Below are 144,179 nucleotides of genomic sequence, written 5' to 3'. Positions count from 1 at the left end.
ATAACCATTCTTGGGTGGCGCGTGCTGAGTGCGATGGTGCTGAGTCCTGTTGGAATGTCCAAAGTCTGCCGCCAAAATGTTTGCGTGCCCAAGGCTTTAATACATTTATTCTGATGTCACGGTCGATTAATACGAGCGGAAAGCGACAATCGGCTGTTATGGCGGCCCACACCATCACCATGGCCGGCGCTTGAGTTCCGGTGGTAAACCGAAGGTGCACATTTTCAACAGACCTCTTAAGCAAGTAAACACGATAATTTTGTTTGTTTTCAAATTGCTGAACAACGAATGTTTTCTCATCGGAGAAAACCAAATTCGGCATTTCACCACTTTCGGCAAAGCGAAGCAACTCCTTAGCTTAGAAATTACAGCAGTCGGAAGTTGGTTGCAGTTTTTTCATCTCACCCTGCATTTCCCTTCGTTCAAAATTCTGGTTCTAAGCTACATGAATTTGGCCAAACCACCCTTTCTCCATTAAATAACTTCTACATTATCTAAACTTTTGTGTGGACCACTATGCTTTACTTTAAACGACTGATTTTCATTCCTTTTATCTTTTCAGAAACAACACAAAGGACCTCTGGTCTCCGAGTGAAGTAGATGTCACACATAAAATGGACAGCTGTACATCCCAAACCTAACCTCAATTATCCCAGTTCAAAAAGAATGTGAAATTCTATTGGCAACTGATGCAACATTTTTTTAGTGAAATCGCATATGAAAAACGCTCCCGTGACCTACCCTGTAGTTCCGGGCTTTTGTTTTAAAGGCATTTTGTTCTATGAATGCATTTCATGCTTATCAGAAGCTCGTCTCTACAGGTATCTCACAGGGTAGAAATGATCAACACGGTATAATGTGAAAGGTGATAAAGCAGTGGAAAAAATAAAAACAGAGGATGTTTAATAAAGAAATTTTAATCACTTAACTGTTATGTTAATTTGTTTTGATGTAAGGGAAAATATGTAAGTACTAGATTATTGCGAATAATATTTAAAAAAAGAAAGCTCAGAATCTGTTTAAAATGTAAATTGATGAAATGTGTTCATCTGGTCGTCCATAAATCCTTCTTTCTGGTAATGTCTAAAGACTCTGAAAAAAAAATCGTTGACTGGAGAAATATTTTATATTATAAATTCTATTATGAATTTTTGCTCCGATAGCTTAGAAGCAACTCAACTTTCAACTGTTATTCAAAAAATCTATTTAAAATTTGGCACCCGTTAATCAAAATTCAGAAATTTATATTTGAAATTCAGATAATCAATTTCATTTTTTAAAAATCTTAAGAATATATTTAAAACAAGCATAAAAGCTGTTAATTCGGCCGGGCCGAACTTTAAATACCCTCCACCATTTGGAACAAATTTGGTAATTAAAAAAAATCCATTAAAAATTCTGTTAAAATTTTAAAAATACCGAATGTAGCAGTGGACCCGCATAGGCAACTTTTGTCATAAGCCATTACAATATTCAAATGCGGAACTTGAAAAAATAGGTGAATAATGTACCTAAAATCATCAAAATACCGAATATAGGGAGGTACCGTTATATGGGGGCTATACGAAGACGTGGACCTGCACAGAAAATTTTCTGTCTTAGACTGTAGTATGCATTACGAAATTCAAATCCCAAATTTGAAACAATTCCGGTGAATAATGTCGCTAAAATCATCAAAATACCGAATATCGGGTGGTACCGTTGTATGGGACTATACCATGCCGTGCACCTGCACAGACAAATTTCTCTATTAGGTTGTAGTATCCAATTCGAACTTCCAATACCAAATTTGAAACAATTCCGCTGAATATTGTCAATATCATCAAAATTCCGAATATCGGGAGGTGATATTTTCTGTCATAGACTGTACTTGCGAACTTCAAATACCAAATTTGAAACATTTCCGGTGAGTAAAGTCGCTTCAATAACCAAAATACCGAAAATAGGTAGGTACCATTATATGGGGGCAATGCCAAAACGTGAACCTAAATGGCCAATTTTCAATACCAAAAGTCCTGCAGACATAATACACATTTGAGGAAAACTTATCAATCTACTTCATTTCGTTCGGAAGCTAGAGTGATTTCCACAGACGGACGGACGCTCATCGATAAATCGACATAGAATTGAGCCTAGAAACAAGTGTTTCAAATTTGGTGAAAATCGGTTCAGATACCGGATTCGTTAAATTTCTCTTCCACAGCCGTAATGTGAACTCCATAACAACGATATTCGGGAAAATATATGAAATACATTTCAGAAATACCTCTGCCAAATATTATCGAAATCGGTTCAGATTAGGATATAGCTCCAATATATATCTTTATACGATTTCGCGTTTATTGTGTTAATATAAGCCCGAACTGAATGAATTTTGGCACATACGAACGAATTTAGCCTGAAAGAAGGTGTATCAAATTTGGTGAAAATCGATTAAGATATAGCTATATATCCCATATATATGTTTCATACGATTTTATATTTTGCTCCCTCTCACCCGTAAACCACGATCCATAACAACGATATTTGGTATCAAGTATCAGATACTGCATAGAAATACCTCTGCTAAATTCTATAGAGATCGGTTAAGATTTGGGTATAGCTCCAATATATACCTTCATCCGATTTCACGTTTATTGTGTCTAAAAGTAGGATGAATTTTAATGAATATCGGTTCAGACACAAATTTCTCCGACAAATTTTGTAGAATACGATAAAAGCTTGCCATACATTAGTTCCTTTCGGCTTTAAGTTATATCTGCTTTAAAGATCATAGTTGGTATTTTTTAATTCTCATAAATTCCTTGGCAATGCATTACTTATACTCTCAAAATCGATGAACTTTAACATTATTCACCATTCCCATACATGAATAAAGAAACTCTACACATTTTCTCACACCATTTATTACTGTACAAATACATACATATAGCGGTAATATGTTTTAAATACATAACATGTACATCTCATAATACAAATGTTTTCAAAAAATATACTTAAAACTACAAGTAATCAATTATCAAAATTGTACGCTTATCCAGAAAAAAGATAAAAAGTGTAAGAGAGAAAAAGGTCATATTCTTAAAAACTATCCAATGTACGTTCTATCTGCAATACATCGTTCATCATGTAATTGCGCATGTGACACAGGGCTCTGACAACATCGTCAGCATTACTGCTAGCAAAGCGCCCCAACCACTGGGACGGCAAGAGATTCTTGGGCTTTGTTATATCAGCCGGTGTTACCGGTGTCAACGCTCTCTTCCAATTGGCCGAGTTTTGGGCATTCTGTTGATGGGTTGTACCTTGCAAGGAGGCAATATATTTGATATAAGCTTCCGAGTGTAAAACACGTTGTGGTCGTGGCGGCACTGTGACAAACAATGGCTCTGGAGGAGGTGCAAATATTTGCGGTTGATACGTATAGTGATGTTGCTCAACGCCACGTGGGGAATGACTTGCATTGACCACCATTGGATTTACATTAGTGGTCATTTGTTGTTGCTGTTGTTGGGGCGCAAATTGTACTGTTTTGGACTTACGAGGCACAAAGTTTTTGCTTCGTTCATTGGGCATTACAAGCTTACTACATTTAGTTAAATGTACTTCACGCACATGTTTGATAAGCCTTACCAGCGATGGAAAAGCTTGTAAATTCTTTTTCATGCGTATACAATTACGCCATTGGCAATAATACTCTGATTCAGTTTGCTGTGAGGCCGTTCGTTGGACGTGCCCTGTATTATCGGCTATGCAATGTTCCATACAATCGACTGAATCTTCAAACTGATAGTCACACTTGTCCCAATGACACTCAAAAGTAAGGCCGACCTGTTGATTGTCGCCACCTTGATTTGGACCAGGGCTGGCACAGTTGTTCATGGATAGAGTTTCTTCCATGAGCTCAAAACGGGCTTTTGTTTCTTCGTTAATGCGTTGAGCCCTATCTTCCCAGGCTTGTTTGACACTGGCTGGTAGATTTTTCCATTCGTTACCGACCATGCGGGAAATGTCACCGAACGAAGCATCGGGATTTGCGGTACAAATACCCTTCCTGTGCTCACTCGAATAGAGGATGTAGCCAGTAAGACTTTTCTTTGTCGTCTTAGTTTTCTTAGATGACAGGGGAGTTGACGAGACCGATGGTGCCGGCGATGATGTTGTAACAATATCCGAACTAACCGAAGGAGGATTACCATCCATAGAATCTTCCATAATACCCAAACTTTCATTTAAATCTCCATTCTTAACATCCTTCGATGGTTTAATGGGTACTTTGAAATAGAGAATTTCATCTTGTGTCACTTCAGCGCTGTGAATGAATTTTCGCAATGAATTTGGTAGGTTAAATTTACGCAAAGATTTCCTTAGCTCATCGTAGGCTGCTTCACAAATATAAACATCACTTTCTACAAATTCGGTGGGACGGCAGGTTATGTATTCCTGATATTCCAAGACAGCACAACGTCCGACAATACTAATGATGGGACTGGCTTCTTCAACTGTGGAGAGCAATAACTCTTGACGATAGAATTGTTTGCCAAATGGTGGCTGTGTTGGCAGTGGTGGTTGAATTTCACTTGGCGTTAACAACCAAGGCCCCTTAAAATAGGACTTATTGTTCTGTTCCCAGATTTGGTGAATTTGGGCAATCGATTGTTTACCTCCTTGGGTAGCCACATAAACAAAATCACCCGTTTTAACAACACCGCTGCAAATGGTGTTGAACTGCTGATAGTACACAGCATTGGGCTCAGCATTTGGTGGAGGGTCACAGGCTACATTGGGTTTTTCTTTCTCCACCAATGACTCCTGCATTTTCAACTCCTCCAGTTCACCCTTGTGTTTCTCTACACGTTCCTTGAACACCGACATAACTCGTTTGATTTCGATGGGCTTATCGCGTGGTGTAAGCTTCACAGGGTCATTCTCTCGAACAAATGGCCAGTTTTTGAATTTCTTAAATGACCGTGAACGTACATGATAACGAGATTCACACACAAAGACATCCTTGTCATCAAAGTTTTCAGGTTTAGCTTTGATATAGTCCTTAATGTGCATTACATAACATTTACCCTGTACCCTTTCCATGGGTATATTCTGTGAAACACTGCTCTTGAATACTTCTTTTTCAAAGAACTTTCTTGTCTGAACATGGTATGTCTCATGAGGACTCAAAAACACTGAACCATACATCATTTTTTTATCATCCTCGGTGGTCCAAAGGCGTTCAATGTACGCTATACTCAGAGATTTATGTTCATTGTGGGTAAAGTATACAAAATCTCCGGGGGAGAAGACTTTTTGGTTAAATGTCATACTTTCCCCTTGCATAGCAGCTCTATCTACGTCCTCTTTATCATCTTGATCTTGTTCCTCCTGAGAGGATTTTTGTTGCTTTAATAATTCCACTTCAGCCATCATCTTATCGAGAGTGTAGCTCAATGCAGGGCTACTCAATGTGTCGCGACAAACTTCGTCTCTCTTCTTGATAAAGAATGTCTGCAACTCTATAGAATCTTGAAATATATCCGAATCGGTGCGTGACAGTTTTCTGGCCCTTTCCAAACAGGCAAAGACATCTTCTTGGAAGATGTCCAAACGTTTATAGACACCCTTATACAGTCGACGTTTCACCACATCCAATGATATGCCACGAACCTTTTGATCACCTGGCAATTCATCATATTCCGGTAACTCCAACAAAGAATCTGAATAACAACGTCCCGCCTCATCTTGATGATTATACAAAGAAGAGAATAAAGACATTAACAGTTCTTGTACGGCCAAGCCCACATCAGGTACTGTATCACCGGCACTACGTAAACTCTGTTTCAGCTGCAATGTCAATTGCTGCAACACTAATGCATCCTTGTAAATTTGGGAATCAGGTTCATTATATTTACAAGAATTTTCCAACATCAAAAGGAAATCTGCTGCCAATTCATCGATTGTCTCGTAAGAACCTTGTTTCAATTTGTTAGCAATCTTTTCCATATCAATTGGCTCTTTTATGATATCATAGTAATCTGGGTAGTCAGTTTTCGATGGTAACTTTGTAAAGATTAATGATAGCTGACGTTTTCCTTTTGGCTCTTGATAATCCCGAATAGACTCGTAGAATTGCCACAACTTTTCACCCATTGGTATATTTGCCCTACGTCTGCCACATTTTAGTTTTTGTAATGGTTTCTTGATTTCATTAAGTCCTGGGAAATCTTTTAATAGTTTTTCATTCAACGCCTTTTCCAACACATTGGCATCTTCATATATATTGGAACCTGAAAACAAGAGATTTTAATTAATATTTTCTTTTTGAAAAAACGAAAAAGGTACAGAAAAAATTTAAGCAGTCATTATAAACAAGTAGTGTAGTTAGTACTGGAAATGAACCGGAGATGTCTTCAAAAAGTACAGGAAAATATTGTATCTTTTAGTTGACCTCAGAGGGTTTTCTAGCTGAAAAGTGAGTCAAATAGGCGAACTCAAGAGCCTGTATTTATACTAGAGATACAAGTGGGTATACCGGAGCAAAAATCTTTATAGGTGAGAGAGTTCTAAAGGTTATCTCAAATTGAGTCTTTATAGATTTTATAAATAAGGTGAAAAGAAATGCACGTGTCTTTAAAAATGAGCAGAAATTATGTCTTTATAGACGATCTAAAAATAAGTCTTCATAGACAGGCAGACAACAGACGAGCCGACAAGGACTCTTTATAGGCAAGCCGAAAAGGATGTATTTGATTACAATCTGAAAGATATATTGGAAAAAACAAAATTAATGAATAATAAGACACATGCAATGGGATTTTAAGATGAGATGAACGGGCGCTAAAAAATTAAATTAAGTTTTTATAGAGTCGCTGTAGGTATTGCCTGAAGTCGAGGATATACGAGATTTTCAGACTTAAAGAGACAATCTTAATGAACATGGTCAAATAAATCTATTCAAGATGGGGTCCGAAGTGATTCAATACAGACGTTAACTGGAGAAGATCTTTACAAAGTACTAATATGATCTTGTAAATGAACACAATGCAGTTCACGCAGTATTTGGGTAGGACATATGCACTGAATCGCCAGAAGGAATAACGTATACAATCGGAAGAGAGAATATTTATATTAAAACAAGGTAGTAAAGCATTATTTATGTTATCTCACCCTCTTCATTATATTGACGACAATTGGCAAACATCAAACGATAATCGGCGACAACATCTTCAACATCACGATATTTATCCGCCCGTATATTGTGTTCAATGGTATTCATGTCAATGGGATTTTGAATGACATCATAATAGTCGGGATATATTTTTCGTGGCGGCTTTTCCATAAATAAATCAATTGGCTTGCGAGTACCCAATGAAAAGTCCAATAGATATTTATGTAGAGCCAAGATCTTTTTCTTAAGCTGTGGAGTTATGGTCATACGTTGTGGTTTAGGTGTAGCTACCACTGATGCATTTAACGTGCTGCTATTGGCTGATTGATTCAGACGTGGACGTCCTTTTTTTCTCTTTTCCGGGGTTGGTCCTGCAGACGCAACCAAGGTATTCTGTTCACTTTCATCATCATCATCGGCGTCCTCATCCTCTTCCTCCTCCTCCATTTCACTGGTATCTTGATCGGGAGTATCTTCTACCAATTTGGCATTCATTAGTTTCAGCATTTTCACAGCATCTTTATGGGTGCGATGTGTAGGAGGATAAGCCTTTTTGGCATTGTCAAGCATTAGATACAGATCGGCTGTTAAATCACTTATATTGGCATATTCTCCTTTATTCAATTTGGTATGAATTTGACACATGGATATGGGACGTTTGATAAGCTCAAAGTACTCCGGATGGAATCTGCGTATGGGTAATTTCCACAATGATGTACCCAGTGGTGGACCTGTTGCTCCAGGATGTTCAGAGAAGCCGGGAGCATTATAAAGATGATCGAACAGTGCCCACATGGGACCTTCTCCCTTTTTGCTCGTCTCCTCGTCATCGGAACTATCAACTTCTTCCTTGAGCGCAGCAATGGCGGCGCTCATTAAAGATTTTGGCCTTTTTACGAGCTTTACTTTAGCCGTTTCCAATTCCACCCGTCTCTGAGTGAATATTTTCTTTAAAGTCTTGGCATCTTTGTAGATTTGTGATCCAGGTTCATTAAATTGGCATGCATTCTTCGTCATTTGTAACAAATCCTTTTCCATTTCCTGCAAATTGGAATAGGCATTGGTTTGTATCTTTGTGGCAATCAATCTCAAATCGATGGGATGTTCAATAACATCATAATAATCCGGGTACATTTTCTTCGATGGTAATAATAGAAACATTCGGTGTAAGGGTCTATCATTCATTGTACTATCTACAGATGTCATTACAGATGCAAACAACTCTTCATATAAATTCATATCATCATCTTTACTGCCGCCATCTTCATCGGCTGTGCAAGTCAAACGTCGTCGGCCTCTTTTATTTTTTGGTTCGTCCTCTGCCATACCAAGAGATTCAAGTAGTTTTTGTTTGTTTGCCGTAACGTACTGCCACAGTGCCACGGCATCTTGATGTTCCATTGTGTCTGGCTTGTAAAAAGCCTTTGCATTGTTAACCAACAATTCGAAATCTTGCACAAGCTCATCCAAGTCTTCATAAACATCCGTTTTCAGTTTCTGCTGTATTTTCAATAAATCAATAGGATTGTTAACCACATCATAATAAGATGGCTCCTGGCGTCTCTTTGGTGCCCTTATGAATGTGTCACACAACATAGAGCCATCTTCCTTCTTCAAATTGCGTATTGAATCGTACAGTGATTGACACATTTCACTTGGATCTAGCTTGCGTTTCTTACGAACCGCAGTCAAGGAGGAAATTATGGAATTTGATGCAGTTGCCAATACCGGTGATTTCTCCGGCGTGGAGTCGTCCATTTGTAAAGGTTCTTCGTCATTCTTACTGCTAATCGAACTTGCGCGGCGTTTACGGCTCAACATAATGTTTGTTTAGGTATTAGGATATATTCAATGCAAACACTTTTAACTTAAAATAAATAAATTTTCTTTTCTTAAATTTATTTTAAAAAAATCACACAATTTCCTCCAAATTTTTTCCTTTGCTAGATAGACGCCTAGGGATAGGTAAGTCGACTTTCGCACAATTTGTCGTCTCTGCTTCAAGCGCGTTGGAAACAAAAATGAAAAACGTCCCAACGAAACGAATATGAAGGCCACAAAGGAATACCCGTCTCTGATTCAAGAGCGTTAGAAACAAAAATGAAAAACGTCCCAACGAAACGAATATGAAGGCCACAAATGAATACCCGATAAAGAATAAACAGAAAGCAAAGACTCGGGGTACTCTGTTGTTTACGAAGGAGACATGAGAAAATTGAACATTTTCACTAAAGAGCGCGGAACTAGTTGCTACTATCGTTTGCCGAACTCGACTATGGACTTGGGTGAAAACCGAGTACTCGACTATTGATAGCAGTGTTACCACCGAAGAAACGACATTTTGTCCAGGGAGAGTAAAAATATTACATATTTTGGGAATTTGTATCAATATTTTTAAATAATTACCTTTGTTAACAAAAAGTACTATATAGCCCAAAAACAAAAGTAAGTTCATTTTGTTATAAAATCTAATTTGGAATTATTTAAAGTACTAAATATTCGATGTCTTAAGTATGCAATATTCCTCTCTTAGCTTATTATCTTCATATACTCTTTATTAAAATTAAACTGTAAATGTGAATCCCAATCATTTCTTGACTTTCTCAAAAAGCATCAGCTAAATAGCAATTGTAAAGGGAAGGATTATAAAAAAGTTTTAAAAGTAGCTAAACAAAGTAAAGTAAAGTAAACCTTATTAGAGACTTCTTCTTTTTTGGTAAATGTACGTACAAATCGAAAGGTTAACATGTTTAACTTAGAACTATAGTCGTCATGTTCTATTATACAGTGAAGTCGTAAAGATATACTACTTAGCGTAATATGAGAATGTATTATGTATTTCATTCAAGGTGAAAAGAGAAAATGAGGCTTGCTCCCGGCCAATAGCTAAACAGTAAATTGCACATGGGACACACACATGAGGTGGCAACACTGATTCATAGTTGTTGTTCGACTTGCTTTACTAAAATTTTCTTTCCTTGTTAAAGAGACGCCATAAAATACCATTTCGTGCGTAAACACAGAGTTGTTTCGAAAATGTCACTCCATTGCCTACTTCACAAAGACGAATTTTGGTATCTAGACAATTAATACATGAACTCTACTGTCTTCTTATACCTTACACCACGCTGTGGTCAGGGTATTATGTATTTGTGAAACAAACATGGAGAAGGAAGCGAGATAGACCCAAAGTTACATTTGATGATCCACATAGGATCACTTTCTGAGTCGATTTTGGCATGTCCGTTCGTCTGTCCATGTATTTTTGAAAACAAAGTACAGGTCGCATTTATTGACTGATTGTACTCCATAACAATAATATTGAGGAAATATATTAAAAAAAACCGCAGGGAAATACCTTTGCCAAACTCTATCGAGATCGGTTTACATTATGATATAGTTCCCATATGTATTTTTATCCCATTTGATGTTTATTGTTCTCCAAATGGTTAATATAAGTCCGACTGTAGTACATAGTACATACGACCGAATTCAATCTGGAAGAAAGTTTGCCAAATTTGGTGAATATCGGTTCAGATACAGCTATAGGTCTCATATATAAGTTTTACCCAATTTTGTATTTAAGTCCATCACACCCATAAAATGCACTCCACAACAATGATGTTTGGTGCGAGCTAACGGATACAACACAGAAATGACTCCGCTAAATTTTAGATCTGTTTAAACTTCGATACAGCTCCCACACATATCGTCATCCGATTTCACGTTTATTATGAACTACAGATGTAATATCAGTTCAAATGGGATGGATATTGGTGAAAATCGGCTCAGACACAAATGCCTCCGTCAAATTTAGCGAAAATTAATCTAGAGTACGATATTAATGGTAAAACTAAGAAGGTAAAGTCATTTCAAATAAGTATATCCATCTCTGTTTTTGCCAATTCTGTGTGACTTCTGCCAATTCTGTGTATGTATTAATTGTTTTATTTAGACGAAATCCACTCATTCCATAAAAACAGCTTATCTCTTGCCTGATTCACTTGTTGTTTAAACATGTGGAGTTATTTGACGTATAGTATTATTTTTAATTTCACGAATTACCAAGACAAATTAAAAAAATGTCGTATAAATTAAAAAGTGATTTAAAAAGCATGGCATACTGAAGAGTTTCAATTACTGAAATATTCAATCTCTTTGAGACAAAATTAAGCTTTGCATGAAATATTTTGCTTCGTAACTAAAAATTTCACAATTTTTTTCGATATCGTAAAGAAAAATCCGCTATCCTAGTAAAAAGTTTACATTCTTTAAGTTCTGGATTAGTGATGATCTTCGATTAGTGAACATTTATATTTGTATTTTGATATTTTTCGACTATTATTCTTTTAAATGTTTTATCTGCTGATATTTAGAGATTTATTTTTTCACTTCATGATATATGTAAATATTACTTATTAATTAAATAACAAATAGTCTGTTTAAACATAGTAGAGTTTTGCCACATGTTGAAGTGCCCTGTTAAAAATACAACCCTATTGTGCCAATTTTTATGTGGAACGACAACCCTGTCATTAAACGCAAAATATCTACTGCAATTTGCATCAGGTAATTTATCGCCGGGGAATTTTTATTATTTATTTACGTTGTATTTTTATGCCAAGCAATTATAAAAAAGGAAATACATTCAATTACCAACATTTATTACAGCAATCGTCAAACTCGTTAATAAAAGCTCTGAAAAACAATGACTGGTCGTGGAAAGGGAGGAAAAGGTTTGGGAAAAGGAGGAGCCAAGCGTCATCGTAAGGTACTTCGTGATAATATCCAAGGTATAACCAAACCAGCTATTCGTCGTTTGGCACGCCGTGGAGGTGTTAAACGTATATCTGGCTTGATATACGAAGAGACTCGAGGTGTATTAAAGGTACGTATGTTGGTATGTGTGTGCGTGCACGCATTACAATCATACCTGTATGAAAATGTTTTGTTGTTTGTTTGAATATTCTAGAAATAAAACATTTTATTTTCTCACTTGTCAAAGGTATTCTTGGAAAACGTCATTCGTGATGCTGTCACCTACACCGAACACGCCAAACGTAAAACTGTAACGGCTATGGATGTGGTCTATGCATTGAAACGCCAAGGTCGTACTTTGTACGGTTTTGGTGGTTAAGTTTTCTGCTGGGGTAGACGATCTCATTCGTATACAACTGTCATATTGATGTAACGTATTAAAGCAAGGAAAACCCATCAATTTATTCCAGATATTGACGCAGAATAATAAGAATTCCATTTGAATATGACTAAACTATCATTCGATTGTGCACACAATACATATTAAATAGTAATATAAACCCTATTTGTTTGGTGTTCCCTTTGCAAATAATAATGACTATGTTTTTGGCAAATACATTTCGATTGTAATTTTGAGATAATATGACAGTATAATAAACATAAATCAGTACTATTTTAAAAGCAAACACAAACATCATGTTTATCTTGAAAGTAGGTTGGTAGGAACCTAAAATGCACTTTCATGCACAGCAAAGCACACATCTCTATTCTACTTTTTATATCCTCTGTACTATTTCCTATACTAGAATTAAATGAGACTAAATTTCCCAGTGGATTTAGCCAAAAATAGTACTTGAGGTTTCATTGAGTTTGACGTAGTCAAGGTCATCGAGATTCTGATCCAAGTTACGATTGCAGAGGAATCAACGAATTGAATAAAACTAATATTTTGTAATTTTTCTAAATCTTACAGACTTTTAGAAGAAATAACAAAGGAAAGTTTGTTTCTGCTTTAGAATGCAGGTGGTTCTAGAGGTTAATTACTCTTTATTAAGCTTGGCTGGATCCCCGTCCTTTGGCATCAAAATTCCATACAAGTTTGTAAAAAAGGAACTAGGTTAAAATGATGGATGCACATGTAGTTTGGCTATCTCCGGATCACCCTGGGAACGGGGTTGGCCAAAGGTTTCCAAAAACAATCTTACCGATTCCTCTTTAACTACAAACTTTCAATTCTCTCCAAACAAAGTTGTAAGTTTCTAAAGCGATTTGAAACAATCTTGTCAAACTATTGCCACTGCTGCTAATGGTGTTAAATATCTTATTTTTTCACATTTCCCCTTTTTATAGAAAAATAAGATTTATTTATATATCTATTATGGCATAACCGACACATTCGAATCAATGATATTGTTATATTATTTACACAGACAATTTTCATAGCACAAAAGCTCTCTCCTCGTGTCGGTGAATATATGGGACCACTGCAAGAACTTCATACATCTTCTTACTCATCACCCAAACCAAAGAACAACGAACGCGGTGATTTTTCACGTTTACTTCTTCGATTATTCAAATAGTTATCCGTTTCATTTGGCTCCATATCATCATTAGCACTTCTTGGTGACATTGGTATTGGTGTCAAAGGCATTGCTGGGGATTTTTTACCACGTCTTATGAATACCTTTAACGGTTGATAATTATCCACTAAATCATTACGCAATGTGTCTGAATCGGAAGTAGAATTGATTTCGCTATTTGTACTTCTTGGAGTGGCCATCGAGAGGTCATCTAATTCTAGTTTCTTTAGATTTATATTGGAATTATGATTGTTGTTTTTGTTAAGATTTTTTACTAAAATATTGTTGTTGATGTTGCAATCGGCATTATTGTTGTTGTAAAAATTCACGTTATTCTTTTTGGCACTTCGTAATTGCATTCGTGTATTTATAACTGTCGAGACGGTACTGCGACTTGTGTTATTCGACAAAGTGTCCCCAATATTGCTCTCAATTTGAATGGTTGTCATATTGCCCTGGAAGAGATGATACCATGTTTTATATTAATTATTTTAAAGTAACATTGTTGTTTTCAGTTGTAAAGGGCACTATGAACGTAAAGAGTTCTCAGAATTTTTAGAAAAATTTTAGTATTTATAGAATAACACTAACATAGAAATAATAACGGTAGAATTTATATTTATGATTGTTCTACAGATTTAAAGTTTGAAATTATATAAAAATATATGGTGCAACAATTAGTAGCCCTGTATAGTATATCCCTAACTTGGTCTGAAACTAGAATCTTGAAAGGGTTTTGTCATACGAGTGAAGGCTAAGTTGTTGGAAATTCGCATTAATGAGTACGAAAAGTAATGAGTATGTAACAGTTGGTATTGGACAAAGTGAATGATATAGATGGAGTGGAGGAAAGATGTATAAGAGTTTTTGGAAATTCGAACTTTAAGGTTACAAGAAGTTCTAAAATAGTGCTAGACTTTCAAATTGGTACCAATTGGTATTAGAGGAACGGATAGATCTAAAAACTAGAAATCTGGTATGAGAATCGAGTTTGGAATGTAAAATTGATACATTATGGTGGTTTTAAAAAAGTGTATTAAGTGTGCGAACTGTACTAAATCGTAATAACTTGGAACAGTTTGGTTCAGAGTGAACGGAAGGTTGAATTTTGTTTCGGAAATTATTGTATGAAAAGTACTGAACGGCACAATATTTGGTATTGGGTGAAGGGATAGAAATTTTATATTTGGTTTACCTATGGTATCTGTATTTAAGATTTGGCGGAGAAATGCTTCCTATATTTGTACGAAAAGCACTAAATGGTAATAAGCGTGGTATTTTGTTAAGGGAAAAAGCTGGAATCCTCAAATTTGAGGTCTCTGTTGGTATGGTTGGCGAAATCTGACCTAAAACTTGTAGTAGGCTTAATAACAGGTCACTTTAGGTTAGGGCCATGAATTCTAAGTGGGGGCCATGGGCTATTGCAGGCTTTGTCAAGACGAGGGAGAGATAGAAACTGCGAAACATTTACTCTGGCACTGTCCAATTCTTTTTAGAGCGAAACAGAGGCTCGCGGGTAAGCGAACTCTGCATGATCTGTCTACACTCTTTAATACTGAGCCGTCAACAATACTTCCGATAGCCAGAAGACTAATATGGCTAAAGACAACACTATAAATTCTGCGTGCATACATCTTATCTAACATAATCTTTATCTCTCTCTCTCTCTTCATTTCTTTCCTTTCACTCTAATCAGGATGATAACAATGTACCAACAGTGTTTCGAGTGGGGACATCCTCATCCTCTAACCTAACCTCTGTTGATATCTATAATTGAAAAATTGGAGTGAGTTTGGAAATGCGTCTTATAATTATTCGAATAGTACTAAATGCTACTACATTTGGCATTAGTTGATGGGATAGGACAGCATTCCTCAAAATTTGATATTGAGGTCTCTGTTGGTATCTGGGATTGAGATATGGATGTGGTTATTATTAGTACTAAATTTGGAATTAGTATTATTGTACTAAATTTGGAATTAGGTGAAGGAATAAGGGTGATATTGAGCTTGATATTGAGGTCTTTGTTGATATCTCGAATTATGATTGGATGTGCATTTGGAAATTTTGAAATATTGATTTTGGATAATTGTTGGTGTCTAGGATGGAGAGATGTGGGTTGTTTTGGATATGTGTACTAAATGTTACTAATTTTGTTCTTGAGTGAATGTATAGAGTTGGAATGCCGAAATTTGATATTGAGATCCCTGTTGCTTTTTCTGGTTTACATATGTAGACTTTGAAATAAATTTGGGCAGAAAATTGGATGTGGGTTCATTGTGCAATGATTTTATTAACCTCCTTATCGGTAAACTTCAAAATTTACGATTTTGAAGACATTTTGGTGTAAAAGGTAAACATTTCCTTATTATGCTTTCCGAAAATGAAAAAACTTCAATAAGTTTTGATTGAAACATTTTGTAAAATGGAACAAATTGTGAATTTTGAGTACTAAACGAAAGACTTTTCACAGTAGTGTGCACTAGCTATTGTCTTTATAAAGTTTCAAAGCAATGTTTTTAATATTATTGTACAAAATACTTTGTACATACATATGAGTTGTGTTGAGACGCTGGGAAAATCTAGCAATTAAAAATACATTTTCTAAATTTTCCTAGTCGCCATAAAATATCATTTCATCTATTTCCCTAAAAGCTACTCTGCCTTTCTAGTTTTGCAATAGGGAATAGAATGTCCGCATCCCAAGTCATAGTCAATCACCAATAACATTAATATTTACCAAATAAATAATTCGTTATTCTGTATTTGTAATAAATAGGTATAGACTAAATAAATATATTATACTATTAATATTCTCCCCTTTGAAATTCTAATACCAAATCGTATGAACATAAAATCCCATAAATTTCTTTACGAAATTGCAAAGCATTTAAACTTACATCGCTTTCGTTGGAAAATTCATGATCCGATTTGGAGATTTTACGTTTCGCCGAATCCTTAGGTGGTGATTCAACATATTTCATTTCACTTTTTACTTTGCGAACTTTATGTGATTTTCTCGACTCTTTTGGTGTTAAGGTTTGTTCGCTGGTTTTAGAAGAAATGCTATTGAAAGGAATGGAAATAGTTTCATATTCTTCTTGTTCGTTTTCCATTGACTGCTGCAAACGGTGGGCGGTTTGACGAGGAGTGGCTTCGTCATTACTGCCGGCAACGCTATTGGCCAATTTTTGAAAATCGTTGCGCCTAAATAACAAATAATTTTAAATACCATAATTTCTCAATTAATCTAATCTCTTTGGGGCTTACTCTCTTATGATTGATTGCAATGACTCATCCTTGACCAGTACATATCCATCGGGTATTTGTGAATTCATTTTGCTTTCCAATTGACTTTCATAGGCGAGAATTTGTTGATTTAATTTATCATTTAACTGTTCGGCTTTTTTACGTAACATTCGTTCAAATTCAAGTTGTTCTTCGAGTGTTTTAATTTGTTCCTTAAGTGCTGCAATGGTTATTTTGGGACGTTTGATCATTGTCCCATTAGGTCCTGGTACCAACTCATGATTTTTCTCAGCCAACAGCAATTGATCTTCATCTTCTTTACCCAACTGCTCGCGTATGCTACGCTGTAGAAATTTACTGATACCCGCATTGCCACGTACATTGAAATCAATTATATAATTATTGAGCTCCAAACAATCGAGTATTAAATTTGCTGCACGATCAGTAAGGCCACAATTTTCCATATCAATGACTAGGTTTGGGAAAAAATATTTTATTCTTAATATAATAAATAAAAAGTTTACATTCCTCACCCTTTATCCACACATCTTCCTTTAATACTTCCACTATCGGTTTTATACCCTCGTCGCCGATTTGGGGATTGCGTGCCAATGTAAGAGATCTCAATCCTGGCATTGTGTCAGGATCGACATCTCTGTAACGCAGAGATTTTTGCCAGCCTTCAGTGTAACGACTTATTTTCTGTATTTTCACCATATCGGCCACATATTCGGCACCCTTTGTTGTCAATTCACATTCCGATAAATTTAATTTCTCTACATTCTCTAAATATTTAATTGTATTGCAAATGGCCTCGCAACCCTTGTCGCCAATATTGGAACGTTGAAAACTTATATCGTTTAAGCTTTCATTGGACGATAAAGCCTGAAAATATATGAGTAAAGGGAGATGAAAAAACTGCAACCAATTTCAGACTGATGTCATTTCTAAGCCACTCGTCCGACAGTGTTTAAATTATTCCAGTGACAGCTCATTATATTGTTTACAAGCGTACAAAAGCATTTTGGTGAGAATTTTCCAGAAAAATGTTATTCGTGATGGAATTCAAGCGCGATAGTGTGATCTCTTAACATTTGGTTGAAAACCCACAAGTGGCTATCGTTAGAGCACTCTAGCATTTAAATGTGAATAAATCTTTTGTGTCTCGTACCATCGATCGTTACTGGTAGCGTAGCCCGACACCAAGGAAGTGGACGAAAAAAAAACTGCAACATCAGCAGAAATGGTTCGAAAAGTAAAGAAGCGACTTGACCGAAAACCGCGTCGCAGTGGCCGAAAAATGGCTCATGAGCGGAACATATCGCAATATTCTATTCGGCAAATATTGAAAAAATGAGCTCGGGGTTAAGCCATTGAAATTCCAAAAAGTCCAAGAATTTACACCGCAACAGAAAGAAAATAGACTCAAAAGAGCTAAAGAGTTGCTTCGCTTGGCCGAAAGTGGAGAACTGCCGAATTTGGTCTTCTCCGATGAGAAAACATTCGTTGTTCAGCAGTTTGTAAACAAACAAAATGATCGTGTTTACTTGTCAAAGAGGTCAGCTGAAAATGTGCACCTTCAGTTGGCCACCAGAACTCAAGCGCCGCCCATGGTGATAATGTGGGCCGCCATAACATCCGATGGCCGCTCTCCGCACGTATTAATCGACCGTGGCATCAGAATTTGGTACAAATAAGTAAATTTTCCATAACTACCTACATCAAATCTTATATCCAGATTTCAACATTTCAGCTCTATCGTTTCACCCAACATTTTAATTGTACTAAATTTACTACCATTAAGTACATATAAGTACTAATTTTCGAAACTTCCTACATACAACAATGTTACAATCTGATAGTGATCTTATTTCCAAATTTCAGGATACCAGCTCTATAGGTTCATCCAAATTGTACCAAATTTAGTACCATTTAGTCAACATAATTAAAATATTCCATAACTATCTACATCATCCAATAGCAATCTTGTTTTCAAAGATCAGGATACCAGCTCTAATGGTTCTTCTAAAATTTAAATTGTTCCCAATTTAATACCATTTGGTACAGATAAGTACGAATTTCCAAAACTACCTACATACTCAATTCTACAATGCAATAGTAATCTTATTTCCAAATTTCAGCATTCCAGCTCTATCGGTTCACCCAAATCGAAATTGTACCAAATGTAGTGTAATTTAGTAATTTTGTGCACATAAGTACAAATTTCGAAAACTACCTCCATATCCCAATGCTACTCCCCGCCAGTAATGTTAATTTCAGGAATCCAGCTCCATTCCTTTCTCCAAATTTAAATTGTACCGAATTTAGTACCGGTTAGTACTTTTTGTATACATGATTAAACACTTTCAGAACTGCCTCCTTACATCGACCCTACTCCTCAGCCATAATTTTCATTCCAAATCTTTTAGCTCTAACCGTTCACATGATACGATATGGTACCAAATTTAATACATTTTAGTACTTTTCGTACACTTATACTGGTTCGTTAAATATAAAGAGTACCATATTTGGTACCTTTTAGTACTTTTTGTACCGTTCTAGTACGAATTTCCAAAAACCAGTCGTTTTAGCAATGTCCGTCCGTCTGTCTGTCTGTCTGTGGAAATCATTCTAGCTTCCGAACAAAATGAAGTAGGTTGATAAAATTTAACTCAAATGTGTATTATGTCTGCAGGACTTTTGGTATTGAAAATGGGTGAAGTGGTCCCTCCCTTCCTTTTTTGGTATTTTTTTGTGATTTAAGCGACATTATTAACAGAAAATGTTTCAAATTTGGTATTTGAAGTTCGTATGGGTACTACAGCCTATGACAGAAAATTGTCTGCGCAGGCCCACATTTTCGTATAGCCCCAATATAACGGTACCTCCCTATATTCGTAATTTGGATGATTTTAGCTACATTATTCACCGTATTTTTTTAAATTTTGAAGTCCACGTCGTCGTATAGACCCTAATATTTCGGTATTTTTAAGATTTTAACAGAATTTTTTAACGGATTATAATTATTATTATTATTTTTTTTTTTTTTTTTTTTGAAAATTGCCAATAGAAGTTATTTAAAGCTCGGCCCAGACGAACTTACAACTTTTTTCCTGTTTTCTTTTATTAATATAGATTTAAAAGGTTGTATACATTACCTTTGCTATAGATTCGACATATTTCTCATTCAATGGCAGACCTTCAAGTATTAGCACACGTAAGTTCTTGTTGTATTGAATGCAATTGGAAATTGCTTCCACAACTCCAGAAAATATAAATTTCGTAAACAACACTGGCTTCTGCCGAAAGAGACGGGCTTTCTTTTCCGTATCCAAGTGTTCGAGAACTAAGATGAACATTTAAAATATGCTCAATCCCACAAGAAGTTGTTATGGTTCCTACTCACCCATTGCAAAAGTTTTGCGCATGCGTATGGCTAATGTCTGCAACACCTGATCATAGTAGAGGGCCTCCACGATCAGCAACCAATCGTTGACATCTAATTTATCACCATAGAAATCCAGCGAGGAGGTACAATTATTTTTCGCCTTAATATCCGTTAATGGGGTTAGATTTTTTGCTCGACACAATTCCAAATAACGAAAATGAAACGAGCGACAGCGGGTCAGTTTTTTCGATGACGTACAACTTGATACATCACGCAATTCTAAATTGTTGCATTTGGGCATTGTGGTTACTGGCTTGCTGACAGAAATGAAAACAAAAATCGATTCAAAAAGATTTAAATGTATCCTGTTTCTTACATCCTTTGGGCTCTGCTGATGTTCCTGTGGCTTTGTTGTAATATTAAATTACGCTTCCGTTTTCCGTTCTATATTCCACTATTCGAGGAGAGGCTTGTACACGCTTCTGTCTGTCCGTTGACTTCGAAAATTATGAAATATTTTTTGGTTGTATTGGCTTTTTTTATGAAATATTGTTGTCAAATTATTTATTATTGTTCTTGTTGTATTTTTATTGTTTTTTGGTTTTTTGTGTCTCTTGGTTTTGATTGAAAATGTGCAGTCAGTTGAGATATTTTAATAATACTCACGTTCTCACGAGGTTCGTGCTTGTAAATTAAGTCATTAAATGGGTTAATGGTTTCGTTTTAAGACCAACATGTTTTAGGATCTCATTCTGGCCTATTTCGGATATTGATGTACTTTGTGTGAACCAGTACATGAAATAGTTTTAAATCAGTTAATCGTGAGAATGTTAACAAATTTTTGATATGCCATAATGCCTCTAAATGATCTACCGAACTTTTATATTTTTTTAAGATTCGGCTAAGGTAAAGAGTGTCATCGTGTTGCTCCCAAAACGTACACACAGAGCTCCATTATCAAAATAAGGCCTTAATGGCCGACAATAAATAAACTGGCCTCTTTTCCAAAAAAAAAAAAAAAAAAAAAAAAAAAACAAGTGAATACCCTCCAAGATTTGGAAAGAATTTGGAAATTAAAAAAAAAGGAATAAATAAATAAAAAAAATAATTCGTTATAAATTCTGTTAAAATCTTTAAAATATATAGGGAGTTATATATAGGGAGTTATCGTTATTTTGGGTTCTATACGAACACGATGACCAGCAATTTTCTGTCACAGGCTGTAGTGCCCATTACGAAGTCCAAATACGAAATTTTAACAATTCCGGTGACTAATGTAGCTAAAATAATCAAAATACCGAACATAGGGGGCACCGTAATATGGGGGATATACGAAGACCTACTGAGACAATTTTCTGTCACATGCTGTAGTTCTCATTGGGAACTACAATTTGAAACAAATTTGAAACAATTCCCATGAATAAAGTCGCTTAAATCGGTATACTCGGTATATCGGAAGATATCGGTATTTAGGGGCTACCTGCACAGACAATTTTCTGCCTTAGGCCTTAGTTCCAGTGAATAAAATCGCTAAAATCATCAAAATACGGAATATAGGGGGGTACAGTTATATGGGGACCTATTATGGGTAGGTTGTAGTACCCATTTCGAACTATCATAACGAAATTTGAAGCAATTCAGGTGAACAATGTCGCCTAAAACAGCCTATTTTCAATACCAATACAATACCAAAATACATTTGAGTAAAATTTTATCAACATACTTCAATTCGTTCGGAAACTGAAGTAATTGCCTCAGACGGACATACGTACGGTCATCGCTAAATCGATATAGAATTTTATGCTGATCAAGAATATGTATACTTTGTGGGTCTGAAATGTATATTTCGAGGTGATACACACTTAATATACCCACCATACTATGGTGGAGGGTATAAAAACATGTCAAAAGTATCAGATCTATTACCTATGCCTGTCTCAGTTTAATAAAATATATTTTGACTTGCGTTTTGGCTATTCAAAATGTTGACCCTTTTATGAAAGAGATACCGAAGAAGAAGACAAAAATTGTCCATTTCACATTTGACCTAACTCTGGAATAAATATTATTACGAAGTGTCAGGTTTGGACTATATCGACTACTTCCTGCTAGTAAATATTTATATGTTTAAAAATGTTGTTGTTGGAATGGACCTAAATAGAAATATTATTATGAAATGTATAATTATTCATTGTGGGGGAGATTTTGGAAGGTGTGAATCGATATGTTCAAACCTATATAAAAGCCTTAATAAAGTTTTACCTAAGAAAACGAAACTCCTTTGGAATTTTGATCTACAAATCCACAACCCAGACAGGCTTGTGGCGAAAAGTCGAAAAGTCAAAACTAAAATTTTAAATTTGTTCCAACAGTTCTTGTTAGGCCTTTTTAGTACTCAAAATGCATAATCTTATTAAATTCTTATGTATACTTATAATATCATACAGGTTAAGATGAAAAAACCGCAACCAACTTCAGACTGCTGTAATTTCTAAGCCACCCGTCCGACACTTGTTAAAATTATTCCATTGACAGCTCATTATATTTTTTACAAGCGTACAAAAGCATTTTGTCGAGAATTTTCCAAAAAAAAAAAAAATATTCGTGATGAAACTCAAGCGTGATAGAGTGATTTCTTTATATTGGCTGGAAAACAAGTGCTCGTTAGAGCACTCCAGCATTTAAATGTGAATAGATCTTTTGTGTCTCGTACCACCGCTCGTTACCTTGATACTGGTAGCGTAGCCCGACGTCAAGGAACTGGACGGAAAAAAACAACAACATCAGCAGAAATGGTTCGAAAAGTAAAGAAGCTACTTGATCGAAACCCGCATCGTAGTGGCCGAAAAATGGCTCGTGAACTAAACATATCGCAATATTCCATTCGCCAAATACTGAAAAATGAGTTCGGGGTAAAGCCATTGAAATTCAAAAAAGTGCAAGAACTTACACCGCAACTGAAAGAAAATAGACTCAAAAGAGCTAAAGAGTTGCTTCGCTTGGCCGAAAGTGGTGAACTGCCAAATTTGGTTTTCTCCGATGAGAAAACATTCGTTGTCCAGCAGTTTGTAAACAAACAAAATGATCGTGTTTACTTGCCTAAGAGGTCAGCTGAAAATGTGCGCCTTCGGTAGGCCACCAGAACTCAAGCCCCGGCCATGGTTATGGTGTGTGCCGTCATAACAGCCGATGGTCCCTCTGCGCTCGTATTAATCGACCGTGGCATCAGAATAAATGCCGAATATTATCGCGAAAATATTGTGGAGGGTGTTTTAACGCCTTGGGCACGCAAACATTTTGGCCGCAGACCTTTTACATTCCAACGGGACTCAGCATCATCGCACTCAGCACGCGCCACCCAAAAATGGTTACCGTTGGACTATTCTGTCTGGAGTATTTTGGAAGGCAAAGTTGGCACTAAAAAATACCAAAGTGTCGATCACCTCAAGCAAGCGCTTCCGGGAATGGGCCAAAATGCCACAGAGCAACATTCGGGCAGCGTGTGACGGTTTAATTGGCCATTTGAAGGCCATAATTCGTGCCATGAGTGGCCAATTCGAACAAATCTAAATTTATTTTAAAATTTGATGCTATTTCCGACCTTTTTTGCTTTCATTCAATAAAATTAAAAAAAAAAAATGTAAAAATAATGGCGTTTAAAATTTGATGCTATTTCCGACATTTTTTGCTTCCATTCAATAAAATTAAAAAAAATGTAAAAATAATGGCGTTTGACTTTGTTGCAGTTTTTTTTTATCTCACCCTGTATATATGGGAGCTATATCTAAGTTTTGACCGTTTTTTTTCAATTTCAATAGGATTCGTCCTTGGGTCAAACAAATGATTTGTGCAAAACTTCATATCGATCGGGCAATAAATGCGACCTGTACATTGTTTACAAAAATACATGGACGGACATGCATAAATCGACTCAGAATGTGATTCTATGCAGATCATCAAAAGGAACTATGGGTATATCTCGTTTCCTTTTGTCTGTTACAAACAAGTACACAAAGACAAAATACCCTGACCACCTTGTGGTTTAGGGTATAAAAAGTGATGTTGTCGGACAGATAATCCGTTTTTCGTTATTAGAAGTTTCATTTAAATACGAACTGTTTGATCAGCAAATGGTCAGATCATCTTCCCCTTTACAATACCAAATTTGAAACAATTATGTGGGTAAATGTGACTAGGATTATCAAAATACCGAATATCCGTGGGTGTCGTTATATGTGCGCTATAGGAAAACGTGGAACTAAATATTATATAGGGGAAACCGATCATTGTAGTAAAAAAACAAGTAAAAAAACATTAAGTTCGGCCGGGCCAAACTTTTAATACCCTCCACCCTAGGGTAAAAAAACATTAGAAAAAATGTGGCAAAAAACATTAAAATGCGAATATCGGGAGGTACCGTTATATAGGGGCTACACCAACACGTGTACCTATAATTACAATGTTTCGCCACACGAGCTAGGACCCATTATGACCCACAAATACCAACTTTTACACAAATCAGTGAAAAAATGTGGCATAAATCATCAAAATACCGAATATCGGGAGGTACCGTTATATGGGGACTATACCAGAACGTGGACCTATACATGCAATGTTTTGCTACACGCTCAGGGACCCGTTGTGACCTACAAATACCAATTTTCAGACAAATCCGTGAACAAATGTGGCATAAATCATCAAAATACGGAATATCGGTAGGTACCGTTATATGGGGGCTATACCAAAACGTGGACCTATACATGCAATGTTTTGCCACACGCTCAGGGACCCGTCATGACCTACAAATACCAATTTTCAGATAAATCCGTGAAAAAATGTGGCATAAATCATCAAAATACCGAATATTGGGAGGTACCGTTATATGGGGACTATACCAGAACGTGGACCGATATATCTCATTTTCAATACCAACCATCCTAGGGACAATACACACACTTGTGCCAAATTTCAAAGGTCTACGTCAAATAATGTGGGCTCTATCGTGATTTCAACAGACAGACAGACAGACGGACAGACAGACAGACAGACAGACGGACAGACAGACAGACAGACGGACATCGCTAAATCGTCTTAGAATTTTATGCTGATTAGGAATATATATACTTTATGGGGTCTACGACGAATATTTAGAGGTGTTACAAACGGAATGACAAAGTTAATATACCCTCCTACCCATGGTGGAGGGTATAATTATATTCTTGCAGTTCTGTATACACTTAAAATATGGAGATTCTAAAGAATCTTAATCTAAATATCTCCAAAAGTAAAAAGATTTTTTTTAATTTCTAAATGTTTACCATTTGTAGAGGTAAATCTCATCGGCAATATTCTTTCTTATTGGTGTAATTAATCACAATTAAGACATTTTAAACGCCAACTAGATGAACACTTGCTACTCAAACCAAATATGTCTAAATCATTTTAATTTATATGTATTCCCTGATCCACAGTTTCACATGATAAACCTGTTACCTAATAAAATGCCAACAACAATAATATGATAATAGGTTGGCTTTTCGTTAGTTTCATATCCATACAATGACCTTAAGTTGGGAATGGACTTTTGTGTTTTTTAGTATCCATCCGTAAAAAATCAACATGGCATAGAAAACATTTTACATTTTTAAAAACTCTTCATAGAATAAATGTTCTCATATGTGATATTTACAATGAATTATTTTAATTTATGCCAAAAAAAAAAAAATAATTTTTCGCCTGGCTGTGTGTCAGTCACTGGTTGTTTATTTAGGCCCCCATATGGAACGACACACAGTTATAAAACCAAATACCGAACAAAGAAAGAACCCATGAACTTTGGCATGGATCTATTTGGTAGCACATTTACACCATTCCTTCCATCCAAGAAATGTTCTTTAAAGCCCCAAATGAAAAAATTAACAACTGTGTGTGTGTTTTTAAATGTTTTACGAAGTTGGGTGACCGTTTAATAAAAAGCAAACTGTTTTAAAAAGGTGTCAGTGGATTGGTTGGTTATGCTTGGTTAATTTATAAGAAAAGTCGTTAAAAACGGAACCGGATTTAAGAAACAACCGTTTTTTCGGGTAGCATGGGATTTGATAGGGTCAATGAAGTTAGTCATGTTTTCTTTAACAATATATTTCAAGGAAATAAATGGGGTAATAAAGTTAACTATAACTCACACAACATACTTCAGTAAAAATATCACACATTCAGAATTTATGTAGCTGAGTGTAAGTGGATACTTGTTCTAGTTTATTTCTTTTTTGTTTAAATACATACATAAAAATTTCGAAAGTCTTCAAAAAACTTTTAAATTCAATTTCCAGTTGTTATCCATAGGATGACTGTAAACATTTCCACCCATATCCATCCTATAGCTTCTGGACAATATTAATATGTGAAAGTTAAATTATTATTTAAAACATATTATCATGATATCTCTTTTAGAATCAAATCAATAAATCATTATTGATGGAAATATATTTTATGACTGTAAATTAAATTAAAATTTTATTGAATTTAAATTTAAATATTATTAATAAAAAATATTATTATTTTATTGTTTGAAAATTTATCACAAAATATTATTCACGGACATATTTCATATCCATATTCAAAAGAAAAAAAACTTGTTGCATTTTGATTGACTGCGTGTACACACAGGTTGTTGTGGGGGTTGTAAATATCTCAAACTCTTGCATAATATTTGTTTCCGCTATGAAATCTGCTTCCGTTCTATGGCCGAACATATCACTTTGTTTAATACAAAAATGTAAACAAACACGGCACAGTGTTTCTCTAGAGTTTTGTTTATTTTATGATTTTTACAGGTTTTGAAGATTAATTACAAGTAAGGAAAATAATATGATACCCGTACACCACTATGCATATTTAGTACAGCTCTCGTAACAAAAAAAATGTATTTCAAGTAGATCATACCTCGTATAAACATTTGACCTTAGAGCAGTTATAGTTTGCTATAGAGTGCATGGTATCACTTGAAGAAGGATTATATTAATAAACAAACGTTGTTTTTATAAAAACAACAATAAAGGGATAAAGCCTGACTATTTTGCAACAACAAAATACTACGGTATCCCGAACAAACAAGCAAGTGGAGAAAGATGTAAATGTTTATAAGTGCGGTTGTAAGATTTAGAAGACTTTCCAAAAGAATTTTAGTTTTATTTAATTCTTTGGTTCCTCTTCTATTGAGCTTACGATCTCGTCACTTGGGTAAAAAAATGTTTTTTGTCATAGAAGTTATTTTTAAAATAACTTCTGGGGAGAATATCCCAGACAAAAAACAAGGGAACTGATGAGGATTGGTGGCCCTTTCCGAAACCTAGGTATTCCCTGCCTTACCCCCTGGTAAACATTACCATCGTTCTCCATTAATAAACAAACGTTGTTTTTATAAAAACAACAATAAAGGGATAAAGCCTGACTATTTTGCAACAACAACAAAAATATATATCGGAGCCGAGTTGCACAAAATGGAAACGTACGTCCCGAAATTCACTCCATTTGGGCTGATATTAGCACAATAAACTTGAAATCGGATTAAGGATATGTATGTGAGTGACTTAAACACCAAATGGGACGAAATATATACATGGGAGCTATAACTATATCTGACTAGTTTTCTACAAATTTGATGTACTTGCTTCTATACTGAATTCGGTTGGATGTACCAAAATTCAGGACTTTTTGACAGATATTGGCCTTTTGGAGCACAATTAACCCGAAATCGGTTGAGGATATATATGGGACCTATATCCGAATCTGAACCGATCTTGATAACATTTAGCAGAGGGATACCCCGAGCTCTATAAGATATCTGGTACCAAATATGGAGTGCATATTACGAATTTTGGCGACTTAAACACCAAATCGTATGAAACATATATATGGGAGCTATAGCTATATCTGGACCGATTTTTTCCGAATTCGATGTAATTGCTTCTAGACTGAATTCGGTTGGATGTACCAAAATTCAGGATTTTTTGACTGATATTGGCCATTAGGTGCACAATTAACCCAACATCGGGTGAGGATATATATGGGAGCTATAGCTATATCTGAACAGATTTACACCAAATTTGAAGTACTGGTACTATGAATTCAGTCTAAAATGCCAAAATTCGTAGGTCATTTGGATTTATATTGGCCATTTGGTGCACAATTAACATGAAATCGGTTGAAGATATATGGGATCTATATCTAAATCTGATCCGATTATCACCAATTTCAATAGGGTTCGTCCTTGGGCCAAAAAAATATTGTTTGGAAAATTTCATCTCAATCGGATAATAAATGCGACCTGCATTTTGTTCACAAGAATACATGTACGGACGGACGGACTTATGACATGCATAAGTCGACTCTGAAAGTGATTCGATGAAGATCCTCAAAAGTAACTACGTGTCTATCTCGCTTCCTTTTTATGTTAAAAACAAATGCACAAAGACATAATATCCCTACCACTATGTGGTGTAGGGTATAACTACCAAAAAATAATGGGAAAGCCGAAAAATTATGGAAGTAGAGCTAAAATCGGCAACCATAAAACAGCGGGATGTTCCGCTCATTTTTACATTTTTCAAAACATTTGAGTTTAGGATATAGTAATAATAAAAAATCCAAGTCAATTTTTACAAGGAAGCCTCCCTGTATATAATATATTGGAAAGCCCCCCTAAGTGGATTTCGTATACAGTCCTGCAAAAATGTTGCCTTTGGTTTCTGACCGGTGGAATTTGCCATAAATTTACGCCCTCTGTAGTGTTAATAGGTATTTTCGCAAAAAAATGTGGTTTATTTTACCCGTTAAATATTACCCGAAAATGCTAGGATTCGGTCCTGTTCTAAACTTTAACAAGTTTTAGGTCCATTCGAACTAAATATTTTGCGATCATCTCCAAAAACAATAGGCTTCTGTTCTGACCCTAGTCCTACCTCCATGAGAACACATAACTAGATCGACTTACCTCGGCAATAGTAGAAAGATCCATACATAACATCATATGTTCAGTGCCAATATTTCGAGGTGTTACAAACTTTTTAACCCCTCCCCCCATACTGTTGTAGGGTATAATTATGAGTCTCTGAACAAAAGAATCCTATATCCGGTATACAGCTGATTTGTTCTGATTGGAAACAAAAATTTCCTCACAACGTCAATGAAGATTGACTTCCAATATTAACATTATCTCCATCAAATTTCACTATAAGCCACCAAAGACACAAAATATCTATTTCCATGGCATATCAAAAATTCCGTCACATATTCCAAACTTTATTAAATTGTGCATCAAAACACGAATTCGGCTGAAAAAGGGATATATGAACTGATCTGAACAATTTGAATATAATTTGACAAAATTATTTGTAGGCCAAATTCATTCACACATTCCAAATTTAATTGAAATTGGAAATACATAGCGTGTTCGAACGAAAGTATATATGATAGCTATATCCAACTATGAACTCCAGTTCCAAGTGGAACTTCAAAAACTTATATAGCCTATGTTACTTTTAGGCAATGATGAAATAAATTTGGAAATTTTCAAGAAAATCTGTTTAGCGGGTTTTGAGTCCATAAATTACAAACAATCAAACGGACAAACATTTTCCTCTCTTATAGATATACTGGGTGAGATGAAGAAACTGCAACCAACTTCAGACTGCTGTCATTTCTAGGCCACTCGTCCGACAGCTGTTAAAATTATTCTAGTGAAAGCTCATTATATTGTTTACAAGCGTACAAAAGAATTTTGGTGGGAATTTTCCAGAAAAAAAAAGTTATTCGTGATGGAATTCAAGCGTGATTTCTTTATATTTGGCTGGAAAACCACAAGTGGCTATCGTTAGAGCAGCATTTAAATGTGTCTCGTGCTATCGCTCGTTACCGTGATTTTGGTAGCGTAGCCCGACGTCAAGGAAGTGGACAGAAGAAAACAGCGTATTAATCGACCGTGGCATCAGAATAAATGAAATGAAATGAATATTATCGCGAAAATATTCTGGAAGGTGTATTAAAGCCTTGGGCACACCAACATTTTGGCCGCATACCTTCGATATTCCATCAGCACCATCGCAATCAGCAACGCACAATGGCCACCAAAATCTCCGAATACCAATCCGTTGGACTATTGTGTCTGGAGTTTTTTGGAAGGCAAGGTTGGCCATAAAAATACCAAAGTGTCGATCACCTCAAACAAGCTCATTGGGCGTTTCAAGTTTAAATTCGTGTCAAAGGTGACCAATCCGACATTTTTTGCTTTTATTCAATAAAATTAAAAAAAAAAAATGTAAAAATTATGGCGTTGACTTTGACGGTTTCATTGGGCGTTTGAAGTTTGAATTCGTGCTAAAGGTGACCAGTTCGAACAAATCTAAACTTATTCTAAAATTTGATGCTATTTCCGACATTTTTTGTTTTCATTCAATAAAATTTAAAAAAAAAAATGTAAAAAATATGGCGTTGGAGTTTGTTGCAGTTTTTTTTTTATCTCACACATTATGAACTAAAAATAGTGAATTTTAGACTATTCCGATGGAAATTTAGACTAACATCAAAAGTACAATTACGTGGCTATACAATGATATTGGTGGATATATTCTTCATTCAGTTATAACCTAAAGGTTAACAGTTCCCCCTCGGAAAATTTGTTTGACCTTTTTTAATGGTTTACTTACTATCATTTAATATCTGTTTCCCACAATTACTTATCTATGAAGTGTATATTTTGTTATCATATTTGTCAAACCACTGTGCAAGTATGCCGGTATTTAAGAGTTTTTCGCTCTTTCGACAATTTATTTGGTAAACATAAACAAAATCAAATAACAATTGAACTTGGCTTAAATTTTTGTCATACAACAACTAACTGAGTCAAAAACTGCACTCGTGATGAGCTTTTAAAGCCGGCACACACAATTGTTGGGGTGGGGAACGGAACATGCATGTTTAGCACGGTTACACTTGGTTGGCTTTGGTAACTAAAAAACGGCCGGAAGAAGGTACGGCGACGGTGGGGGTATACAAAGTTTTAATGTCTAGTCTTTCGTCGGTTGGCACGTTTCAATTCCATTGCATTCGTTCATTCATTACTTGTTCATAATGATTTTCAGTTGTTTGGATCGTTTGTGAGGCATGTTCCAACCGTCATCATTATGATCATTGCCCTCATCATTATCACGAAGTACATTACTTTGAATGAGCCACTCTCATGTAAAGCTATGTATGTTTGTTTGCCCCGAAATGTGTGGTGTACTTAAAAGCTACAACATACACCATTCATTCTTCTTCTTCGTTGTTCGTTGGCAGCAGTGGTTAATACCACACATAGCAATGGTAAGTTTTGGGCTAACTACGGGCTGGGCTTAAACCTCAAATGCAAAATATTCAAAATTCAGTCGTTACAACGTCGTGGAACTTTACGGTTGAATTTATCGGTTACCAACTGGAAGTGGAAATAATTAATTAATTTTTTTTAATTAAAAGTGGATTATAGATAAGATGTGAATGTTGAAGAGAAAACATAAAAATATTTGTTAAATAAATAAAAAATGGATTATAATTTATGTAATGTGATTAAATACTAAAATACTCGTCAATTGTGCAACATATGAATAATATAATAAAATGTCAAGTAAAAATAATTAAAAAAAAAAATTAATTAAGAATAAATTAACAGAGAGAAATAAAAATTTCCCACAAATAAATATTTTTGTTGGATGAGAAAAATACTTTATTTTTTGTTCTTTTGAATTACCTCAAGGATTACTAAGAATACTTGTGGAATAGCCGATTATATTGATGAGTGGTATGTTTATATTACTTCCCAAACCTCACATTAAGATTTTTTTCTATTTACGTCTATTATCTATTTCTATGCGTCGTTTAAAATCTATCAAACCAACACAACTCCACTACCTAATATCCGACGTACGTTTTCGATAATACCTATTATCCTAATACCTAATATCCGACGCACGTCTCCACATGATTTTAATACATGTATATAATAAACCTTAAATATGGAAGAATGTTTTTACTTTTTTTAAATTTTATGTGAATATGGACATATTTTACAATAGTGGGGAAGGTGAGTACTTTTGTACGGAAGTAAGAAGGCATCTTTAGGCATCATTTTTGTATTTAGGTACATGCTTAGTCTATTTAACTGTCTGATTCCATAAGTCCCGAAAGAGGTATAATCAATAAGTCATAATAAAATTCCCAGGGAAAAAATGTTATTACCAAATAATGGGTTTAATAAGTACATGTTTGCACCAGTAACTAGTTACAAACTAGCATCCCAACCCATTTTTATACCCTCCACCATACGTAATATGGAGGGTATATTGAGTTCGTCATTCCGTTTGTAACTCAACTAAATAATAATTTTAGACCTAACAAAGTATGTACAGGGTGAGATAAAAAACTGTAACAAAATTGACTGAAAGCAAAAAATGTCGGAAATAGCATCAGATTTTAAAATAAGTTTAGATTTCTGGACTTCAAACGATCAAACGACGATCCGTCACACGCTGTCCGTATCTTGCTCTGCGGTATTTTGGCCCATTCCTGGCGAAGCGCTTGCTTGGTGTGATCGACTCTTTGGTATTTTTTAGTGTCAAACATGCTTTCCAAAATACTCCAGACACAATAGTCTAAAGGAATGGTATACGGAGATTTTGGAGGCCATTGTTCGCTGGAAATGGAGTTAGGAAACTCATTTTGTAACCATTCTTGGCTGCGCGATGGTGCTGAGTCCTGTTGGAATATCCAAAGTCTGCGGCCAAAATGTTTGCATTTCCAAGGCTTTAATACACCCTCCACAATATTTTCGCGATAAAATTCGGCATTTATTCTGATGCCACGGTCGATTAATACGAGCGGAGAGCGACCATCGGCTGTTAAGGCGGCTCACACCATCACCATGGCTGGCGCTTGATTTCTGGTGGCCAACCGAAGGTGCACATTTTCAGCTGACCTCTTGGCAAGTAAACACGATCATTTTGTTTGTTTACAAACTGCTGGACAACAAATGTTTTCTCATCGGAGAAAACCAAATTCGGCAGTTCACCACTTTCGGCCAAGCGAAGCAACCCCTTAGCTCTATTGAGTCCATTTTCTTTCTGTTGCGGAATTTCAATTGCTTTACCCCGAGCTCATTTTTCAATATTTGCCGAATGGAATATTGCGATATGTTCAGCTCAGCCATTCAGTCATTTTCCGGCCACTGCGACACAGGTTTCGATCAAGTCGCTTTATTTACTTTTCAAAACATTTCTGCTGATGTTGCTGTTTTCTTCCGTCCACTTCCTTGACGTCGGGTTACGCTGCCAGTATCACAGTAACAAGCGATGGTACGAGACACAAAAGATTTATTCACATTTAAATGCTGTAGTGCTCTAACGATAGTCACTTGTGGTTTTCCAGTCAAATATAAAGAAATCACACTATCACGCTTGAATTCCATCGCGAATAACTTTTTTTTCTGGAAAATTCTCACAAAGATGCTTTTGTTCTCTTGTAAACAATATAATGAGCCATCACTGGAATAATTTGAACAGCTGTCGGACGAGTGGTTTAGAATTGACAGCAGTCTGAAGTTGGTTGCAGTTTTTTTCATCTCACCCTGTATATTGGAAAACACATTTTAGTCCTTTATTTGAAATAATGCCATAGTGTCCTGCAAGAATTTTACCTCTAGTTTTTTTTTTTTTTTACCGGGATATAATCCTTATATTTACCCTCTATATATAAAAGTCGGGGTCCATTTCACGCGTTATCTTGGATATAAGCATCAATGTAAGGGGCAGAAGTGAGATTTTCGTGCAATTGTGAGTTCGCCAGGATTAAAATTATTCTCGGTTTAGTGGACATTTTTGTATTTTTTACATAAAATTTATTTTATCCGCTGAATATGGTTGGTTTCTGATCAGTCTACAATTGCGTCCTGTAGAACAACTGCAAAATCAGGAAATTTTTCTGTTTTTAGTCCATTCCAATTCCTAAATATTATGCGATCATCAATTTTAACAATTTATGTTTTATAAATTAATATGTTTCTCTATTTCTTGTATTTTGTTAATCCAAGTTTCCAAAATATGTAAAGTTCTCTATATAACCAATAAACTATTTGTATGGTTACTTTCCAAAACAAAAAACAAAATGTTAAATTAAAAATCGTGATCTTTTCAAGAACTATGTACATCCACTAAATAACTTTCTTTCACCTCTTGTGTGTATCTTCTTAAAAATTCAACAACAAAAACACAAGAAATTTTATCATTGTCGAGTTTAGAAAAAAAGACTGAAATAATTATGGTACGTGTTATTCGTGTGGCACGTTCCAAATCATTTAAGTGTTGTAGCTGATGTCGTTAAGACAAACGGGGCGGACGAAACAGAGTAGAAGAATTCAACTAAAGAATAAGACAAAAACGAATGTAATAATTCAAAAGACATCGTCTCTCATCTGCTTGGCTTTTTTTGACTGCTGGCGTTGTAAAAGTTTAACTATCCATTCACCCACACGCCAACCAAACAACCCAACATTGATGCCGCCAGGTAAAGAGTTCATTTGCTGTAGTTACGGTTAGTTAATTTTACCAGAACATCCATTCAGCAACAACAACGAGTAGTATTTCCCTACCATTCAGCCATTCTTAACAACATCAACGTTTCTCGTTTTCTTTCCTTCCGCAGGGGTTCTTGACTCTGTGTCCGACGGAAATACACAGACAGTCGCATCTTACCATCGTCTAACGAGTGTTAAAGTGCGTCCCAGCTAATGAAATACCAAACATTTTATATGCGCGTATGTTTTAAAGAAGTGCGCCAGCGAAACGTCTGTTTGGTTTCTTATTCGAAGAAATTTGAATATTCAAATCTCCGGGGTTGAGGAAGACTTTCAATACAGTATGAAGAATGCAAAACCACCCCATTGGATATTTTAAAGAGGAATTAAAACGACAATGTACATTCTTACTTACGTACGTGATCTTGGGGTTGATCATCCCTTTGTGGAGTTAGTTTATCATCCAAAGAATATGTCATATGCCTTTTTTTGCATGCATAAAGTTGCACATAAAACTTGAACCACATCCTTATAAATGTTGTTTAGGTCGCATTTGTGTCTTAGGGTGGAAGGGTAGCAATTTGAAAAATTCATCCGACCTGATAGCCATTAACGATGAATCAAACAGCTATGCCCGAATATCTGTGCAGTGAGCTCCCGATATACAGATTCATACAAAGCAATTCCTCTTTGACAAAGGAGTTTCAGAGGACAGAGAATAAAACACGTTAAAAAGCGGAACGAATTTGGAAATTTAAAAAAAAAAATCCGTTAAAAATTCTGTTAAAATAAATTCCGAATATAGCCGTAATATTTCGGTCTATACGACGTGGACCTACATAGACTTTGTTTGTCATAAGCCATTACCATATTCAAATTCGAAACATTGAATAAACAGTGAATAATGTAGCTAAGATCATCAAAAACCGTATGTAAGTAGATACCGTTATATCGCAGTTATACGAAGAGCTGGACCTGCATATACAATTTTCTGTCACAGACTGTAGTTCCCATTACGAACTCTAAATACGTAATTTGAAACTACTCCGTTGAATAATGTCGCTAAAATCATCAAAATACCGAATATTTGGAGGTACCGTTATATGGGGGCTATATGAAGTCATAGACCTGCACAGACAATTTTCTGTCATAGGCTGTAGTATCCATTTCGAACTTCAAATACTAAATTTGAAACAATTCCGGTAAATAATGTCGCTAAAATTATCAAAATACCGAATATCGGGAGGTACCGTTATGTGGGGGCTATATGAAAACGTGGACCTACAAAGTCCATTTTCAATACTGCAGACACAATATACATCTGCGTAAAATTGTATCAATCTACTTCACTTCGTTCGGAAGCTAGAGTGATTTCCACAGACGGACAGACGGACATCGCTAAATCGACATAGAATTTTATGCTGATCAAGAAGACATATGTTTTGTATATTTCGAGGTGTTACAAACGGAATGACAAACTTAATATACCCTCCATATTTTGGTGAAGGGTACAAAATCATCCCGGCTCTTAGCAATTAGCAGCTACATCCGAATATCCACACAATGAGCTGCGGATATATAGATGCATACAAATCATTTCCCCTTTGATAAGAGAATTTCAGCGGACTCAGTGGTAAATTAGATAGGATAGGAGAATTCATGTATAGGAGTAATATTTTGGTCGAGGCGGTACACGAAACTAAGCTCAAGGAATATTGCAAACTTTAAGCTGTGATTCCTCTTTTTATACTAGAGCCTTATAGCTACAAAGGGTATTTATCATTTGATGCGAAATCAATTTCAGAGTGTTTGGAGTCAACCTATCGATTACCGATTTTGTCAAAATTTGTCACATTGCAATAGTTTAACAAAGCTTAGATCGAGTTCGATGATGTACACATATCCTGTTCCCTTCCTCCTGGTATCTCCCACACTAAAGTCAGTCCACTCATTTTGGCACCTCTTCCAAAAAAGGTCAAAATTTTGAATAACAATAAGTCTCATTATACGTTAAATCCGTGTTCGATTTACTTCAAACTCCGCACATCCAAACAAATCCGTCAACACTAAATCTGGTTTAAAGATGTTCTATGTTTTCAGTCATCAAAAATCACATACTTTGTACAAATTATAATGTTCGTATCAAACTTAGGTTAGATGGGAAAAAGGGGAATATCGGTTCAATCCTTCTGGTACCCCCAAAAAATAGTTATTGTTTTGAAAAATCAAATCAGTCAGAACATGCGAAGTAATACCTGATGTTCTCGAAATCTGGGTATCAAGATAATAAAAACATCGTGGTAAATTTTCAGGCTTTTAAGTTTTTTTTTTTATATTATTCAAGTTTTTATACCCCCCACCATAGTATGGAGGGTATATTAAGTTTGTCATTCTGTTTGTAACACATCGAAATATACATTTTAGACCCCACAAAGTATATATATTCAGCATAAAATTCTATGTCGACTTGGCGATGTGAAGAAGGCCGAACGAAATGAAGTAGGTTGCTAAAATTTTACTCATATGTATATTATGTCTGGAGGACTTTTGGTATTGAAAATGGTAATGGATACTACAGCCATCTGTGCAGGTCCACGTCTTCATATAGCCCCCATATAACAGCACCTCCCGATATTCGGTATTTTGATGATTTTCGCTACATTATTCACTGATTTTTTTCTAGTTTCGCATTTGAATATTGTAATGGCTTATGACAAAACCTGCCTATACAGGTCCACGTTGTCATATAGACACTAATATAACTATATAACACTAATATACGGTATTTTTAGATTTTAACAGAATTTTTAACTGATTTTATTTTTTTTTTAAATTGCCAAATTCGTTCCAAATGGTACTTTTCGTACTCTTAGCACGAACTTCCAAAAACCCAGCTTTATCAAACGTCTACGCACCAAGACTGACTCTCAACGTGCTTGCTTCAGCCGTTTCGCCTGGGCGTTAATTTTGAAAACCCCTTTAGTTTATCTATCCATGAGATAAAAAACTGCAACAAAGTCAAACGCCATAATTTTAAATTTTTTTTTTTAATTTTATTGAATGAAAGCAAAAAAAAAAAAAAAAATGACGGAAACAGCATCAAATTTTAGAAATAGTTTAGATTTGTTCGAATTGGTCACCTTTGGAATTATGGCCTTCAAATGGCCAATGAAACCGTCACACGCTGCCCGAATGTTGCTCTGCGGTATTTTGGTCCATTCCCGGCGAAGCGCTTGCTTAAGGTGATCGACACTTTGGTATTTCTTAGCGCCAACCTTGCTTTTCAAAATACTCCAGACACAACAGTCCAACGGATTGGTATCCGGAGATTTTGGTGGCCATTGTGCGCTGGAAATGAAGCGAGGAACCTAATTCCGTAACCATTCTTGGGTGGCGCGTGCTGAGTGCGATGATTCTGAGTCCTGTTGGAATGTTCAAGGTCTGCGGACAAAATGTTTGCGTGTCCAAGGCTTTAATACACCCTCCACAATATTAACGCTATAAAATTCGGCATTTACTCTGATGCCACGGTCGATTAATACGAGCGGAGTGCGACCATCAGCTGTTATGGCGGCCAACACCCGGCCGGCGCTTGAGTTCTGGTGGTTAACTAAAGGTGCACATTTTCAGCTGACCTCTTTTGCAAGTAAACACGATCATTTTATTTGTTTACAAACAGCTGGACAACGAATGTTTTCTCACCGGAGAAAACCAAATTCGGCAGTTCACAACTTTCGCCCAAGCAAGGCAACTCTATAGCTATTTCTAGTCTATTTTTGGAAATTTTTTGGAATGTCAATGGTTTTACCCCGAGCTCATTTTTCAATATTTGCCGAATGGAATATTGCGATATGTTCAGTTCACGAGCCATTTTTCAATTCTTTAATTTTCGAACCATTTCTGCTCATGTTGCTATTTTCTTCTGTTTCAGCAGTCTGAAGTGGGTTGCAGTTTTTTCATCTCACCCTGCTTTCCGTAGAGGGTCAACAATTTGAATAATAACAAGTTATAAAGCAGTAAGTTCGGCCGGGCCGAACTTTGAATAGCCTCCACCATTTTCAAAAAATAAAATTCTTAAAAAAATCTGTTAAAATTTTAAAAATACCAAATAAAATCATCAAACTACCGAATATAGGGAGGTACCGTTATATGGGGGTTACACGAAGACGTGAATATGTACAGACAATTTACTGTCTTTGGGTGTTGTATCCTATTCGAACTTCTAATACGAAATTTGAAACAATTCCGATTAATAATGTCGCTAAAATCATCAAAATACCGAATATCGGGAGGTACCGTTATATGGGGGCTATACGAAGACGTGGCCTTGCACAGACAATTTTCTGTCTTAGGGTGCAGTATCCATTTCGAACTTCAAATACCAAATTTGAAACAATTCCACTGAATAATGATACTAAAATCATCAAAATACCGAATATCGAGAGGTATCGTTATATGGGGGCTATATGAAGACGTGGACTTGCACGGACAATTTTCTGTGTTATGGTGCAGTATCCATTTCGAACTTCAAATACCAAATTTCAAACAATTCCGATGAATAATGTCGCTAAAATCATCAGGTCCATCTGTGCAGGTCCACGTCTTCATCTGTGCAGGTCCACGTCTTCATATAGCCCCCATATAACAGCACCTCCCGATATTCGGTATTTTGATGATTTTCGCTACATTATTCACTGATTTTTTTCTAGTTTCGCATTTGAATATTGTAATGGCTTATGACAAAACCTGCCTATACAGGTCCACGTTGTCATATAGACACTAATATAACTATATAACACTAATATACGGTATTTTTAGATTTTAACAGAATTTTTAACTGATTTTATTTTTTTTTTAAATTGCCAAATTCGTTCCAAATGGTGGAGGGTATTCAAAGTTCTGCCCGGCCGAACTTACAGCTTTTTTACTTGTTCTCTCTCTCTCTCATACCAAATGTCCAGTTTTTAGCTCTTTCCGTTCACATAATACCAAATGGTACCATATTAGAACCTAAAGTACGGATTTCTAAAAACTGTTTGTCCAATAAAAAGTATTCACTTCTCAGTACTTTTCGTACTCTTAGCACGAACTTCCAAAAACCCAGCTTTATCAAACGTCTACGCACCAAGACTGACTCTCAACGTGCTTGCTTCAGCCGTTTCGCCTGGGCGTTAATTTTGAAAACCCCTTTAGTTTATCTATCCATGAGATAAAAAACTGCAACAAAGTCAAACGCCATAATTTTAAATTTTTTTTTTTTAATTTTATTGAATGAAAGCAAAAAAAAAAAAAAAAATGACGGAAACAGCATCAAATTTTAGAAATAGTTTAGATTTGTTCGAATTGGTCACCTTTGGAATTATGGCCTTCAAATGGCCAATGAAACCGTCACACGCTGCCCGAATGTTGCTCTGCGGTATTTTGGTCCATTCCCGGCGAAGCGCTTGCTTAAGGTGATCGACACTTTGGTATTTCTTAGCGCCAACCTTGCTTTTCAAAATACTCCAGACACAACAGTCCAACGGATTGGTATCCGGAGATTTTGGTGGCCATTGTGCGCTGGAAATGAAGCGAGGAACCTAATTCCGTAACCATTCTTGGGTGGCGCGTGCTGAGTGCGATGATTCTGAGTCCTGTTGGAATGTTCAAGGTCTGCGGACAAAATGTTTGCGTGTCCAAGGCTTTAATACACCCTCCACAATATTAACGCTATAAAATTCGGCATTTACTCTGATGCCACGGTCGATTAATACGAGCGGAGTGCGACCATCAGCTGTTATGGCGGCCAACACCCGGCCGGCGCTTGAGTTCTGGTGGTTAACTAAAGGTGCACATTTTCAGCTGACCTCTTTTGCAAGTAAACACGATCATTTTATTTGTTTACAAACAGCTGGACAACGAATGTTTTCTCACCGGAGAAAACCAAATTCGGCAGTTCACAACTTTCGCCCAAGCAAGGCAACTCTATAGCTATTTCTAGTCTATTTTTGGAAATTTTTTGGAATGTCAATGGTTTTACCCCGAGCTCATTTTTCAATATTTGCCGAATGGAATATTGCGATATGTTCAGTTCACGAGCCATTTTTCAATTCTTTAATTTTCGAACCATTTCTGCTCATGTTGCTATTTTCTTCTGTTTCAGCAGTCTGAAGTGGGTTGCAGTTTTTTCATCTCACCCTGCTTTCCGTAGAGGGTCAACAATTTGAATAATAACAAGTTATAAAGCAGTAAGTTCGGCCGGGCCGAACTTTGAATAGCCTCCACCATTTTCAAAAAATAAAATTCTTAAAAAAATCTGTTAAAATTTTAAAAATACCAAATAAAATCATCAAACTACCGAATATAGGGAGGTACCGTTATATGGGGGTTACACGAAGACGTGAATATGTACAGACAATTTACTGTCTTTGGGTGTTGTATCCTATTCGAACTTCTAATACGAAATTTGAAACAATTCCGATTAATAATGTCGCTAAAATCATCAAAATACCGAATATCGGGAGGTACCGTTATATGGGGGCTATACGAAGACGTGGCCTTGCACAGACAATTTTCTGTCTTAGGGTGCAGTATCCATTTCGAACTTCAAATACCAAATTTGAAACAATTCCACTGAATAATGATACTAAAATCATCAAAATACCGAATATCGAGAGGTATCGTTATATGGGGGCTATATGAAGACGTGGACTTGCACGGACAATTTTCTGTGTTATGGTGCAGTATCCATTTCGAACTTCAAATACCAAATTTCAAACAATTCCGATGAATAATGTCGCTAAAATCATCAAAATACCGAATATCGAGGTACCGTTATATGGGGGCTATATGAAAACGTGGACCTACATGGCCCATTTACGAACTGGAATAATACTGGAATAATAAACATGTGTGCAAAATTTTAGCCATCTATCTCAATTCATTCGAAAGATAGCGTGATTACAACAGACAGACAAACGGACATCGCTAAATCGACTTAGAATTTTACGCTGATAAAGAATATATATACTTTGTTAGGTCTGACATGAGGAGTTACAAATGGAATGACAAAGTTAATATACCCTCCATAGTATGGTGGAGGGTATAAAAATATATTTACATAATCGAAGATTGGCCAAGGGTCTACATCTGTCGGCAAAATCGACTGACACTTTTTAACTTGTTATGTTCCAGAACTGCAAGTATGTGAACGTTTTTACTATGAAGTTAGTGATTGCCAATTTTCTCAACTTCTTCTCTGTAGCATTTATTATTCATTGCTACATTCAAGCGAACTTACATGCGGTGGTTCAATAAACGGTGAACCGACCAAAATACTCCGATTTTTTTCTCTTGGAAAACCAAAAATCAAAACACCGAAACGGACCCATTTTTTCAAGTGTGATTCTGTTGTGGAAACAAGTGTTCCACTGCTGCCATGGTTACTATCAACATTGACTCACCACATTCGCCGAGGTAAACAAAAGACTGGGAGTAGCATTTAGTAGCGGCATTAATGCCACTTGTTGGCATTCGTTGTTTTTGGAAATTCATTTACGATGATGATGGCGTTGAACTTGAAGCAGAAATGTTAACAAACGAACACACACGCTCTAACAATAATGAAGAGTGACAATTTGCCTGCCGAATAATACTACACATTATAATAGTAATAAAAGGGTAAATTGGGTTTTGGGGGAGTGGTAGCCACATTTTAATCCCCACTTTGAAAGCATGCATCGCAATGCGTCCACGCCGGAAATAGAAGCAACAGTCATTAATGCATTCATCGGTAAATGCATTTCTGTTTTTGGGGTTAATACATTCCTATTATAATGCGAACGTGTGTCTATGCGGGGAACACCTGTGTGGAGAGCTTTGAAAAATTAAAAAAATGATGCATTGTGGAATATACAAATGCAGGCGGATAATTATAAATTATATTATACTGACAAATTCCCACTACTTCGTCACCGAAAAGTCCACCTCAAAATTTTGGATTCGTTCCAACAGTTCATGTTAGGCTTTTTAGTACTCAAAATGCAGAAATTGTTCAGTATGACAACAATTTCTAATCAAACCTTCACAAATCGTACTAAATTTTCGGATTTCCAAGGTTTTACACATAATTCAAATTTTATTCCTTTTCGGAAAGAAAAATAAGAACATATTTGAATTTTACACCAAAAATTCTTTAAAATCTTTCATTTTGAAGTTTAACGAAGATGATATTATTAAAACCATTACACAATGGACCCACATCAATTTTTTCTGTCCAAAACTATTAACACGTCTGCATATGAAAACCCTGGAAACCAATAGTAAACCAATACCAAATTTTGTAACATATATTACGCATATCCAAAACAATCTATCTATCTATCTAGATCTATCAATCTCGCCACCCTAGACATCAACAGCGATCCGAATCTAGTACCAGTATATACCAACAGAGACTTCAATATAAAATTTCGGAATCCCAGCTCTATACATACACTCAATACCGAATTTCGTACCATTTAGTACATTTCGTACAAATATAGAATTTCCAAATCACCGACAAATATCAAACACAGATACCATCAGAAATCTAAATATCATATTTCAGAATTTTATCTCCATCCCTGCAGCCAATACAAAATATAGTACCATTTACTACTTTTCGTAAAAATATCTCAAAAATCTGAAACGCAGATATCATCAGTAATGTAGATATCAAATTCCAAAATTGTATCTAAGTAATTTTTGTACAATTATAGTAAACACATTTCCGAAACCACATCCATATGTACAGGCTAAACATGAACAGCGACCCTAATACCAAATTTCAGAATTCAAGCACTATCAGTTCACCCAAAACCAAATTTTACAAAATATAGTACATTTAACTACTTTTCGTGCACTTAGTTGACACATATAAAAAAACACTTTTTTATCACAAACCTACCATCAACAGGGGCCCCAATACAAAATTTTAGAATTCCAACTTCATCCGTTCACCTGTAACCAAACTGTTCCGAATCTAGTGCAATTTGGTACAATTTAGTACAGTTCGCACCAAACGCCTATTTATATCAACACTACTTCCTAAACTGTTCACCAAAATCCAAAAGATACGAAATATGGTATCATATAGTACACATAAGAAAAAAGTTATTCGTGATAGAGTTCAAGCGTGATAGTGTGATTTCTTTATATTTGGCTGAAAAACCACAAGTGGCTTTCGTTAGAGCTCTCCAGCATTTTAATGTGAATAAATCTTTTGTTACCGTGATACTGGTAGCGTAGCCCGACGTCAAGGAAGTGGACGGAAGAAAACAGCAACATCAGCAGAAACTTGAAATTTTGATCGAATCCCGCGTTGCAGTGGCCGAAAAATGGCTCGTGAGCTGAACATATATTCCATTCGGCAAATATTGAAAAATGAGCTCGGCGTAAAGCAATTGAAATTCCAAAAAGAGCAAGAACTTACACGGCAACAGGAAGAAAATAGACTCAAAAGAGCTAAAGAGTTGCTTCGTTTGGTCGAAAGTGGTGAACTGCTGAATTTGGTTCTCTCCAATGACAAAATATTCGTTGTCCAGCAATTTGTAAGCAAACAAAATGATCGTGTTTACTTGACCTTCGTTTGGGCACCAGAACTCAAGCGCCGGCCACGGTTATGGTGTGGGCCTCCATAACAGCCGATGTTCGTTCTCCGCTCGTATTAATCGACCGTGGCATCAGAATAAATACCGAATATTATCGCGAAAATATTCTGGAGGGTGTTTTAAAGCCCTGAGCACGCAAACATTTTGGCCGCAGACCTTGGACATTCCAACAGGGCTCAGCATCATCGCATCTAGCACGCGCCAACCAAGAATGGTTACAAAATGAGGTTCATTTCCAGCGCACAATGGCCACCAAAATCTCCGGATACCAATCCGTTGGACTATTGTGTCTGGAGTATTTTGGAAAGCAAGGTGGCACTAAAAAATACCAAAGTGTCGATCACCTTAAGCAAGCGCTTCGAGAGCAACATTCGGGCAGCGTGTGACGGTTTCTTTGGCCGTTTGGAGTTTGAATTCGTGCCAAAGGTGACCAATTCGAACAAATCTAAACTTATTCTAAAATTTGATGCTATTTCCGACATTTTTTGCTTTCATTCAATACAATTAAAAAAAAGAAAAAATTATGTCGTTTGACTTTGTTGCAGTTTTTTTATCTCACCCTGTAGATTTCTTTGTGAAGTAAACTTTAAAATCGCCGATACTCGTGCCTTTTTCTTTGTTAGCTCTACTTTCATAATCTATAGAATTTTTTCAGATTTTGATTTTTTATACATATAACTCCAGAAGAATTTTTAGACACAATATATGACGGTATACGACATTTTTTTTCTAATACCTTCAACTCTTTTCGAACTCTCATGAAATAAGCCAAACTTCTAATTATAGCTATTGAATCTAACCATTTTGTGTTCACAAAAGGCGGACGTGCATGAATGTTGTAATTATACATTTGTCGTGTTGTTACAACAAAACACTTTCATTCAACAACGACAACGGGCGAGCACCGATGTTGCTAGCACGCACAGTTTGACGCACGTCTTCTTCATGCGCTCTTAAGCGTTTTTCAAAAAACTAAGAAAAAACTATGAATTAAAAGTGAAATTTATTTTCTTGTTAACACATTTGATAGCTGGATGTAGCTACATATCTTCTTTCAAATTTGCGATTAATGTTTGAATGTCAAAATTTAATTTAATTTTTTGTTTATTTCGGTTCCGATTTGTTGGTTAAAAACAAACCGAAAACAAACGAAGAAACGGAAGTTTTTGGGGAATAATTTCTGAAAACAAACTCGAGTTCGCAGAAATGCATTTCAGGTTTAGTGCGAAAAACAAGTGTTGCACAAATATCAAATTATGAGGCAACAAAGCGTTAAATCAACAGTAGTAAATCCATTTGTTTGTTGTTGATGTTGTGGTTGTTCAACAAGAAATGATAAATACTGCAAATAATTAGGTTTGTGGTTTATTTCAAGTGCTACACTTAACCGCCGCAATTATAGCAACAAACTGCTGCAAGAAAACTGATAATTGACTTTGGGTTTCAAATCAAAATATCTACATTGTGCTTTTAAAGATTTGGGTTTAATTTGTATGTATTGTCCTGTGTCTTGTTTATTCTTATCACAATCTTGATTACTCTTAAGCAAGATTTTAATTTGATGATTTAGTTCCAAATCTTTATTTAGCGCCATGAGGATAGAAATATATGTGTATATTTACTGCCCATATTATTGTTACTTTCCCCAAAGGGGACTGCGACACAAATCTCAAAAAATTTGGATTATCAATATACACTCATATACATACGTGTGTTTTAAATCAAAATGCCTCATCAGTGACTCCCTTTCTTTCAAATGTTGCACTTTATTTCAAAACATTGAAAGCTTTTGAGAAAATGCTAATCAATCTTGAAATGATTGAAGTCAGAGAAAAAAAAAAAAACAATGGGATTTTGCGAAAAAGAAATATTGCACCGTATGTATGATTCCACTACTAGGCAATTGCTTAATACACATATTCCAACTAGACTTATAATTAAATGTGATATCATACCTCGCATAGACGCATTGTCTCAGCGTAGAGCGCAAATTACAAATGAGATGAATGATCCGAATTTAAAAATTTTACAGTGGAACATGGTAAAGGCGATGGAATGCTTGTCATGTTTAATAACGAATGTCTTGTATTTTATTGAGACTTTCGACTTCTAATCATAGGTCATAAATTAAGTTCTATACATAAAGCAAAAATTGTGCAAACAAATTTAGAACCTTAAAAATTTTAGCTAAAGCTGGATATTTGCAATTTTGAACTAAAGGTCTTTTTGACGATTCGAAAGTTAACTCCAAAGAAAAAGAACCGATGTCCGTATGTTTATTCCCTACACCACAAGATGACCAGGGTATTATGTCTTTGTTCATTTGTTTGTAACAAGCAACAGGAAACGAGATAGAACCCTAGTTCCTTTTGATGATCTGCATAGAATCACATTCTGAGTCGATTTATGCATTCCGTCTGTCTGACCACATATTTTTGTAAAGTACAGGTCGTATTTATTGTCCGATACAGATGAAATTTTCCACAAATCATTCGTTTGGCCCAAGGACGAACCCTATTGAAATTGGTGAGAATCGGTTCAAGTTTTAGATATAGTTGGGATGAGATGAAAAAACTGTAACAGACTTGGACTGCTGTCATTTCTAATCCACTCGTCCGATAGCTGTTCAAATTATTCCAACTCATAATATTGTTTACAAGCGTACAGAAGCATGTTGGTAAGAATTTTCAAGAAAAAATTTAAGCGTGATAGTGTGATTTCTTTATATTTGGCTGGAAAATCACAAGTGGCTATCGTTTGAGCACTCCAGCATTTAAATATAAATAAATCTTTTGTATTTCGTACCAACACACTATGTATTTCCAGCCTTAGCCATTTTTTGTTATTCTTCAATTGTTACCTCCAGAATTTTTTGTTCAAAACCAAAACCAATATACTTCTTTTCTGACCCTAACCTCATGCATTTGTGACGATCGGATGATAACTAAAACCTGTATATAATACCCCATCACATTGTTGTAAGTCAGATTGACAATATCTTATGCGATATAAGAAATGACAAAAAATATTACAAAATGTTTCAAAATATATTCACTTCTTATTGGAATATTTGAATTCGATTTTTATAAGCATTTTAACTAAAATTCCATGCTCTTATGCATATACATATACGTGCATATACGTAGATTATACATATTTTGCTTTATATCCAACATTTTCGTGATTATTAAGTCACACTTCCCTCTCTTTGACAATTATTTACGTTTCTTTTACACAACCTATTTAATCATGTATATCGCTTTATTTCCAAAAAAAAAGACCTAATATCGAAAAGAGAATGGCAGCAACTTTAAGAGAAGGTCTTTCGCGTAAATAAACTTGATCGGGATAAATTTACATGGCATCCTATCGGGTATCACATAATTTGTCCGAACGACTTATTCCTGTTATCGTCACAATTGTAAGGTTCCTATCAAATTTTGAGTATTTTCGACATTCTAGCCGGCTTTTACAATTGATATCACAATTTCGGTTCCAAGGCGCTATTTCAGATATTCATTGTATCATGGATTCCACCTAGATCTTAGTCCTATCTTATCAAAAGTAATTTGCTCGAAATTCACATTGAATTGTCTTAAGAAGTTTAAACATTCATCTCATATTATTACCTATCTTTTTTTGTCCCTGATAGAAAATGTCGAAATTCAAAATTTTTTGGACATTGAAAATCTGAACATGAACCTAAATAATCACATTTTAGATTATTTTCGCCCAGGTTATAAATGCCATTAAAAGTCTCCTGTTCCTCTCTCTTCTCCCTTCGTCATATTGTACTAGTATGTGTAACATTTCATGTTACAGATACAAACTATATGTACGTACGTATGTTTCTAATTTTAACATGAACCATTTTCTGATGCTACAAATAATTAATACAATAGACAATTCAAGTTGTGGTTTGATGTTCGAACCACAAAAACCAAATAAACAATGAATGACAAACTGTGGGAAGAAAAGTCAAACGTCGAGAGATAGGCATTATAGACGGATTTAATTAAATATTATGAACACACACACGTACATAAAATTCAAGTTTTGAAAATCTCCCCTAATGAAGATGTTGAACCCAACAACTGTCGATTTAAGACAGTGTTGAAGATAACTTGGAGATGAACTGATTGGTTGGTTGTTGTAATTGAAAAATTTCCTGGTCTTAATGAAATCGTAAAGTAAAATTATAACAACAAGAAAACACAACAACCATAGACGCCGATGACCTTGTTGTATTCCATTGTACTTAATTTTAATTGCCCAAATACTGTCGGATGTTGTTTTTTTTTGTAGAAAAATATAACGAAATACAGTTAATTTAAGTTCAAAAAAATCAGTTTTGGTAGGTCTTTGCTTAGTTTTGCAATCCAACAACAAGACCTCAAGGTTAATTTCAAATCAAAGCCTAAGTACCCAGATAGTACACCTGCTTATCAGCCAGCCAGACAGCCACCCATCCGTCCGTCCATCCATCCATCTCAGCCACCTACTCTTCTTTGCTGTGCTTATTGTTGTTATATAAAAACGCAAAGCAATAAACGAACAAAAAAATCTATTGTTTAAATTAATTAACATTGTTATTATGCTCATATTTAAATTGCTGTTCGTATTTCATTTCATGACTTGTATTATCATTAGTAATAACAACAATAAAAACATACATTTGTATTGAATTATTTTTTCTTTAATTTACAATTTTTTCTCTCTTTGCAAATTTTTCACTTTCATTTGGCCTTGATGATTGCATGAACATTTAATACATGTGCGAATGAATGTTCACTTGCAATTGTTGTTATAGTTTTAATAAAATTGTATTTCGGAATTGTAAAGTAGGTTTCTTAATTTGTATAAAATGTGTCGCGGTAAAAATTAATTAGACTAGCTGAAGGGTGTCAGCTAAGATTAAATAAAGAGAGAATCTATAGACGAGTTCCAGGCATTTTTTTGATGAGTTGAAGGGAATTGCTGATATCGAGCTGATGAAGATAGCTTTATAAACGAGCTGAATTGAAGTCTTTATAGACGAACTGAAATCGGGTCATTATTGAAGGGCAAACAAATAAAAAAGCAGTAAGCCGGGCCGAACTTAGAGTACCCTCCACCATTTAGAAAAAATTTGAATTTTCGAAAATGATAACATTCGAAAAAAATTCTGTTAATATATTAAAAATACCGAATATAGCCGTTATATTATGGACATTACCATATTCAAATTCGAAACTTGAAATAAACGGTAAATAAGAAGACCTGGACCTGCAAAGACAATTTTCTGTCACAGGCTGTAGCTTCCATGACGAACTTCAAAAACGACATCTCAAATAATTTGGGTGAGTATTGTACCTAAAATCGTCAACATACCGAATATAATGATGTACTGATTTATGGGGCCTATACGAAGACGTTGACCTGCATAGACAATTTTCTGTCTTAGGCTGTAGTATCCATTACAAACTTCAAATACCTAATTTGAAACAATTCCGGGGAATAATGTCGCTAAAATAATCCAAATACCGAATATCGGGAGGTACCTTTATATGGGGGATATATGAAAACGTGGACCTACACGGCCCATTTTCGAATATATCCTGCCTACTGGAAAAATAAACATTTGTGCAAAATTTTAGCATTCTATATCAATTTGTTCGAAAGATAGCGTAATTACAACAGACAGACAAATAGACGGACAGACAGACAGACACACAGATATACAGACGGGCATGGCTAAATCGTCTTAGAATTTTACGCCGATCAAGAATATAGATACTTTGTTGGGTCTAAGATCATTATTTCGATGAGTTACAAACGGAATGACAAAATGAAGATACCCTCCATAGTATGGTGTAGGGTATAAAAAGGGAGCTTCTATAGCATTGATGCTCAGGGAGATAATACTTATTTCTCTTTAATATTTCAAAGAAGGTGTTGGCTATGTTTTCGTAAATGCTTTGATGATCAAAAAAAAAAATAAATTAATAAATTATATTGTTGTTGCAAAATGGTCAGGCTTTATCCCTTTTTTATTTATTTATAAAAACAACGTTTGTTTATTAGTGGAGAACGATGGTAATGTTTACCAGGGGGTAAGGCAGGGAATACCTAGGTTTCGGAAAGAGCCTCCAATCCTCATCAGTTCCCTTGCTTTTTGTCTGGGATATTCTCCCCAGAAGTTATTTTAAAAATAACTTCTATGACAAAAAACATTTTTTACCCAAGTGACGAGATCGTAAGCTCAATAGTAAACAAGTAAGCAAAGGCTATAGTCGTGCGGGGCCGACCATGTGATACCCTACAACACTACAATATGTTAGAAGCTCCTTATGTCCAAATTCATTTCGGAAGATTTCGCTTTTGAAATTATGTGACGGAGCACTGCCCAGATATTACCCTTAGGATTTTGACCAGGGACATTTGCCCAATATTTACTCACTCCGTCGTATTTTGCGATCATCTCCAAAAGCAAGAGGCTCCTCTGTAACTCCAAATTTAGACTCTTCTATACGATCTTCTTTTTACGATATTTGGCTATATTCGTCAAAGAAATCAGCAAAAAAAGGCAGAAGTTCGCATTTTTAATGTTGGTATTTTTCAGACAAAAGAAGCGGTCCATTCTACCCGCTGTCCTAAACTCTAATTTCATGCGAGATTTCGTGTCCTTTGGTTTCTATTTATGACCTTTATAACGGCTGCAAAATCAGGAACATTTTTAATTGTTGGTCCATTTCAACCCCTAAATATATTGCAGACATCTTTGAAAACAATAGGCCTAGCCCTTCTGAGCCTAACCCTACCCTTTTCGTGAGGATCGGACGATAATTGCAATCTGTATATAATATCCCAAACCTGTGTTGTAAGGTGGAAAAATATTACAAAATGTACACCTTAATATTATAAGTCAAATTGAAAAAATCACATGCGATAAAAAATATGAAAAAATGAAAAAATGTCATGTTGCACAATAAAAGGCAAATCGGACGAAGATATATGTGGGAGCTATATCTTAATTTTTACCGATTATCTCCAATTTCAATAGGGTTCGTCCTTGGACCAAACTCACACAGAACTCCTTTTGTTGAATTTCAATTCCGTTGAAAAATGTGGCTAAAATCATCAAAATACCGAATATCGGGGGTAGCATTATATGGGGGCTCTACGATATCGTGGACCTATATAGACAATTCTCTTTCCGTGGTTAATGTGCTCACAAAGTACTTTTGGTGTAGAATTTCAGACAATTTCGTTGAAAAATGTGGCTAAAATCATCAAAATACCGAATATCGGGGGGTTCAGTTATATGGGGCCTACATAGCTCGTCTTAGGCTATGGTATCCATTGCGAACTTCAAATACCAAATTTGAAACAATTCCGGTAAATAATGTCGCTAAAATCATCAAAATACCGAATATCAGGGGTACCGTTATATGAAGGCTATACGTGGATTTGCATGGCCCATTTCATCAAAATACCGAATGTCGAGGGGTACAGTTATATGGGGGCAATACGAAGAGGTGGACCTACATAGCCCATTTTCAATACCAAAAGTCCTGCAGACATAATACACATTTGAGTAAATTTGTATCAACTTACTTCATTTCGTTCGGAAGCTAGAGTGAATTCCACAGACGGACAGACGGACGGATATTGATAAATCGACATAGAATTTTATGCTGATCAAGAATATATATACTTTGTGGAGTCTGAAATATATATTTCGAGGTGTTACAAACGGAATGACAAGCTTAATATACCCTCCATACTATGGTGGAGGGTATAAAAACGGACTCAGTTTATTTCCACCATAGCAAAATGTTTAATAGTCGAATATAGAGTATTTAGTAGTATATCTAGATGATCCGGGGCTGATGGCTGTCTGTCCCTTATATTTTTCTTTCAGCTTTTACAGGAAAACGATTTTATGTAATTCGAATGAAGATCTCCTTGATGATTCACCTCATTACCAACCCTTACCCATTAAAAACCCTTACCAACCGGTTTAATAGTTTAATATTAACTATTTCCCAGCACTAGCCAATTTTTGATATTTAAGGTTTTTGTTTTGACATTTTGCCAACTGAAGCGTCAAAGCTAGCTGCAGTGAAATGCTGGGTAATTATTTTATAACTAACATATTTTTTATGCAGCTAGAAAATAATTAGGTTTAGTGGTCAGCACTGACGCCGTGCCAACAATTGTTGCAGAGCAGTTGATGTTATCGGCCGCAGTAGCTTCATTTGTTGTTCAGCAGTTACTATAATTTACAGGTTTTTCATAAATGGATGGGTTCCATGGAAATCAGTTGTATTGAAAATGCAAGTTAAACGCCGAAACGGGACATGTTTCAACTCTTTGTTTCTCCAGTCTCTTTTTTTTTTGATTGTATTTTGAACGATACGATTAATTAACAATGTAAATATGTGTTGATGTATGTTAATTTGTGTATGCAATTTTAATACTTTATGGTAATATTTATTTAAATAACTTTTAACAAAATGAAAACTAATGAGCATTTAACGTGCATGCAATGGATGGATCGATGCAAAAACGGTATTCAATTTTTTTAGTTTTTTTGAAATAATAGAAATGGAGAAAATAAATTGATGGTCGTTTAATAAATGTTGACGTCATGATTGGAAGGCACATTGTCTTTATAGCAATATGCTTGCTGCAATAATAATTCTGCACTTATGGGGCGAAACTTGAAAATCTAAAATTTTTTATAGAAGAAGAATTTGTTATAGTCGAAACCAATTTATTGGAGAATTATTTATTTTGCAAAGCCACTTCAATATGAAACCAGTAAGAAAAGGTTAAAAGTCGGGTGGGTCCGACTATATGATACCCAACACCACAATGCGTGCTAAGTAGAGTACAGGGTGAGATAAAAAAATGCAACAAAGTCAAACGCCATAATTTTTACATTTTTTTTAGATTTTATTGAATATTTAGAATAAGTTTAGATTTGTTCGAATTGGTCACCTTTGGCACAAATTGTGGCCTTTAAACTGCCTATGAAACCGTCACACGCTGCCCGAATGTTGCTTTGCGGTATTTTAGCCCATTTCCGACGCAGCGCTTGAGGTGATCGGCACTTTGGTATTTTTTAGTGCAAACCTTGCTTTTCAAAATACTCCAGACACAGTAGTCCAACGGATTGGTATCCGGAGATTATGGTGGCCATTGTGCGCTGGAAATGAAGCGAGGAACATCATTGTGTAACCATTATTGGGTGGCGCGTGCTGAGTGAGATGGTGCTGAGTCCTGTTAGAATGTCCAAGGTCTGCGGCCAAAATGTTTACGTACCCATACCCCTGCAGAATATTTTCGCTATAATATTCGGCATTTATTCTGATGCCATGGTCGATAAATACGAGCTTAGAGCGACCTTCGGCTGTTATGGCGGCCCACACCATCACCATGGCCGGCGCTTGAGTTCTGGTGGCAACCGAAGGAGCACATTTTCAGCTGACTTCTTTGGCAAGTAAACATGATCATTTTGTTTGTTTACAAACTGCTGGACAGGACAACGAATGTTTTCTCATCGGAGAAAACCAAATTCGGCAGTTCACCACTTTCGGTTAAGCGAAGCAAATCTTTAGCTCTTTCGAGTCTATTTTCATTCTGTGGCGGTGTAAGTTCTTGTACTTTTTGGAATTTCAATAGCTTTTCCCGATCTCATTTTTCAATATTTGCCGAATGGAATTTTGCGATATGTTCAGCTCGTGAGTCATATTTCGGCCACTGTGACGCGGGTTTCGATCAAGTCGCTACTTTACTTCGGGGTACACTACCAGTATCAAGGTAACGAGCGATGGTACGAGGGACAAAACATTTATTCATTCAAATTTATTTAAAGGTAGCCACTTGTGGTTTTCGGCCAAATATAAAGAAATCACACTATTACGCTTGAACTCCATCACGAATAACTTGTTTTTCTGAAAAATTCTCACCAAAATGCTTTTCTACAATATAATTAGCTGTCACTAGAATAATTTTAACAGTTTTAGGACGAGTGGCTTAGAAATGATAGCAGTCTGAAGTTGGTTGCTGTTTTTTCATCTCACCCTGTATGGTAAGCAATAACCGTAAAATCGGATGAAGATGTATATCGAAGCTATGTAAAAATCTGAACCGATCTCAACAAAATTTGACAAAAGTATCAAATATAGATGTTTTGGGGTGCACACTACTCATGTGAGAGACTTAAAACCCCAAATCGGATGAAACATATAGTCATATCTAATCCGATTTTCATCAAATTTGAATTACTTGTTTCTAGGATGAATTTATTCGGAATTGCCAAGATTCAGTTCATTTAGGTTGATATTATACATTTGGTTCACAATAATATCGAACAAGTAAGCAAAGGCTACAGTCGAGCGGGGCCGACCGTTGAATACCCTACAACACTATAATAAATGATACAGTTTATATAGGCAAGATAGTCGAAAGAATTCCACAAGATATTGTGACAGATAATAAAAGAAAACCATCAGGTTTCGTTCTCTAATTTTCGAATAATAGCAACTTAAACTAATTTTCTCATTCCCAATTTATTGGTAAATGGTCTTCCTAGATCTGGAACCAATATTTCCCAAAGACCTATAATCTCTCAGAAGTGGCAAAAGATTAACATTTATTATTGATTTTGACTGAAACGCATCTATATGAGATACAGACATTTGACTATATTCTTCAACGAAATCAGCCTTAACGAAATAGTCAGAAGTGCGTCTTTCCTGTATTTGTGAATTCTCCAAAAAGTCGCTGGAATGGATATTTTCGTATTTTGTCCATCCAAAACTGCTTGGCTTTTGCAATGTCCGGTAACCCCCATTCAAATGTGCGTGAGGATCGGGCGATAATTACGACCTGCAGACAATTTTGCAGTTTTTTGGTCCATTTCAACCCCTAAATATATTGCGATCATCTCCAAAAAGAGTAGGCTTCTATTCTGACCCTCATCTTATACCCATGCAAAATTTCGTAAGGATCGGGCCATAAATGAGATCTGTATATGATATCCTGATATCCTAACTACTTAGTTTTGTTAGCTGTAGAAATATTACCAAATGTTTAATTCAAAATGAAAATATGCCAAAAATATGACAAAATTGAAAAAATATGAGAAAATTTTACAAAATCAATATTTTCATCTTTAGAGAGATATTTTTATGCGATTTTTTAGACGTTTTTTCTTTCCTGCCAAAAGGCTATTCTGAATTAATGAGAACTGTCGAAATCAGTTCAGCCGTTCTCGACATATAAGAGATTTTTCAAGCATATCTTCTTTGATAGATATATATATCGCACATATTTTGCTATATATCCGTTTTGTTGGATGTTAACATCAATGTAAAGATCAGAAGTAACCTTGTCATGGCTTTGTGATTTCGCCGGGATTTAAAATATTCGCGGTTTAATGAAAAATTTTGAATTTTTTCAACAAAAAAGATATGGTCTATTTTACCCGCTAAATATTATCCGATGACCACCCAAATTGGTAGGCTTCTTCCCCGCCCTAAACTCTAGCTACATGCGAAATTCCGTGTCGATTGGTCTATAATTGCGACCTGTATAGCTACTGCAAAATCCGACATTTTTTCAGTATTTGGTCCATTTCAACCCCTAAACATTTGGCGATCATCTCCAAAAGAAATAGGGTTCTATTCTGACCCTAGCCCCACCTCCATTCTAAATTTCGTGAAGATCGGGCCATAATTGCGACCTGTAGAGTGATTACAAATTAACATGGACAGACGGACAGACGGACAGACGGACGGACGGACATACATAGCTAGATCGACTCAGCTCGGCGAGCTAGGAAGATCCATATATACTTTCCTATATGGGAAACCAATATTTCGAGGTGTTACATAATTTTTGGCCCAATCAAACTTATAATACCCCCAACACATAGTGTTGTAGGGTATAATAAAGATATGTATGGGAGCTATATCCAAATCTGATTCGATCTCGATAAAATTTGACAGAGGTATTTTTAGGTCCATAAGTTATCTGGTACCTAATATCATTCTTGTGAAGTACATATTACGCATTTGGGGGACATAAAACCCCAAATCAGATGAAACATATATATGGGAGCTTCTGAATTCGATCGGATGTGCCAAAATTCAAGTCATTTGGACTGATATTGACCATTTGGTGCACAATTAACCCGAAATCGGTTGAAGATTGGGAGCTATATCTGAATTTGAACCGATTCTCGCCAATTCCAATAGGGTTCGTCGTTGGAAAATTTTATCTCAATCGGATAATAAATGCGACCTGCATTTTTTCACAAAAATACATGGACAGACGGACTGACATCGACTCAGAAAGTGATTCTATGAAGATCCTCAAAAGTAACTATGAGGCTATCTCGACATGTTCAACATTCTATATACTTTTTTTTTAACCCGTTAAAACTAATTTCCACAGATACAGTTTTTTTAATTCTTTGGTTTCGATTTCGATTACTCTAATTCCCCAAATTTATGGCTGGGAAAAAAACTCTTGATTTCGCGTATACATGTTCCGGTAATTAATCCGATTTCACATAAATACCTAAACATATGTAGTCTAGAGTAGTCGTACAACTCAAGTATGGATTAACATTTCCCCTTCATCTCAAACAACGATAACAACGACATAAATTCAAGTCAACAGCCTCATAAAAAGAACAAGAAAAAAAAACAACAACTGAAATAAAAATGAAAATCAAGTTTTTTTTCTTTCTTTTCATTGCAACATTCATCATCCGAATAGCTTACTGCTAAAGAAATAATTAATCAACCTCTCCAAAAACACAAAACAAAATCTCAATTTAAAAGTGACCGATCCGGAGTGGTCGTGTTCCGACTTCTGTGATTCTAACAAAAGGAATGGTGGAGTAACTCTTTGCCGTTGATTATAATGAATGTGTGTTATGCTCAATGCACTTGCTTAACATATGTGGTGTGTATGTTTTAATGGATGTATGTATGTCATGTGAGCATGTACTAAGATTTGCTTGGTCACACATGGACGACAATTTGATAAAGGCAAGTGTTAAAGTAGTTCCATGAGTATGACAATGTTTGTCCACTTCTGTTTAAGTTTTTTGCTGTCCAACAAAACATCCAGGTTAATTTTCGTGGCCAACATTTTTTTGAAATTCAGTTGATTTCCCTGTTTTAGAGGAAATCTGTAATTTTGAATTAATTTTTAAGGTCTATATGGACAATTAAAATATCTAATAAAGATGCAAGGGGCTGGAACGTCCCATTTTTGTAATATTCACAATCACATGGATGGGAGTTAATTTTTCGAAATATTTATCTGGGAACCCGTTAAGACATGAATTTTGTCATCGTCAAATTCAAAGTCGATTCACTCATTTCTATCAGTTTGATATTTTCAAAAACTAAAGTCGTATGTAAGGTTATCTATCTATATTCATATATAAAAGAGTAAAAATGAGTGACTGACAGATTCATCAAAGCCCAGGCAAAACGGCTGAAGCTAAAATCTTACAATTTTGCATATAGGTCTATGTTGGTGCGTAGGGATGAAATAAGGCTGCGTTTTTCGAAATTTAGACAGTAAGTCTACTAAAAGTCATAAAAAGCACCATATTTCGTACATTTTTTTTTGATGGGATAGAGCTAAATTCTTGACATCTATATATATAAAAATCAATTGTTGTTTGTTGGTAACGGAATCAGTTGAAAACGGCTGGACCGATTTGCATAATTTTTTGTACAAACGTTCGTCATACCCCGAGTTAGGTTTTTAAAGAAAAAAATATTGACCACGCCTACTTTTACGCCCACTATCTTTATTTATCTAAAATCTTTATATTTGCAAGATAATGAAGATATCGGTTTGAAAATTATTACACGAGATACTGTTGACTTTCCCTCCAAACTTAGGAATTTATTTGGGCGACAAGGAACTGACCACGCATACTTCTAACCTGTCTATATATATAAGGAAGTTGTGTTAGTTACTACGCATATAACTCAAGAACCGCTGATCTGATTTTAACGATTTACACAAATTCGGAATTGTCTCTTGGCAGAAAAGGATAAAAAATCGCGTAAAAATGTGAAATTTTAAAATTTTCATTTTGACTTTTGAAGTGTACAATACTAATGTTTTATTTTGCATGAATTTTTTTCCATTTTGACTTACTTTTTTCTAATGTACATTTGTAGAGTTTTTTATATTTTATTTTTGAATTCGAATATTAATACCAATTTATTTAATTGACTTGATTTCTTGACAACTGAAATTGAAGGCGGGTTACATGGAAGTGTAATACCGAATTATATGGTGGCGAAACGGAATAGATGATATCGAAATGTCACACCAAAGTAAAAAATAGATGTCACACCAATTAAAAAAAAAATACTTTTTCAAAATCGCGAAAAAATCACGAAAAAAGAGATCTCATTGAATTTTCAATGAAATCGAATTTTAAAATAATAGTACATTCTATCGACAAATTTCGCAACTACCTTTAAACTTCTGCTGTAAAAAATCATCGAACAAGAAGGACTTTTTTCTTTCTTCAATTTGTTTTTTTTTTGTCAATTTTATATAATGTACGATTAAATTTTAAATGATTTTTCAATTTGGCTTATCATATTAAATTCAATCAATTGTTTGTAAACAAAATTCAAAATTATTTTCACAATATAAAAGAAAGTTATGTTAGGTACTACGATTATAACTATAGAACGGCTTGACGGATTTTAACAAATCATATAATTTTGGAATGTTTTCTGGCGAATGAATAATATTAAAAATGAAATGAGTGACCTATGTACATCCCACTTCATTCATATGACAATAATCCGTCCAATGAGAACTCCAAAAATGCAATTCATTGGGACTGCAATCAGTGAAGTACCGAATATAAAGGGTGCAAAATGGTAGAGCGAATTGAACATTTAGTAAAAAATGGATTTATATCCTTCCAAAATCGCTTTTGCAGGTCATGATATATGACCATCGGTTAAGGGTACAGCCCGATTTCGAGTATAACCATATTTTGCATACTAATATCAGCAAAGGTTGGTAATTTGAGAAGAAACCATCCTCGCAAAAAATGATCACGTTTTGGTTTAAACATCATATGATTTAGACAATTTTCGGGGTCATGGACTTTTTTTCATTTTTAGGTCATTATTTGGCATCTTTGTTTCTAAGAAGATAAAAAACCCCTTCTGATGAAATTTTCAATTTTCGGAGAGGGTCCATCTTGCTCTTGACCACATTCATCAATTGATTTGGCTAAAAAATTGTATTTAGGCAACTCTGGGGTAGAGAATCATCTTACAGATAATTGTCCTTATAGACATTTATTTGAGTATAGTTCCTACTTTAGTGTACCTCCAAGTCCAATTTCCCAAACAATGTGTTATCAGAAAAGAAAATTTTGTATTATATTGAATTTGTAACCCCCAAGAGAATATTGGTTGGGGACGTAGATTTGGGATGTACGTCTATATGAGATAAACTCAGAAATATCAAACGCTTTCAATCGGAAATTGTGGCAGAAACATGAAAAATTACGAATATTAATTTCTTTGATCGTCATTGAATTATACTATGATGAAAAATATAGACTTTATGGGGTCTCCAACGCACAATTTAAATGACAAAAATAAATAAATTCCATTCTTACGGCAATGAGATCACCCTAATCAAAATATCTAAAACCGACGGTGTTTGATTATCTATTATAATTTTTGCCATGAATGTTTATTTCTATTTTGAAATTACTATGGAGCTAATTTACCTATAATAAAAATTATGCCACCTACATAATTCAGATCTGTGTTCTATTATGCTTAAAAAAATATTCATTAAAGACTAAAAGTACGGGTCAGCAAAGCGGGCCGGGCCAGCTATTACTTATAATCAAAATTGTGCCGTTCTGTGATTTATTATGCTTTAAAAAATACGCATCAATGATTAAAAGTACAGGCCGGCAACGCGGACCGGGCCAGCTAGTTTGGTATAAAAATTAAGTTTGGGAAAGTTTTTTTTTTTTTTGGAAATGTGTACTAAGTTTGACAAATCTACCAAATGGTACTAAATTCGGTACAATTTGGTTTTGGTTGAATGGATTGATCTTGAAATTTAATATGTTGCTATTGGGGTCTCTGCTGATGGGTAGTGTTAAGATAAAGAGTTGAGTTGAAACTAAATTTGGCCTTGCGTGGACGGAAACTGCTTGAAATCTGAAATTTGGCATTAGGATCACTGTTAGTGTGTGGGGTTGAAATTTTGTGGTGTTTTGGAATACGTATTAAAAAGTACTATATGGTACTACATTTTGTATCTGGGTTAGGAATTGAGTTGGAAGTCTTAAATTTAATATTAGGATCAATTTTAGTACTAACAAGTGAAAAATCAGCTTTTATACCCTCCACCATGCAGACAAAAGACAAACAAAAATCCAGGACATAGAATTTTACTCTGATCAAGAAAATATATAATTTGTTGGGTCTAAAATTATTATTTCGATGAGTTACAAACGGAATGACGAACTTAATATACCCTCCATACTTTATATTGTGAAGGGTATAAAAAGTACGAAAGGTACAAAATAGTAATAACTTTGGTATTTGGGGAAGAAATCGAGCTGGAAATCTGAAATTGCCTTTAATGTTGCGTAGGATATAATATCTAAAGGTGTTTTCGATATTTTAATAATACGTGTACCAAAGTGCTAAAAGCATTTGGAATTATGTGAACGGATAGTGATAAAATCTTGAAATTTGGTATGAGAATCAATTTTTGGAAATGGGGTTGATGTAACTGGTGGTTTTGGAAATGTGTAATAAGTACTAACCGTACCAAATGCAACTAAGTTTTATACAATTTCGTTTTGGGCAAACGGGAGAAGTTGGTAATTTGAAATGTAGATATTGAAATCCCTGTTGGTGGTAGGTGTGTGACAAAGAGGTTATTTTAAAAATGTGCACGAAAATAATAAAAAGTTGTATATTTAGTACATTTTGGTGCTTGAAATCTGAAATTTGATATTAGGGTAGGTATTCATGTATAGCCTGGACATATGGAGGTGGTTTCGGAAATGTTTACGATAATTATACGAAAAGTACTATATAGTACTAAATATGGTATTGTTTGAATGGATAGAGCTGAAGTCCCGAAATTTGATATTGAGGTCTCTGTAGATATCTGTAATAGACATACGAAGGTGGTTTTAGAAATATGTACTATAATTGTACGAAAAGTATTATATGCTAAACTAATTTGCTAATTTGGTATTAGTTGAAGGAATAGAAGCTGAAATCCTGAAATTTAATGTGGATGTCAATGTTGGTGTCTGTGGTTAAGATATGAAGGTGATTTTGGAAATTGTACGAAAATTCTCGAACGGTAATATATTTAGCTGTTCGAAAAGTGATAGTGAGTGAGCCGAAACCGTGACAATTTATGTTGCGAAAACTTTTGGTGTCTAGGATTGAGATACGGAACGATTTTGCAAATGAGTACTAAAGTTATACTAAAAGTGCTAAATGTTACTAAATTCGGTACTGAGTGAAGCGATAGAGGTTTTGCAAATGAGTACTATAAAGTATTAAATGGTACTAATTTTGGGTCACTGTTGGTGTCTTGGATGGAGAAATGTGGATTGTTTAGGATATGCGCACTAAATGTTACTAAATTTTGCATTAGGCGAATCCTGAAATTTGATATTGAAGACAAGGGCTCAGAGACGTTGAAATAATTCTGACAGCAAATTTGAATGTGATTCTATTGTGCAATGGTCTTACTAGTATCCTCCCCGGTTGAGTACAAAAAGGCCTAACACAAACTGTTGGAACGAATCTAATATTTTATTCTCCCATTTGTTTAGAATATTTTATTAACTTTTTAAATATATCACATTTTGAAAAAATCACTATCTAATTCAATTTACTTTCAGAATCTCCTGCAAGATGTCATGATATAAACATAAATATTCCCTTTTCCTAATAAACCAATAAAATATGCATCGAACCAAAAAGAGGTCAATAGTGACCTCTCTAAAACATACAGAACTCAGGTCAGCGATACCCAATAAAAGGAAACATCATAAGGTGCGATTAAAATTCGAAACGATCCTCATGGGACTCCGAAGCCTTAGTCGCATAGTAATACTGTTAGTATTAGTACAAAATGTTCAAGCCAATCGCCCGCCACGTTTCATTATTGAAGGTCAATCGGAGATTGTGCTGCGTTTGAAAGAGAGTCCAGAGACGGAAGTTGGTGAGTAAATAACACACATTTCGAATAAAATGGAGTAAAATTTCTAATACTTTTGTATTGTTTGTATTTTTCTGTTTCAGGTACCTTAATTTACACCCTCAAGGGCTATGATCCCGACAATGATCCCCTGACATTTGGCAAAAGGCCATCGGCCGACAGTGAAGTAATACGCATCGAAAACAAAGGTTCCAATGAGGCCTATGTTTATTTAGCCAAAGAATTGGATAGAGAAACTCAGGATGAATACTCAATAGTTTTAACGCTAACCGATAACCACTACAACGACTACAATTATGTGACTCAAAGTTTCCTGCTCTTGGTGGAAGATATCAATGATAATGCCCCAATATTTTTACCCTATCAAAGTGCTATTGAAATACCGGAAAATAGTGAACCTGGTATTATTACATCCCTAGAGGCCGTCGATGCCGATGAGGGAGCCTATGGTCAGGTGGTTTATTATTTGCAGGAATTGGAGGGCGACAACGATATGTTTGCCATTACCACAAATCAGGGCAAGGGGGTATTGAGTTTAAGCGGCCAATTGGATTATGAGAGTAAGGCCTTGTATCAATTAAGAGTCTTGGCAGTGGATCGTGCCAATCAGGGTCCAGTGAATACAGGGACGGCAGCTATTTTGATAAAAGTCAAAGATGTGGAAGATCAACCACCGGAATTTGTGAAAGTCCAGCCAGTGGCGAGAATAGCCGAAGATGCTCCTGTGGGAACGAGGGTAATGCGCGTCCTCTGTGTTGATGGAGATCGTGGTATTAATAATCCCATAGCCTATGAATTGGAATCGAATGAGTTGTTTGCCATTGAGCGTAACACGGGTTGGATATATACAATACGGGAGTTGGATCGTGAGGATCCCAGTAATCAAGTGAATGGAGCTTATATACTGAAAATCACTGCCAAAGAAATATCAAAGGTAAGAAGGAGAGAGTAGAGATAGTAGTTTTAAACGTGATATATTTTCTCTAATTTCTACTTTTTAGAATCCCCACGCATCGCCGCAATCGTCCCAGGTGAGAACAGAGGTAACCATTATTGTATCCGATGTCAACGATGAAATTCCCACCTTCGGAGAATCCATCTATCGCTGTGAGGTCAATGAAAATGCCCAATCAAATACTCCGCTGAATTTCATTGATGGAGACATTCGCCATTTTGTCTACGACCGAGATGTGGGTAATAATGGTACATTTCGTCTATTTCTGGACCCACCCAATGATCTCTTTGAAATCGTACCCGATATTGCTGTGAATGAGGCAAGCTTTATGATCCGTGTCAAAAATCCCAAAGCTCTCGATTATGAGCAGTTGAAGGAGATCAATTTCACGCTTTTTGCCCGAGAAGTCGATGAACCGAGTCGTTACTCCTCGGCTCATATACAAATTTTCATCAGAGATCAAAATGATAATTTTCCAGAGTTTTCCCAGAATATATACAATGTTTCACTGGCAGAGAATAGTGAAATTGGCACTACGGTGGCCAAAATTGAGGCCAGTGATGTGGATTCGGGTGACTATGGGACATTGGGTATAAGATATCTTAATCTGAGGGGTGGGATTGCCCATTTGTAAGTATTAACATGTTTGCCAAAAATCCAAAGATTCCATGACCTTATTTTCACAGATTGCATTTAAATCCCATAAACGGCGTGGTTACCATCAAACAATCCGGTGGTTCGGCATTTGATCGTGAAATCGTATCACGACATTACATGACCGTTGAAGCCATTGACAATCTTGGTCAGGGAAATCGCAACACTGCCCAATTAATAATTAACATTGAAGATCTAAACGACAATGCTCCCACATTTCTACAACGCCAGTATGAAACTACTCTACTGGAAAATAAACTAGAATTTGAACACCCCCTACAATTGGAGGCCCGTGACAATGACCTGAATGGCACAGAGAACAGTCAAATAACCTATGAAATTGTTGAGGGAATGTATCGTGCAAATTTCTCCATAGATCCAGAATTGGGTATTCTTCGGCCACTTAATTCCTTCGATTATGAACGTTTGGTAGAACATAAACCCCATCACCACCATCATCATCATTCACAGGAACAGAAAGCCGATAAGGGAGTTCGAGTTCTAGATTTAATGGTGAGGGCCCGTGATTCCGGCATCCCAATGTTATCGACCGTTGTCTCTGTACTCATCTATGTCCAAGATATCAATGATAATCCACCCATATTCCTGAAAAATTTCTATTCAAAAAGTATACCCGAAGATTTGGCAGGTGGTAGCTCTGTGCTGCAAGTCGCTGCCATAGATCGTGATGGCTCAGCACCAAATAATGTTATAGTTTATCGCATTCAATCGGGAGCCCAGGATAAATTTGTAATAAATTCGGAGTCGGGTATTATATCGGTGGCTCATGGTGCTAATTTGGATCCAGACTTAACGGAAAATAAAACAACTCAATACAGTCTGGCTGTGGTAAGTGATTTAGTCTTGATTTCATTTTTTTTGTTTCGAAATTCTGAACTATTATCCGAAAAGGGATATGTTTTGGCTTTTTAGAGTGTTAGAACATTTGAATGGTTAAGTTTGGGATCTTCGGCAATAATGCAGATAAGAATACACAATTACAGGGTGAGACAAAAAAACTGCAATAAATTCAAACGCCATAATTTCTACATTTTTTTTTTTAATTTTATTGAATGAAAGCAAAAAAATTTGGGAATAGCATCAAGTTCTAGAATAAGTTTAGATTTGTTCGAATTGGTCACCTACGGCACGAATTATGGTCTTCAAACGGCGAAACCGTCACACCGTCTGCGGTATTTTGGCCCATTCCCGGCGGAGCGCTTGCTTGAGTATTTTAGCTTTGGTATTTTTAGTGCCAACCTTGCTTTCCAAAATACTCCAGACACAATAGTCCAACGGATTGGTATCCCGAGATTTTGGTGGCCACCGTGCGCTGAAAATGAAGCGAGGAACCTCATTTTGTAACCATTCTTGGGTGGCGCGTGCTGAGTGCGAGGGTCCTGAGTCCTGTTGGAATGTCCAAGGTCCGCGGCCAAAATGTTTGCGTGCCCAAGGCTTTAATACACCCTCCAGAATATGTTCGCGATAATATTCGGCATTTATTCTGATGCCACGGTCGATTAATTCGAGCGGAGAGCGAACATCGGCTGTTATGGCGGCCCACACCATCACCATGGTCGTCGCTTAAGTTCTGGTGGCCAACCGAAGGTGCACATTTTCAGCTGACCTCTTTGGCAAGTAAACACGATCATTTTGTTTGTTTACAAACTGCTGGACAACGAATGTTTTCTCATCGGAGAAAACCAAATTCGACAGTTCACCACTTTCAGCCAAGCGAAGCAACTCTTTAGCTCTTTTGAGTCTATTTTCTTTTTTTTTCTTTTTTTTTTAATTTCAATGGCTTGACCCCGAGCTCATTTTTCAATGTTTGACGAATGGAATATTGCGATATGTTCAGCTCACGAGCCATTTTTCGGCCACAGCGACGCGGGTTTCGATCAAATCGTTTCTTTACTTTTCGAACCATTTTTGCTGATATTGCTGTTCTTCCGTGTCCACTTCCTTACCAGTATCACGGTAACGAGCGATAGTACGAGACACAAACGATTTATTCATATTTGAATGCTGGAGTGCTCTAATGATAACCACTTGTGTTTTCCAGCCAAAAATAAAGAAATCACACTATCACGCTTGAATTCCATCACGAATAACTTTTTTCTGGAAAATTCTCACCAAAATACTTTTGTACGCTCTAAACAATATTAGCTGTCACTGGAATAATTTTAACAGCTGTCGGACGAGTGGCTTAGAAATGACAGCAGTCTGAAGTTGGTTGCAGTTTTTTCATCTCACCCTGTATAATCTGAAAAGGGATATGTTTTTGCTTTTTTAGAATGTTAGAACATTTAAAAGGTTAAGTTCGGGAATCTATTCATGATACTATTACTAATGATCTTCTTCATATTAAAAGTTTTAAACTGTCGCCACTTTCGAAAAGTCAATAACTAAAATTTAAAATTTCTTTTCAGCTTGCCATTGATGGAGGCATTGGAAATTCCCAGCTCATGAATACGGCCACCGTTAATATAACCATTAAAGATGTGAACAACAAATTACCAATTCTTGCAGAGTTACCAACAATACAAATTATTGAAAATACCCCGGTGGGGACGCAAATCTACAAAATCGTAGCCAATGACTCCGACGAGAACCCGATAATACGTTATAAAATTAATGCCCACAATTCGGAGGCACGTAACGAGGAGGGTACGATAGTAAAACAAAGTGAATACGATTATATATCCATATTTGATTTGGATCCCATTGATGGCACCCTACAACTGATGAAATTAATTGATCGGGAACGTGTCGAACATATAAAACTGGCTATTGTTGTGGAGGATTTGGCTGCTGCCAAGGGACGGCAGGTGGTGGAAAGTTTCTTGACCATACAGGTGGCCGATGAAAATGATAATAATCCGAAATTCAAACAGCCATTCTATAAGAAATCCATAACTGAGAATAGTATGAATGGTGTGTTGATTGCCAATGTGATTGCCTATGATATTGATAAGAATCGTACCATAACCTATAGTTTGGAGGGTAACCCCTTGATACGACAAATGATCCATATGGATTCACATACCGGAGAAATTGTGGTGGCCAATAAAATCGATCATGAACAATATCAATGGTTGAATTTTTCGGTGAGAGCCACCGATTCTGGGGTACCGCCAAGATCTTCACTGGTCGATGTGTTCGTCTCGGTCCTAGATGAAAACGATAATAATCCATATTTTATTGGTGGCTCAAAAAATTACAGTATTAGTGAATCGGCGGTGGTGGGCACTCGAATTGGTACCATACAAGCGGCCGATGCTGATTCTGGGGATTTTGGAAAAATCACATTTCTAATGGATCGCATAAGTTCTCAGGGCAAATTTTCCATTGATGCTGATACGGGTGTTTTGAGTGTCATCGACAAATTAGATCGAGAGGCAAAGGATTTCTATATGCTGGTCATTGAGGCGTGGGATAATTATCAATTCGGATTTTTGGCTGGTGAAAGTCGTAATGCATTCAAGCAGGTTTTGTAAGTATTTGAATTGTTGGAAATTAAATTTGGTATTTATAAGTTATAATTAAATCGAATTTTAGTATTACAATTTTGGATGAAAATGACAATGTTCCCGAGGTATCTATGCCCTCATCGTGTGTTTTGATAACCGAATATCATGAATTGAATGAAAAAATCGCCATCATCAAAGGCAAAGATGCCGATGATCCTCAAACACCAAACGGAAGATTGGAATTTAAAATAACCAAAGGAAATCAAGAGGGTAAGTTGAAGGTTAGAGCAGTTAAGTGATCTTTAATTCTCAAATGTATGTAACAATTAAATTTCGGATGGAACATATATGATCTAGCAAAGCATCATAATAACCGATATGACCCATTCTCTGTACCAATGATTCAGAATGTATCCAAACATTTATATTAAACTCCAAAGCTGTATCCAAAATATCGTGAAATATCTCTCAAACTATAGGTGAATTGCAAATGGGATAGGTGGAATTAAAAGATCGACACGGCCGAACTTATAGCTTTTTTACTTGTTGTTAATAAAATCCCTTATTTATTTCTGAAATAATTTAACACGTGTCCTATCCGAGTCTTCTTACATAATATGTACCATAAAAATGTCTCCAATGTGACCCCTTGTTTATTTTTAAACAATTGTTTTCCTGTTAACTATAGGGGAAATTGCAATTGGGATAGGTGGAATTAAAATATCGACACGGCCAAACTTACAGATTTTTTACTATATTTTTTAAAAAATAAACAAGGGGTCACATTGGAGACATTTTTTATGGTACATATTAAGTAAGGAGATTCTGACTCGGATTGGACACGTGTTAAATTATTTCAGAAATAAATAAGGGATTTTCCAGAAATAAATAAGGGATTTTATTAACAACAAGTAAAAAAGCTGTAAGTTCGGCCGGGCCGATCTTTTAATTCCCTCTACCATTTGGAACGATTTTGACAATTTTCAAGAAAATAAAATCCGTTAAAATTCAGTTCAAATCTTAAAAATACTGAATGTAGCCGTTATATTATGGACTATACAACGATGTGGACCTGTATAGGCAACTTTTGTCATAAACCATTACAATATTCAAATGCGAAACTTGAATAAAAAAATTCGGTGAATAATGTAGCTAAAATCATCAAAATTCCGAGTATAGGGAGGTACCGTTATGTTGGGGCTATACGAAGATGTGGACCTGCACAGACAATTTTCTGTCATAGGCTGTAGTACCAATCACGAACTTCAAACAACAAATTTGAAACAATTCTGGTGAATAATATCGCTAAAATCATCAAAATACTGAATATCGGCAGTTACCGTTATATGGGGGATATACGAAGACGTGTACCTGCACAGACAATTTTCTGTCTTAGGCTGTAGTATTCATTACGAACTTCAAACATCAAATTTTAAACAATTCCGGTGAATAATGTCGCTAAAATCATTAAAATACTGAATATCGCGGGGTGCCGTTATTAGGTTGTATCATCCCTTACGAACTTTAAATACCAAATTTGAAACAATTTCGGTAAATAATGTCGCTAAAATTATCAAAATACCGAATATCAGGGGTACAGTTATATAGGGGCTATATGAAGACGTGGACCTACACAGACAATTTTCTGTCATAGGCTGTAGTACTTATTGCGAACTTCAAATGCCAAATTTGCAACATTTCCGGTGAATAATGTCCCTTAAATCACCAAAGTACCGAAAAAAGGGAGGTACCATTGTATGGGGGCTATACCAAAACGTGGACCTACATCACCCATTTTCAATACCAAAAGTCCTGCAGGCATAATACACATTTGAGTAAAATTTTATTAGCCTACCTCATTTCGTTCGGAAGCTAGAGTGATTTCCACAGACGGACAGACCGACGGACATCGCTAAATCGACATAGACTTTTATGCTGATTAAGAATATATATACTTGGTGAGGTCTAAAATGTATACTTCGAAGTGTTACAAACGGAATGACAAACTTAATATACCATACTTTGGTGGAGGGTGTAAAAATGGATGCATTTTTTAATGGTGAATATAAGGTATACAAATTTCTTTTGTTCATAGATTCAGAATGAAATTTGCTCTACAATAATTCTTTCTTTGACAAAAAATGAAGTATAAAGGGAGATTTCGATTCGGATTGGACACGTGTTAAATTAACAGCAAAAAACAAGCATTGATACAAAATTCTTTTGGCATACATAGTAAAATTACATAAAGAATATTTTTGTCTTTAACGTCATCCTTCCAAAATGATACTTTGTTGGAGATTTTTCCACAAAGCGCACAAAGTACGCCTTTAACCCTAAATTGTGTTTTTCATTTTTATGAATTCCTTTAACATTTAGACTCTTTACGTCTCCTAGGACCTATAGTAGAAGTTTATGACAAAGCCAGAAAGAATGAAAAGTACAATATTTTGATTTGCTATGGTCCCGTTTAAAGGGAGTAAATAATCATATTTTAAAAAAAGGACCAAAAAGACCCCTTTGCTGAGGGTTAAAATATTCGGACAAAATAATCCTCGTATTTTTTTCTGCAATATTGCCGAAGATACTTTATGCCTAAAATGCGCGGATTCCGAGGAATCTTAATCCGAAAATTATCAAAAGTGTGGAATAGGGGGGAACTTGCCCCTTCATGCCTCTTTTTAACCTTTACTTTCATAATATGCTTAATATTTTCATTAATTATTGAAAATTTTGAATTTTGTCGCACAGTGCGGATCCACTATAGTTGAAAAACTATTTTCACTTTCTCTTTTTCCCTCCTCTCTTTGCATAGATTTATTTGAACTGCGACAGATTGATGCCTGGAATGCACACATTTATGCCCGAACATCTTTACGCAATCGTTATGGGAATCATTCGCTGACAATAACGACACGCGATTTGGGTGCACCACCAAATATCGTTACCAAAATACTCGACATTTGTATATCCGATTTTAATGATCATGCTCCAGTGTTTATACAACCGCTACACAATACAACGGTGCGAGTTCCAGAAAATGCCACAGTGGGTTCACTAATACTCCAGGTAATGGCCACCGATGAGGATATTGGTATGAATGCTTTGGTCCACTATCGCCTTAAACCTGATCCCCTGGGTAGTTATAAACTCTTCGAATTGGATTCGGAAACGGGACATTTATTTTTGAAAGAACCACTGGATCGTGATAAGCAGAAGATTCATGAGGTAAATAAATAAAATTGTGCTATTTGATATGTATTATTTTATTCTTTTTGTTATTTTTAGATACGCATCGAGGCCTATGATCAGGGTTTGCCGACCTCCTTGAGCACCGATTTGGATTTGACCATTTACATACGTAATGTAAATGAATATGAGCCACAATTTATTGTAGATGAAATTGCTGTCAATTTTACTGGTAAGTTAGAATGATTCTGAAAAGCTTTCGTGGAATCCAGGGAAATTTCTGTAAAAACCCTTTTGGGTCTTTATTTTACATGGATCTACACAGACCCTACATAAAACATGTATTTTTACGTGTCCTTCCTTCAAATGGAAACGTTAGTTCAGACAATTATGGATTGAGAACACTAACCGTTGTTAAATCTCCTCTGTCTCTCCTTAGTAGTTTGAATTGTGTTGACTCTCTTATTCGTGCACGTTTTTTTAATTTATCTCTCAAACCAACATGTTTCAAAAAGGTCAGATGAAGAGAGATTGTCTTCAGTTTCGGTCTCTTAATTTAACGATAGATAGACAGAGTTCCGGCTGGAATACCATAAAACAATTTTTTTAAGTATCCTTCCTTTATTTGGAAACGTTGATCAATTATGGATAACACTAATCAATATATTTCCTCTGTCTGGGCTGTTCGAATTGTAGTGACTCTCTTAGTATTGAAACTTTTGTATTTGTCTCTTAAAACAGCTGTTCCAAAAAGTCAGATAAAGAGAGATTGTCATTCTTTAGTTGACCTATTCTAGCGATTCTATCCATCCCTTCCCATGACCCATCAGATTCCAACACCACATAATTTCACCTATAATTTATATTTTCAGAACATGCTGATCCTGGCGCGGAACGAGTCAAACTTCCTGACACCATTGATAAAGATGAAGTCGACGATCTAGATGATCCTCCTAGTCAGGTGTGTTATTTCATTGTGAAAGGGAATGATGAAGAAAATTTCCATTTGGATCCCGAGACACATATTTTGACAACCCAAAAACAATTGGATCGAGAAGTTCAAGCATTCTATAATCTATATGTTAAGGCAACGGAAAATTGCAATGAACCGGGAACAGATTTCGATGTGGCCTCCAACAAAAAATTAGACATTGATATAGATTATGAACCTACGAGGCCACACAATCGACGACAAGGAGGTTTTCTTCGTAACAAAGAAGGTTACGATCGTTACAAACATTCAAGAAATTTACGATCTATTGGAAATGTGACCGACGTCGGCGGCAGTAGCAGCAGCAGTGAGGAACTATTGATGACGGATAGCACCGTTGTCAGGGTGCGGGTACACGTTTTGGACATCAACGATAATCCACCAAAATTTCGTTCGAAAATTTTTACGGGTGGCATAACAACAAGTGCTGATTTTGGCACACGATTTATGCGCGTCGAAGCTGAGGATTTGGACGAGGGACCAAATGCCATAATTAACTATTATCAAGTGGGTGAAATAAGACAAACCCTATCAGAGGGTTTGGAAAATATACGCGCCTCACCATTTCTTGTGGATCAGCAGACGGGAGAAATCCAGCTAAATTTTGATCCACAAAAAGGCATGAAAGGTTATTTTGATTTTATGGTCCTTGCCAATGACACAGTAGGCATGAAAGATGTGGCCCATGTTTTTATCTACCTCCTGAGGGAAGACCAAAAAGTTCGCTTTGTATTTCGTCTCCAACCAAATGAGTTGAGGGATAAAATACAAATGTTTAGAGAGTGAGTATTGTCCGTAAGTGCGGATAAACATAAAAAATCTAATTTTATTTTATTTTTTGCTCCACAGAAATCTTAGCAACATCACAGACACCATAGTCAACATAGATGAGATTAAAGTCCATGAGAACAAAGATGGTTCCGTGGATAAAACCAAAACGGACTTGTATATGCATTTGGTGGGCAAAGAAGATAATTCCATTTACGAAGTAGCCGACGTCTTAAATCTCATCGATACTCATATAGAACATTTGAATGGTCTATTCAAGGATTTGAACGTGTTAGATACACAGCCTGCTGAGGCCCAGTTATTGCAGGCTGGTCAACAAGCAAATGCCATGTATATTTGGTTGGTTTTTACAAATCTCTTTTTGGCCACACTGCTGGTTGTTACCTTGGGTTTGTGCGCTTCTCAACGCAGTGGCTATAAACGTCAGTTAAGGGCGGCTAAAGTCAATATTTTTCGTAAGTAAAATTTTTGAAATACATTTTAATTTTTCTTCGTCTTATTTCGAAATTCATCTAATTCCAGCAAAAAGCAAATCTAATTAAATATTTACGTCTTCTTTTTTTCAGGTAACTCTTCACTATCTTTACAAAATCCTCATGAACCCACGACACGTGTACCAAATACCAACAAGCACAGTGTGCAAGGCTCTAATCCCATTTGGTTAAAGGGTTATGAAAATGAATGGTTTAAAACCGATGAAAATTTAAGGTATTTTGGATATAACCTTTTAAAAATCTTGTAATTGTAATGATTTTTATTTTCACTAGTCAAAGTGGTCACGATAGTTTGGACGATAATTTCCTAGCTGTGGGTACACCAAATATTCAAGAAACTCTAAAGGGCACGGCAAAGCTTTTTAATCACACAAACGATTTGAATCGTCACTTTAATGTTTACAATCAAATCGATAAATTAACAAATAATGCTCAAATACTTGCAAGGAAATTGGAAACAACTGAATTATAAGGGGTGCAAAGTCTATAATCTATAGTTTTAAGACGATTAGTTTAGGTTATTTATTTATTAAGTTAAGTAATATATTTTTGTAAATAAAGAAAAACTTTTTATACATACCAATGGTGTCTCCAACGATTTTTATTAAACTTATCATTTATTCCCTATCAAAACAATAGAATGGAATTCTGTAAGTAATCAATTTAATATATTTTGTAGACACTATTTCATATTTACTCCTAACAGACTCATTGTTGAAACATTACAAATAGTTTTTGATAGGGTTAACAATTCAATAACCAGGAAAAAAATGCAAACGTCGGGCAGCCCGACTGCAAGATACCCTACACCACTATACATGCTTAGTATAGCTACTCATAACGAATAAACGTTTATATTGAGAGCCATATTCATCGATCTCGACAAAATTTGATAGAGGTATCTGTGAAGTGTATTTCACGGATGTGAGGGTCTAAAATACCAAATCGGATGACACATATTTATTGAAGCTATAGCTGTGTATCTGAACCAATTTTCATTAAATTTGGCACGCTTGCTTTTTTCATTAAATTTGACACTAGGTCGCAGTTACCAAAATCCACTCATATATATCGTTATGTCCAAAGCTGTTTTAAAATCTGAACCCATCTCGACAATATCTGTAAAAGCTATTCCTAACCGATGTTGGATATCTTGTACCGAAAAATCATTGTTACTCCACATCACGCTTATGAAGGACTTATAAAAATCAGATGACACATACAGGGTGAGATAAAAAAACTGCAACAAAGTCAAACGGCATAATTTGACGGCGCGAATTATGGCCTTCAAAGGGCCAATGCAATTGTCACACGCTGAACGAAAGTTGGTCTGCGGTATTTTGACCCACTCCCGGCGAACCGCTTGCTTAGACTTTGGTATTTTTTAGTGCCAACCTTGCTTTCTAAAATAGACACATAGTCCAACGGATTGGTATCCGGAGATTTTGGTAGCCATTGTGCCTGTTGGAATGTCCAAGGTTTGCGGCCAAAATGTTTGCGTGGTTTTAATACACCCTCCAGAATAATTTCGTGATAATATTCGGCATTTATTCTGATGCCACGGTCGATTAATACGAGCGGAGCGCGACCATCGGCTGTTATGGCGGCCCACACCATCACCATGGCCGGCGCTTGAGTTCTGGTGGCCAACCGAAGTTGCACATTTTCAGCTGACCTCTTTGGCAAGTAAACACGATCATTTTGTTTGATTACAAACTGCTGGACAACGAATGCTTTCTCATCGGAGAAAACCATTTTGCTGTTTTCTTCTGTCCACTTCCTTGACGTCGGGCTAGGCCATCATCGCGGTAACGAGCGATGTTACGAAACACAAAAGATTAATTCCGATTTAAATACCGGAATGCTCTAACGAGTGCCACTTGTGGTTTTCCAGCCAAATATAAAGAAATCACACTATCACACCTAAATTGCATCACGAATAACTTTGTTTCTGGAATATTCTCACCAAAATGCTTTTGTACGCTTGTAAGCAATATAATGAGCTGTCACTGGAATAATTTAACAGCTGTCGGACGAGTGGCTTAGAAATGACAGCAGTCTGAAGTTGGTTGCAGTTTTTTCATTTCACCCTGTATATGGGTGCTATAGCTATATCTTCAGCGATTTTCAGCCATTTTGATACCTTATTCTCTACATTCGGCCGCATGTCCCAAAATCCATTTTATTTGGATTAATATTAAACATTTGGTGCACAATAGCATTTTAATCGGACGTAGATACATATGGGAGCTGTGTATAAATTTGGCCCGATTATCACCAATTTCAATAGGGTTAGTCATTGCGCCAAACGTACGATTTGTGGAAAATTTCATTCCAATCGGACAATAAGTGCGATATGTACTTTTTTTCACAAATATACGTGTACAGACGAACGACAGACATGCATAAATCGACTCAGAATGTGATTCTGTAAGTATTATCAAAAGGAACTATGGGTCTATCTGATATCCTTTTGTATGTTACAAACAAATGCACAAAGACATAATACCCTTATCCCAACGTGGTGTAGAGTATAAAAATTAAACCACGGCTATGTTTTCGTTAAATATTTTGTTTTATTTAGTTTATTTCTAAAGTTTTCTTATGATTTTCCTTGTTGTTAATTTACACTCAATTATGTATTGTATAAAATAAATGAAAGGGGTATTTCCATTATTCAATTAAGCATTTCTTGTAATACACAAATTAATTCATATTAATATTTAGCGAAATGCTTAATTTTGTTCGCAAAAACTCCTAAATATTTTAATGTATTCTGAATGTACTTCCATTTCCACAATGGAATAATTGTTCATTAAAAAATAAGTTTTTTTTTTAGCTAAATAAAAAATGGTTTATGTGTGTGTTTGTTGCCTCTTTTTTCAATGACGAATTACAAGTCTAAATCAAATCAGCAACATTCATTGGCATTTCATCGATTTGTGTTGAATAGTACTGTTCAATATCACGCAAAATACGAATATCATCGGATTTAACGAAATTAATTGCAACACCCTTACGTCCGAAACGACCCGAACGACCAATACGATGAATGTACAATTCACGATTGTTGGGTAAATCGTAGTTAATAACCAATGAAACCTGTTGCACATCAATACCACGTGCCCATACATCGGTGGTAATGAGTACACGCGACTGACCGGCACGGAATTCTTTCATAATTTCATCACGTTCCTTTTGTGGCATATCACCATGCATAGAGCTGACGGTGAAATTTGCTTCACGCATTTTCTCGGTCAACCAATCGACCTTACGTTTTGTATTGCAGAAGATGACAGCCTGTGTAATGGTTAGGGTATCGTATAGATCGCACAATGTATCGAATTTCCATTCTTCACGTTCAACAGCAACGAAAAATTGTTTGATACCTTCCAGAGTCAATTCATCACTGAAAAAATAAGGAAACACAAAAAATTAGTTTGGACATATATGAAAAATGTTAAATACGGAGTTAAGATCGGAGAAGCAGATCAACCTTTAAAAATACATAAAGCGTTACCCTGGCTAAATGTAAAAAAAGGATCCCTTGGTCACTGTTTGTAAAGTCTCTAGCCAGTAAAAATGAAGGAATATGAATTAGACATTTTTTAGGAAACATTGTGTTGTCAAGCTTTCCTTAAGTGGAAAGCTTAAAAGCATTTGTAAGAGTTACAATAGACGGTAGATGGAAAACGATTGCAAGGTTTATAAGCCATCTGACCATTGATATAGCGAAGAAGGACATTTTCCATTAAAAATGGGTCGACAATAGTTACAATATTATAGTCTATGTCATATATCATAAAAGGCATATATTCTTTCCTCTGTCCAAATGTCCTCGTGGTCTGGAAAATGTACCATTTTGTCCGTTTTAAAATAGTGCACTGTCGAAATTTTCTTAAACTTGATAAATGTACCGATTCTTTCGATTTTGACATTGTCTTTGCTGACCTTCCATAGGTAACACGCTTTTTCTTTTTGCTATTCTATGTCAAAACATTCATAGGTATTCAGAATGAAAAAGTGGAACAGTGTTTTTCAAGTGAATTGATTTTAGTTCAGATGGTCTTACTTCATTTAGCCAAATCATTCTCCAGCTGTATTTTTATCTTGAAGCAACTTGAAAACTAAAGGTGGGAATACATAAAGCGCTTATCTGGCTGGCTTAAGTCATCGACTGGCTTCTTCGGAAATGAACAAAGAAGCCTAGGGCCAACATCGAACTAAGATAACCTAAAACTCCTTTGTTCATCTACGAAGAAGCCAGCCAATATGCGCTTCATGTATTTCCATCCTAACTTCAGACATACCTGGAAACATGCAGTGAATTAGAAAATTTTAATACATTGGCAATTTTGCTTTCTGTACTCTCCTACACTCCTATATTGTTTAACAATTTTGTCCAGTAGTATCTTTATGATCAATCAACCACTCTTGTTTGTAGTTAGGACGTATCCGGCATTACAAAAGATTATATCTTACCGTTTGACCAAAATTCTTATGGGATCTGTCATAAATTTCGAAGTCATCTCAAGAATTTCATGTGGCAGAGTAGCAGATATTAGGACGACCTGTGTTGCTGGTGGTAGATAACGATAAACGTCATAGATTTGTTCTTTAAAACCCTTGTTCAACATTTCATCAGCTTCGTCGAGGACCAACATTTTAATAGCACGGGTGCGCAGAACTCGCCTCTTAATCATATCAAATACACGTCCCGGTGTACCACTGACAATGTGTTGACCATAATCCAGCTTGCGAATATCTTCACCCAAATTTGTTCCACCAATGCAAACATGACACTGGACATTCATTAAATCGCCCAAGGCTAAGATGACTTTTTGAATTTGAACAGCCAATTCACGGGTGGGCGATAGACAGAGCACCTGAGTTTCTCGCAGCGATGTGTCGAGACTCTGTAATATAGATATGGAAAATGTCGCCGTTTTACCGGTACCAGATTGAGCCTGAGCAATGACATCCCGCCCTTTGACAATGGGCTTAATACTACGTTGTTGTATAGCAGAGGGTTTCTCAAAACCTATAAAAGGAAATAGTTATAATTGCTTTTTGGTTTTCATGTGGCGCCTGGTGATTCTTACCGTAAGCATATATGCCTCTGAGTAATTCCTCTTTAAGGTTCATAGCATTGAAACTGGGTATGACCTCCACATCTTCGCTGGTCTCAAATTCCACATTCGACAAGTCCTCAGCGGTTGGAGCTCCCTTACGTGCCATTTTTATAGTTTATTTGTTGTTCAAACGTATGGTCAAAACAAATGTGGTCTTCGTTTCTAATTTAAGCTAATTATTTCGTTTTAAGAACAAAAACAAATGTGAAGCCACGAAAGAAAGTTACAATGTGTGTATTGTCGTGGGCACAACAGGGTTGTATTTTTAACAGGGTAACATATCTACTTCAACATGTGGTAAAACTCTACTATGTTAAAACAGACTATTTGTTCTCTAATTAATAAATAATAATAGCATACATCATGAAGTTCCAAATTAAATATCTCAAAACATCAGCAGATATAACATTTAAAAGAATAATCGTCGAAAAATATAAAAATACAATATAGACTTTTACTAATCGAGATCATTGAAGTGGTCTGTTCCAGAACTGCAAGATTGTAAAACTTTTTACTACAATAACCGATTTTATTAAGATATCGAAAAAAAATTGAACAACTTGTAGGTTCTGGAAAAGAGCAAAATGTTTCATGCAAAGGTTATTTATGTCTCAAAGAGGTTGAATATATCAGTAATTGAATATCTTCATTTGTTTCATTTGACTTGGTAATTCGTGAAATCAAAATATTTCAAACTCTTTTCGTCAAATAATTCAACACGTTTAAACAACAAGTGAATCAAACATTGTCATAAAAAATAAGTTAAAGTATTATTTAAACAGAATCGATTATAATAAAACTTATTTAAATGGTCTAAATTTAATTAATTCTCATGTTTTGTAAAAATATAACCAATATTAAAGATTGTAGGGAATAAAGTGTTTATAAATATGATATATTTTATATTATACAGAAGCATAATCTTCTTGTTTATCTCTCAATTAAACCTTCTTACCATCTCTTTTCTTTATAATCTGTTTGCTTTATAAAAAAATAAGACAATTAAAACACTAATATAATGCACTCAGTCTTGCATTGAATATTGTATAAGTTGTAGATAGCGAATATAATTAATTTTTTTAAATTCTTAGTGCCGTGAAGAAAAATCCTCCTTGATCTTCTTTATAAACGTTTTCATTTCACATTTTCATGTCTAGAGAGAAAATAGGCGAAAATTAGTAAAAATGATAAAATTTTGTGCCGATTTTTCAAAAATAATACGTTCGTAATCTTTGTTAGAAATTATTAGAATATAATATGGGTTTTTGCAAATAAATGCTAAAAAATCACAACATCGACCTATACATTTGTTAATATAAAAATTATATATATTAAAATAAGACTGAAAATCGAAAATCTACAGTTAAATTTTAACCTTCAATTGAAGATAGCTTAGCATAAGATGTTATCGACCCCATTAGAATATACCTTTATCCGTTATCAATGGACAAAAAATAGTATATTATGAAACACTCTACTAACGACAAACGCCAACATCTTCCATTGTGTTTCAATTCTTATCAACACTGAAAAGTAATTGGTAAACTATAAAGTAATCGCCAACATAACAACACGACTACTACAAATTTGTATCTTTGCTCTGAACATCGGTCTCAACTATGGATGAGCGAAGCGACGTTTTTATTATTGAGAAAATGGCAATTGAATTCAAATCGTGCGGATACGTTGCGGACGACTCAAGTGATTTAATTAAAGTGACAAAGTGAACCAATCAACAAATTGAACATTTCAAAAGTTGTTAAGTGTCAAGAGAAGTGCTAGACAAATAAGTTGCAACACTTTTAGAATGGATGTGGCAGTAAAAACAGGTAATTTTGCAAAATTAATTAAGACCATCAACATGGACCCCCTCGTTCATGACGATTCGACAAATGGCGACTATCGAGAATTTGTAGATTTTCGATTTTTGTTGCTGCGCTTTTTTGTTTTGCTTATTTATACGTATTCCGACGTAGTTTTGTCGCTTAGCTGTCAGTTTATTTTTGTTCTTAAGGGTTGCCGTTGTTCTCGACCATGAAGGGGAGCAAGATGACATTTGTTGAATGGTTGTTTTTATAACGTAAGTTGGCAAGAGTTGTAACGAAATAAAAGCGGAAAACGATTGGCGACGGGTTAACGTTTTTAAGTACCCCCCATGGTAGAAGAATATAGGTAGAGCATCAACGCTTGGGAACATTGATTTGTCAAAATTTTTAAAATGTTTTGTAAAAAATTAGTAATTTTTTATGATTTCTTATACGACGCGAATCGGAGGTTGTTATGATATGTGTTTTTCAACAATTTGTGCAAATTTCAATAATTTTTCAATTTCAAAATCGGTTTGACAGTTCATTGTCCCAGCAGCTGTGTCGATGCGACTACCTGTATTCTTCTACCATGGTACCCCCCATCGTGTATCGACTGCAAGGTAGGGCATATTTATCTACTCATTTCAAGTTTTTATGCCCTCTATCATACTGTGGAGGGTATATTAAATTCGTCATTCCGTTTGTAACTCCTCGATATACTTATCGCATCGACACAGCTTCTGGGACAATGAACTGTCAAAACAATTTTGAAAATGAAAATTTTTAATAAATAATTATTCAAATTCGTTAAAATTGTTTGAAAAATACATTCCATAATAACCTCTGATTGGCGTCGTAAAGGAAAACATATAAAAATCTACTTATTAAAAAAAAAAAAACATTTTAAAAATGTTGACATATCGATGTCCGCTATTTCGCACTTATTTGCAACAGCCCCATATAACGGTACCTTCCGATATTCGGTATTTTGATGATTTTAACGACATTTTCACTGGAATTGTTCGTATTTGAAGTTCGCAATGGGTACTACAAAATACGAATATTAAGAGGATCCGTTATATGGGAGCTATAGGAAAACGTGATCCTCATAGTATGGTTGAGGGTATAAAAAATGTGGGTGTATTGAGTAATACGTGCACGTATTAGTGTACTAAGCATTTTGTCATAGTGGGTAAGTTCAAATTTTTTTACACAACGTCGGATTTTAGGTAGCCCTGTTATAGAAAATATGTTAACATTGTCAAATTTTCAATATCAGCGGACTTCAAACTTTTTTCTTGAAGTTATTATATGTTTTAAGAATAATATTAAAGATGTATGTCCGAATTTCCTCGAGTTGTGTAATATCACAAACTGGCTAAATTTTCAAAAAAAAAAAAAAATTGAAAACAGTTAATTGACACTTATATATTGTGAAATACACAATGATCCGAACTGTAACAGGGTTATTTAGAGTAATGTATAGATCCTATTTGAATTATGTTTATGAATAAACGTTTCCGTACATTTTTAACGGTAGGACTGGTAAAAGAGAGAAATTTCACTGGAAAAATTATGGAGTAAAGTTTTGTAAACAATTTTATGACATGTTGTATTAACATGTTTCAGATGGCCTATAAAATTTAAAATTTTTAGTGAATGTTGTATTTTTACCTTTTATAATGTTTCGATAATAAGAAGAACAAGTAAAAAAGCAGTAAGTTCGGCCAGGCCGAACTTTGAATACCCTCCACCATTTGGAACGAATTAAAACATTTTGAAAAAAATAAAATCCTTTTAAAATCTTTAAAATATCTAATATAAGAAGTTGCCGATATATGGGGGATATACGATATGGTGGACCTATAAAGACAAATCTATGTCTGCGTGTAAAGTACTCATAAGGAAATCCTTGTGTGGATTTTCAGATAATTCCATTGGAAAAATTGGCTAAACTCATCAAAATACCGAATATAGGTGAGTACCGTTATATGAGGGCTATACGATATCGTGGACCTATATAGATAATTCTCTGCCGAGGTATAAAGTACCCACAAGGAACTCCTTCTCCTTTCAGACAATTCCGATGAAAAATGTAGGTAAAATCATAAAAATACCGATTATCGGGGGGTACCGTTATATGGGGGACATACGATATCGTGGACCTGTGTAGGCATTTCTCTCTCAGGGGGTGAAGTACTCACAAGGAGCTACTTGTGTGGGTTTTAAGACAATTCCATTGAAAAGTGTGGCTAACATCATCAAAATGCCGAATATCGGGGGGTACAGTTATATGGGGGATATACGATATCGTAAACTTATATAGACAATTCTTTTTGAGGGGGTAAAATGCCCACAAGGAACTCCTTGCGTGGATTTTCAGACAATTCCCTTGAAAAATGTGGGTAAAATCATCAAAATACCGAATATCGGGGGGTACCATTATATGGGGGATGCACGATATCGTGGACCTGTATAGACAATTCTCTCTCAGGGGTTAAAGTACTCACAAGGAACTACTTGTGTGGATTTTAAGACAATTCCATTGAAAAATGTGGCTAACATCATCAAAATACCGAATATCGGGGGTACAGTTATATGGGGGATATACGATATCGTGGACCTATATAAACAATTCTTTTTGAGGGGGTAAAATGACCACAAGGAACTCCTTGTGTGGATTTTCCGACAATTCCATTGAAAAATGTGGCTAACATCATCAAAATACCGAATATCGGGGGTACCGTTATATGGGGGCTATACGATATCATGGACCCATATAGCTCATCTTCGAACTTGACAAAAGAGAGATCTGTGCAAAATTTTAGCTTCCTATCTTAATTCGTTTAGACTGTAGCGTGATTACAACAGACGGACAGACGGACGGACAGGGCTAAATCGTCTTAGAATTTTACGCTGATCAAGAATATATATACTTTGTTGGGTCCAAAATGATTATTTCGATGAGTTACAAACGGAATGACGAACTTAATATACCCTCCATACTTTTTTGGTGGAGGGTATAAAAATAAAATATGGCGTCGCGTGTGCAGACACTATTTCGCGACATTCATCGGATGAAACATGTAAACTATCCACGAATTGAAACAGAAATAAGACTTATTCTATCTGAGGACAATAAAACACTGTGGCGCAGTGGTAAGCATGCCAGCTTTGTTCTCTGAACACCAGAGTTCGATTCCTAAGCCAGACATCACATTTTAAATACGAAAACAAGTAAAAAAGCTATAAGTTCGGTCGGGCCGAACTTTTAATACTCTCCACCACTTGAAACGAATTTGGCAATTTTCAAAAAATAAAATCCGTTAAAAATTCTGTTAAAATCTTAAAAATACCGAATGTAGCCGTTATATTAGGGTCTATACGACAACGTGGACATGCATCATAAAAATAATCAAAATACCGAATATAAAGATATACCGAATATAATAATATGGAGCTATATCAAAACGTGGACCTGCACGGACCATAGGCTGTAGTATCCATTACCAACTTCAAATACCAAATTTGAAGCAATTCCGGTTAATAATGTCACTAAAATCATCAAAATACCAAATAACGTTATATGGGGGCTATACGATGACGTGGACCTGCAGAGACAATTTTCTGTCATGGGCTGTAGTATCCATTACAAACTTCAAATACCAAATTAGAAGCAGTTCCGGTTAAAATTATCAAAATACCACCGAATATCGAAGGTACCGTTATATGGGGGCTATACGAAGGCGTGGATCTGCACAGATACTTTTCTTTCTCAGACTGTAGCATCCATTACGGACTTCTAATACCAAATTTGAAACAATTCCGGTGAGTAATGTCGCTAAAATCATCAAAATACAGAATATCGGGAGGTATCGTTATATGGGGCCTATATGAAGACGTGGACCTGCGCAGACAATTTTCTGTGGTAGGCTGTAGTATCCCTTACGAACCTTTAATACTAAATTTGAAACAATTCCGGTGAATAATGTCGCTAAAATCATCAAAATATCGGATATCGGGAGGTACCATTATATGGGGGCTATACCAAAACGTGGACCTACATGCCTCATTTTCAATACCAAAAGTCCTGCATACATAATATACATTTGAGTAACATTTTATCAAGCTACTTCATTTTGTTCGAAAGCTAAAGTAATTTCCACAGACGGGTAGACGGATGGACATCACTAAATCGACATATAATTTTATGCTGATCAAGAATATACATACTTTGTGGGGTCTAAAATTTATATTTCGAGGTGTTACAAACGGAATGACAAACTTAATATACCCTCCATACCATGGTGGAGGGTATAAAAATTATATATGAGTGTTTCAGCTAATTTAGTATAAGTTCCAAGCAAGGTTAATTATACCCTCCACCTTTTGAAAGAGGGCATATTAAATTTGTCCTTCCGTTTGTAACACCTCTAAATATTCATCGTAGTGCCCATAAAGTATATATGCATCGTGATCGGCATTAAATCGTATGTCGAATGTCGTTTCTCTGTCTGTTTGAAGTAGATCTTTAAAGATTGGTACAATAGTTTGTATTGTGTCTAGGATGAGATATATCGGTATAACATTTTGGTATAGCCTCTTATAACGGTACTTCCCGATGTTCAGTATTTTGATTGTTTTAGCCATATTTTTCCACGGATTTGTCTAAAAAGTGTTGAGTTTTGCAACGTTTTCCCACGGAATTATTCTAAATTTGACATTAAGAGTAAGTTACGGGTTCTACTTCTGGTGGGAAAACATTGGCTGCATATTTCCACGTTTTCGTATAGCCCCCCCCCCCCCCCACATATTTGGTATTTGAAAAATTTTGCGCCATTTTCGCAAGCGTTGATTTAAAAATTGGTATTAATAGTTCGTAATGGATTCTTGAATAATTTTCAAAACATTGCCTATATTGGTCCACTGTTTCCGGAACCCACCTGTATTCTGTTAATCCTTGTCACAATTACCTACGGAATTGTTAACATTTGGTATTTAAGACCCGCAATAGATACGATATATTTGTATAAAATTGTATATACGCCCTGGTATGGCCTCCATATACTTTATTGTGTTTTGAAAACTTTACCGCATTCTCCAACCGATCTTACTAATAGTTGCATTTTAAAGTGCAATACGTCTGATTAACATTTCCAATTAAAATTGTAACTAAAACAACCAAAAACCTTTAATCACCGGTAGAGTTATATGGGGACTTTACCGAAACGTAGACCTGTATTATTTATTTTCAATACCAAAAGAATTTTAGGTAACCTTATTATATTAACCCTTTTCAGTTTTGTTCAAATACATTTCATTTGCATACATTTCAGTTGCCTTAAATCGTAATAAACTTAATTTGAAGGGTAAATCGGTGTCTAAGGCGTAGCTAATGTTTTTAATATTTTGGCCACTGTCCTTCTACAATACGCAATAAAAAAAGTAAGAGAAAACTCTCCAAAAATTTGGGTTTGGAATTTGTAATAAGCTTTATAATATCATATCGCTTATCATATTGGGCAAGGGAACCATACACACATGGTTTGATTATTATTTTATTATTTATAATATGTCATAATCTACAAAGGTTTTTGTGGTCCTTTGTTTTACTCATATTCGGGAATATTGTAATACATATCATATTAATCATCTTTGTTTACTTTCGATAATACTAATAAGTATTTTTTGATTACTTTTAATTTCAGAAGCATGCCCCAAAACTCCAACTGACGTAAAGACGTCAAATGAAAAGGTGCCGTCACCAGAAGTTCCATTAAATGGATCTCTGGTAAGTGCTCAAGGTCAGCAGCAGCAGCAACAGGCTGGACAGCCACAGTTGCCTCAGCAAAAAGCCAAACGAAAACACCGTCGAGGCAAACCAAAATCCAAAAATGTTAACAAACCGTACAAGAAATCCAATTGGAGATTTCAAATGCCACGCCTTAACTACAGTAAATGTGGTCCTGGCAGTGGCGGCGGTGGTGGGGGTTGCTCTGCTGGTGGTAATCGCCGTGAAAAGCTGCAACGTTCCCGTTCATTGGTACCATATAATACCAATAAATTTCTTATGGAAGAACACTTAGCAGAAGTTCCGAATGGCCTCTTTACACCCTCTGGCAGGACACGCGATTCTAGCTTCTCCATGGATTCAGAGGATAATTATTTCTTTTCGCTGCCCGAAGATGAGGAAGAATTTTTGACCAAGGAATTCGCCAATGTCTATGAGAAGGCCCGGGTCGAGCGTTTAGAAAATTTGAGCAAACAAGAACTCATCCAGGAATGTTTACAAATTGAAGATCGTTATTCCAAAGATCAGGGTAATCAAAGGCAACAGCAGACGAATATACAACGTATAGCATCGGAGTATATGGCTAAAGTACGAATGCTGGAAGAAAAAGTTCGTGAGCTATCAAGAGAGAATCATAGTAAGTATGACATTTTGGGATGATTAGTTATATTTGCGACATTCAAATCTGGAGTTTTAAGTGAATTCTTTAAAGTTTGAATTTTATATAATCATACATTATAATTATAAAGGCTTTATGGAACCAGATATTCTATCCTGGGTGTCGTCATTTTGTAGATTAGATTTAGGCTTGAAAAGAAACTTGATGAACTCTTTGAATAAACTTATCTTTTGCAGGCTAAGATATAGATAGGTCAGAAATAGTTCTAACCAAGGAACAAAGTAGCCGTAGAAAGTAATTGAAGTCATCTGATTTTTTCACGAAAATTGTTGAAGAGAGATTCTTCCAATTTTTGTTTTCCGACATGGAAAATCAATAAAAAAAAGATAACACAAGCAAAAGTAGTTAAAATTCTCTACAGGGTGAAATAAAAAAACTGCAACAAAGACAAACACCATAATTTTTGTTTAAATTTTATTGAATAAAAGCAAAAAATGTCGGAAATAGCATACAATTTTAGAAAAATTTTGTATTTGTTCGATTTGGTCACCTTTTGCGAGCAGCGTAGCGCTTGCGTGAGGTGATCTACATTTTGATATTTTTTAGTGCCAACCTTGCTTTCCAAAATACTTCAGATACAATAGTCCAACGGATTGGTATCCGGAGATTTTGGTGGCCATTGTGCGCTGGAAATGAAGGGAGGAACCTCATTTTGTAACATTTCCCAAGACTTTAATACACCCTCCAGAATATTTTCGCGATAATACTCGGCATTATTTTGATGCCACGTTCGATTAATAAGAGCGGAGAGCGACCATCGGCTGTTATGGCGGCCCACACCATACCATAACCCACGCATGAGTTTTGGTGGCCAACCCCTGAACAGCTGGCCTCTTTGGCAAGTAAACAGGATCCTTTTGTTTGTTTACAAACTGTTGGACAACGAATGTTTCCTTATCGGAGAAAACCAAATTCGACAGTTTACCACTTTCGTCCAAGCGAAGCAACTCTTTAGCTCTTTTGAGTCTATTTTCTTTCTGTTGCGGTGTAAGTTCTTGCACTTTTTGGAATTTCAATGGTTCATTTTTCAATATTTGGCGAATGGAAAATTGCGATATGTTCAGCTCACGAGCCATTTTTTGGCCACTGCGACGCGGGTTTCGATCAAGTCGCTTCTTTATTTTTCGAACCATTTCTGCTGATGTTGCTGTTTTCTTTCGTCCACTTCCTTGACGTCGGGCTACGCTACCAGTATCACTGTAACGAGCGATGGTACGAGGCACAAAAGATTTATTTTCAAATTTAAATGCTGAAGTGTTCTAACGATAGCCACTTGTGATTTTCCAGCCAAATATAAAGAAATCACACTAATAGGCTTGAATTCCATCACGAATAACTTTTTTTCTGGAAAACTCTCACCAGAATGCTTTTATATGCTTGGAAACAAAATAATGAGCTGTCACTGAAAAAATTTTAACAGCTTTCGGACGAGTGGCTTAGAAATGACAGCAGTCTGAAATTGGTTGCAGTTTTTTCATCTCACCCTGTAATGCCCAGAAATACAAATATCAAAATATAGGATTGTTTGCCATTGAGAATTTCTGATTCATTTAAGAATACTACTAAAATCTTTTTTCGATTTCTTTCAGATCTGCGCTGTCAGCTAATGCGTTCAGCTGCATTTGCCGCTGCTGCTGCGGCTTCACCACCCTCAGCTGCAGCACCCATTGGTGCTGCATGTCAACCAACGCCCATGGATTCATCGAGTGAGGACAGTGAAAGTGATAGCTCTAGTTCGAGTTCATCTTCATCATCATCATCCTCCAGCAGTGACAATGAAGAGGAGCGATGCAATGAAGCAGCGCGTCGTCGTAGGCGAAGTTGTTCATCTCATAGTTCTTTAAGTGAGTATAATGGTTATGTAGAAAATAACTATGTACAACAAAATGGTGCAGCAACAAACAATGAAGGTGGTATCCTGCAATCTGTATCTTCTCCGGTCCATCCCGTTGCCGCTGTCAATGATGCAGATTATGAGCAACAACAATTATTAAATGATGATCATATGGATGATGATGACGATGATGGCGATGATAATGAACCAAAAGAAACAAATCTTACAAATGGATTTCATGCAGACACTGAATCTTCTTCACCTGTTAGATTAAGTGCCAGACTTGTAGGTGGAAATAATGGTGACATACCTGATGGAGGAGGTGGCGGCGGTGCCGTCAATGATGATGGTGCAAATAATATTGTGGTCAATAATGCTAATGTACAGAAATGAATAACGGTTCCATTGATTCCCCTATTAATCTCCTGTTAAACCACAAAATCCTTTGCTTACCTAGTATGTGATCCTGTGAAATGTTTTATAAACACCACAAAATAAAAATTACGTTTTCGTTTATAAGTCGTATTGAAAAAAGAAACAAAATTTTGGTTGTTCCTACAAACAATTTAAATATTTCAATTTTTTCTTTGTATTTATCTTCAAGCTTATGATTTTATTAACTTCTTAAGTCAATTAAGTTTGACAAACAAACATTTATTTTTAACATATATTTTAGTCTCGTTTAAATGTTAAATAACATAACCAAACAACCAACAAACAACTCCCCTTAGAACTGTAGGCATTTTATATTTTTGTAAAAAATCGTACAATTATTACGCATAGAGAAAAAATATACATACAAATACATACTTACACAGTGAAATTTAAAAAAACGTACTTTATTTATTATACCAAATGTATTTAACCTCTTTGTAATTGGTTTATAAAAGTTTTTATTTTCTATAGGGATTTTTGTCTAGTTCGGCTATTTTGCATTATTTCAGAATGAGTGATTTATTATCCCTTGAGTGGGGAAATTATTTGCAAAGAATCTCATTCTCAATTTAAAAAGGTGAAGGCCAGTTTCCACATCGTGTTAGAGTCATATGTAAAGTGAAAGCATTTTATAAATAACATTTTTGTAACAAACTTACATTTTTTAAGCTTGATCGAAACCAAATACTTTAATAATCATATGCTGTTCAATGTTGTGTTAAATATATGTAATATAAAATATACAGGGTGTGATAAAAAAAACTGCGACAAGGTCAAACGCCATAATTTTTACATTTTTTTAATTTTATTGTACGAAAGCAAAAAATGTGGGAAATAGCATCAAATTTTAGAATAAGTTTAGATTTGTTCGAATTGGTCACCTTTGGCTCGAATTACGACCTTCAAACGAGCAATGAAATCGACACACACCGCCCGAATGTTGCTCTGCGGTATTTTGACCCATTCCCGACGATGCTGGAAATGAAGCGAGGAACCTCATTTTGTATCCATTCTTGGGAGGGGCGTGCTGAGTGCGATGGTTCTGAGTCCTGTTGGAATGTCCAAGGTCTGCGATCAAAATGTTTGCGCGCCCAAGGCTTTAATACACCCTTCAGAATATTTTCGCGATAATATTCGACGTTTATTTTGATGCCACGGTCGATTAATACGAGCGGAGAGCGACCATCGGCTGTTATGGCGGCCGTCACCATCACCGAAGGTGCACATTTTCAGCTGACCTCTTTGGAAAGTAAACACGATAATTTTGTTTGTTTACAAACTGCTGGGCATCGAATGTTTTCTCATCGGAGAAAACCAAATTTGGCAGTTCACCACATTCGGCCAAGCAAAACAACTCTCTAGTTCTTTTGAGTCTTTTCTTCTGTTGCGGTGTTAGTCTTGCACTTTATGGATTTTCAATGGCTTTACACTGATATTTGCCGAATGAAATATTGCAATATGTTCAGCACACGAGCCATTTTTCGGCCATTGCGACGCTGGTTTCGATCAAGTCGCTCTTAACTTTTCGAACTATTTCTGCTGATGTTTACTTTCGTCCACTTCCTTGACGATGGTACGAGACACAGACCAAAATGCTCTTGTACGCTCGTAAACAATATAATGAGCTATCACTGGAATAATTTTAACAGCTGTCGGACGAGTGGCTTAGAAATGACAGCAATCTGAAGTTGGTTGCAGTTTTTTCATCTCACCCTGAATGGTTTATTCTGAGATTTAAGGCGAAATGTTCTTTTCTTTATACCTTGGTCAGAAAATTAGGAAATATTTTCTGAGTTTATTTTATTATTTATTTTTATTTATTGATTTTTTTTTTTTTTTTTTTGGAACATTGATGCCAATATTTTATTTTTATTTAAAATAGGGTAGAAATATAGATTTCTTTTCTTTGGCGACTTATAGGAAGAATATTTTTGTCCTTAATGTCATCCTTCTAAAGTGATGTTTTGTTGGAGATTTTCGCATTGATAATAATACAATGCATATATGTATGTGTGCTAGGCAAGATTTAGACTGATGACGGACGTCTTCTAGTAGTTATAGTACAATTTTATGACAAATAATTTTGTAGAATATTTTGACTTGCTACGATTCCGTGTAAAGTATGTGTTTAACTACATTTAAAAAAGGCCAAAAAGTCCGCTTTTTTAATTCTCTCTTTATGGTTCAAATTTTCGACAAAAAAATATTCCTTGCATTTTTGTCTGCAATATTGCCAAAGACAATATATACCTAAAGTGGATTCTTTATCCGAAAATATTCAAATGAATGGAAAAGAGGAAAAGATTTCAAAACGCCGTTTCGCGCGTCTTCTATTTTAGCTCTACTTTCATAATCTGCTAGAAATTATTGAAAAATTGAATTTTGTCACACAGTGGTATTCACGTTTTCCAATATTGCAAAATGAAATATACCTTATATATATAAATGTATTTTGATTTCAATACAAAGTGGCTGTTACATTATCACGATTTCCTAGAAATTGCTTGAAAGTATTGCACAATTTGCCTCTGCAGCTGACAAGTATACATTGAGAGGAAGGATATGAAAGCATTAAAATTAAGCATTTTAAGAATATTTGTTCTGCATTTTGAATTTAATAATCCTTAATTTGGATCAGCAGATGTCGTCTATGTCTTTTCAGGGGTACTCAAATCTAAAATGTTAAAAATATCAACAATTTAAGGATATTTGTCAGTTGAAGACTATTCAATAATCACTCGATAACATTTTAACTGTTGGCCTGTTACTAAAAAAAAGTTATAATTAATTGATTGACTGTGCGGCCTGACTACGTAAAAGTATGTTTTAGCAGAAACAAATCTCCTTCCATTACTGTAGACAGGAATTCTTATAGCCAATAAAATTAAGCATTGGAAATTGGTATATTTCACAACAAATATTATTGCCCATATTATTTATTTTGAAATATTTATTCGTATTTTAATAACCAAAAAAATTATTTAAAATCAGTATATTAAATCGTTTTTATCTTTCCTAATTGATGACGCTAAAAATATGCAAATATACATTTTTTCACATTATTGCCGAGAAAAAAAATACCCCTTTGAATGTAAATGTGATACAAATTGCGAAAATATATTTTACAAAATAATTTAAGTTTTATGGTTTATTTTCTAACCATATTTTGTAGTTAATTATAAGACAACCATATTTTTTTTAATAAATAGAGTAATGCATCCACCAGAAAATTTGTTGTTTTTTGACAATAATCTAATCTGTTCTTCATTTTAAATAAGCTCTTTTGTGAATTAAATAGGTAAGTATTAGAGACTCGTCGAAGCTATCGGCACACACTTGTCTCATAAACGTTATATGTGCACCAAAAAGTTACTAATTCTAATAAGACAATTTTGCACCATTCGAAAACGTTAAATTTGTCGTTGATAATTGTTTGGAGTCAAATACATCAGTTAGTCTTGCATCTAAAATCAAATAGATAACAAATCATTACAAAACCGAACAATATAAGCAACATCTAAGAAAATGTCTTATATACCAACGCATTTCTTGCCTCAGAATTTCGTTTTTGTCTCGGCTGAACTGTTTCAAAAAAAAAAAAAAAAATGCTGCATACCTTCAGGCCCGTTGGCAATTCATATTAATTTTATTGATGGGCAACTCAAACAAAAGTCGACTTAGGTTTCCCTAGCTGGTTGTCATCAGCTCGTATCGAAATGGAAACCTATTTTCTATGCAGTGATATTTGACAAGGTAAATTACAGAAAATGCAGAAAAGGGCCTTATAATTTGAAATGATTAAATTGTACCATGCATTTTCCCTGCCCCCCCGCGCAATCCCAATCGACTATGAATAGTTCAGTACTCGGTTTTCACCCAAGTCCATAGTCGAGTTCGGGAAACGATAGTAGCAACTAGTTCCGCGCTCTTTAGAGAAATTGTTTAATTTTCTTTTCTCACGTCTCATTCGTAAACAACAGAGTAGTCGGGCGTTATGCATTACACTCATTCATAAACAACATATTTGTTTGGTTGGGACGTTTTTCATTCCTGTTTTCAACGCTCGCAACGAACAACCAACCAAACGAAAGCGCGCGCTCGAAGCAACTCCGAACAACAATAAGTCCAAAAGGGGGGATAAAGCCAATAAAACAATCAAGGAATTGGATGGGACACATTTGTAAGTAAGTAATTCTAATTGCTTTGCTATGCATACACCTTGGACAACCAAGGATAAAGTGGCGTCATTTGTAAGATGGTGGAGATCGGACCCGGATCCTGATGCTAATGCAAAATCTGCTGTGAAGATGGGGATACTGCTATATGGGGGCTATACGAAGGCGTGGACCTGCACAGACAATTTTCTGTCTTAGGCTATGTTATCCATTTCGAACTTCAAATACCAAATTGGAAACAATTCCGGTGAATAATATCGCTAAAATTATCAAAATATTAAATATAGGAAGGTATCGATATATGGGGGCTATATGATAACGTGGACCTTCATGGCCCATTTACGAACTTAACCTGCCTACTGGCAAAAAATTTAATAAAGAAATTACAAATTATAGTTATCAAGCATAAAAACGTTGCAAACAGGTGTGAGATTCCGTAATCTGAACACTGGCCATAAATTGACTAGACAAGAGCATTGGTGCAGAGGTGTGTTTTTTTTTTGGCTTAACTCTAGTTTAGTAGAAACTCTTCAATTTTTTCCAGTGGTAGGTATTTTTACCCTGATCCTTTTCTTGGGGGACGGACCCGGGACCCCAGATTCTTGACCCCAAAGTCCGGGTTCAAAATCCCGACTAGACCCGGATCCAATTACCCGATATATACAATATAGGAAAGTGGTCACGGTTCGTAAGTTATAGTCAAATTATCGATTTTTTGGACCCGAATTTTTTATAAAACCCCCAAAAAGTTGAAAAAGGCCCCATTATGGGAGTCAACAAAATTGATGGCAATTTATAGCTGATACTCTTACCTTTCCAAAATGCTACAATTTGTGCTATTAACTTTACTGAGTCCAGATATATGGGTCTTTCCATCCGCATAACCCGATTCTAACCAGTTCATTAAAATTATGTTTTCAATAAAAAAGGTTTATTTCGCGTAGCCGTCGTTACAAAAGCACCACATTAAGAAAACTTTAGTTCGCGTTAGCCGGTGTTTGACATACTCAGAGGAGAAAATCTCAAGCCCCGGCCAAAGTCCGGCTATTTACAAAAAGTGTCAAATTTAGAAAACTTTTGTAATTCCAACGATGGCTATGCGAAATAAACCCTTTTTTTACTGAAAACTATTTAATTAAGCTGGGTAGAATCGGGTTATGCGGATGGAAAGACCCATATCTCTGGACCCGAAAAAGGCATTAGCACAAATTTTAGCATTTTGGAAAGGTAAGAGTGTCAGCTATAATTTGGCGTCAATTTTGTTGAACCCCATAATGGGCCCTTTTTGGACTTTTTGGGGGTTTTATAACAAATCCGGGTCCCAAAAATCGATAATTTGACTATAACTTCCACTCATGACCACTTGTTGGATTGGTATTTTCATAAGCTCTCCAACGATACCTATATTATGTAAACCCGGATTTTCGGGTCAAAAATCTTGGGTCCCGGGTCCCCCCCAAGAAAAAAATAGTTTCCCGGAATCAGGGTAAAAATACCTACCACTGGGAAAATTTTCGAAAAAATCAAAGAGTTTTTACTAAACTAGAGTTACTTTTTTTTAATAAATTTGTGTGAGCAGTGCTTCAAGAGAACACAACCCCCTTATATTCAAAGAGCAACAAAAACAAATTGTATGGAATCGTTGAATGTTGCCCCCAATCTATGAAATTGGCGCGTTTTTGTGTGCTTTTAATCGTTCCAATTGCAGATGTTAACATTTTCTTTGTTATCATTAAAAATAATATAAAATAAACATCGTGTTCAAAACAGATATAGAAAGAAGAGATGAAAAAAATTTTGTTTATTTCGCTATCATTGCAATATCTGCGGAATTTTGAAAAATAAATAATAATTAAGGTCTTTTGTATTCTGTGCACTCACAATCTTTATTTTATTTATGTTAATGTTTATTGGATTATTGACACGGCACATACATATAAATCTTTATTTAGTATTATGGCAATTTCGTTTCAATTGAAACAGATTATGGATTAGAAATGATTAGATTAAAGGTGTCACTAAAATCTCGGGTTCACTCTAAATAACAGAGAAGCCGATTTCGATTCATTTGAAAATTTTCTACGAGTTCGATACCCTGATTACTAGAAAGTATTTATACCCTACACCACATGGTGGTAAGGGTATTATGTCTTTGTGCATTTGTTTGTAACATGGAAAAAGAAGCGAGATAAACCCATAGTTACTTTTGAGGATCTTCATAGAATCACTTTAAGCATGCCAGTTCGGCCGTCCATGTATTGCAGGTCGCATTTATATTCCATTGAGATGAAATTTGGAAACAATTTGGACGAACCCTCAGGTTTATTGCGCACCAAATGGCTAATATCAGCCCAAATGGACTGAATTTTGGTACATCCGACCGAATTCAGTCTAGAAGCAAGTACATCAAATTAGGAGAAAATCGGTTAAGATATAGCTATGGCTCCCATATATATGTTTCACCCGGTTTTGTGTTTAAGTCCCTCACATTCGTAATATGCATTCGACACAAATGCTATTTGGTACCAAATATCCTATGGAGCTCGAAAATTTTATCGAGAACGGCTAAGATTTGGATATAGCTCCTATATATACAACTCGGCTCCGATATATATATTTTTTAATATAATCCTCCAAATGATATCATGCACTCTATAGCAAACTATAACTGCCTTAAAGCCAAATGTTGTTGGTGGAAAAAAAATTATTTTGTTACGGGAGCTCTACTAAACATTCATAGTGATTTATGGTATCATATAGTCGGCCCCGCACGGCTTTTCACTTTTCCTTGCTGGGTTTTTCTTGGAGTAACCAAATATTTATCATTAAAGTCCGCATACCGCCCTTGGGTTTACCGAAATAAACGATATTTTGGAACAGCATTTTTTGTAAAATCCCCCAAAAGTGAAAGTATTTTCTTTACCATACATAGTACATTTGTTATTCCGTTTATAACTCCTCGGAATAGGCATTTTACACCCCACAAAGTATAGGTATTCTTGATCAGCATAAGATTCTCTGTCGATTAAGCCATGTCCGTTCGTCTGTGGAAGTCACTCTAGCTTTTGAACGAAATGAAGTAGATTGATAAAATTAAGGTCCATAGAATTTTTGATATTGAATATGGGCTATATAGGTCCACGTTTTAATATAGCCCCCATGTAACTGTACCACCAGATTGAAAGTAATCACATTTTTTAAACAAAATTTACTTTAAATCGGCCGTTTGTGTTGCCTATATGTAACTCCTCGAAATAGGCATTTAACACCCCACAAAGTATAGGTACTCTTGATCAGTATAAGATTCTATGTCGATTAAGTCGTGTCCGTTCGTCTGTGGAAATCACTCTAGCTTTCGAACGAAACCCCCCATGTGACTGTAGCACCAGATCAAATGGTGTATCAGTATTTTAGCTACATCTTTATATGTCAGATTATTTTCTTCGTATAGCCCCCATATAACGGTTTCTCCCACTATTCAGTATTTTAAGGATTTTAGCTACATTTTTTAAATGAATTTTCTCAAACTTTGTGTTTGGAGTTCGTAATAGGGCCACTTTTCTGGCGCATAATTTGTTGTAGAGGTCCATGCTTTCGTATAGCTCTTTATAACTGCAACACCTAAAATTCGGAATTTGTGAAATTATGGCGGTATTTTACAACTCATTTTTATACCCTCCACCTTGGAAAGGAGGGTATATTAACTTTGTGGTATTTGTGGGTCATAATGGTTTCCAGCTCCGGTGGCGAAACATTGCATGTATGGGTCCATGATTTGGTATAGCCCCCATATAACGGTACCTCCCGGTATTCGGTATTTTGATGGATTTTGCCACACTTTTGCACGGATTTGTCTGAAAGTTGGTATTTGTTGGTCATAATGGGTTCCAGCTCCGGTGGCGAAACATTGCATGTATGGGTCCATGATTTGGTATAGCCCCCATATAACGGTACCTCCCGATATTCGGCATTTTAATGGTTTTTGCCACATTTCTTCTAATGTTTCTTTTACCATAAGGTGGAGGGTATTAAAAGTTTGGCCCGGCCGAACTTAACGTTTTTTTACTTGTTTTATTTTGCAAGTTCCTTCCAAGTGGTAGAGGTTAGTTAAAGTTTTGACCCGGACAAAGTTAGCTGCTTTTTTACATGTATATGTTAGATGTAGTTTCTGATTATAAGTAACCATATGTAGTCCTTCGTTTATTAACTATGTTGCAGGTATTTATTGGCATTCGAAAACGAGCAGAGCAGTCTACATTCGATCATACGTACTGAGAACATTTCTTCGTCTATATATCAGAATCTTCCAAAGTAGGCATGGATAGGCACCAGTGAATGGATCCAAACAATATTGGACCCGGAAATGTGGGACGGATAAAAGCCTTCTTTAGCTAAGCACAAATACTACCTCTGTTGTTAAAATCTCCGCCCAACATTCCGTAAAAACTCAAGTCTTGGTTAAAAGATCCATTCAGAGACCTGCTGGTCCAATGTGTTCATCCCAAAAGAAAGAAACAGAAAAAGGTAGAAAGATAAATAATAGAAGTAATGATTGACCCATGAAGATATTATCGTGATGTCTTTAGCCACTTTAGTCTTCTAACTGAAGAATAACTGCTGGCTCAGTTTCGGAAAAGGAGAACAAGTCGTGCAGAATTAGCTTACCCATAAGTCTTAGTCTAATTCCAATACAAGTTTTGTCATGGAAATGAGCGACATTATCTCTTTTTAGAGACCACCGGCCAAATTTTCTTGGAGACATTGCAAGCCCTTGTTCGCACAAGGGTGGCTTCTCCGAGTTCTCGATCTCTAGATTGATTGGTTCGGATCCACGTCTTTGCAGTACATTTAATGATTCATTGTCAGAGATGTTGCAATGGTCTGGGACCCAACAGAGCATAAAGAACAACATAATTTTTTCCAGAGCATTCCTGCACTTTAAAACTGCTACAGATTTAATGGTAGATGAATTAAATGCTTTCAGTGTCACTTGACTATCGAAATATATATTCACCGGTACGTTCACTTCAGTGTTTCTTTTTACAAGAAACTCTATGTATTTTTGAAAGCAAATATCTCTGCCTGTAATACGCTGAAGCTTGAGGAAGTTTCGGATATTCGCTTTCTCTGATATCTTGTACCGAACATCCTTGTTATTGTGCGCATATTACGGCTTTGAAGAAAAACAAATTTGGTAAACCATATACTTGAAACCGGATGTAGATATATGTGGGACCCATGGTACAATATTTAAGTAAAACAGCTTGGAAAAACTACTGAAATACGGCCCTGAGGCTTTGTCCGCTACCTATCACAATAATTGGATATTATATTCAACAAGTTGTTTTCTTTTATTTTAAAATATTCTTCATTCTTTAAACGAGTTAAATAGCTCGAAAGATGAATGAAATACCAGGATTTTCTTTCAAAAATATGATATCTTTAATATACGCACCTAATATGCGTTTCTTACAGTCATTGATTTTGAAAATATTTAGTTTTTGTTTTTCAAAAGAAACAACATAAATACATACACCAAGTTGGCATAAGTCGGGCATACCTACCTTTTTATTGTACTATGTATGGGACCAATACCCAAATCTGAAACGATATCGTAACCTATTTAAAAAAATAAAATATTTTAAGGGCATTCCCTTGACTGGTTGTTATGTGGCGCTTATTACTGCTTTTGGGGGATGAACATATATTCTGGAGCTATATATGTACCCATTTTCCCCGATTTAACATAGTTATAGGGTATGTGCATATCTTATGTGCCAAAATCTGTCTATTTGGGCATATATTACACATTTGGTGGTATATATATATATATATATATATATATATATATATATATATATATATATATATATATATATATATATATATATATATATATATATATATATATATATATATATATATATATATATATATATATATATATATATATATATATATATTAAATGCGACCTGTAATTTGCTCACAAAAATGGATGGACGACGCATAAGCAAAAATTGACTCAGAATGTGACTCTATGATGAGGATCATCAATTAGAAGTACGGGTCTATCTTGTTTCCTTTTTCATGTTGCGAATGCACAAAGACATAATACTCTGTACCACAGTGTGGAGTCGGGTATAAAATACCTAAAAGTCCATTTTTGATATTGTTTCGCCCCTACCATTTAAAATTATCATACTTTTGATTCCCTATGTATCAAGGTAAAACTCCACCAATTGCACAAAACAATTTCATCCCCCATGGCTTGGCTTTTGAAAATTTGCATTTTTTTTTTTTTTTTTTTTTTTTTTGGAATTACAATTGTCTTTTATAGGCTTATGTCTTTGCTGCGCCAATTTACATTATGGAGGGGATTTTAGATGAAGATTAGGAGAAGAGGGATGTTTATAATAATTTTCATTCGTTACGCTAGTTGGTATTTTGGAAATCTGCTATTTTACAGCAAAAGTTTAATGTTTTGGAGCCATGGTTACAAAAACAACGAAGCAAACCATCAACCAACCAAGCAGTCAGTCAGCCAGTCATTCATTGTGGCGGTTTTTTTCGCTATGCCGATGCCTCTGCTCCGTCAGTTGTTGTTCCTTACCTTTATTTACTCACGTATCAGGCAAAAGTTAAACGTATTGTTGTGCTGAAGATTTTTTATGGCCGCATTGCTTTGTTTTTTTTTTTTTTTTTTGCTATTTTCGCGGTATCGCCATCGATGTTTCTATTTTTTGTTTACCATTTGTTTTTGCGATTCATTGTTAGAGTTTTGGATTTTGGTTTTGTTACACGGTTTGCCAACAGTTTCAGTTCGCTGCTGCTTCAGTTTTCAGTTATAAAAGTGTAATCTCTTTAGCAATGTTGTGTTGTCGTTGTTGTTTTAATGAGGGTAGCCCAATTGCCTGGCTTCGTTGGAGCGTTGTGCAAAACGAAATAACACAGCCATGAAGTGAGAGAGGCTTTGAGGTGTTTCGCCAAAAACCCGACTTGAGCTACGTTGAACTCTGTTGGTTTTGGATTGATAACGCTGATGATGATGATGACGGTGACTATGGTTATAGTGCTTGGTAGTATGCCTACTAACTGTTTTGTTATTTCTGTTTTGGCGCGATGAAACGATAGTCGATTAGAGAGCGCATGTAGTGGTGTTGTGACACACCGTTGGAACGTTTGATGAACGCTTTAATTGTTGCCATTGTTTATATTGCCATTTAGCCTGCCATCGTCGTCATTAGACAGATACGTTCATTATTATAGCATTTTGACTTCTAAAAAGTCACTGACCGATCGCATTCAAACGAAATGAAATTAATGTTCAGGAAAAAGACAGAGTCTATAAGAAAACAAAAACACATTGTATCTACTTAGTTAATTCTCTTACGTATGGATTGAACGGTGTCAGATCCTATCGTAACATTTCAATAATTATACAATACCAAAAGTAAGACTATGCCTTCGATATTGCTTAATTCATAGTAATATATGTGTAGTTTGTAATAAGTTCTACTCCCAGTACAATAACGTTATCTCCCGATATTCGGGAACTCAAATAAAACGGTTGTTATCATTTTGTTCTGTATTTTCTCCAACATCGAAACGAAACAAACCCGATATTAAGAAAACGGGACTTGTTTTTATACCCTCCACCTTGGAAAGGAGGGTATATTAACTTTGTCATTCCGTTTGTAACATCCCTAAATATTCATCGTAGATATTCATAATCAGCATAAAATTCTAAGTCAATTTATCGATGTCCGTCTGTCTGCCCACATTATTTGACGTAGAGCGTCAGCATTTAGCAGAACAATTTGTATTGTGCCTAGGATCGTTGGTATTGAAAATGAGATATACCGGTCCACGTTTTGGTATAGTCCCCATATAACGGTGCCTTTCAATTTTCGTTATTTTGTTGATTTTTTCCACATTTTTTCACGGATTTGTATAAAATCGGTATTTGTAGGTCATAATGGATTCTTGCTCATGTGGCGAAACATTGTATGTATAGGTCCACGTTTTGGTATAGCCCCCATATAACGGTACCTCTCGATATTCGGTATTTTGATGATCTTTGCCACATTCTTTCACTTATTTGTCTAAAAATAGGTATTTGTAGGTTATAAATGGTATGCTGGATGACGCGGCGTGGGAAATGTGGGTCTATACGAAAGCGTGGATCTGCATAGGCAACTTTTGTCCCAAGCCATTAGAGTATTCAAATGCGAAACTTGAAAAAATCGGTGAATAATGAAGCTAAAATCATCAAAATACCGAATATCGGGTGGTACCGTTATATGAGGGCTATACGAAGACGTGGACCTGCAGAGACAATTTTCTGTCATAGGTGGTAATATCCATTACGAATTTCAAATACCAAATTTGAAACAATTCCGGTGAATAATGTCGCTAAAGTCTTCTAAATACCGAATATCGGGAGGTACCGTTATATGCAAGCTATACGAAGACGTAGACCTGCAGAGACATTTTTCTGTCATAGGCTGTAGTATCCATTTCGAACTTCAAATGCCAAATTAGAAACAATTCCGTTGAATAATGTCGCTAAAGTCATAAAAATACCGAATATCGGGAGACGGACGGCCATCACTAAATCGATTTAGAACTTTATGCTGATTTTTGTGGGGTCTAAAATGTTTATTTCGAGGTGTTACATACGAAATGACAAACTTAATATACACTCCTTACTATAGTGGATGGTATAATAATACTTAGAATGACAACTCTAAATGTACCAGCACAGCAATCGTATTGTTTGTGTACTTCTGGCATTGAAGTGTGTGCAGTACAAAACGATTGAAAACAATTAAAGTGTTTGTGATTTGGTGTGAGCGGTCCGTTATTAGTCTCGTTGGTTTTCGTACGCTGATTTAACTGCATTCTGCACCTATTATTCAAGTAGTTTTTATTTGAATTTCAACCGCGAATTACGAATTAAATTCTAAAATTACGAGTAAAAAAATCGAATTAGAAATGAAATTTGCGAATTACAAGAAAAATGTTTCGAATTACATTGGAAAAGAGTGTAGTACTTGCAGTTTCAAATGGAACTTAAAATCGAATATTTAATCGCGATACTTTTTATTATAGAAATTGGAGTTATCTCATTGTGGAAGGTATTAAAAGGCTTTTCTATTCTAACTCAAGTCATTGGCATACATTAAAATTTGCTTTATTCTTTAACATATTAATCCAGTCGATAACATAATGCAAGCAAGACACGATACAACTGCTTGTACACCTTACAGCAGTTGTCTTCAAGATTGTGTTGTTTTTTTGACCGGTTGTACGAAGTTGATATTTAGCATGTTGTACCAACTCACTATCAACGTGAACGTACGACACCCGCAACTCGTCGATTCTCAGGGTTACAGTAACTGGTTTCACTTAAGACCCCTCACAGTGCAAACAATTGTAAACTTTAACATGGGGATGTCATGCGAGGTAACCAATTGACTCCCTTTGCATCAGGAAGGCCTGATTCACAGTCATATACCAGTGACCAAAGACTAAATCCTATATAGTTCAATGTATACAGTTCGAATAACTTCTTTGTTGGTTGGTTTTTTGGTGGTAGTTTTTTATTTATACTTGGGGACACATTTTGTATTGTTATGGCTTATAGGACGACCGACGAAACAGAGTTAATTGGAATTTTCATTGCTAACGGGTAAGAAGTTAGTGAGACAACATAAGATTTTCTCTCGACAGATCGCAAAAAGTAAACGAATAGCATTTTGCAAAACATTTAAATAAAATAAATAAAAACATAATGAATGAAATAATAAATATTCCTGCATCTCCAATTGATATAGGCATGGGCTATGGTGCTCCACGGATGCACATTTTTTTGCTGGATTTGTCTCTCTAATGATAAAAATAGCTCATCCATCATCCGATCTTAAATTATTTATTTTTCATCTTTGCTTTTTGTAAAATAAGACCACTTGTTGGATAGGTATTTTTTTTAATATTCAAATGATACCTATGATGTCAATATCAGTTGAGTGGATCCGGATCCAACTCGGGTCTTGGACACAGACTTTTAGGTCAAATATCCGTGTCCGGATCAGGGTACAAATACCTAACTCTGGAAAAAAATTAAAAAAATCCCAGAGTTTCTACTGCATTATACTTGTTCCAAAAAATTCTACAATCAGGACAAAAATATCTAAACACTCACCCACCCACTTGAATCTAATACCATAGACAAATTAGGTATAGACTAAAAAGTTGTCTCATTTGTTATCTCTGAAAAAAGTGCTTCAATAGATGTCGTTCATGCTGTGAGAGAGGTTCAGTAGACTCACTCAATTCTCTCAAAATACAAAATATTAAATATTTTTATGATTCTTTATTATTTATCTACTAAAAACGAAACGTCGGCGTTGTTTACTTTTACATTATCCAAATATGTCGTGAAATATAAAAACATAGAATTTAAATAGCAGAAAAATGAATAAATTGTTTTCGAAGTCGAGTGACTTCACTAGCCCTGAGTGACTTGACTGGCCAAAGATCAACAATAGTGACATCTGCCGGAAGAGAAAATTTTAAAACTTTTTAGTCTATACCTTTATTTGTCTATGCTAATACCTATTTTATGCTAGGAACACAATTGGAGCGAACGACGAATTTTTTCGCGGCGTATGTTCGTCGTCAAAAATAAAACACATATGTGTATATGGAAGTGCACACAATCACGGCACCGGCGAAAATTTCGTCGGTCGCCGCGAACTCAATTAGCTTTATTTCTATTTCATACGCCGGCGACCGGCGAACAAAACAGTACAAGGTGGCCATACTTGTACGAATTTTATGTGTTTTAGTAAATAAAGTTACTTTTTACTTTAAAATTTGTTATGGTCACTCTACTATCTGTTACTCGTATAAAAAAACATAATTAATTTGTTTATTTATTTGTGTACTTGCGCCTGAGTGAAGATGGATATCAGTGAATTTATAATAGAGAAGATGGACATAAGTGAAATTATAATAGAGAACGTAAAGAATTATGTGTTCTTGTATAATTCATTGTAGTCAACAAATGAACAAAAAGTAAACAACTTCATCAGCTGTTTTATAATTTCGTCGGTATTGTGTTCCATATGACGAATTTTCGCGGCTCATTTTGTCGCCGCGTAGGGCGAAATTCGTCGTTCGCTCCAATTGTGTTCCTAGCATTACTTGTATGCTTCTCTTATTGACCAAAAAAGAACCTTTAAACCTGTCATTCATTCATCTACTGCACTTAACGGTCGTTGAAACGCCAACGTGCTCATTGTGTTCAGTGTCCATGTCATGTTTCACTCAACTGGTGAGAGTTGTCTAAATTAAATGATGTTATTCACGCTCTCAAATTGCACTCACTTGCGTTCACGACTCTCAACTGAGTTATTTGTATTCTGCTTTTAACGCGAGTTGGTTGTGTTTTTGTGGACGGAAGAAATACAGATCTTAATTTTGCAAGCCAACTTTATTCTTCTGATTTTTTATTTAGTACATAAACTGAATTCAACACAACGTCTGTTGTATCGCGCATCGTCGTTGGTATACGTGTGTATTTGTGTGTCTGCTACTGCTGCCCGTCCCCATTTATTGTAGTGACAAAAACAACAACAAAATTGAAGAGAAATTAATGAATAAAAAAAAAAAAACGAGAATACAAAGAAATAAATTAAATTATTAAAGAAGAAATAAAAGCAAGGAAGAAACGAAAAGCTGCAAATAAATGTTAATTACTAAATGCAAATACAAGTATTTGTGAAATAAAGAAAGAAAAAATAATTTTAAACAAAGAAGAAAAGAATTTCAAAGTTGAAACCAGATATTCCAAGCAGACAGCGTAATAGGAAACGAGAAAAAATAAACGAAACTGCTGTGTGGAAATTTTTATTATTACAGAAGAGTACTATAAAAATTATTTTTAAAGATTGTCTGTGCTGCACAGAACAACACAAAGCGCAAGAAAGAGGAAGAGAAAACCTGAAAAAGAACGGAATAAACCAGCAGAAGATAAAGGGTAAATAAAACAAGTATACAGCATAGCATATACTATTTAGGTACTTGTACGTACACTGGGCCCCAGGAAAAAGGGCGACGTCAAAATAAGGAAAGAAGAAAGAAAATCCCCGAACAGTAAAAAACAACAACAGAGCAGCCGTGCTAAGTTGTACGTACATAAGAGAAAGGAAATTGTGTAAAGTGATGGTTTTTGCGCCGTTTTTTATTTTTTGTTTGTTTTCGCTGGGGATATTGTGTATGCATAGCCGAGTTGGTGTGTGTTTGTGTGGCGCGAGTGTATATTTTGCTGGCTGTGTGTTTTGATATTCTTTTTTTCTCTGGCGAATGACGACAAAAGGTCGGACCCGGACCGGTAATGAATGTATTTGCTGTTGTTATTATTGTTCTTCGTCAATGTGTGCGTGAGTGTATGCTTGCTGCTGGATTTTTTGGCTTTTGTCAGAAAAGACAGACATAGCTAGAGTGAGTGAGTGTATTTTATTTTCTGAGAAAAAGAGGGTGTTGGTTGAGTGCGAGAGAGAGCGTTTTTTTAGAAATTGAGTTGGCAATTACGTTGGGAGTTTTCTATTGAATTGGAATATCCAGCCGACAGTTATTGCTGCTACATGAAAGTATTTACTAAGGCGTGTAATAAACACCCCCAACCCTACCGGTGGGAAATTGTGACTTGTTCCCTCATCACATTTGCTTGTATGTATCCATATACAAATGCAAAACAAAATATATGCCCATGACTACATACTACATGTATGTAACAACTTGATGTATGTACATTTGTCTATAAATAAAATGGAAATAACGCGTTGAACCTATGCTCATAACCACCAACTTACCATTATTTTACTATTATTGTCGGCTTTCTGTTCGTTCGTTGTTGTGTTGTTGCGGTGATGTTTCATGTTACCGATGAATGAGTCAGTGTTTATATTTCTCTATATATCGTATGTATGTATGCATTGTATATACAGATATTGCTGTATATAAAATACATCAATGACAATTGTTTGGGTGCGTTCGTGTCTATATGTGAGTGTGTTTTTGTGTGAAAAAGGTTGTTTAATTATATGTGTTGTATGTGTCGACGGTTGATTCACAAGGGGGGTAAGGGTATCTCATGGGTGACATGAAAATGAAAAAAAAAAAAAAAACAAAACAAGAGTGGAAAAATAAAAACATTACCAAGTAATTAATCCATGAGAAAACATTTGTCACGAAATTTAAGTTGGCTTGAGTGAGTGGCTGCCTGGCTGTAATCACAACTATAATATTTTTTGTAATATTTTTTATAGTTGTCTACATTTTTACCATTTTTAAATTAAACCATGGAAATTTTATTTATTCAAGATAATTATCTTAAAATTTGATCATATGACAAAAAATATTTATCAGCTGTTCCAATATGGGTACGGGTTTTGGCTTTTTCTTACGAGTATGGGGTAAAATTACGTATTACGTATAGATATTGAGCTTTAATTTGGAGATTACGATAATATGAAAAAAGGTGTGAGAATTAATGTACAAACTAGGTGGGTATTTGAAGTGCGTGTTTTAGTCGCGGTTGGACGTCATACAGCCCACCTAAAGTAATCTAATCAATTATTAATTATAATCAAATAAGTAGCTATTTTCCCTAATTGTATGAAGGAAAGGTGAATTTTCATACGGACACAGGTCCTGAACAAAACTCTTCTGAAAAATTTGAACGTTTCCTGGAAATAAATCTCCACCAAGCTAATAATTTTTTCCAAGGTTTCTGATTTTGGATTTTATTCCAAGATTTCTAAGTACGTTTTTTTAGAAATTTGCCGATTTCTTCAAATTTGTTGATTATGGACCGATTTAGAAAATCTTTCCAATTTCAGGGGCCACAGCCATACAACTTTGTACCGAAATCGGATGTAATTCGAAAGCAGAATCGCAAATTTCAAAGGTTTAGCAACGTAACTATGGCTAACAAAATTTTGCTGCGTAGATCTCCTATTCGCTAAAGATATTATTTACCCAGAAAGGGAACTTGTTCAAGTTTCTATATATAAAGTTCTATCTATAGACGTAAGGCCATCTATAGCTCTGCTTTGAATATTATGATTTCCATAAGTTTTGGTTGAGAAGAAGACCTTCAAGGGTGCCCTACAAATGGGTGACTTTCTACAGATCTTTAGAAGAAAGATCTTTGTGCTTCATAGGTTTTATGTAGACGACGATTTTTATATATACAGGGTGAGATAAAAAACTGCATCAAAGTTAAACGCCATAATTTTTAAATTTTTCTTTAAATTTTATTGAATAAAATATGTCGGAAATAGCATCAAATTTTAGAACATGTTTAGATTTGTTTGAATTGGTCACCATTGGCACGAATTGTGGCCTTCCAACGGCCAATGAAACCGTCACACGCTGCCCGAATGTTGCTCTGCGATATTTTGGCCCATTCCCGGCGAAGCGCTTGCTTGAGGTGATCGACACTTTGGTATTTTTTAGTACCAACCTTGCTTTCCAAAATACTCCAGACACAATAGTCCAACGGATTGGTATCCGGAGATTTTGCGCTGGAAATGAAGCAAGGAACCTCATTTTATAACCATTATTGGGTGGCGCGTGCTGAGGGCGATGGTGCTGAGTCCTGTTGGAATGTCCAAGGTCTGGGGCCAAAGTGTTTGCTTTAACTCTTTTGAGTTTATTTTCTTTCTGTTGCGGTGTAAGTTCTTGCACTTTTTGGAATTTCAATGGCTGTACCCCGAACTCATTTGTCAATATTTGTGGAATGGAATATTGCGATATGTTCAGCTCACGAGCCATTTTTCGGTCGGTACGACGCGGGTTTCGATCAAGTCGCTTCTTTACTTTTCGAACCGTTTCTGCTGATGTTGTTGTTTTCTTCCGTCCACTTCCTTGACGTCGGGCTACGCTACCAGTATCACGGTAACGAGTGATGGTACGAGACACAACAGATTTATTCACATTTAAATGCTGGAATGCTCTAACGATAGCCACTTGTGGTTTTCAATACCACGCCTGAATTCCATCACAAATATTTTTTTTTCTGGAAAATTCTCACCAGAATTATTTTGTTTGCTTGTAAACAGTATAATGAGCTGTCGCTGGAATAATTTTAACGGCTGTCGGACGAGTGGCTTAGAAATGACAGCCGTCTGAATTTGGATGCAGTTTTTTCATCTCACCCTGTATAGACGTAAGGCCATCTACAGCTCTACTTTGAATATTCTGATTTCCATGAGACTTTGTTGAGTAGAAGACATTCATGGTTGCCCTATAAATGGGCGACTTTCTACAGATCTATATCAAAATATCCTCCATAGGTATCCTCCATAGGTTTATCTACATCACATTGAGGTACAGGTTATTATGTATTTATGATTTTGTTTGTACTATGAAGAAGGAGACGATATAGACCCAGTACTTATTTTTGAGGATTCCCATACAATCGCTTTCTGAGTGGACTTATGGATGCCTGTCTGTCCATGTATTTTTGTGAACAAGATGCAGGTCACATTTATAGTCTGATCTAGAAAAAATTGTACACATATCATTTCTTTGATCGAGGACGAACCCTGTAGAAATTGGTGATAATCGGTTCGAATTTCGATCGATTTTAAAATTGTTGTGTTCTCTTCGTGTAATATTCGTCCAAATGGGTTGGATTTCGGCACATTCGGTGATAATTGGCTCAGATAAAGCTACAGCTCCCATATATATTTTCATCCGATTTAGTGTTTAAGTCCCTCACATTCGTACAATCCACAACAACGATATTTGGTTCGAGATACAAGATACACCCTAGGAATACGTCTGCCAATTTCTTTAATTTGTCTGTAGCTTCCATATATATCTTGATTCGATTCCATTTTTTTTGTGCAACAAATGGTTAATATCGGTTCAACCGAATTTATAACGAATGCAAATACGATATATATTTTTGAATTCAGCCCTGCTCGAATATATAACCCTAACTCTATTGCAATGTTTTTTGTCGTGAGAGGTACAAATTCCGACTTTTGATCTTTCTTTACTGGTTACTCTATGCTATACTATATTTTTTATATAAAACTCCAAAAAATCTCAATTCATTTTGGATTTTTTTAAATTTCCCGTCCCTGTTTCTTTACCATAACTTAATTTTTCATTTGTTTGTCTCTTTTTCGACTTTGGAATTTTTCTTTACATAAAATATGCCTCTCTTTATGCACATTATATATACATACATATTTCGGAATTTAATTATTTTCTTATAAGGTTTCCCCGTTCTTTATTTCCTTTCACTGAATTGAAAAGGCATCTTCTATATCTATAAAAGAGGAAAATGTTTGTATGTTTGTTTGTTTGTTTGTTTGTAATTTATGGACTCGAAAACCGCTGAATAGATTTTCCTGAAAATTTCCATATATACTGCAACATCGCCTGAAAGTAACATAGGCTATATACATTTTTGAATTTCCACTTGGAACTGGAGATATAGCATCAGAATCGGAGGTACCTCCCAAAAATTTAGATTTTATATGCACATATCTATTGATTGGTTGAAGATACAGTCTCAAAATTTGGAATACGTAACGAAATTTGGGACAAAAATAAGTCTGCCAAATTATATTGTAATCGGTTCAGATTTGGATATGGCTCCCATATATATTTTAGACCGATTTCAAGCATTTGATGCACCAAACACGCTATGTATCCCCAATTTCAATGAAATTTGAAACGTGTGATAGATTTTATCTAAAAAATTGATTTCCCAAGTTATATTGAAATCGGTTCAGATTTGGATATAGCTCCCATATACATTTTCGGCCGATTTCATGTATTTGGTGGACCAAACACGACATGTATTTCCAATTGTAATGAAATTTAAAATAAGTAACGGAATTGGGAGCCAAAATGAATTTGTCGAATTAAATTAAAATCGGTTCAGATTTGGATATAGCTCCCATATATATTTTCGACCGATTTCATGTATTTGATGCACCAAACACGATATGTATGTTCGATTCCAAAGAAATTTGGAATATGTAACGGGGTTTTGATTTGAAAATAAATTAGTCAAATTACATTAAAATCGGTTCAGATTTGGATATAGCTATTTTCCGCCGATTTCACATATTTGATGCACAAAACACGTATTCGTATTTCCGATTCCAATGAAATTCGGCATGAGTGGCTAAATTTGGTACAAAAATAAATTTGACAAATTATATTCAAATACGCTCAGATGTGATTATAGCTCCCATATATATACTCAGCCGATTTCACATATTTCATGCACGCAAAGCGAGAGAGACAAAATCTGGCACCAGCAAAAATTGCCAAATTATATTGAAATCAGTTGAGGTTTGGATATAGCTAACAAATATATTTCGGCCGATTTCATACATAATTGGAAATTAGTTAAGATTTGGATATAGCTCCCATATATATATTCTCGGCCGATTTCACATATTTGACGCACCAATTTCAATGAAATATGAAGGGTGTGGCGGAGTTTGGTGTAAAAGTAATTTTTTTAAAATTATATTTAAATCGGATCAGATTGGGATATGATTTTAATAAGAACCAAATAGAAATGCCACTCTACTTAAAAAAAGCAGTTTCCTGTATGCTTGGTATTTGCTATGAAATAAACAAAGGACAAACCCTTCGTGTATGCATGTCATGTTACTGCTTTTGTAATGATTTTGTTTATTAACGCATTAAATTAGTGCAATATTTTTTTTTAATTTTTAAATTTGTTTTTCTTTATCCAACATATATTCAAAAGGGGTAGCGAAGCGCACCGGGTTCAGCTAGTCTTTCATAAAATTCCAACTATCAAATATATAACCAGCAGACCATTTGCAGTTCCATCAAGTGAAGCTGTTGTAATGAATGATATAAAATGTCAACACCAAGCATTTTTCATTGCTTTTGTATTTGAGTATTAATTTTCCCCTCATCTTCACAGTTTGCTCTTAAGCGTTTCCTTGCTTTCCGCAATTGTATTTTGCAGATATTATTTTACACGACCAGTATCCGTTGGAGACACTGTCTTCAATGCTATTTATTTTTTGTTTGGTTTCAGTGCTACGGATTGGGGTACTCTTGCTTCAATGATGATAACGATGACGATGATGCTGGTGGTTGTTGTACTTTAGATGATGAGGACGACGACGACGGCAATGATGATGCCAATGCTGCTGCTGTTGCAGCTGTTGTTGTTTCGTTGCCAGCAGCTGTGGTGTTTCTTCTTCTCCTTCTTTCTTCTCATTTCATGAAACCAAGCAACCAAACAACATATCTTGAAATTTAAGTGGGTTTTTTGTTTGCTCCATCATTATGTCTGGCTTGGCTTGGCTGGCTGGTTGGTTAGCAAGCCATGTTGACTGACTGCCTTGCTAGCTAGCTTACTCAATGCAAACGTGTTAACACGACCTACGCCTTTAGAAGCAAAAAAAAAAAAAAATACATATTGTATATAAAATGTATAAAGAAATATATAGAAATTCATAAAAAACAACAAAAGCACCAACATCAAGAAATATATACATTAACCATTTAACTTATCACCTTTTCTTTTCAAGTTGCTTTCTGGTTTTACCCTACTTCTCATACGAAAAATGATCTATTTTTTGTTGTTGTTATTTCAAGTTTGTATGCTGATGGCTTTTGTCGCTGCTGCTGCTGCTGACCCTTGTCCACAACGGAATAGAATATAAATCATTTTCGTAAGACCACTCAGAGTGCTGTTGTAAAATAAAGGAAAAGTAACTCGCCACTTTTCCAGACGACAGAATGATTCATTCATAGGGGAAATATAAAGTAGAGCTGAGCTGGCTGGCCGGCCACTTATGTGTGTGTTTGGGATTTTGGTTATGCAGGTTCTTGGGGGGAGCATTGGCGAACAAACTTTGTTAGTTACTAGTTCTTTAATTATATCATTTTACAGTCACTCATATTTTTTATATTGAAATATAAATACTTTTTTTGTTTAGTTGCCCATTCTTCCGAATTGATGGAAAATTTTTAATATGATTCTGCCTCTTTATGGTCAGAGTTATCCGCCCGTCATTAAAGTCATATTGCCTTTATTTATGGGCGTACTTATGAATGATGCACCATGTCTACTTACTTTGGTTAAAGAATGTGTCCCAGAAATCTTCAAAATACCGAAAATCGGGACCTACCGTTATGTAGTGGCTATACCAATTAGTAGAAATAAATCGAACATCTTTCGCAAGGGGAGAACACAGAACAGCTGTCAAGTTTCAGCTGATTTGTTTGGAAATTGTGGCAGAAACCTTCAAAATACCGAAAATCGGGAGCTACCGTTATGTAGTGGCTATACTAATTAGTAAACCTGTAGCGTATATTTTTGCAGGGAGAGAACATACCTACCAGCAACCCCACATGCCAAGTTTCAGCTGATTTGGCAGAAACCTCACCATGGCCGGCGCTTGAGTTCAGGTGGCCAACCGAAGGTGCACATTTTCAGCTGACCTCTTTGGCATGTAAACACGACCATTTTGTTTGTTTACAAACTGCTGTATAACGAATGTTACCTCATCGTAGAAATCAAATTCGGCAGCTCACCACTTTCGGCCAAGCGAAGCAACTCTTTTGAGTTTATTTTCCTTCTGTTGCGGTGTAAGTTCTTGCACTTTTTGGAATTTCGATGGTTCCAGCTAAATATATAAGGAAATCACAGTATCACGCTTAAATTCCTTCACGAATACCTTTTTTTCTGGAAAATTCTCACCAAAATGCTTTTGTACGCTTGTAAATGACAGCAGTCTGAAGTTGGTTGCAGTTTTTTCATCTCACCCTGAGTATATAGGGAGATTTAGCGATACTATCTAATAAGCTTAGCAGCAAACGACTATATTTTATTAAATCTTAGTCTGTTCACTAATTTTTATCTACCGTATTTACGTGGGAATTACAGTACTTGTGAACTTAACCACTAACATGAAGTGTTACAATATTTCGTTGTTGTCGCTACCACCAAGTTTCATTTCATTATTTTTTCGATTGTGTACCCGTACCATCTCCTTCTTGCTACCATTTTTTATATCTCTTGTATATAACTTCTTAGACTTCCTTACATAATGATGACCATTTCAGTTACTCAGAATGTCTTTTGTCGTCTGTCTTATTTGGACCTGCTTCTTTGGACCTTGTCTTGATAATGACTTGGTGTTTTGTTTGGGCCTGTTTTTTTTTTTTTTTTTTGTTTTGTTCGTCTGCCCGTCTTTAATGTCATACCTTTAATTTTAGTTTTCTTTTATTCCCATTTTTCTTAACATTGTGTACGGTGTACTGCCATTGAGCAACGATAACGACGACTGAAGGTTAAATCACAGACCGCCAGCCTATAGGCCACATATATAGCTACCATAATAAAAGGCTCCATAATGAATATCTTCCGTGTGATGGTGGTAAAAAACGAAGACAATACCACCAGCAGTACACATGTCTCCGGTGTTTTTTTTTTCACTGTTTGAAATGAAAGAAAAGAAGAAACATGTGTTTGGTAACAAAAAACTTCTAATATTTCACAAAAGAAGCTCAATATCCAATGTTGCGCCGCACAATGTTCAGGCATCGATGTTCGTGGCAAAATCTCTAAATTATTCAAAGCTAAAAAACAAAATAAATTGATCAAACTATTCTATCCTATGGACGCAGATAATGTTTATACACATTCAAATTGGCGAGGGTTATGTATCTACAGTTTTTTTTATTGACGTGCCATATTCAGTTGGCTTGATATATGTGCCTGCAATATTCTATTGTCATAATGTATCTACATATTCCGAATGCTGTGAAATGTTATCTTCCTTATCCTACTGAAGTGGATAATGTATCTACATCATCCAATAATGGATCTGCAATATCCTGTTATAATATCACATATTCCGAATCCTGTGAAATGTGTATCTTTAGCATTCTTTCGTCTAGAATAGTTTGGATAACGTATCTATAAATACCAATTGGTGTGAATAATGTATCTGCAGTATCCTATTGGCGTGGATAATCTATCTACATGTTGCGAATGTTGTGAAATTTGTATCTTTAGTATCCTATTGGCGTGGATAATGTATCTGCAGTAACATATTAACGTGTATAATGTAGCCGCATATTCCGAATGCTGTGAAATTTGTATCTTCAGCATTATATTGCCGTGGATAATGTACCTTCATGTACCGATTGGTGTGGATATTGTATATGCAGAATCATATTGTTGTGGATAATGTAACTACTATTATAATTGCCGTGAAATATGTATCTGGACTCTTCTAATGACATGGATAATGTATATTCCGACTGCTGTGAAATAGGTATCTTAAACATCATATTGACGTGGATAAAATATCAAAATTACGTTGGGCAAAAAAATTGCAAAAATGCAAGAACTCACACTGCAACAGAAAGAAAATAGACTCAAAAGAGCTAAACAGTTGCTTTGCTTGGCCGAAAGTGGTGAACTGCTGAATTTGGTTCTCTCCAATGAGAAAACATTCGTTGTTCAGCAGTTTGTAAACAAATAAAATATCCTGTTTACTTACCAAAGAGGTCAGCTGAAAATGTGCAAATTCGGTTGGCCACCAGAACTCAAGCGCAGGCCATGGTGATGGTGTGGGCCGCCAAAATGGTCGCTCCCTGCATCAGAATAAATGTCGAATATTATCGCGAAAATATTCTGGAGGGTGTATTAAATCATTGGGCACGCAGACATTTTCGCCGCAGACCTTGGACATTCCAACAGGACTCAGCACCATTGCACTCAGCACGCGCCACCCAAGAATGGATACAAAATGAGGTTCCTCGCTTCATTTCCAGCGCACAATGGCCACCAAAATCTCCGGATACCAATCCGTTGGACTATTGTGTCTGGAGTATTTTGGAAAGCAAGGTTGGCACTAAAAATACCAAAGAGTCGATCACCTCAAGCAAGCACTTCGCCGGGAATGGGCCAAAATACAGCAGAGCAACATTCGGGCGGCGTGTGACGGTTTCATTGGCCGTTTGAGGCCATAATTCGTGTCAAGGGTGACCAATTCGAACAAATCTAAGCTAAAAGACTAAACTAAAATTTGATGATAAATTAAAAAAAATGTAAAGATTATGGCGTTCGGATTTGTTGTAGTTTTTTATCTCACCCTGTACCTTAGACAATAGAGGTGTATAATAATCTCTCTACTTATCATTTAATGCGTGTAATGTTGTAGCGCATATCTATCATAAACACTTTTGGCGCTGTAATGCCCATTTGTTGTAGATAATGTATCTTTACAAAATGTATATTACCAATGAACATCAGAGTTATCCAATATTTACGAAGAATGTATCTACTTTATTCAATGACAATTATTCTCTATTCGATTGTAGTTCGTTTGTTTTTGCTTAGTTTAACGCCAACCAATGGTAAAACATTTTTGCGCGATTTTTCGATAATTAAAGTGAAATCGTTTGGATTACTCATTTTGTTTTTTTTTCTGGCTTTGCTGATATCGTGCGATAAACAAAACCAGCAAAGCAAGTCATAGTAAATTGAAAATAAAAACCAAACGATGTTGTTTTTTTTTTGATGATTTGTTTTGAAAGTTTTTATTTTGTTTATTCACACATACACATACATAGATGTACCTGCATACGTATACAGATACATTTTCATTTCGTATAACACTCAATGGTTTTTGTTTATGGTTTCTTTTGAATTTTTTTCGGCATATTCTTCGTCATCATGTTTTGATTTTTATTCTTCGTTTTCTTAGAATGATTTCAAAACCACAAAACAAATAACATTGGTTTTGATTTTGAATTTTTAAGAATTTCACTTTGGTTTACCACCAAAAGACGACGACAACAACCATTAACCTTATTATGGTAATGATTAAGTGTCCTAAGAAAGTAAATTGGAGCGAGAGAAAGAGAGTGGTGGTTGGGTGGGTGGAGAAGATATTTTAGCAAGCTGGGCGAGAACAACAACAGCCTCGACAAACAAAGAACCAAAATAAACAGGCAATTTAATGATAATTGCGAAGCAAATGGAAAACAACAATATATTGCCGCGAATGTGGCGGGGCAATGATCAAAGCTCATTATGATCTTCCTTCTAGAGAGCTGCACGATATCACCAGCCAGCAGAAAACAGACAATAGCAGCAATGCCATGAAAACTGATGAAGAACAGTGCTTCAACCTATCTACTTGGTATTCTGAACGTCAAACCTCAAACACGACATGAACATTAATGACAACAACAGCTATATTCCAACAAAAACAAACCAAAGCAACAAATCAGCGTACAAATCTACCGGTTCTCATCGGATTTGGCCGGATGACAAACAACATTATTTTTTTAAACAACAAATTCATCCAGCCAAGTAACCAGAAATTCTCCTTAAATGTTAATAACATTTTAACTCATTTTCTGTGTTGTTCTCACCGTCGTTGTCGTTATTATTGTCATTCTTTGGAATGACACTTTACTTGCTGGATATTTGTTATCAAATTATACCTGATTCTTAATGTGAAAAGATTCTCTACCTTCTCGTTTTGGTGTCTGTATTTTCGTCGATGTACCCTTTTTGTATTCCATTCTTTCTTCTATTTTGGTGGCATGTCGACATGTCTTGTGTTCTTTTCTTTGTCTCAACCACAAACCAAACATCTATCCTACTATGGATGGAGAGATGATGAGAACGATTATGGTCTGATCAACAGAGAGAAGAAGCAACTAGTAAGTTCTACAAGCATTGCCCGGATTCGTTCAGCAATTTCCATTCTTTGTCGTTTCCTCATTTGTTTTGAAATGTGGAAATTTTGTTGTTTGTTCTTTCTTTCCATATTTGTAGTAGTTAGATTTCTTTGAATGTGTTCTCAGAAAGGGTTATCTATTTGGGGATCATATTGTCTCAAAAGATTTTTGTTCTGAAAAGATGTTGTAAGTTTGCTCAACGGAGACATGAAATGAGTGGACCTTGTCTCATGAAAAATGTACTAAAAATTTCAGAGAAATAACCATTTCGAGGGGGCTCGGATCATATATGTGCAAATTTTTAATGAAACTTATGATGTGTCTGCACAATTCGAATGTATCTATACATTTTTTAAGACGTAGATAATGTATGTACATTGTCAAAAGGATGTGGATAATGTATCTATATATTTCTAATGACGTAGATAAAATATCGACATGGTTAAAATAACGTGGATAATGTATATACACAATTTTGAAGACGAAGATAATGTATCTACGTTGTCAAATGGATGTGGATAATGTATCTACACTTTTTACAAGACGTAGATAATATATATACATATTTTAATCGATAGTTAATGTATCTGCGGTGTCAAAATGACGTGGATAATGTATCTACAAAATTTTAAAGACGAAGATAATGTATCTAGGTTGTCCAAAGGGTGAGGAAAATGTATCTACATCGTTAAAATAACGTGGATAATGTATATACATTGTCAAAAGGATGTGGATAATGTATCTACACATTTCGTAGAAGACGTAGTTAATGTACCTACATCGTAAAAATAAAGTGGATAATGTATCTACACATTTTTCAAGACGTAGATAATGTATCTACATTGTTAAAACGACGTGGTTAATGTATCTACAAAATTTTAAAGACGAAGATAATGTATCTAGGTTGTTAAAAGGACGAGGAAAATGTATCTACATCGTTAAAATAACGTGGATAATGTATAAACATTGTCAAAAGGATGTGGATAATGTATCTACACATTTCGTAGAAGACGTAGTTAATGTATCTACATCGTAAAAATAAAGTGGATAATGTATCTACACATTTTTCAAGACGTAGATAATGTATCTACATTGTTAAAACGACGTGGTTAATGTGTCTACACATTTTTCCAGACGTAGAAAATGTATATACATGTTTTAATGGGAAGATAACGTATCTACAGTGTCAAAATGACGTGGATAATGTATCTACTCAATTTTAAAGACGAAGATAATGTATCAACATCGTTAAAATAACGTCGGTAATGTATCTACACAATTTTAAAGACGAAGATAATGTATCTACATTGTAAAAATAACGTGGATAATTTTGAAGAAGGAGATAATGTATCTACATTGTCAAAAGGATGTGTATAATACATCTACACATATTTGGTGACGTAGATAATGTATCTACACAATTCTGAAGACGAAGATAATGTATCTACATAATCAAAAGAATGTGAATAATGTATCTACATATTTTCCAAGACGTAGATAATGTACATACATATTTAAACGGGTAGATAATGTATATACAGTAGCGAAATGACGTGGCTAATGTATTTACACAATTTTAAAGTCGAAAATAATTTATCTAGAATGCCCAAGGTTTGAGAAAATAACGTGGATGTATCTACATTATCAAAAGGATGTGAATGACGTATTTAAATCTTTAAAATAAAGTGGACAATGCATCTACACATTTTTAACGTGTAGATAATGTATCTACATTATCAAAAGGATGTAAATAACGTATTTAAATCTATAAAATAAAGTGGATAATTCATCTACACATTTTTAATGAGTATATAATGTATCAATATTGTCAAAATAACGTATTAACATTGTAAAAATAACGTATGTACGTATCTATCTGGATAATTTTATTTATTTTGACGCAAATAATTTGTCTAGATTGAGGTTGGATAATTTACCTGAATAAATTTTAGTTTGCGGATAACCTTTCGTCATTATTCTTACGGCTTGTTTTTTTTGTCAGCATTGTTTCTATTTGGTCGATGGTGTATCTACATAATTGAAGGTCATAGATAATGCATCTATATTGTTGAAATAACATGCGTAATGCATCTTCAATGTACTTATGAAGTTAATAATACATTTACATAATTCTAAAAAAAAAAACATGAACAAAGTATCTACATTAGTAAAATGGATTAGATAATGTAGCTGCATGATTGCTATAAATGCAATAATGTATCTACAAAATTCTAAGGACGTGAATAATGTATTTACATTATTTATGTAAAGTTCATTATGTATCTTTATAACTCTATTGACACTATTAATATACCTCCATTATTAAAATGAAATAAGTAATGTATCCGCTTTATTCTTTTTAAGTCAAAAATAACTTGTAATTTTGGATTATGTGTTTATAATACTGTTTGGATTAAGAGCGAAAAGATCTTCCAAGATCCTGGGCTATGTGCTCACCTCACTATCCAAATTTAAGAATGATGATTACTTCATGACTTATAGAATTTTATTATATAGCTAATAAATTTTAAATATATTTTTTGTTTTTTAGCCTAAATCTCCTTTGATGGGTTTCCCTCGTTTTTGCTGGCATAGTGCTCCAATTCAAATAATTCCCCCCATATTGTTAATAATATTTCCATTTTCGTTTCCCTGCCATATTATGTACACATTTTTCTTTCATTGCGGTTTAACGAAGAAGAATTCTTCCCCCTTAATGATCCTCTGTGCGTGCCATGTAACCAACAACAAGAAAAGAATAAGATTTTTTTATAAAATGTTGCCGACATATGACGTCGTGCAACGATCCGTGGATGGAGTAAGGGAAATAAGCACAAAAAGTAGAAATCCAAGAATAGTATGGTTAGGTTTCTTGTAGTGCGTACAGAGCGCGTAGCAAAGTTCAATATACCCCACATTGGCGACGTTGTTTGTCTGGGTTCTACTTTGCTACATTCTTGCATGTGTACTGATGGATCCAGACTGTCGGTCGGTCTGTTCCTGTGAATGTGAATGTGTGTATGCCTACATACAAACGTGCGTTACATGAATACATATAACTAACTACCGCTTTCCGGGCAATTGTCCATTTCCTATTATAAAAATGCTATTTAATGATTGATGTTCTTATTGATAGATGGACAGATGGATGGAATTAATAGATAGTTGTTAAATTGACATTTTATCAATTTTTTCTAATGGAATACCCCATCCTAATAAATGCATGAGAAATATTCAATATTTATTAAAAGTTTTTCTCTTTGTTGATAACGTCGTTATAGAGACGGATGGGATTAATTGTAACACAAAAACGCACCCGAAAATACCCCTCCCTAATTCTTAGGGCTTAGTCGTAATATACCACCAGAATTTATGAAATCCATGGCATTTTCCTATAAAAATAAAAAAATTAAAACAGAAAACGCCCTTTACCCTTTACAGGGTGAGGTGAAAAAACTGCAACCAACTTCAAACTGCTGTCATTTCCAAGCCACTCATCCGACAGCTGTTAAAATTATTCCAATGGCAGATCATTGCGTACAAAAGCATTTTGGTGAGAATTTTCCAGAAAAAAAAGTTATTCGTGATGGAATTCAAACGTGATAGTGTGATTTCTTTATATTTGGCTGGAAAACCACAAGTGGCTATCGTTAGAGAACATCAGCATTTAAATGTAAATTAATCTTTTGTGTCTCGTACCATCGCTCGCTACCGTGATATTGGTAGCGTAGCCAGACGTCAAGGAAGTGGACGGAAGAAAACAGCAACATCAGCAGATATGGTTTGAAAAGTAAAGAAACCCGCGTCGTAGTGGCCGAAAAATGGTTCGTTAGCTGAACATATTGCAATATTCCATTTGGCAAATATTGGAAGATGAGATCGGGGCAAAGCCATTGGAATTCCAAAAATTGCAAGAACTTATACCGCAACAGAAAGAAAATAGACTCAAAAGATCTAAAGAGTTGTTTCGCTTAGCCGGGAGTGGTGAACTGCCGAATTTGGGTTTCTCCGATGAGAAAACATTCGTTGTCCAGCAGTTAGTTAACATACAAAATGATCGTGTTTATTTGCCAAAGAGGTCTGCTGAAAATTTGCACCTTTGGTTGGCCACCAGAACTCAAGCGCCGGCCATGGTAATGGTTCGGGCCGCCATAACAGCCGATGGTCGCTCTCCGCTCGTATTAATCGACCGTGGCATCAGAATAAATGCCGAATATTATCGCAAAAATATTCTGAAGGATGTAATAAAGCCTTGGGCATTACAACAGGAATCAGCACCATCGCACTCAGCACGCGCCACCCAAAAATGTTTACAATATGAGGTTCCTCGCTTCATTCCCAGCGCACAATGGCCACCAAAATCTCCGGATACCAATCCATTGAACTATTGTGTCTGGAGTATTTTGGAAAGCAATGTTGGCACTAAAAAATACCAAAGTGTCGATCACCTCAAGCAAGCTCTTCGCCGGGAATGGGCCGAAATACCGCAGAGCAACATTCGGGCAGCGTGTGACGGTTTCATTGCCCGTTAAGAGGCCATAATTCGTGCCAAAGGTGACCAATTCGAACAAATCTAAACTTATTCTAAAATTTGATGACATTTACCACATTTTTTGCTTTCATTCAATATAATTTTAAAAAAATGTAAAAACTATGGCATTTGACTTTGTTGCAGTTTTTTTATCTCACCCTGTATAGAAAGATAAACAAATGTATTTTGTTTATAAATATCCTATAGAAGGTATTCCGCAGCAGACCCAAGCTATTCTTTTCATTCTGTTTTGTATATTTTCATATTTTTTTCCTTTCAGTGCATTATGAAATGCAATTACGACTCTATAACGAAATTTTGAATGTTTCCATTCACTTGAAAGGCCAATGAATTGCAAAATTCTCAATTTGAAATAGAGAACGTGAAGTTTATTTTGCTTTCGTTGTATTTTTATATATTTTTTTTTGTATAATCAACAATCAATTTTGTTGTTGAACCTTTTGAGAACAGAAGCCTGAGGGCGGGGGCAGAAACACAATGGAAAAAGTGTGCATAAAAAACGTGGCATGACCACCTTTCACAAGGTGATCAAACAACGTGACAGAAAAAATTGCTGTAACAAAAGTGCGTTCTTTCCTTTTTTGCATTTGAATTGTTGTTGTGTGCTTGTATTTAACTATTTTTTTTTCTTACAAATTCTTCTTTTAACGCAGAATTGACAATTTGCAACAAGTTGATTAATTGTTTTTTTTTCTTGTTCTTTTTGTTTTTTTTTTTATCAAAATGGGTTCATAGGCAGTCATTTAAGTGCCATTCGGATAACTTGTTTCAGTGTGTATGTGTGTGTTTGTCGCGATATAAGTGTGTGACATTTTTATTGTAAAACAAAATCTAGGCTGAGGCGTTTAGAGGTTACCATTTCAATGTGACACTCACTCACATTGTCTGCTTTTTTGCGTTGCTTTTTCTTGTCGATGTATTTTGCAAAGTAGCAAAATTATAATGTTCCACTAATCGTATTTGGGTTTCTCAAGAATTTGATGACCTCCACCCATAGAACCCTATTGAAAAATTATGATAGACCTCTTTATATAGAAGATACAAACATGTAAAAACCTTATATTTTCAGAAGAACTATTTCAAAGAAAGTTTCTATTTATCCAAAATAAATTTTCAGATTTTTTACCTTTTACACCGAAAAGTCTTCAAAATTTTTCATTTTGAAATTTATTGAGGATGACATTGCACAATGGGCCACATCCGTGTTCTGTGTCAACAACTATTTAGACGTCCCCATATGTGAACCCTAGAAACCAACTGTGACCTCAATGACAAATTGCAGTCCTATCCCTTTACCCAATACCAAATATACTGGCCCTAATCCTAATTCTATTTCGTGAGGATTGGACATCAATTGTAACCTTTAGAGAGATTATAAATTAATGTTGACAGACAGACGGACACACATAGCATGATCGACTAAGCACGTCGTAATATGGTGATCGGTATACTAAATGGTGGGTTTAAGACCAATATTTCAATGGAACTTACATACCCCCACAGTATAGTGGAGAAGGGAATACAAATCTACCTCCGCTTCTAAAACACTGGTAATTAGAACTAATTAACCAGTTTTTTGCACCTTCATTTTTTTAACCGCACAAATCTAATCTATTTAATAATATTAAAATTTAATTAGCAAATATTAGAAACAAAACACTTCCATTAAATTGTTGTTCATTCGGTATGCTGTCGTATCTCTGAGAGGCTAACGCGTGATCAAGATATAATCTCTTTGTTATTCGCCGTTTTCTTTGCTAATTTTTTTACTAAAAAAAATAAATAGATATATGAAATAGAAATAGCAAAGGCTATAGACTTTTTTGGCCGACTATGAGATGCCGTACAACACTAAAATATATGGGAAAACCTCCTTGTTCAAAACCCATTTTAGTCGGTTTTTTTGTAATAATGCCATACAGTCCTGCGGAAATTTTACTTTTGGTTTTCGCCCGGTGCATTTGCCCAATATTTACCACTCTCTGTCGTTCTAATTGGTATTCAAAACAATTTCACATAAAAACCCCTATACTGACCCTTACCCTACCTCCATGGAAGCAGGAAAATTCCATTATCAGTTCTGCGAAGAGATGTTCTATGCTCTGAGAAACCAAGTTATAGCCAAATCCATTAGACAAAACCCTCAAAATAACTAAAATCCAGAAGAATATGTATATATGTTCTACACCAAAACCATATACCAAATAAGAGCTCAAAATACCAACATTTGGCGAAATTAGTCGGGAAATATGACTTAAACGTAAAAAATACTTAAAATCGGGAATTTCGCATTATATGGCTGACCAACATGACCCTTTTTAAACTAATGATTCTTGAATATTAACTCAAAGATCTCTATAAATTTTAAAGTTCAACACGGTGAGATATAAAAAACTGCAACAAAGTCAAGCGCCATAACTTTTACATTTTTTTTTTTAATTTTATTGAATGAAAGCAAAAAATATCGGAAATAGCATCAAATTTTAGAATAAGTTTGTATTTGTTCGAATTGGTCACCTTTGGCACGAATTATGGCATTTAAAGAGCCAATGAAACCGTCACACATTGTCCGAATGTTGCTCTGCGGCATTTTGGCCCATTCCCTTCGAAACACTTTCTTGAGGTGATCGACACTTTGGTATTTTTTAGTGTCAACTTTGCTTTCCAAAATACTCCAGACGCAATAGTCCAACGGATTGGTATTATTAGCTATTACTGGAATAATTTTAACAACTGTCGGACAAGTGACTTAGAAATGGCAGCAGTCTGAAGTTGGTTGCAGTGTTTTCATCTCACCCTGTATATTAAATGTTGCGTCATTTAGTTCAAAGTATTGTGTTGTCTTGGTCTGTGCAATATTAAAGCTATAAAAATACTATAGAAAATTTGGTTTGAGAACCAAAAACGCTTTTTTACTGGTCTGGGTTTACTATTAAATCCACATAAATTCACACAAGAACATTAAAAACAATTAAAAAGGCATCAAAGTTCGGCCAGTTTGAACACTTAATACCCTACACCGCAAGAAAGTTGCAAAATATAAAAAAGTCTGTTAAATTTTTGCAAAGAAACGCACCTCTATAATCAATAAGTTGCTAGCGAGGGCGGTGCCTATTATGAAAAAAGACCGAAAGAAAATACATAAAAAATAAAAATAAGAAATATGTGTTAATTTTTTTCTGATTAATTTGAAACAAATATTTTCTTGATATATAGTTGAAATAAGAGATTTAGGTGACTTATTGTAAAATTTGATGAAGAATACTTTTGATTTTGGCGTCATCCTTCTAAATTATTTTTTGTACGAGAATTTGGCATAAACTTATATGAAGTATATATTTAAACATATAAAAAATGTGAAAAGATGGGAGCTTATACTCTCTATTTAGGTTACTTTGCGATGGAAACTTTCAAAGTCTCTATTTTTAATTTTACTTCCATAATCTACTTCAAAAGGGAACGGGTAACTGAAAACAACATCTCCTGTCAACTATTTCTCTGTACAACAGCCCACTGTGCAACATCATTGAGAAAAATGAGTAACAAGCTAAATAAAAATTCGTCGGTCTTATCAATGGCGCAGTAGCATTGCATTACAAAAATTTGTTTTATTTTTCTGTTTTTATTTTTTTTTTCGTCGACTTCTCTTTGTTGTTTCGGCATATTTATCAATACGTTTTTGCTTGCAGTTGTTATTGCTATTGCTTTTCTTTGTATGCTCTTGTTATTGTTTGCACAGTGTATCAGCATATTGAATTGTCGCGCCACCAATAATAACAATAACCAAACAATGACATATCTCATTGATGATGGTTGTTTATGAGGTTGCGGGGGAGAGGATCTGTTGTTGCCTCGAGAGTGCTCGAGTTTCTTTACCTTAGACGTGGTTTTTGTTGTCACTTTTTTTGGTTGCAGTTATTGGGCTTTCGTGCCATACTATTTATTGTGCAACGCAATGCATTTTTTTGTTTGTTTCTTTTCACCTTTATTTGTTTTTAATTTGGGTTTTTTTCTGACGTTTTTTTATAATCTTGTTGTGGTTCATTATTCCATTATTCTTTTGTTTTGTTTTATTTCTTCTTCTGTCTCATTATTATTATTTGACGTCTAAGCAAAACATTTGTCTTTGCCTCTTTGTGTCACACACAAAGTAAACAAATCTATTCTCTACTGAGAGGCTCTCAAGTTTTTATTCTCCGTTTTTTTTTTTTTTTTTCTAATGAAACAAGCAATTGTTCTTCACATTTGTCAATCAGCAGCCGCAGTTAAGTGAATTCTTTGTTCATTTTTTTAAAGTATTTTTTAAAATATCTATAAAATCAAATTTCATTGTAACATATTTTAATTGGGTCAACGCTTATATTTCATTACTGGGAAATTCTTAAAGTAGAAACATGCTAATGAGGAGTATATTTACTTACGTTCTTATGACTCGGTATAGAAAGTTTCTGCTTACCATCATTTAAGTGAATTGAGATACTAACTGCAAATAGACCCGTTACCTTTGAAATTGGCGTAAATTAATTTGTCATTCAATTAAAAAATGAACATATTACATTTACTTTTTTCATTGCAGAGTTAAGCCTGTTTTGACATTCTCTCGCTATCATATCAACTATGATCCTTATCTAAGGCGTTTTATGATATTAGAGCGGTTTCAATTTTTAATCGGATGAAACATATATGTATACAGGGTGAGATGAAAAAACTGCAACAAACTTCAGATTGCTGTCATTCAAAGCCACTCGCCCGACGGCTGTTAAAATTATTCCAGTGACAGCTCATTATATTGTTTACAAGCGTACAAAAGCATTTTGGTGAGAATTTTTCAGAAAAAAAGTTATTCGTGATGGAATTCAAGCGTGATAGTGTGGTTTTTTTATATTAAAGCACTCCAGCATTTAAATGTGAATAAATCACTCGTTACCGTGAAGTGGACGGAAGAAAACAGCAACATCAGCAGAAATGGTTCAAAAAGTAAAGAAGCGACTTGATCGAAATCCGCGTCACAGTTGCCGAAAAATGGCTCGTGAGTTGAACGTATCGCAATATTCCATTCGGAAAATATTGAAAAATGAGCTCGGGGTAAAACCATTGAAATTCTAAAAATGGCAAGAACTTGCACCGCAACAGAAAGAAAATAGAGCTAAGAGTTGCTTCACTTGTCCGAAAGTGGTGAACTGCCGAATTTGGTTTTCTCCGTTGAGAAAAGATTCGCTGTCCAGCAGTTTGTAAACAATCAAAATGATCGTGTTTAATAGCAAAAGAGGTCTGCTGAAAATGTGCACCTTAGGTTGGCCAACAGAACTCAAGCACCGGTCATGGTGATGGTGTGAGCCGCCAAACAGCCGATGGTCGTTCTGCACTCGTATTAATCGACCGTGGCATCAGAATAAATGCCGAATATTATTTCGAAAATATTCTGAAGGATGTAATAAAGCCTTGGGTATGCAAACATTTTCGCCGCAGACCTTGGACATTCCAACAGGACTCAGCACCATCGCACTCAGCACCCACTCAGAATCGCTTCATTTTCAGCGCGCAATGGCCACCAAAATCTCCGGATACCAATCCGTTGGACTTTTGTGTCTGGAGTATTTTGGAAAGCAAGGTTAGCACTAAAAAATACCAAAATGTCGATCACCTCTAGCAAGCGCTTCGCGGGGAATGGGCCAAAATACCGCAGAGCAACATTCGGGCAGCGTGTGACGGTTTCATTGGCCGTTTGAAGGCCATTATTCGTGCCAATTTGAACAAATTAATCTTCTAAAATTTGATTCTATTTCAGACATTTTTTGCTTTCATTCAAAAAAAAAAAAAAATGGAAAAATTATGGGGTTTGACTTTGTTGCAGTTTTTTATCTCACCCTGCACATTGCGAACATTTTCAAAAATTACAGGCTTCTATTCTGGTCCAAGCAGAACCGCATGAGAATCGGATTATAACTACGCAGAGCAACATTCGGGCAGCGTGTGACGGTTTTATTGGCCGTTTGAAGGCCATTATTCGTGCCAATTCGAACAAATTCAAACTTCTAAAATTTGATACTATTTCAGACATTTTTTGCTTTCATTCAATAAAATTTAAAAAAATGGAAAAATTATGGCGTTTGACTTTGTTGCAGTTTTTTTTATCTCACCCTGCACATTGCGAACATTTTCAAAAATTACAGGCTTCTATTCTGGCTCTTGCAGAACCGCATGAGAATCGGATTATAACTACGATATCTACGGTGATTACAATTTAACATAAACCCGGCTATATCGACTTAGTACGTTGAGAGATAATGATCGGACTAACTTTTCTGAGATGTTACAAACGTTTTGACCCAATTAAACTTATAATATCCTTTCCACAAATTGTTGTAGAGAATCAAAAACACCATGTCAATCTGTTCTGATGCAGATATGGTTTTATGAAGAGCTATAATATGTTTGGCTATCCTGATAAACTGCTTCTTGCATGCCTTTTTTATTTCTCTCTTCAACACAGCAAATCAAAAGGGTGCTTTAAAATTTCAAACAATTTGCTGTTCATGGTTTTTATTTGGTTTTACAGATGTTTTTGTGGATTTTAATCATTATTCGCTCATTACACAGATAACTATCTGTTCATATCAAAGAAGACAAAACAACAAAGAAGCCAAATAAAATATTAATTGTTCAAATGGAAAAAAAGCAACACTTCATTGTCTTTGAATACCAAAATACACAATCACTGAAAACTTAAATATATTGGCGGAGGCGGCGGTTTCGGTTTGTTGAAATATTTCTCTTGAGATTTGAGAGGGCGACTCATGGAGCATAGAAATCATCAGTACAACAACGACAACGAATCGTCGCTACCATACAACAATTAAATAACTTACTTTTTCCATATGTATTGTGTATTCCAATGATTGCTCTGACAGGCAGGCCTAGCCTAGCCTTGTCATTGTCGTCGTCATCGTAGATGATAGTCCCCATGTTGCTGGGCTACCTACCTTCCTTTCTATCACCTCTTACCGTTCATTTTTCCTACATTGCCACTCAGACAATTGGAAATCCAAAACCATTCATAGCCACAAAATGTACGCTAACACCACTAACGTGTTGTAATGCTGGTTGCCTCAAACAAAAATGGATGTAGTTTCAAAAGCTCTGTTGGTGTACATACAGTCTGACACTGTTTTTGTAAACCAAAAATCTGTTGGAAATATGAAAAAATATATATTTAACTAGGGTCCCAATTTTTAATTGAATTTCTAATGGCACGATTTTCAACTATTTTATTTTTATTCTATACCAATAGCAAATTTCTATTATGCAGATTTATTTAATTTGCTTGTAATTCCTTGAAAAGGAGTCTAATTCGAAATTAAAAGCAAAAATATAAAGTTCAGAAATGTATCAAAGCCGCAGTTCAAATCTTGATACTACAGGGTGAGATAAAAACTGCAACAAAGTCAAACTCCATAATTTTTACATCTTTTTTAATTTTATTCAATGAAAGCAAAAAATGTCGGAAATAGCATAAAATTTTAGAATAAGTGCAGATTTGTTCGAATTGTTCACCTTTGGTACGAATTATGGCCTTCAAACGGCCAATGAAACCGTCACACGCTGCCCGAATGTTGCTCTGCGGTATTTTGGGTATGCGATATTCCCGGCGAAGCGCTTGCTTGAGGTGATCAACACTTTGGTATTTTTTACGGTCGATTAATACGAGCGGAGAACGACCATCGGCTGTTATGGCGGTTCACACCATCACCATAACGTTTGAATTCCATCACGAATAACTTTTTTTCTGAAAAATTCTCACCAAATTGCTTTTGTACGCTTCTTAAACAATATAATGAGCTGTGACTGGAATAATTTTAACAGCTGTCGGGCGAGTGGCTTAGAAATGACAGCAATCTGAAGTTGGTTCCAATTTTTTCATCTCACCCTATACAGTCAGACACGGTTTATGTAAACCAAAATCTATTGAAAATATGAAAACAAATTATTTAATTACATTTCTAATGGCACTCTCTTCAACTATTATACTTTTAATTCTATACCTATAGCAAATTTCTATTATGCGGATTCATTTAATTTGTTTGTAATTCCTTGAAGAGAAGTCTAATTGGAAATTAAAAACAAAAATATGAAGTTCAGAAATGTATTAAATGTCGCAATTCAAATCTTGATAATAAATTTTCCAATGGAGAGTTTTTTTTGTAGATTTTTAAATCTATTTTTAATGAAATGTTATAATCTTTATGAAGACGTTGTAATGAGACGGTATCAACTCTTAATATTTAAATTTAAAAATCTAGAACTATACCAAAACTTCAGCTCCTTGTTGTACTATATTCAAATTCTATTGTATGTAAATGTAATACGAAATACAAAAACTACATTTATTAAATTTCTCGAATGAAATATTAATTGTGTAATTTACGTTTTTTCATTACAGGTTTTATGAAAACAGCAACAACAACAACCGAAGCAACATAACCCAGAGAATTAACCTTACACACACATATAAATTACGGAAATAATTAACGCAACTACTAGAAAGAAAAAAAAGAAAATCTCAACGATCATCATCCGCAAATTAAAAAAGGAGAAAACCCCTAAAGGTGTAGGAGTATAGAACTATATACTTGGGAATTATTTGTTGCGTGACATTTTGGGAAAAAGAAAAACAAACGACGTTTCAGCTTTAACCTACATCATTATCATCGTCCATTGTCATCATTGAACCACAAAGTCGTCTTAGTATTTGATAAAGAAATACAGTTTGAAAAACGTAGCAGCAACTACAATATAGGAGCGCCCCCCCAAGCAGTAGTACACGCAGATATTGTTTCCACTTACCGTCAACGGGACATGTCATGTCAGCAAGCATCAAGATTCATAGCAACAAACTGCAACTCTACCATTGCCGCCAACAGCGCCAACAACAAACAACAACAACCACAGTTCACTTCAACAACTAACATTAACACAACCAGCAACAATATAACAAGAATTGTTGCAGCCGAAGATCCGTATGTGTTCACAGAATCAGTGCCAACCACACCACCCATATTATTTAATACTCAGGTAATATATAAAAATAAGGGCCAGAGGGAATTTTCACCGCCATATATATTTTCAATTCGACATATTTTCAGCTCTTGATAAAATTACCCAAAAGATCTGTATCTAATTAACCCTAACTATACAAAAAATATACACTAGGGCCCCAACTTGCGTCGTCAATCGTGCGGAAAACCCCGACGCAAACCGAAGCGACGCAACTCGAGTCACCTTTTTCCATAGAAATACACTGAAATCAATTCAAGAACCAGACAAGGGTGATGGTCTGCCCAACTAGAAGACGATTTTACCTTACTGGCTTATAGATAATGATGGGGTCGTGTATGAGAAGAATGTCAGAGTTTCTATCTCTGTTCAATCATCTCTACCTCTTCTTCATCCTTACATTATCGACAGTAGTCAGGACTACTGCTATCCAGTTTGGGGATCAGATATCTGATACTATCTGACCTATTAATCGATATATGGGAAAAGGTTTTCTTCTCCAAATTGTCGATCATGTGGCCTTAGATATCATGCATCCGAGTTTCTAAGTGTCATCTCCTATCAGTTTCTTCAGTGAAGGCCTTTTTGAAACAGCTGACATAGTAGCTTAGCATGTTTAGTAATATAAGTCGCAAGCGACTGGCGGCAAACTAATCAGACATTTCTCCAATCGAGAATGTGTCTCGATTTGAAGACACTGGACTTTATAGATTTAACTGGCGACTTATATAGTTACTAGTCCTCTTCTGTTATTGCTGAATTCTCTTACCATTTCGGCTGCCTTGTTTGAACTTCTAATAAGTGGGTTAGTTCAATTTTAACCAGAATCGGTGATTTCATCCATCTGTAAATAGCCATACATCCGAGGATGTTCAAAACCCAGAAAGAAAGGCCCATTTGCATATAATTTATGCACTTTAGTATTTTTGGTGAATATCTGAGTTTACTTCCAGACCATTGTAATTTGCTCAACCATTGTCCATGTGTATACAACTTAAAGTGTACACACGTAACATTTGCTGCTATAAATTGAAAGGCTAAAAATTTTAAAAAATGCGAAATTATAAACTATTTCGTGGAAAATGTTGTTAAGATGATTTAAATACCGAATATGGGAATGAACCGTTACCGACAAAAGTCGGTAAAATTTAAATGCTTATAATTTCGGTAATATACGAAATTTGCCGGTAAGTTAGCGACTAAATTAAAGTAGTCGCTATGACCTACCGATGGATACCAATGTTGTCAAATTGAACTTCTTTTTATACCCTACCCTCACAATGGTAAGGGTATTATGTCTTTTTGCATTTGTTTGTAACAGGGAGAAGGAAGCGAGATAGACCCATCGTCACTTTTGAGGATCTTCATAGAAGATCTTTCTGTTTCGATTTTTGCATTCAGTCCGTCCGTCTATGTATTTTTGTGAACAAAATGCAGGTCGCATTTTTTATTCGATTGAGATGAAATTTTGCAAACAATACTTATTTAGCCCAAGGACAAACCCTTCAATCGATTTCGGGTTAATTGTGCACCAAATAGCCAATACCAGTTAAAAAGTCCTGAATTTCGGTACATCCGACCGAATTCAGCCTAGAAGCAAGTACATCGAATTCGGAGAAAATCGGTTTGGATATAGCTATAACTCCCATATATATGTTTTATCCGATTTGGTGTTTAAATCCCTCACATTCGTAATATGCATTCGACAACAATCATATTTGGTTATCAGATACAGCCCAGAAATACCTCTGCCAAATTTTATCTAGAACGGCTAATATTTGGATATAGCTCCCATATATATCCTTAATCAGATTTCAGGTTTATTGTGCAAATAATGACCTCTACTGAATATGCATAGTGGTGTAGGGGGTATCATATAGTCGGCCCCGGCCGACTTTTGACTTTTCCTTACTGGTTTATATCAAAATTTTAGGCTTCAAATTTACCGATTTTTGTCGATAACTCAAAAAATAAGTTAGAGCATTCCACTACAAAGCTATAAACTATTATAAACTTTGAATACCGAAGTCTGGAGTATTTCTCCATTGGCTTAACTTCATATTACTCCCTAATACATAGATATGTTCCATCTGTACTGATCGGTACAATTTCATGATTTCATTTCGGAAACGGAATAGCCACTTGCCTTATACTGGACACATTTAAAGTGCCACTTTAGTTTAAATTTCTTTAATTGCTTCTATTTGTTGCTATTATTCTAAAATCAAACTATGCTTCATTTTCTTAACTTCAGGTTCAAAATAGTTAAGTAACTTTCATTACAAACCCGTTATTTTTTTATACCAAAAATGTAGTATATTAGCTTTAGCGGGGGTTAAGTTAAGCATCGATACTAGGATCAGTATGAGACCTATACTGTCTCCTGAATTCTTAAATAATGCGAATTCTTAAATAATTTTCAAAATTGTCTTTCACATACAGGGTGAGATAAAAAAACTGCAACAAAGTCAAACGCCATAATTTTTACATTTTTTCAAAATTTTATTGAATGAAAGCAAAAAATGTCGGAAATAGCGTAATATTTTAGAATAAGTTTGGATTTGTTCGAATTGGTCACCTTTGGCACGAATTATGACCTTCAAACAGCCAATGAAACCGTCACACTCCGCCTGAATGTTGCTCTGCTGTATTTTGGCCCATTCCCGGCGAAGCGCTTGCTTGATCTTTATCGACACTGGTATTTTTTAGTGCCAACCATCCTTTCCAAAATACTCCAGACACAACAGTCCAACGGATTGGTATCCAGAGATCTTGGTGGCCATTGTGCGCTGGAAATGAAGCGAGGAACCTCATTTTGTAACCATTCTTGGGTGGCTGGCGCGTGCTGAGTGCGATGGTGCCGAGTCCTGTTGGAATGTCCAAAGTCTGCGGCCAAAATGTTTGCATGCCCAAGGCTTTAATACACCCTCCACAATATTTTCGGAATAATATTAGGCATTTATTCTGACGATTAATCGGCTGTTATGGTGGCCCACACCATCACCATGGCCGGCGCTTGAGTTCTGGTGGCCAACCGAAGGTGCATAATTAAAGCTGACCTCTTTGGCAAGTAAACACGATCATTTTGTTTGTTTACAAACTGCTGGACAACAAATATTTTCTCATCGGTGAAAGCCAAATTCGGCACTTCACCACTTTTGGCCAAGCGAAGCAACTCTTTAGCTCTTTTGAGTTAATTTTCATTCCGTTGCGGTATAGTTCTTGCACTTTTTGGAATTTTAATGCCTTTAGCTCGAGCCCATTTTTCAATATTTGCCGAACGGAAAATTGCGATAAGTTCAGCTCATGAGCCATTTTTCGGCCACGGCGCTTCTTTACCTTTCGAAAAATTTCTGCTAATGTTGCTGCTTTCTCCGTCCAATTCCTAGACGTCGGCCTACGCTACCAGTATCACGGTAACGAGCGATGGTGCGAGACACAAACGATTTATTCACATTTAATTGCTGGAGTGCTCTAACAATAGTCACTTGATGTTTCCCAGCCCAATATTAAGAAATCACGCTTGAATTCCATCACGAATAACTTATTTTCTAGAAAATTCTCGCCAAAATGCTTTTGTACGCTTGTAAACAATATAATGAGCTGTCACTGGAATAATTTTAACAGCTGTCGGACGTGTGGCTTAGAAATGACAGCAGTCTGAAGTTGGTTGCAGTTTTTTCATCTCACCCTGTATAAAGAAATAAATTGTAATGAGAATAAATTCTTTGGTTGCTTTTGTTTTGTTACAATTTCACGAAAAATAACATTTATTTCGACAGCTTTCTTTTTCGTTGCTTGGATTAATAATATTTTCCTAAGGTCAATTGCCTTGTAATGCAATTGTTTATAACATTTAGGTCAACAACACATTATTTTTTAAATAACATTCACATGGTGCTTTAAAACAAGTTTTTTTTATGAGTCAATTGACGCACACACACGCTCGATTTAAATTTAATTTAATAAACACAAATGGAGAATTTAAACCCCGTTCTGAAATGAATGGAATGAAAAGCCTTATTAAACGTTTGCACTTGAAATATACGGGTCAAACAGCTGTGATGAAATAGAAGTAAAAACTAAATTTTACTGTTAACATATAGGTTAAAATACCACATCTTTATCTACTTTATTTTGGAATTTAAATTTAAAACAAGTGTTTCTTTTTTTAGCCCTTAGGGATCTACCACTGTAGGGACATTTCTGTAATCATTTGTTTTTTTTAGCTCCCGTGTACTCCGCAGAGATTTGCAAACAATCCCCCAAAATAATATATTTTTACACTTTTACCTATAAAGAAAAACAAATTGTTTATATTAAAAATTCATTTTGAATTTTCCGTGGTTTTCATTTTCAACGCATATACTTTATCATGCACCGTTTTTTGTTCTTTCTTTTTCAATTTTTTAGCCATTACTTCGTCATGCAGTTTCTTGATATGACTTGACTCGTGTTTCTTTTTTGCGAGTCAAAACACTCCTCATTAAAAAAGTAGTGGTGGGAAAAGAAGGTAAGGTTATTTCGGTCCAAGATCGTGTACCATCTGGAGGGGGGATATTAAATAGCTATGAGTTTTGCTTTGTTTATAGAAGATTTCTTTATTTATGCATTTTAAACTTCCTCCAATTTGGACGCGAAATTGTGTCCACATTCTAATTCTAATGCCGTTAGATTTTAACGGGCTCTCCGGTTATGTTTTGATTTAAATTGTTTTGTTTGTTTTTCATTATATCACCATTGTCTATTTTGTTTTAGAAGTCTCGTTCCCGGTTAAGTGAAATAATCGGTGGAACCACAATCAGCTTAGCTAACGTACAACAACAGCAAATAACAACAACACAAACCAATGGCAAGTTAGCAGCTATCAAGACGCAGGCGTCTTATGATAAAAAATCATCAACAACATCTCCCAATTCTCTAAGTAGTTCTCTTAAAAATGTAACAACGCAATCTCTGGCCAACGGCAAGGCAGCGACGACAACAACAACAACAACCCACAACAAAAAAGTTACAAACGTCTGCATTGTAAGGCCACAATTGCAACAACAGCAACAACAACCACATCATGTGATTAACTCCTCTTGCTCGGGGTTAGAGGAAGACTTGAAATCTATATCACCGCCACCGTTATATACACCGCCAACACCCTCATTATGGCAAACACCGCTCCTAATAGAAGCTGCGCCTGCGGCGGCAGTGCCAACTCCACCAGCCACGCCTGCATCAACACAGAACAGTGCATTGTCACCAAGTGGTGGGAATATGGTTGGCCTAAGCACAAGTATCGGCGGGGGATGCAACACCTCCACAACGGCGGTTATGGCCAAAGTAGCTCCCATTGTGGTGCAACCAACACCTACAACAGCTCCTTTGGCGGCCTCATGTTTGCCACCATCGAAATTCCACAACCACACAATGGCCCAACATTTGCAAAAGCTAGAATGTTTGAAGAAACCAAAAAAGTCTGTACAACCAATGGCATCACCGCCAACCCCACCGTCTCATCCCTTTGGGGAGGATTTGTTGAAGAGCAAAGCCCTCGCCTGTTTCCCCTCCTCCGTGGAGCCGTTGGTGGTTGATAGTGACAACATGAAGTCTGGCAAACATTCCGATAGTGAAGAATTGAATGAAATTCCGGTTAATGTTATCTTTCGCATGGCCTTAATGCCCCAGCAACAAGAGCAGCAAGAGCAGAGTCAGAATGATAACCCGTGTAAAAAACAAAATAAAATCACAACACCCGCCGCCGCCAATAACAGATTAACCTCTTCATTGTCAACAACAATAACAACGAGCACGACGACATCGTCATCATCATCACCGACACCACCTCCTCAAAATAAAATGAATCGGAATCGTTTAGCCACAGCATCAAATACACCCGCCTCGAGAATTCATTACACAGAACAGCAACAACAAATCATTACGTCTTCCAAACAGCAGCCGCCTCAACAGCATCGACACCAACAACAGTCGACAAAATTGCAGCAACAGCAGCAGCGACGAGTGAGAGTGACGCAAGACTGTGTCTTAGAAAACTCACATGAAGCTAATGAAACCGAAACTTTGGAAAAGTCCATTCCAACTTGTAGACCACAACAACCAACAACATTGTCAAAATCAAAAATTTCGAATACAAAATCCCCCAACAATGCCCGCAAATCTAGTACTGTTCACCAGTCGCAACATTTGGATAATTACCCCAGCGGTTGCTCTACCAACTCGAAAGGTGCCGTAGCCATTGTTAGATTATCTCACCATCCCAATGAAGATCCCGCTGCTATGGATATATCTCATTTGGCCACAGCAACTGGTTTGCCCTATTGTATACAGCATTATTGGTTTAACTCCTATGAATTTCGTAAACCTTCAGTGGCGGCGGTGTCGGGCAAGAAAATAAGTCGTTCTGCCTTGAGGGAGGAACGCATAGCATGCTACCGACAACAACTACATCGCCAGGCTATACAAATGCTTTCTACAAGATCTCTACAGAAAATACCCTTGGCGGCAGCCCGTCGACGTCTCATGTGTGTTGATCGTTTGCTGAGAAAGTACTACAAACAAAATGAAAAGGGGTAAGTAGGAAGAGGAGGATGTCATATGAAAATTGTCGTTGAAAATTAATTGGCCTTTTTCTTTTTTACAGACTGCCCGCCAATGTCAAGCCTTGCGCTTTCGCAGGCTGTGATGGTCAAGCTTTGGAGATGGCTACACACTGCCAAAAACATATCGTCTTGAGTGCTGGCAAGGAGCTATTCTTTCCTTGTACTGCTAAATTTGCCGATAACACACAATGTCGAGTACCAGTATTTGATATAACACATGATTTGCCACTGTGTCTGGAGCATGCCAGGAAACGTGATGCATATAATCGTCTGTTATATGAGCAGAAACCACGTAAACTCACAGCAACACCCACATCGGCATCCATTGTTTTGCATAAAAATGTCACACATAAAACTGCTACAATTTCATTGGGAAAACAGAGCAGCAACAAACAACAACGACCGCCCTCCTCCACAACTGTTGTGAACATTGGCAATCAACAGCAGCAAACACCAATACGTAAAAGAAAGCAAACTGGTAACCCAGTTGGTAGACCACAAAAGCGTCCAAAGAAACTGCAAGATGCATCTACATTGTCATCGGCGACAACAGCAAATGCTGTGTCCAATGTCATGCAAACAGCATTGTCAACGAATCAGTTGCTGCCACGTTTACCCTCAACGGGTTTGCGTCGCAAGGGCAGTACCACATCATTAGAATCCATAGCCAGCAATTCGCAGCATTCAACAACGTCCAACACCTCGCAACCACCACAATCAACACAACAGCTCTATTCCATGACCAGCAATAGCAGCAACACCTCATTCTCAAATCAACAGCAAGCTTTGGTAAACACATTGCCACCACCAGCTCTAGCTCCACTTAGTACTGGCGGTTTTATGGCCAATAACAGTTTACCACAACATTTGTTTAGTTTTGGACATGACACCACTTCAAATGGTCAAATAAATAAACATTCCTCTTTGGTCAATAATATAAACAACAACAATAACAACAATAGCAGCACATCCGCCATTTCACCAACAACAGAATTCAAGGATTTCATATCCAGTTTGACTAGTTTTACATCTGCCCAACTGCATAAACCATCTACAACCAATTCCGCTTTACAAACATCTTCACTTTTGGAATCAACCGATCCTATGACCATTAATACAAATTCCAATTCTAATTTTACTTCTTCGGGTATGGGTTCAACCACATCATTGCCCACCGCTGCAGATGATTTCCTCAGCATATGTGAGAATAGTTCAGCCAGTTCTGTCGACACTGGTTTAGGAGGTTTAAGTGATCCCGAATTGATGTTAGGCGGTCCCGATGGTGGTGAGTATTAATATCATTTTTGGTAAGGTGGATTTCTAATTGTTTCTCTTCTAATGTTTCTAGATGATATACCTTTGGGCGATACACATTTGCTGGAAGAGAACGATTTGGCAAATGTTTTGAATTCTTTGCCAGAGGATGCATTTAAGGAGTTGTTTGCAACAGGTAAATAAAAATGACTTTGGTTTTACTCTTTTGAGCTATAGAGACAGTGTGTGAAGATCAGACATCTTTACACTACCAACATAACTTTAAACTAATTGAGAAAGTAATCAGATTATTCCAATAGAGCAAAATTAGGAGACACGTGTATTGGTCTTTTGAAAGTTTACATCGCAAAGTAAACTAAATAGACGGGACAAGCTTCCCCCTCATCCACATTGTTTGATATTCTCGGATTAATTTTCTATACAATCCGCGTATATTAGCTATATAGTGTGTTTGGAAATATTTGTTATAATATTCGATTTTTTAAATTAAAAAAAAATAATATTGACAATTTATTGATTTACTTAAATTATTGGACATATAACTTTGACAGGAGAGTAGTAAAATATGTGACTAAAACGGCTGCATCTAGAATCTTGAAACTTTGCGCGAGGATCAGTCTTGGTACGTGTGATAAGGCTAGATTTTTAGAAATTCTTACTAAAAACGTACGAAAAGTGGTAAAATGTACTGAAAATCGAATACTTTGGAATGAGAGGCACTAATGGAGTGCAGGATATATGTGCCAAAAAGTTTTTGGAAATTCAAACTTTAAGGTTGCCAAAAGTTCTAAAATTCTACCATTTGGTATTATGTGAACGGCTAGAGCTAAAAACCTGAAATTTGGTATGAGAAGATTGGAAAGTAAGTTTGATATATAAAGGTGGTTTTGGAAATGAGTACCAAGTGTGCGAACTGCAGCACAGTTGGTGCTAAATGTTTAACAGTTTAGTTTAGTAAAGTTGGAATGTTGTATTAGGGTCCCTGTTGGTGGTAGGTTGTGATAAAGAGGTGGTTTTGTAGCCTGGACATAGGTGGTTTCGGAAATGTGTACTATAATTGTACAAGAAGTGCTTAATGGTACTATATTTGGTACTGGGTGAGGGGATAGACATATAATTTTGGTTTTTAGGCCTTGCTTATGGTTTTATTAAATACTCCTCCGTAAAATTCAAAAGAAAGATTTTGAATACTTTTTGGTGTGAAAGATTAACATTTTCCTATTATTCTTTCCGAAAATGGAAAACTTGAATATTAAAATAATTTTAAATTCTGAAATTTTGTATGACGTGAGATAAAAAAAAAACTGCAACAAAGTCAAACGCCATAACTTTTGATAAGATTTGTTCGAATTGGCCACCTTTGGCACGAATAATGACCTTCAAACGGCGCGTGCTGAGTGCGATGGTGCTGATTCCTGTTGGAATGTCCAAGGTCGGTGGCCAAAATGTTTGCGTGCCCAAGGCTTTAATACACCCTTCAGAATATTTTCGCGATAATATTAGGCATTTATTCTGACGATTAATACGAGCTTAGAGCGACCATCGGCTGTTATGGCGGCCCATACCATCACTATGGCCGGTGCTTGAGTTCTGGTGGCCAACCGAAGGTGCATAATTTTAGCTGACCTCTTTATCAAGTAAACACGATCATTTTGTTTGTTTACAAACTGCTGGACAACGAATGTTTCCTTATCGGCGAAAACCAAATTCGGCAGTTCACCACTTTCGGCTAAGCGAAGCAACTCTTTAGCTCTTTTGAGTCTATTTTCTTTTTGTTGCGGTGTAAGTTCTTGCACATTTTGGAATTTTAATGGCTTTACCCCGAGCTCATTTTTCAATATTTACCGAATGGAATATTGCGATATGTTCAGCTCACGAGGCATTTTTCGGCCGCTTCGACGCGGGTTTCGATCAAGTCGCTTCTTTACTTTTCGAACCATTTCTGCTGATGTTGCTTTTTTTCTTCTGTCCACTTCCTTGACGTCGGGCTACGCTACCAGTATCACGTTTAAATGCTAGAGTTCTCTAACGATAGCCACTTGTGGTTTTCCAGCCCAATATAAAGAAATCACACTTGAATTCCATCACGGATAACTTTTTTTCTGGAAAATTATCATCAAAAGGCTTTTGTACTCTTGTAAACAATATAATGAGCTGTCAGAAAAATAATTTTAATAGCTGCCGGACGAGTGGCTTAGAAATGACAGCAGTCTGAAACTGGTTGCAGTTTTTTCATCTCACCCTGTATGAAGTTTTGATTAAAAAATTGAACAAATTGTAGATTTTGAGCACAGAAAAGGCCTAGCACGAACTGTTAAAACGAGTCTAAAATTTTAAGATGGACTTTTCGCTGACGAAGTAGCTGTCAACGGCTATTATAAAAATAAATTTATTTTTGGTTTTATATAGCCTTGACCCTGCTTTGAAAATTTATGGAGGAATTTGGCTCATGTTGTCTCAACTAATTTCGGTAATTTGTCGTAATTTAAGTTCTTAGTATGTAGAATCCATCCATGCAAAAAATGTTCACGTTTTGGTATAGCCCTTATATGAAGGTACTACCGTTCTACCTACACATAAAAAATATCGGAAGGAAGTCTTTGGTGAATCATAGGCCACATTGAGTAGAAATACTCTAATAATGAATTGCATTTTGGTATAGCTTTTACAAAATGGTTTCTTCGGTTTAGGACTTTTACATGTTTGTCTATGTTTTAAATCATAAGCATTTCTAGCAAGACAACCTTAATGTCAAAAAAGGACAATTCGTCCCGCCTTATATTTTATTAATATATAAATTAATAACCCAACTAATTTCACAAATCAATTTTATACCCACACCACTTTGTGGAGAGCCTTATCAATTTTACAATTTTGAATGGGTTGTAGTTTAGGACAGCGTAGAAGCCCACAATTTTGGATGATCCTTGGATAATATTGAGCGGGACCATAACTTTTTTGTGAAAATACCATTTTTTCCATTCAACGGCGAATATTTTTGCTGAATGATACTTTCCGCCAAAATCATAAAAACATGAAAAAATCACTTTTGATATTGATGGTGATTTCGATACTAAATATTGGATAACCAAATATTGGAGGTATAGCTTAGTGTATACGGAAATAAAAATTTTCAAAGATTTCAAATTAAAATGTTTGTAAGGAAGTCCAATAACGTATTCCAGTAAACTTGTCAAAAGGGATCTAGATTTACAGAAACTTACTTGTGACATTTATTATTTATGTAATAATAATTTTACTTCCTTTTCCCCATTTATAGTCCATCAAGATGAAAGTGATGAAATTGAACGAGCCATTGAACTTGCCGACAAACATCTGAAAACTTTACAACAAACCATTGGCTCCGAATTGGGAGATTTTCTTGATTTTAGCGATGATATGTTGATGGATAATGGCGATATATGTAATACAGAGGGTGTGACTGCTGTACCTAATGGTATTCTGGATACTGCATCTTTGTTTGCAGGAACTAATGTAGTTGGTGGTGGTTTACCAATTGGTAGTGGCGGTGTCGGTGGAAGTGTAGTACTGGGTGGTGTTGGAGGATCAACCACCTCTGTGAACGATATCAGAGGTTTAGTGCAAACGTAAACAAGAAATGCCAACAACATACAACAAAACTTTGGATATAATTGTTGTTGTGTATGAGGATTTGCCCGGCACCGATGAGGTTAGAAAGATTTCTAACATATTCTTTTTTATAAGTATACAAAATAAAAAGTTAATTTTAAATTGTATTCGAATTAATTTTAATTTTTTCTCCTTCTAAGAAATTTAAATTATATATTTAGGAATAACACTATGGCCTTTTTCAAATGTAATTTAAAGAATTTTAGACTTTTTTAGAAATGTCAAATGAAAGTTTTTAAATTAGATGGCGATATAAATGCCGAAAACAATTGTAAAATTCAGAATTTCAAAAATTGAAAATTAAGATTTAATAAAAAAGTGTGTGGAAACTGCATAAAGTTCTTTGAATTACATTGGAACATGCTATCGTATTTTGTTCTAAGCCGATTATAATATAAAATAAAACAAAAATAACAAAATGTGAAAATGTGTGTATTTGCTTGTTTCTAAAGCAAAAAAGAACAAGAAACTAAACAAACAAAAAAAGAAAAAAAAAAAAAAACAAAATTATTGTAAAATATGTATTTTTCTGTTCAAAACGCTTATTTTTCAATATTTTTTAATATTTGTAATTATTATGTTAATTTTTATAATTTATAAGAAATCTTAATGTTTGAAAACTAAAATGAACTTTAAGGCTTGAATGTAAAACAAAACAAAAAATTATATATCAAAAACAAACCATTTTTTATTTGTAAACAATTGAAATTAAATCATTTTATAAAAATATATTTAAAAATTCATTACTTTTAAATTTTTGAATTTTAAGAACAAAATTTAGGCTTTGCTCAAAAACATACGTTATTTTTTATTATTTTAAATATTCTTTTTTTAGATTTCTAAAAAAATATTTCAAATTAAAACTTAAAAAAACTGAAAAGGCTATTTAACATTAAAAACAAGAAAAACAATACACAACAAAAAATATTCCAACATTAATAACAACAAATAAACAACAATGAAATATGTATTAAAAATTACTAAATACAAAAAGTTTTTAAAACTTGTCAAAAAAAAATAATTTTTTAACATTACAAAATTAAATTTTAGAATTTGATTTTCGAAACATCATGAGGTTTGGTATGTTTTTTTGATTTTTCCACAAAAATTCCCTGATCAGATTCATTTTCAACATAAACACCAAACCATTTACAAAAATCATAAATTTTATTTTTATTTTTCTTTTAATGTAACGTTTTTTTTTATTTCGTAATAACAAAAGTAGTAGTTGTAGTATAAATTTTACTACTTATCAACCACACTATTTACAAGGGATTTATATTAAATATTTTTTCGTATTATAAAAAGAAAATTATTTAAAATTAAATATGTTTAGATTATAATTTTTTGTCAAACACCGCTTATTGTATTAATTGGATTCAATCTAATTAAATTTATTGAAAAAAAGAAACGAAAATATATTTTATTCCTAGGAAACACTTTTAGTTTAAACGAAGTTGTTTTATTCTTTGATTCATTCCCAGGTGGGAAAATTTGTGATGGGGAAATTTGAGTAAATTATACAAAGTGTCCAGACCTCGAAATATGGGCTCTTAAATTTTCTCACAAGACATCGTTGGTTGGAGAAATAATTCTGGCTATTTATACATTTAAGATAAACTACTAACCTAACTAATTACAGGGTGAGATGAAAAACGTGATGACGTGATGGAATTCAAGCGTGATGGTGTGATTTCTTTATATTTGACTGGAAAACCACAAGCGGTTATCGTTAGAGCACTCCAGCATTAAAATGTGAATAAATCTTTTGTGTCTCGTACCATCCCTCGTTACCGTGATACTAGTAGCGTAGCCCGACGTCAAGAAAGTGGACGGAAGAAAACAGCAAAATCAGCAGAAATTGTTCGAAAAGTAAAGAAGCGACTTGATCGAAACCCACGTCACAGTGGCCGAAAAATGGCTTGTGAGCTGAACATATCGCAATATTCAACTCGGCAAATATTAAAAAATTACCTTACCCATGGAAATTCCAAAAAGGGCAAGAACTTACACCGCAACGGAAAGAAAATAAACTCAAAAGAGCTAAAGAATTGCTTCGCTTGGCCCAAAGTGGTGAACTGCCGAATTTGGTTTTCTCCGATGGTCGCTCTCCACTCGTATTAATTGAACGTGGCATCAGAATAAATGCGGAATATTATCGCGAAAATATTCTGGAGGGTGTATTAAAGCCTTGGGAACGCAAACATTTTG

At 35.5% G+C, this 144,179-nt stretch overlaps 7 protein-coding genes across 12 annotated transcripts; 4 read left to right on the top strand and 3 right to left on the bottom strand.

The window, feature by feature from the left end:
- Positions 1-2,910: 2,910 nt before the first annotated feature.
- On the bottom strand, positions 2,911-9,180 carry LOC101898246 (protein polybromo-1). The gene is made up of 2 exons (XM_005177859.4): positions 7,162-9,180; positions 2,911-6,281 (listed from the first exon to the last, which is right to left on the bottom strand). The coding sequence occupies exons 1-2, from the start codon at positions 8,981-8,983 to the stop codon at positions 3,082-3,084; spliced, it is 5,022 nt and encodes a 1,673-aa protein (XP_005177916.2). The 5' UTR covers positions 8,984-9,180; the 3' UTR covers positions 2,911-3,081.
- A 2,407-nt stretch (positions 9,181-11,587) lies between these two features.
- LOC101897269 (histone H4) lies at positions 11,588-12,612 on the top strand. The gene is made up of 3 exons (XM_011291904.3): positions 11,588-11,731; positions 11,834-12,050; positions 12,168-12,612. Exons 2-3 carry the CDS (start codon positions 11,871-11,873, stop codon positions 12,297-12,299), a joined length of 312 nt encoding a protein of 103 aa, XP_011290206.1. The 5' UTR covers positions 11,588-11,731; positions 11,834-11,870; the 3' UTR covers positions 12,300-12,612.
- A 649-nt stretch (positions 12,613-13,261) lies between these two features.
- On the bottom strand, positions 13,262-20,705 carry LOC131804346 (protein Cep78 homolog). 3 transcript variants are annotated; one of them, XM_059127150.1, is made up of 7 exons: positions 20,514-20,705; positions 20,156-20,454; positions 19,908-20,095; positions 17,283-17,634; positions 16,771-17,221; positions 16,401-16,707; positions 13,262-13,955 (listed from the first exon to the last, which is right to left on the bottom strand). In XM_059127150.1, the coding sequence occupies exons 2-7, from the start codon at positions 20,436-20,438 to the stop codon at positions 13,428-13,430; spliced, it is 2,109 nt and encodes a 702-aa protein (XP_058983133.1). In that variant the 5' UTR covers positions 20,439-20,454; positions 20,514-20,705; the 3' UTR covers positions 13,262-13,427. The 3 variants fall into 3 exon arrangements, with proteins under 3 accessions (XP_058983133.1, XP_058983134.1, XP_058983135.1); XM_059127151.1 differs by having other exon boundaries at positions 20,156-20,450; XM_059127152.1 differs by having other exon boundaries at positions 20,156-20,446.
- Positions 20,706-31,842: 11,137 nt separating this feature from the next.
- On the top strand, positions 31,843-73,763 carry LOC101898591 (cadherin-23). The gene is made up of 13 exons (XM_011291906.3): positions 31,843-31,970; positions 62,319-62,641; positions 62,722-63,572; positions 63,640-64,223; positions 64,280-65,096; positions 66,677-67,740; positions 67,806-67,987; positions 70,533-70,945; positions 71,006-71,138; positions 71,779-72,679; positions 72,747-73,141; positions 73,253-73,394; positions 73,454-73,763. The coding sequence occupies exons 2-13, from the start codon at positions 62,383-62,385 to the stop codon at positions 73,650-73,652; spliced, it is 5,940 nt and encodes a 1,979-aa protein (XP_011290208.3). The 5' UTR covers positions 31,843-31,970; positions 62,319-62,382; the 3' UTR covers positions 73,653-73,763.
- Positions 73,764-75,736: 1,973 nt separating this feature from the next.
- LOC101897611 (eukaryotic initiation factor 4A-III) lies at positions 75,737-78,571 on the bottom strand. The gene is made up of 3 exons (XM_005177855.4): positions 78,283-78,571; positions 77,663-78,221; positions 75,737-76,589 (listed from the first exon to the last, which is right to left on the bottom strand). The coding sequence occupies exons 1-3, from the start codon at positions 78,416-78,418 to the stop codon at positions 76,082-76,084; spliced, it is 1,203 nt and encodes a 400-aa protein (XP_005177912.1). The 5' UTR covers positions 78,419-78,571; the 3' UTR covers positions 75,737-76,081.
- A 1,348-nt stretch (positions 78,572-79,919) lies between these two features.
- LOC101897443 (protein HEXIM1) lies at positions 79,920-88,967 on the top strand. 2 transcript variants are annotated; one of them, XM_059127161.1, is made up of 3 exons: positions 79,920-80,141; positions 85,832-86,548; positions 88,180-88,967. In XM_059127161.1, exons 1-3 carry the CDS (start codon positions 80,120-80,122, stop codon positions 88,815-88,817), a joined length of 1,377 nt encoding a protein of 458 aa, XP_058983144.1. In that variant the 5' UTR covers positions 79,920-80,119; the 3' UTR covers positions 88,818-88,967. The 2 variants fall into 2 exon arrangements, with proteins under 2 accessions (XP_058983144.1, XP_005177911.2); XM_005177854.4 differs by having other exon boundaries at positions 79,921-80,141; positions 85,829-86,548.
- Positions 88,968-92,903: 3,936 nt separating this feature from the next.
- On the top strand, positions 92,904-143,420 carry LOC109611692 (uncharacterized). 3 transcript variants are annotated; one of them, XM_059127148.1, is made up of 6 exons: positions 92,904-93,039; positions 129,821-130,452; positions 135,193-137,012; positions 137,084-138,327; positions 138,391-138,492; positions 141,598-143,420. In XM_059127148.1, the coding sequence occupies exons 2-6, from the start codon at positions 130,237-130,239 to the stop codon at positions 141,927-141,929; spliced, it is 3,714 nt and encodes a 1,237-aa protein (XP_058983131.1). In that variant the 5' UTR covers positions 92,904-93,039; positions 129,821-130,236; the 3' UTR covers positions 141,930-143,420. The 3 variants fall into 3 exon arrangements, with proteins under 3 accessions (XP_058983131.1, XP_058983132.1, XP_058983130.1); XM_059127149.1 differs by lacking the exon at positions 92,904-93,039 and adding an exon at positions 104,436-105,078 and having other exon boundaries at positions 135,196-137,012; XM_059127147.1 differs by lacking the exon at positions 92,904-93,039 and adding an exon at positions 104,436-105,078.
- The last annotated feature ends 759 nt before the right edge of the window (positions 143,421-144,179 follow it).

This window comes from Musca domestica, unplaced genomic scaffold, assembly GCF_030504385.1.
Source record: "Musca domestica strain aabys unplaced genomic scaffold, Musca_domestica.polishedcontigs.V.1.1 42, whole genome shotgun sequence".
NCBI classification, from domain to species: domain Eukaryota; kingdom Metazoa; phylum Arthropoda; class Insecta; order Diptera; family Muscidae; genus Musca; species Musca domestica.
The sequence above is the reverse complement of the archived record's forward strand: the minus strand, read 5'-3'. Positions and strand labels throughout refer to the sequence as shown.

Bases quoted from the DNA above. Each gene is read 5' to 3' on its own strand.
- LOC101897611 (XM_005177855.4), bottom strand. From the start codon at position 78,418: ATGGCACGTAAGGGAGCTCCAACCGCTGAGGACTTGTCGAATGTGGAA. The intron at 78,222-78,282 runs GTAAGAATCACC...TTCCTTTTATAG, and splicing joins CAGAGGCATATATGCTTACG to GTTTTGAGAAACCCTCTGCT. The intron at 76,590-77,662 runs GTAAGATATAAT...TTATTTTTTCAG, and splicing joins ATAAGAATTTTGGTCAAACG to TGATGAATTGACTCTGGAAG.
- LOC131804346 (XM_059127150.1), bottom strand. From the start codon at position 20,438: ATGCCCAAATGCAACAATTTAGAATTGCGTGATGTATCAAGTTGTACG. The intron at 20,096-20,155 runs GTGAGTAGGAAC...TGTTCATCTTAG, and splicing joins GCGCAAAACTTTTGCAATGG to TTCTCGAACACTTGGATACG. The intron at 17,635-19,907 runs GTAATGTATACA...ATATATTTTCAG, and splicing joins ATGTCGAATCTATAGCAAAG to GCTTTATCGTCCAATGAAAG.
- LOC101897443 (XM_005177854.4), top strand. From the start codon at position 80,120: ATGGATGTGGCAGTAAAAACAG. The intron at 80,142-85,828 runs GTAATTTTGCAA...TTTTAATTTCAG, and splicing joins GGATGTGGCAGTAAAAACAG to AAGCATGCCCCAAAACTCCA. The intron at 86,549-88,179 runs GTAAGTATGACA...GATTTCTTTCAG, and splicing joins GCTATCAAGAGAGAATCATA to ATCTGCGCTGTCAGCTAATG.
- LOC101897269 (XM_011291904.3), top strand. From the start codon at position 11,871: ATGACTGGTCGTGGAAAGGGAGGAAAAGGTTTGGGAAAAGGAGGAGCC. The intron at 12,051-12,167 runs GTACGTATGTTG...CACTTGTCAAAG, and splicing joins AGACTCGAGGTGTATTAAAG to GTATTCTTGGAAAACGTCAT.
- LOC101898591 (XM_011291906.3), top strand. From the start codon at position 62,383: ATGCATCGAACCAAAAAGAGGTCAATAGTGACCTCTCTAAAACATACA. The intron at 65,097-66,676 runs GTAAGTGATTTA...ATTTCTTTTCAG, and splicing joins CTCAATACAGTCTGGCTGTG to CTTGCCATTGATGGAGGCAT. The intron at 73,142-73,252 runs GTAAGTAAAATT...TCTTTTTTTCAG, and splicing joins GGCTAAAGTCAATATTTTTC to GTAACTCTTCACTATCTTTA.
- LOC101898246 (XM_005177859.4), bottom strand. From the start codon at position 8,983: ATGTTGAGCCGTAAACGCCGCGCAAGTTCGATTAGCAGTAAGAATGAC. The intron at 6,282-7,161 runs GTGAGATAACAT...TCTTGTTTTCAG, and splicing joins TCGTCAATATAATGAAGAGG to GTTCCAATATATATGAAGAT.
- LOC109611692 (XM_059127148.1), top strand. From the start codon at position 130,237: ATGTCATGTCAGCAAGCATCAAGATTCATAGCAACAAACTGCAACTCT. The intron at 130,453-135,192 runs GTAATATATAAA...ATTTTGTTTTAG, and splicing joins CCATATTATTTAATACTCAG to AAGTCTCGTTCCCGGTTAAG. The intron at 138,493-141,597 runs GTAAATAAAAAT...CCCCATTTATAG, and splicing joins TAAGGAGTTGTTTGCAACAG to TCCATCAAGATGAAAGTGAT.